The sequence below is a fragment of the Lygodium microphyllum genome, chromosome 27 (assembly GCF_053477565.2).
Source record: "Lygodium microphyllum isolate KBCC chromosome 27, Lygodium_microphyllum_v1.1.10, whole genome shotgun sequence".
Lineage (NCBI taxonomy): Eukaryota > Viridiplantae > Streptophyta > Polypodiopsida > Schizaeales > Lygodiaceae > Lygodium > Lygodium microphyllum.
In genome coordinates, this window is record NC_141161.1 from 126244984 (window position 1) to 126389162 (window position 144179).

The window sequence follows — 144179 nt, forward strand, 5'->3', positions numbered from 1 at the left end:
GCCAGGTATTGGAGTAATCTGCTCAATGCAGTATGATGCTCAGCTTTCGGGTTATGCATAAAACTTGATAGTAGATCGGTAGAGAAAGGGAGATCTGGTCTAGTGCAAGAGACCAAGTAGTGTAGACTACCTAAAAGGCTTCGATATTGAGTAGCCCGGTTTTGTCTCAAATCCATCTAGCCTTTGTAGGTTGACGAGTAAACTGTTGTCTATTTGCTCGTGGTGTATCGTATACTCCATTAGCATGCACACCATATTTCTTTAAAATTGATTCTGCTGAATTGCTCTGGGTAAGATGAAGAGACCGAGTGGGTCTATGACGATGGATATGAATGCCAAGCAAGTAAGAAAGCTCCCCCCCATCTGTCATGGATAAATGATTGCAGAGCTCTGATTTGGCCTGATTCAACAGGGTTATTGAGGAAGAGAGCAGCAAAATATCATCAACATACAGAGCAAGAATAAGAATGTCACCAAAAGCTTCCCTAATGTAAACTGAAACATCACTAACTAGATGAGTATATCCTCCATGAGCAATGGCACCACTAAACCGGGCATTCCATTGCCGAGGGGACTGTTTCAGACAGTATATAGATCAAAGGAGGCATACATGCTTGGGATGATTAGGATCCTTGAAATAGGGAGGTTGATCCATATAGATTTCCTCCTCCAAACGCCCATGCAAGAAGGCAGATTGAACATCCATTTGATGCATTTCCAGGTCATATTTTGTGCCTATTGCCAAGAGCATCCTGAAAGTAGTGATTCTGAAAGTAGGGGAAAAAGTTTATGTATAATCAAGACCATGTTCTTGAGAGAAACCGCGCGCAACCAAGTGGGCTTTATACCTATCAATGGAGCCATCGTGGCAATACTTGAGACGAAGTGCCCACTTGCAGGAGATTGCATGGCTCCCAGGAGGGAGAGGGGCCAACTGCCATGTGTTGTTAATGCGCATGGAGCGCAGATTCTTAGAATGCATAGCTGCTTTCCATAGAGCGGCCTCATTAGAATTCATGGCATCCTGTACTGAGACAGAGCCATCATCCGTCAGATACTGAAGGTGTTGCTCCGCAGTAAAGAGATCTTCAACAGCAGCAGCATGATTAATTGAGCCCAATATATCAGCCAAGAAGTGAGTGCGCTGAGGAGGTGATTCCAGGGACGAGAGATCAACTGAAGTTGTGGCATCAGGAGCAGCCAAGGATGATGGACTCGAAGTGCATGCTTTAGGAGAAAGTAACTCCTGGGCGTGGAATTCATATTCTGGTTGAAGATCAGAAGAATGAAGAGATCCATGAGAGAAGGTAGGGGCCACAGCTGGGGCAAGCAGTGAAACTGGGGAATCCATGGGGAGCTCCGCAACGTGGGTTGTTGACTGTAAAAGAGCAGCCAATGATTGAGGAGATTTCTTCGGAGAAGATCGTTTGAAGGCAGCCAGCGACACAGGACAAGTATAATCAAGACGTGTAAATGTCTGAGGTACACAAAGGTGGAGCCCAAGACATGTATGCCCTCTGGTGGAAGGGCCACAAGAGTCGGCCCACTCTCCTCGCTGAACTGGAGTATATGCCCTTATAAATAGCAAGGGCTTCATGGCCAAACCCATTATGAGGAGCATCACATGCAAGCAAATCGAGTTCCATATCACACTGCATCATTCTAATCTTGAAGGCAGAGTATCAAAAAAGACCCTGAGCCGGGAGTCTTCCAAGTAGCAGCAGGCTTTTCTTAACATGACAAATTTCCCAATAGCCTGCTTAACAGGACAATTTTCCCAATGTATATTTTGGATGGGGCTCAATTTCACTGCTAAACCTAATTCCAGACCTTGAATCTGCACACATGCTTGCTTTGATCGCTGCTGCTGCATTAATAGCATACACTCGCATGGCTATTTGGCTCCAGTAACGCAAGAATATAACCTCTCCGCTGAATTGCAGTGCCTCCTTGTAAGGCTGCCCATGCTCAGGGTGCGTGCGCTGAAGTAACGATGGAACCCCACATATAGAACTTGTGTGCGCGGTTGCAAAATAGGTCCTTAAGCTTTGAGGCTATCAACTCCAGTTCATTCTTGCTGATATTGTCTTGCTGCCTACCTACAAACGACAGCCTCACTCAGAGACGTTTATTGAGACTTATTCTTAAGATTTTGCCACACAGACATCCTTAGCATTGACCCATTGAAGCCATAAGCATTACCTAAATCAAGAGTCATGATCCCAACCAATACTCTCGTACATTCTTTGCCCTTGCTTAGCCACCGTTGCCCAAGATGCATTCCCTGAATGAATTAGGCTAGCTGGGTCTTCATCATTTTTGGCTGTCGGGTCATTCTTTGTAGTAGTAGCCCCAAAGACCACAGTGAAGGCATGCCTCTGTAACTTGCTCCAGCAAAGCGTCAATCGAAGGTCTCCCACAATATAGGGAATGCTGATAACTAGGAACTTAGATCTTTCGATCGTCATATCCCGCAGCATGCGCAGTTCATTTCTGAATGGGTTGGCCGACGAGTGAATATACAAGGGCTTCCCAATTGGCAATATTAGGCAAGAGATTCCACGAATAAGCAGGAAGTTTGGGTATTTCCACCCAAGGCGGTCAATCGCTCTTTATACAATTCCCTACCCATTTCCAAGGGTTGCCATGGCATGGCATAAACAAGATCTAGGTCCAAAGTGAACTCCTTGCCCCAATAAGTTTTGTACATCTTCTTTCTTGTCAAACACAACTTCAATGAATCCTCTATCGCCTTAGTAAATCTGGTCAACCACTCCCTCTCCTTTGAATATGGTATTAAGTTAGCTTGTTATCTCCTTGGGGTTTGGAGCCTAACCTATGCACAAGACAAAGCGCAACCCTTGAGTTGAGGTCTGGGTTGAAGCATAATACATCCTCATAGACTTTGTCACCTTCGAACGTAACCTTTTTGGACAATCCCTCTTTATCCTCCATTTGCACCTCAAGAACTTTGCCAAATTTTTGGCACATTTTGCGGGTTGGCATCAATGTGTAGGCAATAGTCTTCTTCAAAGTCTGCTAGTGATTGTTGGGGTATTCCTAGCTTGGTTGGGACTTGTGTAATAGGGATTGGTTCATTAAGTGATAGCTCTCATCTAGATTGTCATCTAGCAGACTTATGCTTGAGTAAGCTTCCATCTATACTCTCCATGGGGATATCCTCTCCTTCATTCTCCATTTCCCCTTGCTTTTATCTCCACGAGGTCTTGCAAGAAAGGTTCAATGCAAAGCCTTACATGAGAAAGGTTGCCCACTCACAAAAAGAATACCCACATGTGGTGTGAAAGCCATGTTCTCATTAAGTCCTTTGGAGGCAATAGTTCCCACGTGTGGTGTGAAAGTTTACCTCACTGGCGAGGTTCTCTCCATTAATGCATTAAGGTTTGCACAATAGCCTCTTAGAGCAAACTCGCAACAATGCAAGAGAAAAAAACTTTTGACCAAGCTAGAATCAATGCAATCTCCTACATATATAAATTCATATGGATATGGAGGAGAGTTCCTTGGTGCAAGACTCTAAAGTGGACTGGAAAATTAGCGAGGGAAATGAAGTCATTGGACCTTTATTAGAAACTTGTTGGCAACCATGATGGCTCTTATAAAATGTGTGGAGTGAAGTTACTGTAAGTTTATGTATGGATTAAGGTTAGGCTATCAATACAATGCAAATATAGTGACATATGAAAGCACTACCAATCAAGCTTATGAGGTGTACATAACAAAAGAGTCAAAGCATAGAAAGACTTAGTAACCAAAACTTTTTCACATTAGGACTTCAATTGATCAACGTATCACTGTTCTTTTGATGGCAGTGTTCCTCCTTTGGCTTATGGAATATAATCCTTGTTGCTTCAAGACCTACCTAGCTCCTAACACTAATAATGACACGTAAGATCATCATCATGGTGCTCTCAATGTTGTCGTGTCATATGAATTGTACGCAAGCCCAGTCTAGGTGTAACCAATTAGTCATTCCACTTTTAAACTATGATAAGCAAATAGGCACATAGAGAGAGAGAGAGAGAGAGAGAGAGAGAGAGAGAGAGAGAGAGAGAGAGAGAGAGAGAGAGAGAGTCTTAGTTGATGGGAAAAAGGTTAGTTTGCATAGCTAAGGATGTTGCCATTTGGTAGATGAATCAATGTGTGACTTGGGGCTTGAGGCAGTGGCTCTAGCTTGGCCAAGATGATGAGATTCATGGAGAGATTTGTGAGCTTGTAGGTCATTCTCATGCGAATTTCGGGGGTGTGAGTCAAGGTTGGGGGCTGTGGGTTTAACTATCTAGGTCGCTAGAGTTGGGGCTAATTTTATCATGTGACTTAGGAATTGAGGTGACTTTTGGTGGTGTGTGCATGGGCATGGATCCTTAGAGGTGCAAGTGCTAAGCTCTTGTTCATGTAGGGATCGGTTAGACCTAGATGATTTATGGGGGCTATTTAGCATTTGCTATAGTCTTCATTGGCTTAGTGGAGGTGGCATATCTGCAAGATATTCTACACTATTTTTTGTGGATTATCAATTGTGGACCTTGAGGGACTAGAGAGACTTGGCCATTGGCCTCATAATAGCCTTGTGCCTCTAGGAGGGTCTTGGGCACCCATCCATCAGAGATATGTCATGGGAGATGGTTTTTCTTGCACCCTTCAAACTACTCGCATATCCTAGGTGGGGTGTTAGGAAAAAAATTTGCACTTTTAGATACCATTGGAGGTTGGTAGGGACCAAATTAGTGTTGTTGGCCAAAATGTTGCTCATGAGTATATCAATAGGCTAGTTCTTCTTGCTAGGTGTGACATCACCTTTATTAATAGTGGGCATGTATTGGCCCAATCCCCCTTACTAAAGGCAAAAATTATTCTAGGTCTTGGGAGCCTCAAGTGGAATCGCTCTTCTACATAGTCAACTTAGCACTTGTGTGGAACTTAAACAATCATCCTTGTAGGATTTCCTATCCCGTATCTCTCCTCATAGGAAGGATGTAGAAGAGCATGGAGATACTCTTGGTTTCTATTTTCATCATTAGCTTATATTTTCTCAATATAGTATATTAAGGATATCCCTTGCATGGATCTACTTTAACATCAAAAGGAACTAGCAAAGGATGGTCCATTTGGCCCTAGAGTTATTTTGCTCTGACTTTAAAATTTTTAAGCTAGGCTAAATCTACACAATTCGATTTGTGTTTTTGGTTGAGTATCAATGGCAGTTGGAATTTTGGTGGGTTCTAAGGGGGTTCATCATTCATGGCTTGTGTGCCTTGGGCAGGGCATGAACTCAGCTGGGTCCCATGCCTCTAGATTTTAGATTTTGCTTATGGGATTTAAATGAATATAGGAGAACCAAGTCCCCTATATCAAAACTTTATCATTGCACATGTTTATCCAACTATGATTTGTGGTAGGATTTTTTAAATATTAATGCATGGGTGGTTAGTCTTCATAACACTCCAACTTGACTAGATGATTAGTCCAAGCCTTATTTCATTCCCAACATTCTTGGATCACTATGTGTAGGCTCGGTTTAAGAATCTTGATTGGCATGATGGTGTCTCTACCATAGGTTAGCATGAAGGTCCATGTTGGTCTTATATGCAATTCAATAAGGCCACAACATTGCCATAAGCTTGTTGTCATAATGAGCTAGTGATGTTTAGGCCATCTTAGTTAGCACATTGATTAAGGTTTTATTAGTGAACTTAGCTTGGTCGTTTGCTTATGGGTAATAGGGAGTCTGGATAATGACAAATGTAGACAGCAAGTGCTCCACAACTTCATTGATGAAGCATGTGTCCCTCTATCACTACCAATATCAATGGGGTAGAGAAGTCAAGATATGGCCTATTCTCATAGAAACTTGGCAATAGCCCTAGCATCATTCTTTCATCTTTTCCTCCCCTTTGTCAACTTTGTCATGTAGTCCGTAGTAACAATGATGATTTATTATGCTTGTGAGTACTGAGTTGGATGGCCAACAGGTCCCATAAACTCAATCCCCAACTTCTCAAATAAATAAGCGGTCATCAATTACTAGTACCAACTCCATATTTTCATTTTCAATGGGCATTTCGATGCAATGGCACTCATTGTAATGAATCATGCATTGTCTTTCAATAGGGTCAACAATCACAAACAAAATTAGAGTTGTTGTCAAGCTATACTTCCAATATCAAAGTGTCCTCCTAATATTCCCCCATGTGCTTTCTTCAATACTTCTTCTATGTTGTGTTCAGAAAGTCATTTTCTTAGCAAAACATCTTATCCAACTCTTAACAATTGACCTACTATCAATTGATAAGGCTTATTCTTGATGAGGAGGCACACAAGGGGGGCCTTTTCTATTGGACACTTGGGCAGCCTATGCTATAAGGTGTCCACTATGCCATCAATTAAATGAGTAGTTAGGAAAACCTTAAACAATTCAAATTCCTATTGCATTATAGACAATTGGGTCTCATGGAGATTAAATTCAATGTTGATTGATCTTTCACCATTGTCACTCAGCCTTGTAATAGTATTTTCCTTTTCTAGAATCAAATTCAAGAAGTAGCAATAGTCATCTAGTTATGCATCCTATTGCATGTCAGGATTTGTTTATAAGATAAAACAAGGTTTGATGGTCTAGAAAAAAGGTGAATCAAGTGGCTAATAAGTAATGGAAAATTTTCTTCATAGCATATACCATGCTTAGCCCCTCTCGCCCTAGTAGTGGAGTTAGTTTATTTTGGTTTCCATGAGCTATTATCTATAGGATGCTCACTAGAAATTCCATAAATATCCCATTCTTACAAATAATGCTAGCCCTCCTCGCAAGGTGAATCAAGTGGCTAATAAGTAATGGAAAATTTTCTTCATAGCATATACCATGCTTAGCCCCTCTCGCCCTAGTAGTGGAGTTGGTTTATTTTGGTTTCCATGAGCTATTATCTATAGGATGCTCACTAGAAAGTCCATAAATATCCCATTCTTACAAATAATGCTAGCCCTCCTCGCAATCCTCCAACTAGAGGTAATTTCAATAACCAAGGGCAAGAACAAAAAGCAAGACTAAGAGAGGCAGCCATGCTTGTTTCCTTGCTAGACAACAATCCCACATCAAGAGGAAGAGGATCATGCCCTCTATGAGGAAATGGAAAGAGGAAAGGAACTATCCATGTAGCCATTAATAATCAAGAGGCTGAATGCTAATTTAGTGTCTTGCAAGTGTCTATAGAGCACCAAGTTAAACCTTTCCAAATCCTTGATTTTGATGCTACTCACTTATTTATGTCTCCTAAGTGTATTAAGAAACTATGATTGGATCCTAAACTTGCTAGGAAACTCGTAGTTGAACTAGCAAATCGAAAAGAAGTATACTCAAATCAAATCATTAGAAACATCGATTTAGACTTTAAAAATCAATATAGTAGGGAAAACTTTAGGGTTCTATCCTTGGGTACCTATGATTATCTTCTAGGAATAGATTGGCTCGATCCTAATCAAGCAAAAGTATCCATTGTGCACAAGGAGCAATCACTTTTAATAACATCAATAGAACCTTAGTTCAAGCTCAGGGAAAAACAAGGATACCCAAGCTGTAATTGGCAAAAGCAAGTCGACTAATACAAGGTCTAAGGAAGGGATTATACATTTATATATGATGTGCATCTACACTCTCTAAGATGCTACTACCTAGCAAGATGAGAGGATTGAGCATCTGGAGCAACAAATCGTAGTAGCAAGTGGGGAGCACGATCATCTACAACAAGCAATATGGATGGGTGCCTATTACCTCAAAATATTGGTGGCAAATTCTACGATCGCCAAATTCCTCAACCACTGCATAGGAACCACATGGACCTCTGGCACCACCACCACTATAGCCCACAAAAGGTTGATTACTCGTGGCCAAAAGAAAGGTAGGCAATTTGCATTGGATGTAAATACTCTTTTCATGCAAAGTTCTATGTATGAGGATACTGAACATAGACAACACAAGGACATTGAGTTACGGCATAGAAGAACTAGGCACGTAAACTTGTAAAGGCTTAAACAAATGCAATCTAGATAGGTTATTCATGGTCTTTCGCATTTTGACTATGTCAACTATAATCATGTATGTGAGGGAACACTTATCCTAGAGGCCATCCTCCGTCAACAAAACCATAAAAGTGATGTGTGGATAGTGTTGGGGGTAAAGGCGCATGTGCCTAGCCGCCCATATATTACTACACTGACAGTACCTACGCACCTGTACACTACAGGTGTGGCAAGCACCCATCACTTCACTTTATTCTTTATTCTTTCAGTGACATTTGAATAAAGGGAAGGCCAGTCACACATTGTGACTATTGGAGTTTCCATTTCTTATCTCTCTCTCTCTCTCTCTCTCTCTCTCTCTCTCTCTCTCTCTCTCTCTCTCTCTCTCTCTCTCTCTCTCTCTCCACCATAGCCCTTGCTTCCACTCCAGACTCACTTCCTTCAACTAGTATTAGATCTAACCATTTGATAAGCTTCTTCATCCTATACTTTAGCTTGGATTCAAAGCTTCAACTCATGGTTTCGTGGCAGCCATTTTTTCTTTCTCTGGAGGTATGCATTGAGTATTTTCTTCTTTTAACTTGTTTTAGCTTGCTCCATGCTTGTTGAGGAGCTTCCCAAGGCTTAGTTGAGCCTTGTTACCAATTGTAGCTATTGGAAAACCCAGATATGGTAGGATTTAGTACAAAAATCACAAGTTAGATCACTCAAAATGGAAGTGCTAAATCTAAAAAAATTACAGCCGAGGAGATGAGCTATACAAGTCTACCATCATTTTATCACTCTCTAAGTAGATTCACTACAATGTTGTAACTAGAAATCAAACTACATATGAGCTTTGGACATAGATTCAGAATCTTTATGACAAGTAAAGTCCTACATCTCAAATATATTAGCTGAAACGGTTGATAGAGCTTTGCATGCAAAAAGGGACTTCTATGTCTGCACACTTGAATGAATTTCACTCCATCATCGGTCATTTAGTTTCACAAGAGATTGAGCTCATGGATACTTTGCATCCTTATTTTTACTTCTACCTAAGTCATGGGACACTTTCCATACTGCTCTCTATGCTAAGGATGGATTGAAATTGTAGGATCTTAAGAGTTCCCTCTTGATAAAAGAGGTGAATAGAAAGAATATGGATGCTTCTTATATGTCCCATGCATTGTTTGTGAGTGGCTAACCGGATGGAAATGGCCATGATAGAGACTCTAACAGGTCTCAATCTTGGACATGTGTGGTGGATAGTCTCACAATAAGTCCCGTGGCCATAGGTTAGCTGGCCTTACTTGTCATTATTGTGGGAAAGTAGGTCATATATGGACACAGTGCCATAATATGCACAAAGACAAGCACAAGGAAAAGGAAAAGGGTAAAGTGCATGACAAGAATGATGATCACAACATTGTGCCTAGTAAGTCTAGTGTCAAGATTGATGAGATTAATGTGGTGTAGCTTGATATGTCTAATGATCTTATCTTTGTAGCTTCTTCTTTCATTGCTTCAAAACTAAACTGATGCTTTGTCAAGATATACTCAGTATTATTTTATAGATTCATGGGCTTCCTTTCATGGACCCCTCATAGAGAGTGGTTTCACTCCTATCGCAGTATGACTAGATTTGTCTATTTGGGTAATGACCTCTAGCTTTGGAGATAGTTGGTAATGGTGATGTCCAATTTCGTGTTGGTTCAAACAACATGTTCACTCTTCATGATGTATATCATTTACCGATTCTCACGAAGAGCCTTATCTATTCTAGTACCTTGGATGATGCAAGTTATATTGTTTCTTTTGGTGATTCTTCATGGAAGATTACTCGTGGAAATCTTGTTACTGCACATGATGCTAAATCTAGTACCCTCTATCATTTGCTTGTATCTAGGTCAGTTGACCATGTTTTAGCTATGGCTATAGTTTCACATGTATCTATTTGGCATCATTGCCTTGGGCACATCTTTGAAAGCAATGAAAATGCTTACCAGCTTATAGTATATTTCGCCCCTAGACTATAAGTGTTTTGAGTTTTGTGATCATTGTTTATATGGCAATCAAACATGTAGTATGCACATAAAAAGTATGGCATGAAGCACATGGGTTAGTCTTTGGCTCTTGTTCATTTGTATGTATGTAATCTCATGCCATGTCAATATCTTGGTGGTGCAAAGTACTTTGTCACATTCATTGATGATTACTCACATAAGAGGCTTACTCTATTAAGCATAAATTAGATGTCTTATCTACCTTTTAGCATTAGCTTGCTCTTGTTGAGAACCAATGTGGTTATAAGCTAAATTGCCTAATATTTGATAATGGGGTGAGTTTGTGTCAAAATCTTCTGTGTAGTTTTGCGATAAGTAGGATATTAAGCGTCAGTTAACCACCCCCTACACCCCTCCCCAGAATGGTATTGCTAAAGGCACAAACATGATGATGTAAGAGAGAGTTTGCACTATACTTAGCCATACACGCTTATCACAACACTTTGGGACTGAGGTAGTTACTACTACCATACACTTGATTAACATGTCCCCTCCCACTGCTATTGATTGCTAGGTTGTAGAGGTCTAGATTGGGAAACACATTATATGCTCATTTACATGTCTTTGGTTGTGAGGCATTCTGTCATATTCCCAAAGGCAAGCACCATAAGATGGATCCTAAGTCTGTGAAATGTCATTTTCTTGGTCATGAGGATGCAAGTGAGATGGGCTATCACTTATGGGATCTGCAGGCTTACAAGGTTATCCACACCCTTGATATCATTTTTCATGAAGAAAATATATATAAGCAACCTCACCCCTTGTGCCATGTGTATCCCTCTTTAGGCTCTCATAAAGGTCTAATGCGATGGGCTCCAAAGCTTGCATCTAGATCATCAATGAGTATGTTGATGAGATGGAGGGAGGCAATATGTGAGAGTGTTGATATAAGAGTGTTAAAAATTTTCTTTTGCAAGTGTCAATATGACTATTTATGACCATCAGACTATTGATGTGCATTTTTGATACATAATGGATGGTCCCAAGAATTTTACCTTTTTACAACAATTTTTTATCGAAATGTTTACTAGTATTTCCTTCATATATGGTTGTTGTGCCCATCTTCCATGTTAGAAACAAAATTATACGGGTTTCAATGGTCCAAAATGGTTATATTCCTTGGATCATGACAAAAAGTGTTGAAAAGTTTCCTTTTTTTGGTTTTAAAACTTTTATCCTCTTCTTATCTATGAAGATATCCAAATGTGTTGTAAGGAAAATTTTCCTTTTATTCATGAGACAACAATGAAATCCAAGCACTCAACATCAATCAATGAAAAATGAAAACTAGCTAGCTACTCACTCATGTTTTGTAGTTGGTAAGTTTGCATCTCCTCCTATTCCACAAAGCAAAGTGTGTAAGGGGCTACATGGCTGATGTGTCTTTGGTCCCAACAATGGATGTAAAATGTTGCATTTTATGAGCTCATGTAAGGACCATTGGAAACATCCGTATTACTGCAAGGGCTCTATGCAGAAAGCCTATGAGTATCTCTCACCTAGTCTACTCACATGCCCAAGTAGAATGAACCAATCTATGATACCATTGATTGATTTAAGGTAAATATATCAAGCACACTTACCACATTATACTTGCAATTCATTGACAAACATTGCTCTACAATCCACGTGCATGGCCCTTCGCTCACAATTTTACTTTTATTGTTGTCCATGAAAGAGAGGGGTTACCCTAATAATGATCTTGAGAAGATGAAGAGGAGAGAACTTCATGTGCCATATCCCTCACTCCAAACACTTTCTCTTACTCCCTCTCCCTCACTCTTGCAAATAGAGAATGGATTACGAAGAGGATAAGGAGCAAAATTTTGCATGCACATGAATAGCTTGCTCTATTGTTTTTCATACTTCTTATACATTATATTTAGTGTTTCCACCCCTCTTGGGCATCCAACCCATTTTTGTGGAGTCATAAGTTGGATCTTACTTCATTTGCATTCTCTCTTAAGGTTTAGGAGCCCTCCAAGGATGAAATTAGGTAGAGCACCTTTCTCTTTTCTTGGAAGTTGATTGATTTTAATACGAATTTCATGGGAGCAAGCAAAATTCTCAAGTTTACATTGCTAAATATTAATGCAACTAGTATAACTTCATTGTGATAATTTACAAAATCTTAGTGCAACCTCTTTGTTGCACATTGTCGCGATGGTGATTCTCACTTAAACTAAAAATACAATTTTTTTATTGATCGATTTGCCATTTGTTGCTAGACACACTTGATAAATGTGTATGTAAAAACAAATATATTAAGTTTAAAGAAATAATTAAATTCTTGACAATGAGCTGTGAAATATTAATAGTTTTACACATTAACATGTTACTAAAAGCATGCATACTTAATAAAATTTTGCCCATATCATTACAATTTTATAAAACCAACACATTGTAAAGTAGACCATTTCTTATGGAAATTGAAAAAAAGCTAATTGTGCACAAAAATTTCTCTTGAAAAATTAGTCTCTCTACAATTTTATGGCACATGGATTTGACACAAAAGTATACTAGGTCCAACCTACAAGGAACAAAGAAGGAAAACACTTTGGTTACAAATGTTGAAAGACTAGATATCTAAGAATTGACTACTAAAAGTGTCCTTGGAATCCAAATCAAAACTAACCAACTAGAAGAGGCTCTAAAAATGGTGATAATAACTTATTCCATCAACAAGGAAGTGCGACCATGGGTGAGAAAACTAAATGAGGACTACCAATGCTCTATCATCTAAATTGTAATGAGTTATATAGATAAGTCCTTGAAAATAATGATTGAATATAGGAGTACTCAATCCTTTCTTGCACAAAAGAAAATTAGAAGATAGCATCTAGATCCTAGGAAAACAAATAAAGTTATAGTATAATTGGGTAGTGGGAAGGAAATTGCCTCTTTTGAAACCATTACAAATTTCCAATAGAAAGGAATTAAATCCAAATTCCAAAGTCTACCAAAGGGTTATTAGGATTGCAATTTGCATCCCATGTATGGAATATAAGTCGAAGATCAGGAAGTTTTCTTCTAGAACCTAGAAAGGAACATTGTAAAGACACATGGAAAAGCTAGGAGAGTAAGAGTCCAATGGACAAAGGAAAGTTGACTTTAAAAGGGGCTAACGAAGTATAACTAGTATATGATTCATCTAAACAGGGTTGAAAAGACCAAAGAAGACATGTTACCTTCATGGATCAATGACTTTGAGGATTTCTTCCCGAAAGGTCTGACATAACTAGCCCCAAAGTGAGAGGTTGACCATGAAATAGACCTAACTCCTTAAGATAAACTAGTATCCAAATGGTCCTAGAAGATCTCTAAACCAAAAGCCATAGATTTTAAGGAAAATATAGGGAAGTAATTGGGCAAGGATTCATCAACCCAACAAATTTACCTTAGACATGCCTATGCTTTTTCAAAAAAACAAAGATAGATCCCTCAAATTTTGTATTTACTTCACAAGGCCTAGCCAAGTAATAATAAAAAAGAATAATTATCACATATCATCATTGATGGGACAAGGCTATGGAATCAGAGTTTGACTCCTTAGAGACTAACCATACATGGGATTTGATTCCTTTGCCTAATATCAAGAAGGCATTGCCATTGCAAGTGGGTATACAAGATGAAAAGTATCCATGGATGCTCCAAGCCCACTTATAAGGCCAAATTGGTAGCTAAGGGTTTCAAGCATGGTGTTGACTTCAATGAAGTCTATTCTCATGTGGTCAAAATGATGACCCTACACTTACTAGCATTGGTTTCTCAACTAGATTTAGACCTTTATCAGATATTGGATGTAAAGATAGCTTTTCTATGTGGCGACTTCAATGATGAAATCTATATGCAGCAGCCTAAGGGCTTTGAAGAAAAAGGAAGGGAACACCTAGTGTGCAAATTGAGAAAGAGCCTTTATGGCCTTAAACGTGCACCTATGAAAGGGTATCATAAGTTTTATGCTTTTATGCATTCATAGCGATATAATGGTAGTGTTATGGATCTGTTTTTTTACATAAAAAAGGCTCATGATGGCAGCCTTATGATTTTAATACTCTATGTGGATGATATGCTTATTGCTAGGAGCACTCATGATGAGCTAGATGCCTTGAAAACTCATCTCAAGAAAAGCTTTGAGATGAAGGACATGGCATAGGCCTCGCATATTCTTGGGATGCATATCACACAGATTGCTCTAAGGGGCTCCTTTATCTGTCATAGAAGGAGTATATCCAGGAAGTCCTTGAGTAGTTTCATATATAAGATGGTAAGCCTTTTTGTTGTTCTCTACTTTCTCGTATGAAGGTTAGTTAGGTCGACTGTCCATAGTCTGATGAGCAAAAGGGTGAGATGGCCAATATCCTTATGCATCTGCCATGGGCAATTTGATGTATGTCATGATAGCTACTTGTCCTGACATAGCATTTGCAATGGAATTTTTGACATGCTATATGACTATACCTAGCGAAGAGCATGGGCATTATATCAAGGGTATCATGAGGTACCTAAAGGACACATCAGCTATGTACATATATTATGATGGCCAAGATACAGGAGTTGTGGGGTACACTAACTTCGATTATGCAAGACATGTAGACAATAGGAAGTCCACCTCTAGCTATGTCTTCATCTTTGCTAGAGGTGTTTTTTCTTGGATGTTCAAGGTGCAAAAATGAACGGCTCTCTCTACTATCGAAGCTAAGTATATTGCAGCTATTAAGTCTTGCAACAAGGAAGCTCTTTGCCTAGGCCATCCAATGGAAAACCTTTGTAGTACTGATATGATTCCTACACTGTGCATTCAGATTCTATGAATGCTATCTAATTAGTCAAGAATCTAACCTTTCATGCGAAGAGAAAACACATTGAGGTGCATTACCACTTCATCAGAGAGGTCATTGAGGACAAGTGTGTTAATCTTGTCAAGATTTCAACTGACCAAAATCCTACAAATTTGCTCATGAAAAGTCTCTCAGCTGAGCCATTTGCCTTCCTTAGGAAGTTGATGGGTGTTGGATGAGATTATGTCTTTCCTCATTATGTTATGCTTATGTACAATTCTACTTTGTTACTTTTTTTCTCTCTCCTTCCTAGGCACACATTTGCCTTTCAGTAAGAGGTTGTTGGGGATAAAGGCCCTTGATTCTGCCCATCTATATATTGCTACACTAATAATACCCGTATACCTATACACTACAGGTGGCGAGTGCGGGGCACTATCACTTCATTCTTTATTCTTTTAGTGACATTTGAATAAAGGGAAGGCTAGTCACACATTGTGACTATTAGAGTTCCCACATCTTGTGTATCTCTCTCTCTTCCTCTTGCTTCTTTCACCATAGCTCTTGCATCCATTCACATGCTTTCACTCTGAGCTCACTCTCTTTAAATAGCACTTCACCCTACTCTTTCCCCCACTCGCCTTTCTTGACCCTTCATGTCAACTTTTCTCACCTGTGATGGACATCACTCAAACTCACCTTAAGAAAAGACTTGCACTAGAGCCCAACCACCCTAGCCTTACTACCAATGACCCTATGGAGTTGCATGCTAAAGTTTAAGTCCTCAAACAAGAGGACCAACCCTCTAACACTACTACCCAACAACCTACCAAACAAGACTCACCACCCCAGGAGTGCCAACCTCTCCAATGCCCCCAGAAGTATGTATGGCTAGAGGAGAGAACTCAAATAGCGCAACCCAAATCTCCCTAGATATAATTAAAGAAATCCAACATGACTATGAAGCAGAGTTTCTTGATATATGATTGATGAGAGCTCCTTAGCTGCCATGATTGACCCTCGCTTCAAGCTCCTACCTTTGCCTGACAAACCAAATGATTTGAACTCTGATACCAAGCCTATCCCCCTTGCCCATCCTCAGCCCATTGCAACTCTACCCCATCCACCATAGCATAGTGATAGTGCACATATTGGCTCTGCTCCCTCTCATTCCCACTCTGCATCAGGCTCCATAGCCAAGTTCAAACTTATCCCCCTACCTCTAACTACCAGCACTTCAGATCCTTGCAAATCAATCACCCACATGGAACAAGCAATCATGGCCAAGCACCCCCTGCCCCACCGATAATAAAGGCAAACAAGTTGCCGAAGAGGAGCCCGTTGGGATGTTGAGTGAAAAAGATGCATCTCTGCAACCCCCCCCCCCCCCCAACTCCAAACTTCTTCGACTTCTCTGTTGACACCAATTCTACCAATCCGAAGTGGCAACTCATGCGCCAAGAATTGGAGCAACAGAATGCCAAAGAAAAGAAGTGGATCCAAAGTAATTTTGTGGGGGTTACAGTCCACCGTGTGTGCTAGTGTTAAAGGTGGCTATAGTTAGTGGCCTTTAAAAACATATTAATGAGCCGATGGGTACATGAGCAATGAAGACCATTTGGCGGAGCACATGAGTAAAGAGAATGTTGCAACACGTAGTGGGCTATATAAGAAAGTGAGCGAGGTGATCAAGGGTTACACATTCCAAGAGTTCAACGATCAAGTGTCCAAGGGAAATTAGAATTAGATGATAAAGGGATCTCATGCTTGACCGTTAGACCCTTCACAAGTCCCTTCACTTAGCTAGCATCCTGAATGCTCTCTAGTAGTAGAGCTAGTTTTTATATTGTCCATAGTCACAACATCTGGCAATGGTATTGCCATTGTTTGTACTCGATAGTTATCTTATATTCATGATGATTCTGTAATCCCGCACTAGTTGTTCCCTAAGTATTATGTCACTATTACTTATGTCTCTACTAAGACAGTTGTATTGTTCTTTCATATAGTAATATATTTTTGGGTTGATTGTTTGAGTACACTTTGGTATCTAATTTCATTCTTGTGACTACATTGAGATGCTCTGTACCTTGGATGCTAACTATAGAGTATGATGTCAATGTCTACTTGTGTCGGTTCTAAGTATGATGGCACCCTTTTCTGTGGCGATAGTGCTCGGACCTAATTAGTGTGACTTCTTTGTCTTGTGTGAACATTCTTGTGCAATAAGAATATTACCATGGAGTGGACACTTTGATTCCTCTTTTGGGTTTGTTGTCCTATGAGGTATTATCATTGTCTTCTTTGATTTGATAATTGCATTATGTAGTTGTACCTCAATGTTAGACTTTGCCTCCATTTTTTATAGGTGAAGATTGGATTTTGCTTTCTAGCTTAACTTGCTCAGATTTTCAAGTGGTTTCTATCTTAGGCCAAGGCCCAATTCTATGTTGCTTCCTTTGTTTCTTTTGGGCTATGACTAATAGAGGTGGTGATGCATGTGGTTTGGGTAACCAAATCCATCTATTTTCTACGTAATACCCTTGGGCACATAGCAACACTTTGGGTACCCACCACAGCATTGTGCTAGCTCTCCATCAGCATTTATGGTGGTATCCCCAAGATCTTTTTTTCTTTTTGCGCAAGGTTCTATGTTTAGCAGTACTAGACTAGAAGAGAGTATGGTGTTCCTCCATAAGGAGTGAATGTAGCATCTGTGGGCACAAGTTCGGGTTGTCCTATGCAATTCCAAGCATGATAGGTGAGGATAGTATAATCAGATCCTTCATTGATGAGAGCTTCGGTGGTGTGTTCTCACTTCATGATTGATTTGACCCTAAGAGAGGTTGGTGAAATTAGTTTATCATATTCTGGGTCTAAATAATAGCCTTGGCCATGCAAGTGGAAATAGCAATTCTAGGATGTATGTGACAACTTCTATTGGGGTTTTTGCTTTTAGGATATTCACAACTCATGTGAGTCGGTCTATACTCAATAGATTGAGGGCCCTAGCAGCTATTTGTTGCCTTGGGAAATAGAAATTCTCATGGTATTGTTGGCAGCTTTGACAATCTTTAGGTGTACAAGGCTACGTGGGGGGTGATTTATGACGTGGGTCATGGGATGGCAACATATCATTTGTAGTTTGTCTAATGTGGTCACCTAGACTTTGCATTTTGCTTTGTAGCAGGTTTATTTTGTTGTGGAGTTGAAGAAGAAGTTTGATGTGTCTTCTAAGCAAATGAGTTTAGTTCAACTTTTAATCATTGGAAGAATTAGGTGTTCTCTAGTTCGAGTATGCTACAAGAGTCAATAGTGGAATTACTAGGCCGATCGATCCTAACATTTTCTTTGGTGTTTGTGAGCCACTTAGATTCTTGGTCATTCAACTTTAGGGATCATGAGATCATTATGGAGAAGTCTAATGGAGAGGAATTCTTTGTAGCCAAAAAGTTGTTTAAGAGTTTGTGGTGATGCTAGGGTTTTTGGTTTGTGACGAGGACAAGAAGTTGAAAACAAAAGAGAGTTGAAGGTTCCATTCATGAGGATTTTAGGCATTTTTTGCCCCTATAAAATTGTTGGCCATAAAAAACAATGGATGTGTGTTCTCTTGCTTCCAATTATGTGCAAGTCCATAGTGTGTAAGCAGGCTTTCGATTCTTTGCATGCACTCTTGAAATGTTAATGACTTGCAACACTTACATCAAGTCAACACAAATTGTAGCAATCATGGTACCTATTTTGTTCCTTTTCTCTTGGGCTTTTGGTTGCCATTGAGTGTGCATGACTTTTAGTTCCCTTCACTCCATGCCATCCAACTTTTGGTTCAAGTCCAAACCTTGAGGGTTACCCGTAGCACAAAGCTTTCACGTGCAATGGTGTGTCCTAAGTGAATGTGAGTGCAATTCGTGCACTAGGTGGGGTTAGCATGCAAGTGCACCATGTATGTGTGATCGAGGGGGTCTACATGTAATAGGGGTGCTAGTGTGTAATGTGCATATAAGCATAGTGTAGCTATATGTACACAACTACCAAGTGTGGAAATTGTGATGCAAGGATAGGGGCCAACATGTGGTTTACACTGATGTAGGGCCTGTGTGCTTATCCACTCATGCGCATGTGAATGCACACAAATCCCTAAAGTGCATATGAATGGGCCTATTTAGCATTGGTGCACCTACTTGCTAAATACCCTAAAATGGTGCTAATGCAAGTACTTGTACGTCTAGGTGCAAGGTGTGTCTAGGGTGTGATGAGTATATGTGTGTTTGCACAATGTGCAATGGAGTGCAACATGCGCATGTATAGGCACTTAATGTGTACTAGGCATGCCTAAGGTGCTATGAGTGCACTATAGTGAAGGGTTGTAGGTGCATGCATGTGAATGATTGCATGCATTTTTATATCCCTTGTGTGTTGCAATGTGCATAGTTGCATATAAGTATGTGAATGCACACATGTAGGATAAAACATGCCATGTGCTACACACTGTATGTGTGGATGCAAGGGTGTGAATGCACTTTATGTGTGTATGCAAGTGGATGCATAGTGGCACATGGGTGAAATGCACATGAAATACGCACGCATGTGTGGTTGGTCACACACGGATGCACACACTTGCAATAAAATGCATGTGGATTTGTGCCTAGCCTATGTGATATGCCTAAGTGTGTGCACAAGAGGGGGTATGAGGTGCTCAAGTATGAGATATACCTAGGGGGCCTCTAGTGCACAAATGCACTAGGTGTGATTTGTGTGCAAGTGCACTATGTGAGTATAAACAGGTTCTATGTCTGATAAGGTGGGTGTATGGGTGGATGCACATAGTGTGTAGTCGGATGCACACTGTGGGTATGAGTGGATGCACTGCAAGGTAGGTGTAAAAGTGCATGTACTAAGTTGAATGAGGATGCATCATGTGTAGTTATGGATGCATTAGGACGTGGGCAGCTAGGATGCACACATGTGAAGTCGAATATACACGTGGATGCACATTGTTGGTCTATGAATAGATGCATTATGTGCAAGTGGATGTTATATGTATTATGAATAAGTGGGTGTGGGGTGTCTCTATGCCATTATGTGGGTTTATGAGTGGATGCATAGTGCATATGTGTGCGTGTGTGAGTATGGAGGCACATAGTGTGTAGGATAGACAGATGCATTATTATGTGTGTGAGTGACTATATGTAGTGTATAGTATGTGTAGGTGTGCCTACATGTGCAATTATGTGTATCTATGTGTGTGCCTATGTGTGCAATTATGTGAGTATGGTGTGTGATATATATGTTTCGTGTGTAATGTGTGTGAGTTAGCGCATGGGCGAGGTGGTACATGTGTGTGTAGTATGCATGGGTAGTGATGTGAGGTAAGTGTGCATTGGGTTTATAACATGTATAATTATGTTATGTGTGAGTGCGTGTGTGTATGTGTGTATGCCACTATATGTAGTGTGTGCCTACCTATATATGTGATGTGTTTATAGGCCCATCACTAGGCGATTAGTATATGCACTTCATGTGCGTATATGAATGCATGGTATGTGTGTGATGCATAGTTACATGCATATGTATGTGTGCGTCTATCTTACGTACTAACCGGGTTCTACTTCCACTTGTACTCCCACTCTCTTCCTCCTATACAAGGAGGAATTAAGGGAAGTTAAGGTGGGGTAGGTGTGCATGGGTGTTTGCACGTAATGGGGAATGCACATGTCACTTGTGGATGGCGTATAGGTGGGGTGCATGTATGCCTAATGAGTGCATGTGTAAGTGTGGTGGTGTGTGTGTCTTGTGTGGATGGTGGATCGCACACTATACATGCCTCTTTTCTTCCCTCCTCCCTCTATTTGACCTCCCCTTGCCGACAAGGTGGGTGTTTAAGGGTGAGTTGGAAGGAAAGGGGCAATGCATGCCCTATGTGTCACATGTATGTATGTATGTATGTATGTATGTATGTATGTATGTATGTATGTATGTATGGGAGGTGAGAGGTGTGTGTGTGTGTGGGTTTCATGTGTAGATGTGTTGTATGTGAGTTGTGCATGTATATTTAATGCATGTATATTGTGTGGGTGTTTTTAAAAGGTGTGTGTAAGGGTCCCAGGGTAGAGGGAACAAGCATGGCTAGGGCGGATGGACTACAGGGTGTGTCATCAAATGGAGCATGGTAGGAACAATTGAACATGGCAAGGATGTGATAGAGGTTGAGTAGCCTAAAGGATGGCCACGAAAGGCGGTGATGGTGAGAGAAATCCTAACTATTCGCAAAAACATTTTGGGGGTTAACAACATGGCACTCCCTATTTTGCATTGCAATACACACACGAGTGATCACATGGTCGACTTGTCTTAGGTCTCGAAAATGGAACCAAAATGTTGTCCTACACGAGATCAACATAGTGGGACTTTGGACATACTCTTATTCCTTCAAGAGCTTTGACAAACGAGAATCAAACGACTACCTCTCACAAAGCCTCTTGCACATGAATGCAAGCATTCATCTATAGTGATTGGCATGGCCTTTCATCAATCCCATGAAGGATATGCTTTGCATACTCCACGATCCAAATGAGTGCTCCTTCGACTCTCAACCCTCTATGACCTCCACATGCAAAAGAGAATCATGGGAATGGCAAGGGAGAGTGCTTGGTGAGAAGATGAGTAGAATTTCACCCTCTTGGTCCCTCACCTCACTCTCTTACTCTCTTGCTCTCAATCTCACCCTCACTCACTCTCTCATAATGAAAGTAGAAAGGCAAGTGCACAAAGTTTTCACATATACGAATAACTTGTTCTATTCATTCTCATCCTTTTTATACATGATTTTTAGGGTTAGGGTTTTCCCATCCCTCTTGGGCATCTAGCCCACTTTAGGGCCTCAAGACCAGTCATCTCTCATTGTATGCTTTTCCTATGGTGAGAATGAACTAGAACCTTTGTGGTTTTTCCATAGGAGCCTATGCTATCATTACAACTCCCACAAAGATCATTCTCAGCTTCCTATGGTGAGAATGAACTAGAACCTTTGTGGCTTTTCCATGGGATCCATGCTATCATTACAACTCCCACTAGGATCATGCCCGCCAACTTACCGATTTACAAAATTAATCAATACTATTATTGTAACCATTTGGAAATTCGAATATGCATGCGCTTCATGCACATTATATTACGGTTGATAATACACAAACTATTTTCAAAAATTTAGGCTCCATCTTTGAGAACTATTTTTCCCTTCATAAGACAAGATCTTGTCTTATCTAGCCACACTTTATATCATTGCCTTGTCATCATTGTTGCCTTGCTAAGCCCTTGATTCAATGATGTATAACCCTTATAAGATCAATGAAGACCAAAGGAAGGAATGGGACCTAGGACAGTTCACGTGCTTGTGATGGCCCCAAAGTGAAGGAGCATAGTAGCTAGGCAAGGAATAGCACTTGCAAATGAAGTGTTAGTTGGACCAAATCAAGCCAAGTTGCTTATCTTGTTAAAGTATGTGTTGTATATGATAATAGCATAAACATATTAAATTAAAGGTTAGATAGACTATAGCAAAACTATGTGGGTTTCAATGATTCTTGTGGGTACCCTAGAATGTTAGATGAGCAATAACATAGTTGTGTAGGAGGGAATTTTCAAAAGGAGCATCCCCTCCCATGATGGGACTAGTCCTTGTGTAATGGGCTATCTTACTAAAGTGTTTATTTTCTAGCAACAATAGAAAAATTATTTATTAGCCAAAATGAGCCTATCATTAAAAGTTATGATTGATTAAATACTTGGCTTCTCTTAAGGAAGTTATGCTTAAAGGAATACTAAGCTAAGCACTTAGCCTTTCTTGTGAACAGAAAAGGAGAAGCTAAGTTTGACAAGGTTGAAAAACCTTGATGTTGCTTCAATAATCTTATTCAAAAATGCATTTTCTTTGGGAAATTTTGATTAATATAGTAATATGTCTTTAGTTAGGAGTCATCATTCCATTGAACTAATACGACATTATCCTTACTATGAAGCTCTAAAAATTAAGGTAGTTTTAAAACAAGTTAGTTTAAAAGGAACTGAGGAATCTATACACTTAGACAACTTTCATCTAAGATCCTTTATTAAGAAGATTGTTCTCATGACTTTTGAATAAGTTGTAATAACAAACCACTATAACTTTAGTAAGAGGTTAGGGCTAAAAGGAACCTACAACCTTGATAGACCATCAATTTGAGCTTAGGAACAATTGGAATTTCAAGGAGGAGACTAGACTCAACTAATGTTACCATAATAACCCCCAAGTTTGATTTTTCCATAAAAGAGATAGGCTTAGGTCTACAACAAGTTCATGGCAAGTCAAGTGAAACCTCATGCTAGAGGGAATGGCACAAAGCCTAAATAAAAAATTTCATACAAAGTTAGTAAGTTTGTACTTGACAAGGATTTGCAAGAAAAGATAGACCATGCTTATATTTGTTTTGTTTACTCCAAAGATCTATACAAGAAAGCACATGGTATATACAATGCATCACTCATGATACTAGGATAAGGTGATGGGAATGTAGATAGGGTTTCATCAAGGTATCTAAACCTAAGTACTCGCACTAGGGAGGTTTGGAAGCCCATCCATCTAGTAGTCATGGGTACATAATTGAGCAACTATGGCTATGAATTTGGGTTATCTTGGGTAACTTGACGATGGGCCTAATGGTTCTATTCCATTGTTTCACTCTCTTTATTTTGCATAAGGCTAGCTTGACCTTGCTAGTATACAAAGGGTTGCATTGGGCTCAGCCTCTCATCCCAACATAGCCTCCGTAACTCATACACTAGCTTTTAAGCTATATCTACACTCGGGGAAGTTACTATATGTATATCCTCTACATCACATGCATTCAAGTCCTATTTATAAATATCCTTATCTGTGAATTATTCTTGAAAAAAATATAACCCTTTTCTATTCAATCTGTAAATAACCCCTTTATATTATACCCTTCTGTATGTAAAAAATGTATAAAAATGGTATTTTAAAAATACCTTATTTTGAATCCATGTGATAAACACGTATATTGATGAGTAAGTTACCTAAGTATCTACATGGATATAGTAATAAGAGATTGCCATATGCTAGTCCCTATATCAGGATCATCTATACCCCCTAAGGAAACAAACACACATAGGAATAAAAATCCACTTATATGGTCTCTCATAGAGTGATGCGACACTCAAAAACCACTTAGTATATTAGGGGGAATGCATTCGAAAATAAAGGCAACACTTGTAAAGTGAGAAGAAGAACCTTTCTATTACTTTTTCTCCCCTTGTTTTCATATTTCAATTGTATTTCCTCCCTAGAACACATTAAAGTAGTTGTAATTTACTAGACAAGGTTTTGTTTTCCTTCCAACTTAATGATATTTTTGGATCTAGCTTTTCCATTCCTAGAAATGTGCCACTATATTACTAGATCCACAATAATATCAATTGTAGTTCCTTTGCATGGGGAGAGTACCACTTGCTCCCAATGTACAAACTACATCACTTTAATTTTGTACAAGGATACTCACTAATGACCTTGGCTTGTGCATCAAGAGTTCTTACCTTGAAATCCAAAATTCTATGAATGAGGTACAATAGTTCTAGCCTTATTACTTGCCTCAAACCTCTTTTCTAGGTGCCTCATGTTTTCTTTCCATTATTGAATAAATATTCATTGTCCCCTATCAGCAATCGAAATAGTTTTGTTGCCTTGAAGATTTACAAGTTGATTCATCACAATATCCTATAAGATTTTATTACTAGATGATTTTTATTTCTAATGTGCTTTAATACCATGTGAAATGTACCTATCCTTAGCTATTGCTGCTGAGGGTATGTTGATGGTCTCTTGAGCTCCTATCCTAATAAACGCCATTTGGATTCCAAGCTAATGTTGCATTCCAAGATGATTGCTAGTATCTCCTCATGAGTTGAACCACTTGATAACACCCAAAATGATGATGTCATTGCCTTATGTGCCACATTCCTAATTGGTTTCTTGCATTTTTCATGTTGAGCCTCAACCGACCTAACCTTACACATGGCTATATGCCATAATCCTTTTGATGGTCCACACGACATCTTATAGGTCAATTTGTACCACCACTTCCTCTAATGAATTTGGAGACATTGGCCTTGGTTGGGTCAATAGTGACATGCCCTTAAAACTTAATTTTTTATAGTGTTTCTTTTAGGCTAATTTTGAGACATATACTCAAGCTTGTGAGTGCCATTTGATTCCTTTGGTTTCATTTACCCTTCATTCTTTCCTCATCATAATTATGTTATCACCTCTAAAGTCATTTTGGTAATGCTTTTTAGTTCCAATCATCACCTCCACCACCATCTTTGGTGCCGCTGTTGTTGTAGGCTTCTATCTTATTGTAGTCACCTTATAAGCTTCTATACACTCAACCTTGTACCATGGAATTTCCTTCTAATGAATGCATGCCATTTTTTTATATATAGTAAAGTATTTACTAGATTGCTAACACATGTATCATACAAGATTATAGTCCTTTCAAAGCCCTTACTTGCTAGTTAGCTTGCATGCAATAGCTCTGCAAGTTTGTGCTTAGCATATGAGCAAGGCCCTCTATCACCTATTTAAAAAATATATAAATCTACAATATGGCTTGAAAAGAGTACAACATTACATATTACTAATTGGTCTTAGGTATAAAACTCACCCGAATAAAGTATCTTCTCTAGTATGGATATCCAAGATGCCACCAACTAAGTCCACAATCCATTGTAGGAATATTGCAATTGGCACCTGCATTGTCAACCCCATCAACCCTAAAAAATCTACTTCTAGGTTTGCCATACTTCTCCATCACTTCATTGAGATTTGACCAAAATAAGACATATACATTTATGTCTTCCTCCTTCATCTCACATATTGCCACAATCATCAACTCTTGTATATTACAAAAGATAACTACAAATCGAACTCTAAGTAATAATAGAAACGTTGTGTTCATGTGATGATGATGAAAACAATACAATTTTACCTTGGTTCATACACACATGTCGCCATGGTAGTCCAATCATTAATAGCATGCACATGAACAAAGCATATCTAACTATTTGATAGGTCTTTAGTGCCATCAATGGCATGTGATTCACTAGATCAACCCTTGATGCTAGCCCTATTATGTAGTGTCTTTAGTGTATGTGGCACTTGTATCTCTTTAGAGCATGTTGTTCTTGTTTATTCCCATTTTATGAGAGCATGGGTGGCCATAGCAACGTGAGACTAGGATTTCAAAGGTTGGAAAATGGGTTGAGAAAATTAACTAGATGGCTTGTATCAAACAAGAAAAGAAGAGCGAAAGGTGTGAAACCTCACCAATTAACCTAGTTTATCTAGTTCCACAAGGTTTGATTTATTACCATTGGTAGCCTTCAATTTTCATGTGGTGGAATTGATTTCTATTTCCAACCATGAGTGTGGTATAATTGTAGACCCTAAGAAAATTCAAACCATAAAACTATCTCAAACAGTGTCCATGAAGTTAGATCTTTCCTTAGATTAGTGGGTTTTCATTGTAAGTTCATCCAATTTTTTTCATTGCATTTAACCACGTTGTTATATTAAAATTTTATTTTCCAATCGGGTTCTAGCCAACCAAAATCTATTGACACCCTAAAATATCTCTTGATCCATGCATCAAATCTTTTAATCGCCAAATTTTTCTCAGCCATTCTTTCTTGTAATTAGTGATACTAGTTATTTGATCATATGTGTAGTTTGATGCAAAATGATCACCCTATAGCTAATGAAAGTTATGAACTCAAACCATTTGAATAAAATTATAATGCCTATGATAAAAAATTATTGGTTGTAGTCCATGCATTCTTATGGGATTCGAAGTCCTTATCAAAACAAACCAATAAGCCATCAAATATTATCGTATGGGATCTAAAGCATTATCTTATGGGATGTGAAGTCCTTAGCAAAACAACACAATAAGCCATCGAGCATATATTGAACCAATCACTTATCTTTTACCATCATATCAAATAGGCTTGTTTTTATTCAAAACTTTCATCTAATGATCCAATACCAACCTGGTCATGTTAACGTGCTCGAAGATGCATTGAGTCATAGGCCTATAGAAAATATTGCATCTCATCATTTATTGGTTTTGATAAAATTAAAATGTATATTTGAATCATATTTTTGCTATTGAAGTTAAAACATTCAATGCCATGATTCCTATTTATGGTATACATTTTGATTTTTCTATCATTTAGCAATGATTTTATAATATTAACACAATTGTTTTTTATCATTACACTTATATGAATGGATTATTATACTATCAAGCAAAGAATGTTTTGTTTTATTGCACATTTTAAGAATATTGTAATGACTAAAATGTATGCACTAGCTTACATGGAACATATAGGAATTTAGTCTACTATAGATGCATATAAAGAATACTTTTACTACCTCCAATCAAGCATGATATTGCAAAAATTTTGTTTGAATGCATGGTGTATCAACACCTTACTTATCATCATGGAAAATCCTATGAACTTCTTATGCATTTATTTGTACTTAATGGACCATTGGAAAATCATATGAATTACATATGTCCTTATCTATATCCAATGGACCATTAAATGACATTTGTATCTAATGGACCATTGAGAATAAATCTCTATGAATTTTATTATTAGTCTTTCCATTACGTCTGCACACCATGACATGATATGGACCATCATGGATAGTTTTAGCAAGTAAGCTTATTTTATCCTTGTAAAAAGACTTTGACTACACTATAAACTATTAAACTTTTCACCAATTCTATTTTTTCTCACTAAAAATCTCCTAAACTAATACTCTCATCATGATGGTTGGTTTTGTAGTCATTTTTGGATAGCAATGTTTAAAAATTTAGGCTCTAAGATGGACTTTTCTTCAACTTTTCACTTTGAAAGTAACGGTTGAATTAAAGCAACAAATAATACTATTATTAACCTTCTTAGATCCTATACAATCGATCAACCGAATAATTAGGATCAACACTTATCTATCCTTTAGTCTGTCTATAACAACAATCAATATTTTGATGCTAGTAGAGCACCATTTGAAATTGTTAATAAAAAGAAACTACCTATCCCTATGCCCAATATCACTAATATCGAGGTTTCAATTGTAGATACTTTAGCTAGTGATCATAGGAAAGTCCTAGAACATGTCACTAAAAAGATTAAGCAATCACACATGAGATATGCAACACATGCAAATAAGAAACATAAGGCTATTACATTTAAAGACTTGCTAATTGAAAATATAAGGTTAAAATCCATTCAAAGATTAAGCAATCACACATGAGATATGCAACACATGCAAATAAGAAACATAAGGCTATTACATTTAAAGGCTTGTTAATTGAAAATAGAAGGTTAAAATCCATTCAAAGATATCTGAAAATTAAATAAACTCTAAGATATCATGGGCTATTTTATATTTTTCATCAAATCAATGAAAACACATTTAAATTAGGCATTCCACGTGATTGGTAGATTCATAATTCTTTCCATATTAGTTTATTGAAACCTTTTAAGGAAACTCCACCAGTTATTATTATTATTAATGAGCCTCCGTTGTTAGAAAAATACATATAAATTTTGATACTTGAAATTATTATTGACCATGAACCAAACCACGACTAAATCAACGATCAGGATCATAAGTGTTTAATGAAATATAGAAATCATTTTGATGAAGAATCCTAGTGGATTCAACTTATGACTTATCTAATAAATGCCTACCACTCATAGTCACATTAATGTCTTGTGTGTGCAGATTTGTCGCATGAGGCAATGTTTTGTGAAAATACGCGGTTATCTTATTTTCGTAAGAAATGTGCATAGTTATGCTTGAGGCAACACTAATACTTGGCTGATCACTCATGTGGTTTTGTTAGTTTTCTCAACTAAGAACAATTGCTCTTCAACATCCATAAATGTTATAGAACTATAAAATTCACTATGAAAAGTATATGATTTTTACATTATTTAATTATATAAAATTGGTCTATTTACTACATGATTCATGACTTTCACATGTGTTCATGTATGTGACATTAGTCACATTAATGCCTAGTAGACGGATGGAAGGATATCAATGTGTTTTGTGTTGTGATTAATAATTTATTAGATGGAGTTATGTGGGATAAATATTTTGAGGAAATATATTTCAATGCATAAGAATTAATTATGGTTGAATGCTTCATAGTGTGAAATTATTGTATTTTTATGTACTTCTTAGTGCAAGACTATTGTAGGTACACATATGCAATTTATATTATTTGGATGCAATTATTTGTAAGGCTTAGAGGGCTTTGATTATTATTTTGTAAACCTTAGCCTAGGTTTATTAGATAGGAGTTAGAAAATGTTAGAGAGAAAGTAAGGCATTCATGCAAATAAAGCAATGCCCAAAAAGGGGATGCTTTTCGATGTTTTTTTTTTTTCACAGAAGCTTAATACCATTTATAAATATGTGCATAGGGTAAGTGGTCACCCATGCATGGGGGGGATATTATACCTAATCTTGTGTTATATATGCTTCTCTCAAATCTCCTCTCCTTGCAATTTGTGTTCTCTTCCATTTTCTATTAATTTGTGTAATTTATATTGAAGGATTGAAGGACTATAACATGCCAATAATGTTGCATACATATTTGTTTTTTCCAAACTGATATATACTCATCTCTGAGCATCATACGTAGAAAACCACTGAGTATGTAGAGTGACATGAAAAGATGCCCCTAAATCCAATATTCAATCGTGAGACATGCTACACATTTTTACCATCATTGTTACATGCATTTACCTTCTCTATCTTTGCCTTTTCCTTCTCTTCCTTTTTCCCATCTTTAGTAGTTTGTTATTTTGCCCTTTGTTTATTCTTCTACATATAGCAATCATTCTTGACATCCCCTTACTTTTTGCAAGATGCATTCAACATCCTTTTAGTGGGAGTCTCTCTCTCTCTCTCTCTCTCTCTCTCTCTCTCTCTCTCTCTCTCTCTCTCTCTCTCTCTCTCTCTCTCTCTCTCTCTCTCTCTCTCTCTCTCTCTCTCTCTCTCTCTCTCTCTCTCTCTCTCTCTCTCTCTCTCTCTCTCATATGAGAGTTCTCCTTAGCATTTGATCTACATCTCACTAGATTTCTAGAGTTTGCAATGTTCTTGTTGTTCCCCTCCTCAGTGAGCAAGTTGCTCTCCTCCACATCAGCACTACTAAGCATGTTTGCAAGTATAGAATTGCTAATAGCTATATATGAACATATCTGCACTTTTAGGCAAGGTAACCGATAGAAACATAACTTTGATAGAGTCGTGAAAGGTGATCTTTCAAGCAATCAATTGACAACAAATTATTTTAAACTCATTAAGATGGTTTGATATAGAGAACCCCTTTTCCATGTTGGAATCAAATGAGCTTTTTTAGTCATCAATACACTAATGAAATTGTGCTTTCCTTCTCATGAAGATCACAAAGCTTTTGCCAAATCCCAAAAATACCACCAATAGTGTCCTCTACATTAAAATCCATAAACTTTGAAAGTGTAAGCATAATGATAGATCTACCTAACTCATCCATCTCCTCCTATTCCTCTACATCCATATTCTAATCCCATTGCATTGAATAGGTTTCACATGCTTCTTTTTAATCAAAACATTATATATCTTTGTTCCGATAAGAAAAGTTGTGTCATTCAACTTCTCAATGTTAAACAATGGATTCTTTCTGAAGTAGATGAAGAGGCCACAAAATATGTCATGCAAACAAAATACCCAAGGTATGTTGAATTGCATGTTTTAAAAAAAACAAGACTACAATTTATTGCAATTTGAACAACTTGCAAAGCCAAAGAATGGCTAAAATAGCATCATTAGGCCAAAATTGAGACAAATGCATACCAAGAAACTAAGAAATACAGTGAATTCCACTCATTTTACTATTATGCATGTGTCAAGTCATTAAACATATCTCAACTTGTAACTTCCTTGCTCAATTAGAGCCAAGAGCATGTGTTCCATGCAGGTTACATACGTCCTATAAATTATATCGTTTGCTTATGCATTCATAAATTTCCAAAAGTTCATATTGAAGGTATAATAGTACTTTATCTACTTATTTCTCACTGAATTAACTCCAACAAAAAACCTTAATCACCTCAAATATTTAGGTAATCCATCTACAACAAGTTGATTTCAAGCTAATGACCAAAAATATTGTCCAACTAGATCATTTTTGTTTTGGGAAAAAAAGAAAATTGAAAACTCCATAGAATTAGCTCTCTAATAAATATGTAGCTTTTGTTGTGATATTCATTGAGCTCTAAATAATCTCAATTTGATATTGGATATAAAAACTTCCATAATTGTCTATGACCTCTACAAGATGCTCAATATTCACTCAAAATGTATAGAATGGCTCCCAAAGTAAATACTTAAAAGGTATTCCCACTTTCTCCTTTGTTACACATCTATTGAGAGAAGGAAAGTAGAAGATAATGATTGCTCAATCTCTTTGAGTATCCAAATCCAAGCTTTTTGACTCGAAAACCAACTATTGATAGTTGCCCAAACAATGTCGAAAATGGGTTAATATAGCTTCCAAATCAAGCCTCAATGGTTCTCTAACTTGGTGTACCTATTTAGACCTTGGTAGAGAGAATAGTATCCCGATGAAGATGTGGATAGCAAGCACTACAAGGGAATGGGGCAATAGCGACGGCCATTTGCAACGCAAAAAAGTGGTGTCGCTATTTGCAAATCCACCACAAAAAGAGAGGGGACAACTGCAAAGAAGAAGGAGGGAACCCATGAAGGAGAAGAAAAAGAAGGAGAGAAGCGTGAAAGGATTCTTCTTCAAGCTTTGAGGTAAGTGCATTATCTCTTCTCTCTTTGTTTTTCTCTTTTCTTTACTTCTCTCTTTCTTTTTGTTGATGAAGAGTGCATAGAGAGAAGAAGTGAGAGAGATCAACGTGCGCAAGGGAGATTTTGAGAGAGAGAGAGAGAGAGAGAGAGAGAGAGAGAGAGAGAGAGAGAGCTGCCACCGCCAATCCACCACAAAAAGAGAGGGGACAACTGCAAAGAAGAAGGAGGGAACTCGTGAAGGAGAAGAAGAAGAAGGAGAGAAGCGTGAAAGGATTCTTCTTCAAACTTTGAGGTAAGTGCATTATCTCTTCTCTCTTTGTTTTTCTCTTTTCTTTACTTCTATCTTTCTTTTTGTTGATGAAGAGTGTATTGAGAGAAGAAGTAAGAGATATCAACGTGCGCAAGGGATATTGAGAGAGAGAAAGAGAGGTCGCTGCCATTGCCAATCCACCACAAAAAGAGAGGGGACAACTACAAAGAAGAAGGAGGGAACTCGTGAAGGAGAAGAAGAAGAAGGAGAGAAGCGTAAAAGGATTCTTCTTTAAGCTTTGAGGTGAGTGTATTATCTCTTCTCTCTTTGTTTTTCTCTTTTCTTTACTTCTCTCTTTCTTTTTGTTGATGAAGAGTGTATAGAGAGAAGTGAGAGAGATCAACGTGCGTGAGAGAGAGAGAGAGAGAGAGAGAGAGAGAGAGAGAGAGAGAGGTCGCTACCACTGTCAATCCACCACAAAAAGAGAGGGGACAATTGCAAAGAAGAAGGAGGGAACCCGTGAAGGAAAAGAAGAAGAAGGAGAGAAGTGTAAAAGGATTATTCTTCAAGCTTTGAGGTAAATGCATTATCTCTTCTCTCTTTGTTTTTCTCTTTTCTTTACTTCTCTCTTTCTTTTTGTTGATGAAGAGATGTATAGAGAGAAGAAGGGAGAGAGATCAACGTGCGCAAGGGAGATTGAGAGAGAGAGAGAGAGAGAGAGAGAGAGAGAGAGAGAGAGAGAGAGAGAGAGAGAGGTCGTTAGCACCACCAATCCACCACAAAAAGAGAGGGGAAAACTAGAAAGAAGAAGGAGGGAAATCGTAAAGGAGAAGAAGAAGAAGGAGATAAGCGAGAAAGGATTCTTCTTCAAGCTTTGAGGCAAATGCATTATCTCTTCTCTCTTTGTTTTTCTCTTTTCTTTACTTCTCTCTTTCTTTTTGTTGATGAAGAGATGTATAGAGAGAAGAAGGGAGACAGATCAACACAAGGGAGATTGAGAGAGAGAGAGAGGCTGCCACTGCCACTACCATTGCCACCGCATCCACTAAAAGAGAGAGGACAACTATAAAGGAGAAGGAGGGAACCCCCAACCTCTGTCTCTTCTCCATCTTGCCCTCCTCGAGCTTGCATGGCAGGCACTAAGCAAGCATGTCCCCGTTTCTTAGCCATGGGAAGGCCTCATGCCAAAGCCAGCCACCTGGAGCACAAGGTGGAGCCTCCTCTAGTGCAGCAACAGGTGCTCCCCATAGAGCACAACGACCACCAGAGAAGAAGAGGAGATGGAAACCGGACATTATCGCCCTTCGAGAGATAAGGAGAATGCAATGCGGATACGAGCTTCTCATCCTGAAAAGATCTTTTCACAAGGACGTTGTTTGGGAAGTCATGCAAGACTTGGAGTTGAAAGGGATGGAAAGATTTTGGGGACGGCCCACCAGTAAGAAGGTAGGCTGCTGCAGCTATGATGACAGAAAGAAGATCCTACATGATGTACTACATGTACCTTCTATTACCAAGAATCTATTGTCGATTGGACAGATGGCATAACAAAATTTGCAAGAATCTACTGTCGTTTGGATAGATGATTTCAACTGATACACATGGCTGTACATTTGGAAGTACAAGGATGAGGTACTCGATGTCTTTAAGAAAATGGGTTTATAAAGAGAATTGCAAGTCAGATGGTTCATTGGAAAGGTATAAAGCCCGGCTCGTTGCAAAGGGATATGCACAGCAATATGGCCTAGATTATGAGGAGACTTTCAGCTTGGTTGCCAAGATGGAAATGGTGAGAATAGTCATTGCATTAGTGGCTTCTAAGGGATGAAAATTATGAAAATGGATGTAAAAAATGCATTCCTGAATGGTGACTTTCTTGAAGAGGTATACATGGAGTAGCGTGAGGGTTATGTACACAACGTGAGGTGTATATGGATGCTAGCTAGCAACCCTGTCTATCATGCTAGATCTAGAAACATAGAGATTCATTACAATTTTATCAGAGAAATGGTACTTGCGGGATAGATTGATCTACTTCATATGAAGACAGAAGACCAAGTAGCTGATATCTTTACCAAATCACTTGGTAAAGAGAAATTCGTTCGTTTCAGGGATCTACTTGGAGTACAACAACTAGTCTGAGCTCAAGAAACGGAGTTTGAGAAGGGGAAGGATGAGTTTGATTCTTTTGATCTTAAAACACCTCCATCCATTAAGATTGAGGTTGAAGGCAAGAAAGAAGAGATAGAAGATGACTTAGACATAGGTAAAAACAAGAAGGAAGAAGTAGAGCTTAGAGACACTACCACTCCCTATATAAGTGTTTCTGGCTCCAACACCATGGTATAACTCTTACAGATGTCCAAATGCTTGCCCAAAAAGACTTGAACAAGTTTGGAATAAGCTGGAGTGAGCAAAAGATCAATGGGACTTATTCATACCTCAGGGTCCTGACTATAATGAAAGCTTGAAGTGAAGCTCTTCTTCTTGAGCCTAACAAGTGATAAAAAAGCTCCTTGAGTAATACTTTTTTGAATTGATTATATCTAGCTTTTGCAATCACAAGCTCTTTTTCTTCTCAGGCCTAAGCAAGTGATGAAAAAGTTCCTTGCGAAATACCTTTTCGAATTAATTATATCTAGCTTTTGCAATCAAAGGATTCAGTTTTTTAAAAAATATATGATACACAATTTTTAAACATCAGGTGTAGGTGACATTGGCAAATGAATTATGCAAGCATATTTAGTGTATATAGCTAGAAGGGTGGCAGGGCCACCTAAATTTCCCCCCCTTTGTAACAATCACTATTGGCATCGAAAATTTACTTTGCAACCGTCGCTATAAGTGTCGCTATTAGCATCCCTATTAGCATCGCTAACCCAATTAATGACACTAATAGCAATGCAAATAGCGACGCTAATAGCGACGAATCAATCACGTCGATGACGGGGGTAAATTTTTCCATGAATAATTCCGTCGCTTTAAACGTCGCTATTGGGTCCATATGTTGTAGTGAAGCACAAAGTACAAAGAAGAAGCTTGAATCTTCGAATTTCACAATCAATCTTCTCGCACTCTTCACTCCAACCATGAGCTCCCATGAACTTAGCTTTTTGATACTAGTTGAGAGGATTGCAATAAAGGAACATAGAGTGTGAGTAATGGAAAAGTGTAAGAGGGCAAGAGAGATAGAGAGCACACAATACGTTTTTAGTGGGTATAAAATGAATCGGTACCCTTATTCTTTGTTATCTTAAGTTACACAGCGTATACATGTACAAGGGGTGCCTGCCTTTGGCTATTGGTATTTACCCTAACACTCATCTCTCGATATCATATGCCCTAATGTAGGCTACCCCTAGATCCCTTAACCTTGTTAACATGTTAACATGCTAGTCTATTACTCTCTCCATCTACATTATGATCCAGCTTTTCTATATATTGGGCCCACTCGTGACTCTTGTATTATCACATAGGGTGCAACTTTTGAAAAGAAAATAACATTCCTCTCTCTCTCTCTCTCTCTCTCTCTCTCTCTCTCTCTCTCTCTCTCTAAGTTGCAAACCAAGAAGACTAGCCCTGTTGCACTATTTCTCTTTGATCTCCCATAGCATGATGCCCTCTTTGGTAATCCTCTTTCCCTTTCTCCTTACATGCCCTCATCTTCACACAACCTCCTTTGCCTTCCCCCTCAAATGCTCTTGTTTTACCTACTCCATCTATTGCCACAAGTCTTTTTCTAGCTGACGTTCCCAAACCCTCTCCATATCTTGTTGGTCTTTGTCTCACCTCGTCCACTCTTCATTGATCCTATCACTACAACTACCCCTTCCAAAGCTATGCCACACTTCCATTGTGGCATCTCTTGCTATTCTAATTGTACTTCTTCAATGCAATCTTTGTACCTCTCTTGCTCATGCCATCTCCCAACATGACAATCTACTAATTAAGGAAAAGAATATAAGGTTTTTGAAATAAACCCTAATTTACCACAACTACTTTGTTTGTAAGAGCTCACCATTAAAGTGCGAGAGGAATGATAGCCTTTGATTTACTACCGAAATGGATGGAAGATTGTGAGTCTACATTGACAATCATTGATTTTCTCCAAATATCTACACGATTACATCTTTGTTGTAGTAATTGTACATTATTTAGCTATATAGAACCATTAGTAGGTTGAAGCAATAAAGGTAGGGGGAAGAGATATCCCCCTTTACCATTACTGATTTGATGACTTTTGCTTATTATGCTTCGAATGCCCATTACAAAAGCTTGGTTTGGAACTACAAAAGGCATTGCATTTGGCATATGTGCTCTCATATTTTTAAATGCATAGGGACTTTTCCCTTCCGAACTTAGTCCTTCTATGATCAAGATCTTCAATTTAATAAAAGGTCTAAAAGTGTGCATGTGGAAGGTTCTCAAGAAAAGGTAGTTGAGGAGGTTGGACCACGAACCATGTGTGTCTCTTTAATTAAGTTTCCTCTTTATCCTATCTCAACTTTTCATTTTTTCTATCCTACTTTCTTGGTCACATTTGTGTTGTAAGTACATATTCTTGGACCATGAGTTTGAAAGAGGATCAATAGTGATGTTAGTCTTCCTAGTGTTAATACTTGAAAATGATTCAAGATTGTGACTATTGGGCCATGAATTTGATTCCTAACATTGGCAATTTTAACATGCACATAAAAAATCAAAACATGAGGCTTAAACTTAGAACTGTATATGGTTTTGATTGTTAGGCACGGGTTCAATTCTTGGAATTGAAAACAAGGTCATATGAATAAGGAGTTATATTTCCAAGTCAAGCGTGAGGAAGTTTGTCCCACACATGTATATTTGTGTGATGTGTAGATACACATATACACACAAACATAGAATATCCATTAGTACAAATTGAATTTAGCAAGGTGACCAAGTAGTCTCCCAGCCCTCACCATATGTTTTTGATCCACTACCTCAGAGCACAAGTGCATGCATACATACACATACAAAATTGTCTAATGTAGATATAAAAGTATACAAGTAAACTAAATTGAGACCCGTTACTGTATGCTTCTAATGCACTACATCAAATTTAATGGACTATCCATATATTGTATGTCACATGGCATATTGAAAGTTGATTGTGTACTTAGGAACCATGATCTAGTTGTTTGTGCAGGCAACACGCCCCTCTAGGTCTTATACAAAATGAGAATGCATGCTTGTAGTGATATGGATAAGAATGTTTACAACACCTTAGAGTTGTTCAAAGGTAGTTTAGAAAGTAGTAGAGATGGTTGAGCTCACCCCTAAAATATACCCTCTAGGGTGACTCATGGGCCATCCTTCTTAGACTCAAATAGATATTTGTTTAATCATAAACAATTAGCTTTTCATATTAGTGTAAAAAGGTATGGTCCATTGAGATATTCAATTAATTATGTACTAATGAAACAAATTATATCTTCTCTTACTATTATATTGTTTCGGTTGTAGGTTCGGAAAGCCCCAAGCCTCTAAAGGGCTTCTTGAACCTACCCCCATGCCACACCTCTCCTTTTTAATTAAAATCCCCTCTCTCTTACGTTTAATTACTTCCTCTCTCTTTCCCTTCTCCTTTTTAATTAAACCTCTCTCTCTCTCTCTCTCTCTTTAAATTAAATCAAACTTTTCACAAACGTCTCTTTTTCCCCCTTTTTAAAATCAAAAGTCTCTCTCTCTCTCTCAGAGTTAGATTCAACTTTTTAATTCAATCTTTCCTCCCTTTTTTTCTCATTTTTTAATTAAACAATTTAAAACTTTTTAAAAATTTTCATTTCTTTTTAATTAAATTTTTTGATTTTTTTAAATTAAACTTTTTTGACATAGTTTTTCACATACAGAGAGAGAATTTAATAGAGAGAGAGAGAGAGAGCGAGAAGAAAAAAGGAAAAAAGAGGAGAGAAAGAGAAGGAAAAGAGAGGAGAAGAAGAGAGAATTATGGAGAAAAGATAACATTGAAAAGAGAGAATAAAAAAGAAAAAGAGAGAGAGAGAGAAGAAAAAAAGAGAATTTGAGAGAGAGAGAGAGAGAGAGAGAAGAAATTTAAAGAGAATGAAAAGAAAGAGAAGAAGAAAAAATGAAAAAAGAGGAGAGGGAGAAAGAAGGAAAAGAGAGGAGAGAGAGAGAGAGAAGAAGAAGAGAGAATATGAACATAGAGAGAGAATTATGAAGAGAAAAAATAAAATTTAAGAGAGAAAAAAGGAAAACAAACTAAAGATGGAATGAAGAGAGAAAGAGAGAAGAAGAGAAAAAAAGGAAAAATTAACTAAAATAAAAAAGAAAGAGAAAGAAAAAAAATTAGACATGGAATTAGGGGAGAAAGAGAGAAAGAGAGAGAGAGGGAAAAAATAAAAAATAAAGAGAAAAAAGAGAAGAGAAAGAGGAGAAATAGATTATCGAGTCGTACGGCAATTTCACTTGTAGCTTTGTGGTACACGAAATGGTTGAAGAACGCTAGTTTGCATTATGGACCATAACTCATTGAACTAGAGAAGAAGTTTTAAAATAAAACGCTTAATTAACATAGGCCATAATTCTTTGGACAAGTGCATAATTTTTTTAACAAAACGCTTCTTAATTAAGAGGGGTGTGTTATGTTGGAATGATAAATCGAGGTTAGGCGTCATAGGTAAAGTACCTAGAGAGTGTGCGCTGAAGTTTCGGCCAGTACGAAGCAGCCACGTGGCGGGACGATTCGTGGTGGCGGGGCCCACCGAAATATGTGCGCACAACAGCACCGAAGACGGCACAGACGCCAACCTTCTAAGCTGCTGCATGCATCACAAAACAGCCTCTCTCTCTCTCTCTCTCTCTCTCTCTCTCTCAGGTTCATCTCCCTTGCAATATTATTAGGGTGTGGCATCCTCTCTTCGTTTCTGATATTTTCCAGAAGACCTAGCCTACGACGATCATCTATACTGTGACCTAGCCTGCAGCCATGGCTGACCGTGGTGATGATCAACCTGCTGCTGCTCCGGTCGTAGCGCGACCAGACGACCAGCCGGCGCAAGCTGCTCCGGCTTTAAAGCCGCCTGCTCGAACCAAGCGGCCAGGCCTCGGACGGAATGGAAGGAAGGTCGAGGTCCTTTGCAATCACTTTGGCGTCAAATACGGCGCTTCTCAGGACGTTTCGCATTACGATGTAAGTTTCGTTTACCTGCTGGCAAAATGCGATTCCTCTCTTGCATTCGTAGACAAAGTAACTAAACATATACTTGATCAAGTGCTCAAGCTGGCCGTGGTGGAGGATTCCGTTAAGTAAGCTAAGCAGTATCCTTGTGAGGAGAAAAAATGTGATATGGAAGTATTGCAGCGTCTTCTAGGATTCCAAGATACCTAAGCAGTATCCTTGTGAGGAGAAACCTGAGATATGCAAGTGTTGAAATCTCTTCTTACTCCTGGTTTTCGTTTGTCGGGAGTGGAGTGGAGCGTAACGTCCGGTGTACATGTAGAATCCCAAGCTAGGCTAGCTAAGGAACACCCTTGTCAGGACAAAAATGTGATATTATGGTAGTACTTAAATGCTTTCTTGTTCGTACTGGAGCCTTACTTCTGGTGTAGGTTTCCGAGATAGCTAAGCAACATTGAGGAGAAAAATGTGATATTATGGAGGTACTGAAATGCTTTCGTATCCTGGTTTTCACTTGTCGCTCTTGGAGTCTGTGGTGTTTGAGCAACAGATGGTGGCTGATGCTTTCCCTTTTTGACATGAAACACAGGAACAAAGCTTCTGTAGATACAAGTAACATGATGTATCTTGCATGCAGGTCTGTGTTTGGGATGCAAGATCATCCACTCCTGGTGTCCATGAGAGCTTCGCCAACAAAAACATGTGCAGAAGTATAATGTCAAAGCTGCATCAGGTCTATGGTGCAAAGGAGTTGAGTGGCAAAAGGTTTGCATATGACGGGGAGAAGAGCCTCTTCTGTGCAGGGAGTCTTGCCTTTCAAATGCAGGAGTTTTCAGTGATCCTTGAAGATGCAGCTATATCCAAGTAAGAACACAGTCTCCCCTTTCAGAGTCACATGAGTTAGCTCAAAGAATTTGTGTGCAGTAATTGAAAGTGGGTCTGAAATGTCAGATTGTAGCATGGTCAAATCTTATGCATGTAGAGCTACGAAGTTTTTGCATTTATTTTTCTTTTCAGAGCATTTAGAGTTATCAAGGTAAGCATGAGTTTTGAGCAATTAAAAAAATCTGGAGTGCTGATGGGATGGTTCCATGGTCTCCCTTATTGAGTCAAGTTGTAATTAAGGACACGACTAATTCTGAATTCAATTTCTTTTATTGGTGGCTGCAGGGTAGACCCTTCTGGTACAGATGAAGATCCAAAGAAAAAGAGGAAGGTGAACAGAGGTACAGGAGGAAGAGAGTTCAAGGTTAAAATTGAGTATGCAGCAAGCATTAAGATGAGTGCTATTGAGATGCTCTTGAAAGGTCACGAGGACAGCAGGGCTCAGGATGCTATACGAGTCCTGGATATTGCCATGAGACAGCATGCTGCTGCAAAGTACAGAGTTTGCAAGACTTGTGCATTTCCTAGCATGCTTTGACAGTCTGCATTGGGAATTGGGATTGGATTGTCTTGCATTCTTCAAAAATTGGTTTGAAGGCTCCATAAACTCAAGTCAATCAGTAGGAGTTGGAACCGTTTTGCTAACAAGATGGTGCTTTACACATTTTTTTCAATCCTGGATAACTGATGTATTGCATGAAGAGCTCCTTCTTGCAGTGATGTGCTGTTGTAGCCATTAGATTGTTTTCCGTCTTCAGAATCTGACGTTTGCAATGTTGCAGTTTATCATGGACTCTGCTAACTTGAACTGCTCTATCCATCAGGGGTCATTTGTTAATCAAAGAGAACTATTTTAGCCCCTTGTTTGGGGTTTCTGATATTGGAGAAGGAGTGCAAACATGCAGAGGATTCCATGCTAGCTTCCGACCATCTATTGAAGGGCTTTCTTTGAATCTTGGTAGGATTCCTTACTCATGTAGGATCTTTTTGGGTCATATGGAACAAGCATGTGCAAAGCATGCCAACACCACTTTTTCTAAATAAAAAAATCACGGATTATGTGAATTATGATCATTTCAGATGTTGCCACAACGACGACATTTAAGCCTCTACCTGTCCTTGATTTTATCAAGGAACGTTTTGACCCACCCCATATCAGAAGCATAGACTGGGACAAAGTCAAAAGAGTTCTAAAAGGAGTTAAGGTCGTAACACCACATACGAACATGATACATAGGATAATTGGGTTCACCGATTCACCATGCTCAGAACAGAGGTGAATCCTTGGGGCTGATTCTCTTGCAGTTGGTTTGATCTGAAATCAGTCAATAAAGAATTTTGGGGTGTGCATTGACTCAGTCTTTCTCTACAACCTTGAGTGATGCAGTTTCAAGAAGAAACAAAGTGACGATGATGGAAATGTCTCGGAGATTGAACTTAGTGTCCAAAAGTATTATGAATTGCAGTATAATATCACTATAAAGTTCCCGGAATTACCATGCATTTCTGCTGGACGTCCAAAAAAGCCAACACTTATCCCAGTCGAGGTCATTGCTAACATAAAAATATCTTTGTTTGCGGTCAGACTGCCGCACAAGTAAAATCTTACATCTGGCTTGATGTCTACTAATCCTTGCCCAGTCTCTCTGTAAATGTTCCAGCTTTGCCGTATAGTTGAAGGTCAGCGATATACCAAATCGTTATCTGGTAATCAAAGACAAAGAATGATTGATCAAGCGCGGCAGAATCCAGAAGAAAGGCTAAGAATAGTTCAGAAGGTGTATAGCAGTGAGACTTATTTCTCTCTGATTTAATATTACATGTAAATGCTAGGCACACCTGATTGAATTTTATAGCTCTGCCTGTGCACGCTGTCACACTGTTTACAGCTTTCCACGCCAAAACAGTGAACTATTTACAGCAATTGTCACGAATTAATTCACAATGTGGCTTTTATTTAATAGGCGATGGATGTGAGTGAGTACCATGTGGATCCACTCCTACGAGACTTCAATATTCAAATTGACAAGAAAATGAAAAAGATTCCAGGACGGCTTCTAGATGCACCATCTGTAAGCTCTACGGGCTCTTAAGCTTATCTGCTTTGGCGTATTTTTCTTTTGTAACCTGACACAAACTGCTGTCAGATGAGATTTGGAAATCAAGAGGAGACACCAAGAGGTGGAAGATGGAACTTTGCTACCAAGGTATATTTGAACTTGTGGCCTTACGTTTTTACACTTCTGGACTAGTTGTAAAAGATCAAGCCATATGTTATTTCTGCGCAGAAAATGGCACGTGGTGCTGAGGTACGATCGTGGGTGATAATAAGCTTCGATGGCAGGCTCCAACCTCAAAATGCAGAGAATCTTGCAGAGAATTTTCACAGAATATGCAACATGAAAGGAATAGTAAGCAACGAACAATATAAGTCTTTTGTTGCTCTATGCTATGCTTAACAAATGGCATATCTAAATTACTTTGGTTCTGAGCTTCCGTTTCGCTTAAACAGACTATGCCGCCACACGAATTTATTTTGCAAGAACCACGTAGCAACCAGCACCTTCCAGCCGTGCAGAGGATCAGTGAAATGATCAGCCAAGCAAAGAAAAGACTAGCCGCTCCACCGACCTTTATGCTGTGCATTCTTCCGGGAAAGATCAATGATATATATGGTTAGCTTCAATCCGATCTTAACAACCTTGTAGTATCATGCCGATTCTTGGAAAGAATATGGTTTCCCCAATGCGACTCACGAACATAAAAAGAACTACTAGTACATCCTATTGTCATGCCATGAATTCGTTGTGACAGGCCCATTGAAGAAAATGCTGCAAACCAAAAATATGGCGATTGTCACGCAGTGTATGGTAGCCCAACGGAACATCAGAGATCAGCAACTAACAAACATAGCCTTGAAGTTAAATGCGAAAGTAAGTCCGATGTTTTCTTGCATCATTGTGAAAGTCTAAAGCTCTTGCTGATGTCTAGTTTTTAAAGCCTTCAAATCTCATTATATATCTTGTTTTTAAATTGAAGCACATACACATTGCATGAAAGCCGACAAGCTGAATATCATCTTCTTGGTTCATGAAATGACTCGACAAGCACCATCAAAGAAACTTTGCAACTTCTTGCTTAAAAATCTCTATGGTCTGAAAGCTTGCCCCCCTAATGCATTGTTGCATTTTGACATTATCATCAATAATCAGCATCAATGTGTGCATTTCATGTACACATGTATAGAACGAGTGCGTGCAAGTGTGTGGTGCATCTTCAAGTATGTGAGGTGCATTAACATGTGTATATGCCATGTAAGTGTGTTGTGCATCTTCAAGTATGCGAGGTGCATTAACATGTGTATATGCCATATAAACAAGTATATCGTGTTCGGGTTCACAAAAAAACCATATATTGTCTATGTATGTTTGAATTTGTTGGTCTTCAATGAGCATACATGTACTTCTATATGTATGCATATACAAGTATGCATTATGCAAGATTATTGCAAAACTACTACTATAGTACATTCCTAGAAAGCTTCTTTAAATTTGAGGGATGTTAAAGGTCCCAAAACCAAGACCATAATTACATTGTAGAATCATTATAAGAGAATCACGATTAGAAATGATGGATGTTAAACATTACATTTCTATTGTTCATCGTAGAAGATTGTGGGCTTAGAAATTTGATACTTTGAGCTTTGCAACATTTTAGCATGTAGTATCTACTCATTGAATGTGTGTTACATCAAAGAGATTGACATATCCAAATTAGGAATGACAATAGGAATGTTAAAATACATCTTATAAGCTACTTGACACAATTTGAAACAAACACAAACTTGTGTCCATACGAGTTGCAAGAAATATAAAAGTAAATAATACATTAAATATCCATGAATACATTCTCCTAGTTGATCTCTCTTCCCTTGATCTCCCTTGATCAAGTCCCTCTCTTCTCTCTCTTGCACATCTCTTAAATGTGTTAACCCACATTCTATAATTTTTGAATAGTTCTTGTTAATAGTTCTTGTTTTTTTTTAATTGCTTACCTACTTCAAGCCCCTTAAGGCTATGGACTCAAAGATATCAAAGAAGGAAAAAGATAATGACTTTGGTCTATCTCTATAGTCGTTGTGCTCATCAAGATCGTGCAAAAATAGAAAAAGAAAGGAAAATGTATTGGCTAATTAGGTTGTATGTATATGGTTGTATCTCTTAAAAATACATTTTATACGTTCAATAGCATCGTATAATCCATATTGGTAGAATTATTAATTATTTTTATGAAAATAATATTTGTATGAAATAAGTTTTTGTACAAAAGAGTATTCTTTAGTATGAATTACGTATTTCCTTATGTAGATCACAAGGTCTTAAATTTTCAACTGTACAAACGTTGTATGATTTAATGTGAGATAAAGCAAACATTTATTTGGTTATCCAAAAGTTGACTTCCCTATGAGTTACCCAAAGTAGGGTTTTATCATATTTTCTTTTTCTTTGCCTTCTTGGACTTCGCATATGTTTATGCCAAGTCTAAGAAGGCCAAGAAAAGCGTAATAAAGGCCTTCCTTTGAGCAAGTCACCAAGAAACAACCAAGTTGTAGATTAAAAGTCCCCTCTATCACATGATACAAAAAGGAAAATAGTAGCTCTTTGTCTGCCAACAATATCTTTGTAGTAGCATGTGACTGTGGATTTTCCACCTTTGGGTAGATTGTTGGAGTGTTCCTACACGACCTATAACTAGAAGCCAATCTTGCTCTCTATGATGAATAGGTCTACGTACACTTGTAAGTCAATGCCAGCTTCAAGATTTCTATTTGTTAGACTTTGGTTGACGAATAAGGGAGAATCTCCTTTTGGGTCCTTTGCACTTCTATGGAAGTATAGATGAGGCCTAATTGCCCCATCTCCACTATCCTCACATTTCCTCTAGCATTGGAGAGTTGAAAAGGATGGCCCACATCATGTAATGTGCAACTAGTGTCAGGGTTGCATTGCTAGAGCCTAAATTTGGACTTGTAGATGATGATGACTCATTAATAGAGTTGTTATCCTTTTACTTTGTTTGTTTTACTACTTTCTCAATGTTGCTAATATTGTGCAGTTCTGCGAGACACGCTCTTTCTTTCCACAATAATAGCATTGAGCCTTCTTCTTTTGTTCTTCATGCAAAGATCACCCCACTTTGATCCTCGATGACTTGGAGCATCTAACTTGGAGGTGCCATGATGAGGTAAATATAGAGAATATGAAAGGAGTCAAGGCATACAAAGGGATAGATGAGTGTTAAGATTATATGCTCACAACAATTCAAGAGTCGAACAAAAAAGAAAGCACATAGAGGAAGGATTAACAATACATAGGGTGTGCGAGTGCGAGTGCGCGAGCGCAAGCGGGAGCACGAGAGCGAGAGCGAGCGGGGGAGAGAGAGAGAGAGAGAGAGAGAGAGAGAGAGAGAGAGAGAGAGAGAGAGAGAGAGAGAGAGAGAGAGAGAGAGAGGGGGGGGGCGAGAGAGAGAGAGAGAGGGGGGACGAGAGAGAGAGAGAGAGAGAGAGAGAGAGCGAGGGCGTGGGCGTGGGCGTGGGCGTGGGCGTGGGCGTGGGCGTGGGGGTGGGGGTGGGTAAGGGTGAGGGTGAGGGTGAGGGAGAGAGGCAACATTCAACACGTACATAACTTGTAGAGAGAGAGAGAGGGAGAGAGAGAGGGAGAGAGAGAGAGTGAGTCAGAGTCAGAGTCAACATTCAACACGTACATAACTTGTAGTATTGTGGTTCCACAAGGCTTTGTCTAGTTGTAGCTCGCCTCTGTTACATCTCCAAGTGTTAATTTCAATTTATGTAACTTATTGCTTGAGATATCTTCCTAAGGACTTGATTCAAATCTTAGTTGTACCACAATATTGTGGAATATAGAGTAAAGAAATACCGCACTCTAAAGTATAAAGTCTTAATTTTAATTTATGTTAATTTATTTCTTTATGTAAGTTATTGGTTAGTTAGCTATTCTAACACTCTATCAAATAACTAAGATTAGTTTCATGGTTCATTGCCAAGATACATCAGCTCCCTTGAGTAGGTAGACCCAAGGTACTTGACTGCAAGCAAATTGTTAAACTTATTCTCATTTGTATAAAAAATCAGCAAAAATGTCTTTATCCACCTACGGAGAGTTATGCTTTGATGATGCATTAGTGTTAGAAGAGTCCTTGGGCAATGGTAACAATGCAATGCCCAATCTTAAAATGGGTACTCAACATGGGCAGCATGCTGAAAATGTTGGTTTTTCCAAGATATGTTGGCTCCCTCGAGTAGGTAGATCCAAGGTACTTGATTGCACGCTAGATTGCAGACAATTTGTTTTATTCTCATTTGTGTAAAAAATTAGCAAACATGTCTTTATCCACCTATGGAGAGTTACGCTTTGATAATGCATTAGTGCTAGAAGAGTCATTGGGCAATGGTAGCAATGCAATGCCCAATCTTAAAACGGGCACTCAACATGGGCAGCATGCTGAAAATGTTGGTTTTGATCATGAAGCAGATCCTTCAAGGCCTCATGATGTTGAAAATGAGCAGGAAGAGGAAGAAATTAATATGCATTCAAAGCATAGTTGATGGCAGCATTGGGTATGCTATCTTAGCTTATTAAGAACCTATAGTTTACTGATCTTATGCAATCATTTACAAAGGAAAGCAAGGGGAAAAAGAGGAAATATTTCTCTAAAGCTTTTGACCAGCATGAGTCATTGAAGGTAGAGGCACCATAGCCTCAAAATGCACCTAGCTACAAATGTAGGAATGCAAATGCTTGCATTGGGGTAAAGACAATAGATTTATGGCAACCTCAGAAATGCCAATAATATGCCCTTTGGACTAGAAGGCATATATCCAAATGCTGATCATCTTGGGTTCCAAACCAATATGTCCCTTGGTTTCCTCGGGGATTGTTCTTCACTCTGCTCTTTGAAAGACAATTTCAGCCCCAAATCTGATATTGGTTGGCTTGTCTCTTGAATCTCCCAGAAATTTCTCAATTTCAACTGTTGGAATTCAAGTCCTAGGCCCTCAATTGTGAGTATGCATCTCGAGGCAATTGTCAAATTAGGATTTACAACAAAGATTGACTTAAATCTCTTCCTCTAATGGCACAAACTACTAGAAAATACTGAGACAACTTGAGAGATGGCTGGGGAATGTGAGAGAATGTGGTAGAGAGAAATTCCAGACTTTCATATCTTTGTTGTTGCCTTGCTTAAACTGCCATGGAAGCTGTCATCTATAGCTTGGGACCACCAAAAAGATTGCTATCCCCTCTTGTACACTGTCATTTGCACCAAGAGGACCTTGGGTTGCTGTCACCTACTCTTGGAGGGATCCAAACTACAGTCACATGCTGTAGGACTGATCCCTGGTGGTTGCAAATCACACAAGCAGTCTCTCCTTGCTCTATAACAGTCTTCTCCTCTCTCACAATGGTTGGAATAGACTCCACTAGCTCCTAAAAACGTTTTTTCTACTTGTATGGGCAAGTTTGCCAAGTAATAGCCTTCTAATTCAAATTTTCAGCATTATCCAGCTTATTAAATTAAATTTTAGAAAATTAATTTAGAAAATTAATTTAATAATTATTCTAGTGCTAAAAGAGTAATTTCATGAGCCAATAATTAAATTAGCTAGACTATTTTGTCTTTCAAGTATCCTTGAGTAGTTATTAGCTCTTAGATTGGCATTAATTAATTAATTAATGCTTAGTCTTTAATGTCACCACCAACATTAGTAACCAATAAATTGGTCTAGGCCCATATCTGATATCGGGTACCACAACATGATCAAACAACTGTCATAGGAGTTAGGACTCAAGATTTAGGAGTGGAATCTAGCAATTTGGATATAATCATCAATGACTAATCATCATCATCATCATCATCATCATCATCATCGTGCTCATCAAGAGAGTCTGAAGGTGACCCCTCAACATTGGATGATGAGACACTCTCATGCTCATCCTCATCCCCTCAACATTGGATGATGAGACACTCTCATGCTCATCCTCATTGATGAGGCTACCATCATCATCAAATGATGATGATCACTGTGAGTGTTTGTTGCTATGAGCTCTCTATAGAGCTCCGCAAAGATCTCCTTTGCATCAACCTCTTGGTGTACGCTCAGAAGAGTGTCGCCCATCAACTTGAATGTATCAACATTCACTTACACAATGCACATAAATTGACATAAGATTATAAATACTAAATTGTTAACTTATATAAAATTAAATAATGAAAACAACAAATTTAAACTTGACTTAACCAAAATGATAAGTGTTTACTTGCTTTGGACTACCCATGGTCATCATGGCCTTCATCATGCGCAAGTTTAGTGCAGCAATAGACTAGTTGCTCTAACTATTGTGTGCCAAGCCGATTGCAAATCTTCGTGTGAATGAGAAAATAGGCACTTTAATTTCTCTCACATGTACCCGAAGAGCAATCTTGAGCAAGGACTCTCAAGGTCACCGTGAAGAAGGTGACAATTGATGTAGCCTTATGCACCACCCTCTTCACCCATTTGAGCTTTCCAATGCCCTCCATGAGCAAGTCCAAACAATGACTTGCACATGGAGTCCACACTATTGAAGGAAACTTGGCCTCAAGCAAATGGCCCATGTGCCGACAATTGGATCCATTGTCGTAACAACTTGTACCACATTTGACGGGCCCACCTACAACCACATCATACATTGCACAAACTCAAAATTATGATAAGGAAAGCTTTCAGGGGGGGACATGAATTAAAGATTATAATAATGAAAGCAACAACTTAAAAATTTTAAAAGACAATGTATACCTCAATGATAGCTTGTTGAATGTGGTGGTAGATGAATATGCTGGCCGTTTTGCTTCCCCTCTTACTGGTGTCTACGGCTCACAAAAAATATGTGCAGAGTGGATATGAAACAAGTATGTTGATGATGCCTTGTTTCCTACGATCTCTCCATCTGTTGGTGAGAATGGAGCAACCGTATTTTGTCCATGCGGCCCAAATAGGATCAAGGGCTTTATCAATCCTCTCCTTCTCTTCATCAATCTTCTTCGTCCTCATGTCATTGTATGTAACACCACTCCATCCTTCACATGGGCCTAGATTGGCGATGGTTCTCACCATCTTTCTCCATTGCTCATGCTTTAGGACATTCAATGCAAGATTGCACTCGATCACCATGTGTGCAATCTCAATGTTCGCTTGTCGTTGCCTTTTCTAAGAAAGGAAAGGCAACCGATCCAAGCATATGACCGGGAGCTTGAGAGAGAGAGAATTGCCTCTCTAGTGCCGCATGAGCCTTAAATCTTTACCTTTTTCCAATGTTAGAGCAGGAAGTGGACGTGGAATTGGCACACCGATGGTGAAGGCCTCACCCGCATCGGTTGAAGATACATCTACATCCGATCCAAGCATATGACCGAGAGCTTGAGAGAGAGGATTGCCTCTCCGGTGCCGCATGAGTCTTCAATCTTTGTCTTTTACCAATGTCAGAGCCAAAAGCGGATGTGCAGTTGGTACACCAATGGTGGAGGTCTCACTCGCATTGGCTGAAGATATGCCTACATTTGATTCTTCCTTATGAGTAGACATAGATGTGGGTGCCGTTGCTGATGTGCCACTTCCTCCTCTAGTGGATCCCCCTCTCATCTTGGTGAGCATCTTCCTTGCAATGCGTTGAGGAATCGCCTTGCATGCGGCAACTTGCCCCCCCATCTTGGAAAGATGTTGAAGAAGTCAGGTCACACCACTTGTATAGCGCTTCTTGCAATACTTGCATGTCCAATGGTGGGAGTTGGACTTCTTTGTGTCCTCCACGTGGATGGCATGCAAGTTGAAGGCCTCATACTTCTTGCGTGTCATGATGCCAACTTCCAAGGTGTCAAGGCAAGGCCTGATGGAGAGAAGAGAGTCGAGACTCGTCACTTTGATCGGCGATCATGTTGATGCTTGAAGAGGGAGGGGATGGGAGGAAGAGGATAGAGTAAGAGATTTAGAGGCTTGAAGACCCAAGAGGGATGGGGTGGGGTGATGATCTTGGAAGAACAATGAAGAGGAAGGGGATGGGGGAAAGAGGAGAGGGAGGGGATGGGAGGTTAATGCTTGGAGACAGGAGGGTGTGGATGAGCTTGGAGGAGAGAATGAGACTTGAGAGAGACTAGAATGTGCAAATGAGTCCCAAGTCCACAACATGTCTCTTTTTGTCAAACACTTCCTCAGGCTCCCGCGAAAATGCACTGAAATCGTGCTACATAATTGGTTTTTGTCTGTAGGATGGGTGGCAAAAATGCACCAAAAATATCGTACTTCGTACGAAGGCAATTATGATAAAAATATCTTGGATGGGGGTCATGTGATGGGCGATTCCATTATTCACGATCCAAATGAGAGATGCGCTCGATTGGTTAGAGTTAGCCTCTGTGGTCTCTTCGTTAGGAAGTAACTCACGAATGTGGACTAAGATTGAAGCCTTTAATGTCTCCATAGATATGAGGTGAGCCTCGTGTCCAACAGACTAGTCAGACATGCCCTTTGGAGTTGAGAACGATACTAGCTGTGATGGTTGACTAGTGGCAATGTGAGTCTGGCCTCGCCATTATTTTTGAGTTTAAGTTGTCACAATCATGTTTGTTACGGTCATATGAAATTTTGAGATGCTTTAATCTTGCTAATAACATTTGATTAAGTTATTAATCCAATGTGCAAGGTTATTTAGCACATGTGATGCACATGGCAATTATTTCATGGTAACAGACTAAGGACCTTGAAAATGTAGTGGGTGTCAAAGACAAAAGTTCTAATAAGTTATGCTAATGGAGTTTCGGTGGTCAGTTGGTATCAGATGTGACCCTAGGACAATTGTTTAACCAATAAGTGTTAGTGGTGACACTAGGGACTAGCATTAATTAATTAATTATCCCCAATCTAAGGGTCAACAGAGGTGGGAACCACTTTAGGTTGCAAATGGCTCAGCCAATTAAATTATGGATGAGCACATTTAATTTTGGGAAGGGTCAAAATGGCTAAATTTAATTTTCAAAACTATTTGATTGTGATTTAATTTTGAAAATGAATTAAATGGTTGGATAATGTTGTGTTGGGTGTAAAGTTCCTTCGTCTTCGTGTATATAGTCATACTGGTGTGAACACACCCTTATCGTACCCTAACATATAAATACATTCTTTCATTCTTTGTATACCATCACAATTTGGTACACCTATCTTTGCGTTCACTCTCTCTAACTCTCAACTCTGCAGCTCGCGTCTCTTATCTCGCACTCCATTGCGCACTCTCTCCTCTTCAAACTGGTATCAGAGCACAGGTTGTGCATGCTTCTCGAGATCAGACTAGCTGACGGCAGGCAATAGACGTGACGAGCTGGGTGACAACAAGTCGACAAGAGGATAGTCAGGCCCTTAGTCTAGGCGACATGCAGATAGGTTGCGACCAACAGTTGACCAGTCGCCAGCGTGCAGGCGACGGTTGCAAAACAGAATGGGTCCAGTGGGGAGAACCAGCGTGGCGATAGGCAGGCAACGACTAAGCAGAGAACTAGTGACAGCGTCGCATCAGTCATGCGACCAGGCCAGCAACCGACATCACGTCAGTCACACGAGGTTAATGGACTCTCCTTCCTCCTCATTTACGTAAGGAATTAAAAAAAAACCTTCAATTTCAAAATTGCCCCTTCTTACTAGGGATTCACGCGTGAAAGCACAATTGTAAATTTTGTGCAAAATCGAGTCCGAAATTTGGGGCTTTTCCCAGATTTGACCTTTGTTTATGCCCGTCAATGATTTTCAAGTCAAAAATTGCAGACATTGTGTGTGGTGACCTCAATTAATTTGGGGATTTTGCCAAATTAGATTGAATTTCGCTCCTTTGAGCAAAATCTCTCAACATTGGACCCATAAAATTTGGGGCTTTTGCTGTATTGGTGAAATTTTGTTTAGCTGAGTCAGATTGGCTGACATTCATGCACACTTGGACCTAGAAAATTTTGGGGCTTTTGCAAAATTTTGTGAAATTACTAAATTTTCCCGTTTTATGCCCTTGGGAACATGTATTAATGCAATTGGGGCAGATTTGATAGTGAAATTTTGGGGCTTTTGCTGAAATCTGTGGAAAATGGCAAAGTCGATGCGTGAAATGCACATTGGGAATATTGTTGAAGCAATCTTGTTGCCATAAGTAGAGTGATTTGAGCATTTTTTAATCTCCTGCTTATGCGATTTTGGAGAAATTGCAAAGACTTCTTGGTGTTTTGTGCATCAGAAGTTGATATGAGCACATATGTATGCAGTACACATGTTGGACAGCTCCCATTGAGTTGATGTATTACTGATTATTCATGTTGTAGTAGTCTTAGTGATCATTTGCGGCCTGAGAAGGGGTGTTAAGAAATCCTTCACCCGCAGTTTGCGTTTTTGCGTTTTTGCATTTTGCGTTGGGATTGTTGTAGATGTATTTTTGGTGATATTGCTGAAGTGGGAGTTACTTGGCAGTGATGAATGCATTTAATGTATGCTGAAATTGTAGTCATACTGCTGAAAGTCATTCGTTCTACTGCTGTACATGTACTTGGATTGAATCTTGCTATTATTTACTGACAATTTGGGCTGGAATCAGCTGAATATTCAGATCATTTTTACTGTCACAAATTGCAGCATTGAATTTCTGGTGTATTGCTGAAAAATGGTTGCATATGCTTCTAGCAGCAGTGACACTAAATCGCTCTTTGAAATCAAGAGGTTTGATGGCACTGGCTTTGACTAGTGGAAGGATAGGATGCAAGGCATTTTGTTTCTCAAGGATTGTGAAGATGATCTCTTGGAGACTAAGCTTGCAGTAATGACAGATGTGGATTGGGCTAGACTTAACAAGAAGGCCATTGCATACATTAAGATGGTAGTGTTTGATGATGTACTTACAGAAATCAAGTGTCTTGATACAGATTATGCTATATGAAAAAGCTTAAGGACACTTATGAAAATACAACTCCTATGAATCAAGTGCATCTTATGCGTAAACTTGTGAACATGGAATTGGATGAGTCTAAGCTAGCATCTGAGCATTTGAGTGCTTTCACAGGGGTTTTGAGTCAGTTGCAAGACTCTGGTTTGGCGGGTTTCGATGATAAATTGAAAGCTATTTTCTTATTGATGACTTTGCCTGACAGTTGGGAATCTTTGGTTGTATCACTTAGCAACAACCCTGCTTTGACTTTTGATGGTGTTAGAGGTTCAATCCTTAATGAAGAAATCAGAAGAAAGTCTAGTGGTGAAAGCACTAGCTGAGCTTACCATGTAAGAAATGTTATGACAGCAGTAGGTGATATGCACATCACCAAAAGGGATGTAATCGATGCTTTACTTTCAGCTTATGATGGGTTGTCAAAATCATGGATAGTAGACAACGGTGCCTCTTTTCATGTTACCCCCTCTTTGGAGTCATTTTTTGAATACACTGCAGGTTGCCTAGGCAAGGTTTACTTGGGTAATAACTATGCATATGAGATAGAGGGCGTTGGCACTATTCACTTGGCCCTTGAAAATGGCCAAGAGCTGATTTTGCATGATGTCAGATTTGTACCTGGCATAAAGAAAAATCTACTATCAGTTGGATAGCTTGATGCTAGAGGGTATTTTACTACCTTGTTGGTGGAACTTGGAAGGTCCATAAGGGGTCTATGCTGATTGTTTAAGGCAACTAAAGGGGGACTTTATATTACTTGCATTGTAAAGAATCACTCGGCAAGTTCTTGGCTGTGGCTGAAGTCCATTCACAGAATGGAGCTTTGGCACAAAAGACTTGGTTATACGAGCCAGAAAGGCCTTCAGGTTCTCTTCTCTTTAGGGAGATTTGATGTAAAAGGCTCTAATCTCGAATTTTGTAATGTTTTATTATATGGAAAACATGTGAAGTCTCCTTATTACTCTGGTGTCGTTAAGAAGTCTAATGCTCTTGACTTAGTATACTTTGATATGTGCACTATGCTTGTTAATTCGTATGGGGGTGCACGGTACTTTGTTACTTTCATTGATGATTTCAGTAGAAAATCATGGGTGTATGTACTTAAGAGCAAAAGGAAGTGTTGGATGCTTTTAAAAAGTTTCATGCTTTTGTTACCACATAGAAAGGGCTTAAGTTGAAAAGCCATAAGAACAGATAATGGGGGTGAGTATGCCTCAAATGAATTTAACAGGTTTTGTGAGATGCATGGCATTAAGAGGGAGTTGACATCCCCTTATAATCATGCATCAAATGGCGTAGCTGAAAGACATAATTGCACACTTTGTGAGAGAGTCAAATGCATGCTGTCCACAGCTTATCTCCTTAGCAGTTTTGGGGAGAGACTCTTAAAACTGTAGTTCATGTATGCAATCGCTCTCCCAATCGTGCATTGGAAAATGGCATTCTTGAAGAGGTTTGTTCTGGCAAACTTGCTTCATATGACCATTTGCGTGTCTTTGGTTGTAATGCCTTTGTGCGTGTACCTGTAGAACAGAAGACCAAACTAGACATGAAATCCATCAAGGCCATCTTCATGGAATATGGAGATGAGGGAGAGATGGGTTATAGAGTTTGGCTTCCTCAGGTTAGGAAGATAGTACGCAGCCGAGATGTAGTATTTAATGAGACAAAGTTGCTGAAAAATGCTACACATGGTGATCTTGACAAAGAAGAAGGTCAAATTTCAGCATGAACAGCCAGCCATTCAGCAGCCATTAGTTAAAAGTTCTGTCCCTTTTGATGTTGTAAATGAACAACCTATTGTGCTACAGCCAGAAGATCATGGACAGCACATAGATGCACAGGATGAAATAGGACAACAAGAAGAACATGCTGAAAACAGATTACAGTAGCAAGAAAATGCTGAAAATCAGCGACATGGTGATGGTGTGCACATTCCTTAGGATGTAGGCCCACTACCTCATAATACAAATCATTGGGTAAGAAGGTCTACACGTGCTAGAAGGCAGCCACAAAGGTTTCAGCCATCTTTGGATTGCATTTTGTTGACTAATGAGGGCGAGCCTCTGACATTTAAAGAGACACAATCATGTGAAAACAAGAGAAAGTGGGAGCTTGCTATGCAAGAAGAGATGAACTCTCTATATGCAAATAACACATGGGAGCTTGTACCTTTGCCCAAGGATAGGAAAGTTATTCCTAATAAATGGGTTTACAAAGTGAAATGTATTGATGGGAAGCCCAAGTACAAGGCACGGTTGGTTGCTAAGGGCTATACACTGAAGGAAGGCATAGACTTTTAGGAGGTTTTTTCACCAGTGGTGAAGATGACTACGCTCCGTGTTTTGTTTGCTCTCACTGCATCCTTGGATTTAGAGTTGGATCAGATGGATGTGAATATTGCGATTGCTTTTCTTCATGGTGACTTCGATGAAGAGTTGTACATGAAGCAGCCAAAAGGATTTGCTATTCCAGGAAAAGAGCATTTGGTTTGTAAGTTGAAACGCAACTTATATGGGTTGAAACAAGCCCCTAGACATTGGTACAAAAAATTTGATACCTTTATGCTTAGCCATGGATTTAAACGCTTATACACTAAAAAGGCTGATGATGGAAGCCTTATTGTGCTGGTTTTATATGTGGATGACATGCTGATTGCAAGACAGCATAAGAGCACTTTGAATGCTCTTAAAAGGCAGCTGAATTCAGCCTTCTCCATGAAAGATTTGGGGGCAGCTAAACACATTTTGGGTATGCGCATTAAAAGAGACAGAGGGCAACGTTTGTTGTTTCTCTCACAGGACAAGTACATCAGCAAAGTACTTGATATGTTTAATATGGCTTATGCTAAGCCTCTTGGTGTGCCTTTACCGCCACATACAAAGCTTAGCAAAGCTGATTGCCCCAAGGATGATGCGACTGCTAGTGCCATGAAAGGTATACTTTGTGCATCAGCTTGTGGATCTTTTATGTATGCCATGGTTGTAACTCGCCCTAACATTGCTCATGTAGTGGGAGTTGTTAGTAGATTTATGTCTAACCCTGGCAAGCCACATTGGAAAGCAGTGAAATGTATCTTCAAATACTTGAAAGGTACACAAGAAAAGTGTATATGCTATGGAAAGGGTACACTTGAGTTGCAGGGATTTTGTGATTCTGACATGGCAGGAGATCTTGACACTAGGAAGTCTACCAGTGGGTATGTTTTTACTTTGCTGGTGGAGCTATTTCTTGGTGTTCAAGGTTGCAAAAAATTGTAGCACTGAGTACTACAGAGGCTGAATATATTTCAGCCATGGAAGCTTCCAAGGAAGCTATTTGGCTTGGCCGTTTGGTCAAGGATTTTGGTCTTTCTTCCCGTACTCTAGTGCTTGGTTGTGATAGCCAGAGTGCAGTATGTTTGGCTAAGAATGCCATGTTCCATGCACGTACCAAACACATAGATGTTCAGTACCACTTCATTTGACAGGTCTTGGATGATGGTCTTGTCAGACTGACTAAGGTCAAAACCCAAGATAACCTTGCAGATGTTCTCACTAAGTGTCTTGCAAAGACTCAACATGAGCATCGCATTCGTTTAGTGGGAGTTGGTTAGCTTAAAGGTACCACTTCGGGCCTTTAAGTGGGAGGTTGTTGGGTGTAAAGTCCCTTCGTCTCTGTGTATAGTCATATGGGTGTGAACACGCCCTTATCGTACCCTAATATATAAATACATTCTTTCATTCTTTGTGTACCATCACAATTTGATACACGTATCTCTGCGTTCACTCTCTCTAACTCTCAACTCTGTTGCTCACACCTCTATCTCGCACTCCATTGTGCACTCTCCCCTTCATGTTGGAAAATGGGTTTAGAAGGTTGCCACTTGGCAAAAATACCCGTGCAAGACTGAAAAAGGCATTTAGTGCATTTCAGCCTACAAGAGGGAGGGTCTAGATGTTGCTGATTTGATCTACAGCCATTGGAAGACCTCCTCAAGCAACCAAGGTTAGGGGAAGACCAATCAGTAGCAGGTGACAAAAAATTTTGAGGCTTCTTGGAGCTGGCAACAGCAACTGATGGTTGGCAATAGCAAATTCTGGCATTCCTTTCAGTAGGCGACGGGCCCATGCAGTATTTGACAGGCTATAGCCAATCCGAAGGCCTTTCTTGAATTTCTCTCTTTTGACATTCTCGCACCTTCTCCAGCTTGTGCTTAGTCAATCTCAACATTTCTCAGCCTTTTGAATCAGATTTCAGTCAAATTTGGTGGATAGCAGAGAGATCTCTAATGTAAACCCTAAATTTTTGCAAAAATTAGGGTTTGACAGCCACCTTGAGGTCCGTGCCAATTTGGTGTAGGTGACAACAATTTTGAGGCTTCTTGGAGTTGGTGACAGCAACTGACGGTTGGCGATAGCAAATTCTGGCATTCGTGGCAGTAGGTGACAGCCCCTAGGTAGTATTTGACAGGCTACAACCAATCTGAAGGCCTTTCTTGTGAAAAATTCTTGAATTTTTCTCTTTTGACATTCTCTCACCTTCTCCAGCTTGTGCTCAGTCAATCTCAGCATTTCTTAGCTTTTTGAATCAGATTTCAATCAAATTTGGTGGACAACATAGAGATCTCTAATGTAAACCCTAAATTTTTACCGAAATTAGGGTTTGACAGCCATCTCGAGGGCCGTGCCAATTGGTGTAGGCATTGTATTCTGAATTCACCACATGAAATTTGTGTAATTGTTAGGGAATTCAGATGCCAGCCCATTCATTGTGATTTGGAGCAACGTTTGGCTAGTTGGAGTTTCCATTTGTGCAAGTTTTGGGTGAAAAATCAAGGGGCAATTGGCCCGAATTGATTGTAGATTGTTGCTACGGCAAAGAGGATTTTGGAACAGCAAATGAGATTGTAAATCTTAGGTTGTACGCATTCCACTAGTAATCAAGATAAAGAAATATTGAAAGGAGCGCCACTTTTGGGGACAATAGATGTTCAATGTCCGAGATTATTAAGGTAATTTGTGCATTTTAAGTTTATGTTCATTTTTTGAATCCTGTAATTAAGTGCTTAATCAAGGAATTACCATCCTTTCCAAGAAGGAAGGCTGGTTTCATGGTCCCATCGTCGGGATACAACTGAATCCTTTGATTTGGTGGGTTTGAGACACTTGATTGCAAGCCAAAGCTTTGTGCTACTGCTGATTTTTGCTCTCAGCTGAGAAATTACAGCAATGTGTCTTCATATAGTGAGATGGACTCGAGTAGTGATAGTGCCTCTTAGTGTGAACATTCGCATGGGAATGAAGGAAACGCAATGCTTGACCTTGGACAAGGCTTAAACCATGGATAGAAAATGTTATTGGGCAAGATGCACGGCCTTCAGGGCATAAGGATGACCAGCAAAGTGAAGAGGAATTTGATGACCAGTTCAAGAATCAGATGAGGATAGTAGCAAATCTCTTTGCTGAATTAGCAAAGGATCCTCAATTTACTCGATTTTTGAATGCTCTGAGGAAGGACAGCAAAGGCAAGAAGAAGACGTTTTCTGTACCTTCGGGATAGCAAGATGCATCAAATATAATGCCAAACCCTTCATTTGAAGCCCCCAAAGATGCTAATGAAGTAAAACAGTTGGTACCTAACGGGGCAAGGAATGCAAATGCAAGGTCATTACAGAAGTGCCAATCCAATGGATTCTGGACAGCTGGGCATGCATGGTACGATGGGGCAGCCAGGATATTTTGGTGGAAGCATGATTTTTCATGCCATGGTTGGACAAGGATTGCATACGGGAATGTATGGCGCAAATCCGTATGTTATGCAGCAATCAATGCATGGTGTGGAAGGCCCAATGTATTCGGGTATGATTGGAAATGTGCAAAGCTCTATGTATAACAGTATTGGCTTGATACTTGGGGTATAAAGTTGCATGTTTGGTACTGCATTTGCACCCCCAAATGCTTATGGAGCTCAAGGAATGATTGCTGGTCATGCAAGTGCTCCGTTTGGCATTGGTTTTGATGTAAATTTAGCAAATGTACCCTTTTTGCAGTAGCTAGTGTATGACAACTTGACACCCAAAGGGGCAGCAAAAGACTGATGAGGGTGGAAAAGCAGTGAAGTTTGAGTCCTTCAATGGTGCACAAGATAGGCTGAAAGCTTTGACTTTTGTTTAGCAGTTTGACGCAGCATATTCAGGAGGGAAACTTCATAGAGTTGTCAAAGATTCGAAAGGCAGCAACTTTCTTGAAAGGGAATGCATTACAGTGGTGGTCCACTCTTTTGACGCAAGGTAGAGCATTGTCAACATGGATACAATTCAAGCAAATGTTTGCATCGAATTGGTTGACAAGTATCTTTGAGGTGGACATCATGACAACTTGGAGCTCATAGAGATTGTTGCTACAGTCAATGCTTTGCTGTGTGGGAAGGATTCGGGCTTCTTAGAGAAAAAGTTTTTCAAGACTGAGAAAAGGTGAAAATTTAACAATAGCTTGAAAAGAAGTCAAAATAGCAAAGAAAGAGCTCGAAAATATTGGCACAATGTAGGGAATTTATGGTTGCAAATAAATGTTTTATTTGTAAATAGGAGGTTCACATTGCAAGGGACTGTCCCAATAGGCAGCAAGTTGGAAAATAAAAAAATTAGGGAGATTCTAAAGGAAAGATCCAAAACATCAATGGGATTGGTATCCAATGCTGTTAGTGATTAGCCCAATGATGATGTTATTGAGTTGTGCAGAGCATGGGGCAACATTAGGGATTAGCATGCATTGATTTTCTTTGATAATGGTGCACAAGCCAACTTCATCTCTGTTGATGTGGCAGCTCGTCTAGGCATCAGACAAGATGAGATGGGACCCATGGAGGAAGTTGGAATGGCATGTAAAGGCCATGTAGAGCCCCTCATACCGCTCATTGGAAAGCTTCAGTTGCATATATAGGGATATGTGGATAGCGAAGAGTTATTCATTGCTCTGCTTGAGGGTTGTGATGTATTGCTTGGTATGCCATGGTGTCACCATATGCATGCAGTGATTGATTCTCGTGCAAAAGAGATCACTATTCAGCATAAGGGAACGGCACTCATGCTTGATGTAAAGTTGAAAGGTGAATCTATCCCTGTTGTATCTATAGTTGCTATTTCTAAAGTAATGAAAAATCATCTTTCAGCGTACTTGGTTTTTATTAAGGATAAAGATGATAGTGAGAATATTGGAAACACATCTAAGTTAGAGAAGAATCGCATGTCATTTCTGAAAATGTATGTTGATTGCTTCTCTTAGCCACTTCCAGGGTACGTACCACTTAAAAGACCAAAAGATCATGGCCTAGATCTTATTCTTGAAAGTAGCCCATCTAGTAAGCCATCCTACAGAGTCAGTGTAGCCCAATAGGAGGAGATTATGAGTCAAGTGAATGAGCTGTTACAAAAAGGGCCGATTCAGCCCAACTCATCTCCTTTTTGTTCTCTAGCTCTTTTGGCGCAGAAAAAGGATGGTTCATGGCATATGTGCATTGATTATCGTGCTTTGAACAAGATTACGATAAAGAATCATTTTTCGATTCCTTGGATCGATGATGTTATGGGTAGATTACAAGGGGTAGTCATATTCAGTTGTAGAGATTTGAAAAGTGGATATCATCGGATACGTATTAGACCAGAAGATGTGCCTAAGACAATGTTTAGGACATCTTTTAGGTTGTATGAGTTTCTTGTTATGCCTTTTGGACTTATGAATGCTCTTGCCACTTTTAATTGGATGATGGATCACATCTTTAGGCCACATAGAGGATTTGTGGGCACTTTCTTTAATGACATGGTTTTATATGCAAAGAATGAGGTAGAGCATAGAAGACACTTGGACATTGTGTTCAATGAATTATGTAAGCATAAGCTGGTTATCAATGACAAGAAAAATGAATTCTTTTTGCATGAAATGCACTTTTTGTGCCATATTGTATCGGTTGATGTTATTTGTATGGACCCTACAAAGGTTTAGGCAATAAAATCATGGCCACCATTGAGAAATGCGCGTGAGATTCACGGCTTTTTGTATTTATGTTCTATTGAGAATAAAGGGCTACCTTGCTTGCATCTGTATCTACTCTTCTCTCTTTTAAATCTGTATCTCCATTGAAGCACAGAGGGAGCTCCGTCACGTATCCCGCACTTCAAACTGGTATCAAAGTTGGACTAGGAGTTCCTTGGCTTTGTGGGTGATTTGTAGAGCTTCCTTGAGCTTTGTTGGTGATTTGCAGAGCTTCCTTGAGCTTGTGTTGAGCTCAAGATAGTGAGCTTTCAGCTCAGTCTACAGGTCAGTTTCACCTTGGCTTGTACATGAAGACCGGCAGCCCTTTTTCCCTTGGCTTGCAATGGAGGCTTGCTCTAGACTTGGTGTAGGCTTATCTTAGCCTTCTTGTAGCCTTGATTGAGGGTTATGAGCCATTGCTTGCTGCTGCCCAGCCCCAAGAACAATAGGTGCAAATTCACACCAGCTGCCCATATCCTTTTTTTTTTCCCGATCAGTCCTCTCGTGCTTCTACTCCAGCTCAATGGTGGCTTATCCTCCTTGGTTACACCCTTGGTTAATGGCAATGAACCCTAGCATTGACTATTGACACTTAGAATTGAGATTGACCACTATATCTTCAGTTTTGGGCTGTGAAGAACAATCTACAGGCTGTGTAAAACTGGGCAGGCCCTTGTCTTGATGCTTCATGCTCCTCGTTTATGCTCATTTGATGCCCGAATGGCTATGATTGATGTTAGATACTTTGGGTTTAAATATGAGATGTTTATGTGCTGTCACACACAGGGCTGAATGTACTTTACAAAGCTTATGCTATGCCTATTACTTTTTGGGTGCTTCCCGATTACTTGGATTGATACATTGATGCTTGTGGTTGATGTCATATGTTTTGTCATGACTCCGGAATGCATTTGAGCAGTGATTGAAGCTCATTTTTGATCGACATTGTATGTCATTTGCTACAGCAAACACTCATCTGATATTATATCTGGGAGAGCATTTAGTACAGATCCACACTTCCCATTGATGTCTTTGGGTACTGATTTGGTATTGAATCATTGGCATATGCTTGGACAATGATTGCACATGCTTTGTGCATCATTTTTTTTGGGCTGAAACAAATCAGTTTTTTGCAAACATTTTGATGCTTTACACTGTGAATAGTAGGTCTCATATGCACACAAGTTATCCTTAGAGTGGTCAAATGCTATTTGGTAATGGATTGATGTATGCAACTGAGCCCATATGCCAAGGTGCTGGAATATGGTCAGTAGTCAATACTGAATCAAAGATTTTGGAAATATCTTGCTGGTTGACACTTGTATCCTTTCTTGGTCATTTGTGTGACAGATTGGGCTTGTCTTTGTTGACCTTTGAGTCATCTTTGGTTGTAATCATGGTTGGCAGCAGTGATAGCAGCAACCTTTTGCATATCAAGAAGCTTGAGGGTACACATATGTTAGCAGATTAGTCAGCTCAGGGTGAGTTTGTGCTGTAGAGGCTGTGGCATTTTTATAGTATTTTTTTTGGCATTTTCTGGTGCCCTTTTTAGGGCTAGGGAGCATTTAATGCTGGATGACCAGCATTAAATGCTGGCAGACTGCATTTAATGCTGGTCGGCCAGCATTAAATGCTCTCCCCATTTTATGCCTATATATTGCTAGGGCTCCTCCTCCTCTTGTGTACTTCAGCCATCATTTGTGGTTTCTTCTGAGGAGAGAGGAGCCAGTGCCTGGGTGCCAACACAGCCAGTGACTCACTGTTGTATGTGGCTGTCTCGTGTTCGATATGGATTCCGTTTCCCGGGCATACATTCGAGTTGTCATTTGTATTTGTGTTTATTTTTCTTGTCTTGTGTTTCAGTAATTTATTTCAGCATGTTGTTTATGCTTCCATTGCTGCACCACTTCTGACATGGTATCAGTTTGCAGGTTTTGTGTTTCTTCTGTGTTTTATTGCTGATTTCAGGACTGTTTTCCCTCTTGCTGATCAAGCAGTTGTTGCTCCAATTAGGCGACTAGTTTTGCCTGCGTTTTTTACTGCAGTCAGCATCCGTACAGCCTGCGCCTTCATTTCAGCCTGCGTTTTGGTATTTCTGCATCTCCTCTTGGCTGGGCGCTTACATCATCAGGCCGTTTTTGCTATTTTTGACAGTTTTTTGGTCGACTTTTTGAGTTTGTGTAGCAGATTTTGGCTTATTTTGATCATATTTTGGGTTATATTGCGTGTGAGCTCTTGCTTTTTGCAGTTTGTGCTCGTGGTTTGGCTGTATTTTCTCTCCCAATCCCTTCTTTTCTCTACTTCTTTTCTGAATCCTCTCCAGATGGCTCCTCCATGCACATCCACTGATGACAAGCTCCATGGACCTGATTATTATACGTGGAGTGCGGTAATGAAGGCTTGGTTTATTCAGAAGCGGTTATGGTATGTGGTTAATGGAGCTGTGGCACGTCCTCGACAACCTTCTTCAGTTCATCTGATTTTGATGAAGACAACCATGAGGAGGCAGTGCTTACATGGGATTAGGATGATACCCGTGCTTATTCGGCGTTACTTCGGTGTATTTCCAAAGAAGTCCTACTGGTGGTCACCTCCTGTACGACAGCTTTAGATGTATGGTCGAAGTTATAGTTGATGTACGAGGCTCCTTTCACCATGTGGGCCATTACTCTCTATGGACAGCTCCAGCAACTGAAGTATGAATCCAAAGATACGATTCAATCCTTCCTACTTCGTGTTACGCAACTCCAGGACCAGCTTCGTACTATGCAGCTTGCCCTATCAGGGGCACATCTTGTTGGTACGGTACTCTATAAGCTTCCTTGGGAGTTTGATGGAGTGGTGAATGCTTTACGGGCGCAGACATCTACGACTCCTGTCAGTTTTTTTCACTTGTCCTCCATGCTACTTGAGCATGAGGCTACTTCATGGCTATAGGGGAGGCTTCCGTCACATTATGGAGATTCAGGTGAGGCTTTCGTAGCTTCAGAGAGGGGTTCAAAGATGAAGAAGTCGAAGGCCCAGTGTTACCACTGTGGCAAGAAAGGTCATTTACGAAAGGATTGCAAAGAGTTAGCGGCTTCCAGGAAGAAAAAGGAGCAGAAGACGAAGCGGGATGCAAACTCCTTTGACGAGTCATCATCTGCCTCAGATTCTGATTTCGATTCCGATTCCGATCCTCTAGCCAAGGTGTAGTCCAAGGCGCGGAAGGGATCCTCTTCCTCGGATCGCGGGAAGGGCTTAGTGGCCCCTTCCTCAGCTGCTTTCTAGTGGTGGTGATGCGGACATCCCTCACGACTCTCCAGTGCCACAGAGAGAGTGTGAGAGGGTGGTGAGATGGGGCAACCGTGCCTCATCTATATGTCTATACAGATGCATAGGATCTAGAGAGAGACTTCCCTGACGCATCGACCGAAGTCTAGAAGGTACAAATCTTGGAGCTAGGATTGCCATCCAGGTTCATGATGGGCTGGTTACTTGACAGAGAACGAGACTTTCGTCTGGAGTTCACATGAGGGGATACTTTGGCGGTATTAGCCGAAGGTTGGGATCATAGTTGCACTTGTACGTAGTACGAACTGGTTCGTACTATACGGTTCGTACCGTACCGTACGAATTCGTATAAAAAAACAAGTTTTTTTTTGTTTTTTTTTTTTGGCGTGGTTGTTGTTGGTGGTGGTTTGGGTTGTTGACTGTTGTGGTGGTGGTGATTTTGTGGCCTTGATCGATCAACCAAGAAAGGGGGTGGAAGCTTGATTAGACTCCTCATACGTGTTTTGTTATGATTTATCCTAGAGTTAAAGGCCATACATAAGGTATTCAAGTAGTTTTAAAAGTTTCTAATTGATGTCCCATCATTTTTCACAATATGTTAGTGTCATCAATAAATAAATTCAGCACCATTTGAGAATCATCAAGTAGCTTAATCCTATTGATTTTACCTTTGTTCACAGCTCATTTTGCACCACCCAACCCAAAGCATTAGTACACATTGCTAATAAAACTAGGCTAGAGGATAGCTTGGCCTAATGTACCTTTTGAGAGTACACGAATTAGTGAATGTACCATCGGTAGCTACTTTAGCCTTAGCAATGTCAAACAAAACCATAACAAAATTCATAAATATTTTATCGAAACCTTTGGTGGTTTGTTTGGTAATTGTTGGTCTCACAGGTCATTTTCGCCTCTTATAGACGTTAATAAAGCATCTCATGTCATTTCGTCTCTCTCTCTCTCTCTCTCTCAACCTTCTCTCTCTCAAGCATACATGTCTCTTATTTGTATGATCATTCATGTATGATGTATCCACTCCTATGTATGTACTTGTAAGTTGTAGCGCATGTTGCGCATGCGGCATATGCCATAGAGGTTTCGGCGTGTTACCCTCAAGTATTCATCTTATATACTCCAATAGCATTGCTATTTAGACTTTAAACATCTGTTCTATCATCTATAGTTCAAAATAATGAAGTTAATTCTTTTTTTTGTACTAATATCGTACCGTACCTTATAAAATCTTAAGGTACCATTTAGTACCGTATTTTATCGTATTGTATTGTATCGTACTTTTCGTACTTGACAACTATGACTGGGATTCCATGGTCACATGTTTAGAGATATGTTTTGCAGATTGGTCTTGTATGTCTTGAGTGACATAGGTGACATAACACAGAGAGCTGCTATGATTTTTCTCTATTTTCAGGTGGTGTTGTTATGATCGACATCGACTTCAGATACTCTTCGAGGCATCTTGGTGGTGGGCTGGCCACTCACTGCTTGGATATCCATGGTTTTTCTGGTGGTTCTATGTTGTATAGTTTATGATTCCCTATCATTGTACTATTGTATTGTATCAGCTCACCCTTGCTTTGAGAGGGTGTTAGCAGATTAGTCAGCTCAGGGTGAGTTTGTGCTGCAGAGGCTGTGGCCTTTTTATAGTATTTTTTTGGTATTTTTTGGTGCCCTTTTTAGGGCTAGGGAGCATTTAATGTTGGCCGACCAGCATTAAATGCTAGTCGATTGCATTTAATACTCCCCCCATTTTATGCCTATATATTGCTAGGGCTCCTCTTCCTCTTGTGTACTTCAGCCATCATTTGTGGTTTCTTCTGAGTAGAGAGGAGCCAGTGCCTGGGTGCCCACACAGCCAGAGACTCACTGTTGTATGCGGCTGTCTTGTGTTCGATATGGATCCGTTTCTCGGGCATACATTCGAGTTGTCATTTGTATTTGTGTTTATTTTTCTTGTCTTGTGTTTCAGCAGTTTATTTCAGTATGTTGTTTATGCTTCCATTGTTGCACCACTTCTGACAACATAGCTTTGCCATATGGCAAAAGCAGTGCTACAATGTCTTGGTGTAGAAGAAGTAGGTGAAGCCAATTAAGACAAAGGGGGTACGACCAGTAGACATTGAGGAAGAGGTTTGGGAAGCTTTGGATGGGCTTGCACACTCTACCATTGAGCTTTTAGTTTCAGACCCTTTGTTGTTTAACATAAGAAGTTGGACTCTGCCTATGCTATGTGGACTAGACTTGAGGAGTTGTATGCTCAAAAGAATATTGCTAGCTGTAGGTTTACTGGTTGAAGAAGTTGATGGACCTTCACATGAAGGAAGGTATAGCCATGTTGGTACATCTCAATGAGTTTAACTCGATTTTCAGCCAGTTGGTTGCTTTGAAGTTTAACATTGATGATGAGTTTAAGGCCACTTTCTTGCTATGCACTTTGCTTGAAAGTTGGGATACATTTAGGACAGCCGTGAGCAACTCCAATGCGATGCTGATATACTCCGATGTGGAGAGCTCTTTGCTTATGGAAGAGGTGAATAGACAAAATAACGTAGCCAACAAGTCTTCCAGTGCATTGCATACCAGAGGTAGATCCTAGTAGAAGGGAATATCTGAAAATAAAGGACGCAGCAAGTCTAGTGGGAAAGATGTAGAGTGCCATCATTGTGGCAAGAAAGGACACTTTAAGCGTGACTGCTACAAGTGGAAGAAAGAGAAGGCAAGCGTAAAAAGATTGATGATAGCAAGGACGAAAAAAAAGACAGCCAACCTACAACGAAGAGCAATGCCAAGATAGAGGAAGTTAATGTAGTTAGTCATGAGAGTGACAGTAGCAGTGATGTTCTCTTTGCTTCTTCTCTTAGTGCAAAGTCTCTAAGTGGAGATTTCGATGATGACATGTATACTTGGATCCTTGATTAAGGTGCTTCATGTCATGTAACTCCACACCGTGAGTGGTTCACTGATTATAGTGGTGGCAGACATGGCGTTGTCTACTTGGGGGACAACTATTCATGTGATATTGTAGGGATTGGTAGTGTATAGTTGGAATTTCAGCATGGTTCAGTGTTTACCTTGTATCATGTGAGACATGTACCCTAGCTCAAGAAGAGCTTGATAAGCACAAGGCAGCTAGATGATGAAGGCTATCACACCACTTTTGGGATAGCAAATGGAAGATATATAATGGATCTAGAATTATCGCTGGAGGCTTTAAGAGTGATACTCTGTATCCATTGCATGTATCTAGTGTGCGTGACCATGCTGTTGCAATTATCGAGCAGCCGAGTGTTTCTATGTGGTATAGCCGGTTGAAACACGAGTCAAATTGGAATGAAAGTGCTTTCTCGTTTGGGTTATTTACCATGTTTGAGGTATGTTGATTTTGACCATTGTGTTTATGGTAAATATACTCAAACATTACATAAAAAGTCTCTTTTGTTGAAATCTTCTCCTTTAGAGTTGGTATATTCAGATGTATGTCAAATGCCAGGGCTGTCTCTAAGGGGAAAAAAGTACTTTATCACTTTTGTTGATGATGCTACATGCAAAGTATGGATGTATCCTATTCGTTGTAAAGACAGGGCTTTGGATAAATTCAAGAAATTCTTGGCATTGGCTGAAAATATGACTAGTAAGACACTCAAGTGTTTTTGCTCTTACAATGGTGGGGAATGTGTGTCTAATACCTTTCAGGACTTTTGTGATGGTAAAGGGATAAAGAGAGAGCTCATTGCCCCTCATAATCGACCCCAAAATGGAGTTGCAGAGTGTATGAACAAGACCATTCAAGATAAGGTCCGTACTATGCTGTCTCATGCTGCATTACCTCATGTTTTTTGGGCAGAGGCTATTATGACAATTGTTCACTTGATAAATTGGTCAACACATAGGTCTTTTAGGGGGGGGGGGGGGGGAGAAAGAGTCCCTCAGGAAATGTGGTCGGGCAAGCCACCTTCATATGCTCACTTGAGAGTGTTTGGTTGCGAGGCATTTGTGCATATTCGTCACAACAAACTTGAGCCAAAGTCCTGTAAATGCATTTTCCTGGGATATGGTGACGAGGGTGAAATGGGGTATTGATTATGGGATCCCGAGAAAAGGAAAACAGTATGTAGCAATGATGTTATCTTCAGGGAAGATCACATGCATAAACAACTTGAAAAGATAGAGGAGGTCAGAAGGGTTGTATTTTGGAAAGATGTACCTATTGGACAGCAGAGAATGCCCGTTGGACAACAGTAGATACCTATTGTAATTGACCTTGAAAATGCAAGGAATGATGCTGAAAATGGTCAGCAAGGAGTTGCTCGTGATGTGCCACAGTCTTAGCAGGAAAACACGCAATTAGGACAACCAGAAATGGTGGTAGGACAGCATGCTGAATTTTTGGGACAGCAAGCTGTAAATGTAGATTTGCAAGCCCCACAACCTGCAAATGTTGAATCTTTGGTCGGTAGTCGACCCATCCTTCAAGGTCGCCGGACAGGTTTGTCCGTAGTGCTCAATATGCTGCTGATTATGTCATGTTGATTGATTGTGGTGAACCGTCATGCTTCAAGAAAGCAATCGACAGAGAGGACATCAAGAAGTAGCATATGGCTATGTTGTCAAAGATGGAATCTCTAGAAAAGAGTGGCACTTGGGATTTGGTGCATTTGCCTAAAGGGCAGAAAGTACTACCATGCAAGTGGGTTTATAAGATGAAAGTCACTTTTTGTTCCTTGCCAAAGTACAAAGCACGACTCATTGCAAACGGGTATAAGTAGGAACATGGAATTGATTTTAATGAAATCTTCTCTCTTGTAGGGGAAAAGAGAAGATGGTATGCAAACTCAATAGGAGTTTGTATGGACTTAAACAGACACCATGAGAATGGTATCATAAGTTTAATACATTCATGCAGTCTCAAGGTTTTAATAGGAGTCAAGTGGATCACAGCTTATTCACTAAGAAGGCACCAAATGGCAGCCTCATTATCTTGGTTTTATATGTGGATGACATTCTGATTGTCGGTAGGGATGTCCATACCTTGGACAACTTGAAACAAAGCTTATACAACAGTTTTGACATGAAGGATCTTGGTGAGGCAAATCATATTCTTGGGATGCGTATACTTAGGGACAGATCAAAGGGTCTTCTATATCTATCGCAACAAGAGTATGTATTCAGGATATTGCAGTGTTTCAGTATGGAGGGGGAGAAATCGATTGGTGTACCATTGCCTCCATATGTGAAACTCAGTGCAGAGGCTAGCTCTACATTTGATGATGAAAAGGTTAAAATAGCTAAGATTTCGTATGCTTCAGCTGTTGGCAGCTTGATGTATGCTATGGTTGCTACACGTCTTGACATAGCATTTGCGGTGGGAGTGGTCGCCATGTATATGGCACACCTTGGTAAAAAGCATTGGGAACCAGTTAAGGGTATCATGAGACACCTTAAAGGCACAAAGGATTTGTGCGTCTGCCTTGGAAAGTAGAAGGTATTTGCCGTTGGCTTTACAGAGGCAGACTATGTTGGCTGCAAGAAGTCTACTTCAACGTATGTATTCACCTTCACAAGGGGAGTAGTCTCTTGGATATCTAGGCTACAGAATTACGTTGCATTGTCTACTATAGAGGTAGGGTAGGTGGTTGCCATTGAGGCATGCAAGGAGGCTTTATGACTTTCACATTTGGTGGGAGAATTTGGCATTATAGAGGTTTTTGTCCTCCATTGTGATAGTCAGAGTGTTATCATGTTACCATGGAATCCTATCGTTCATGCAAAGACAAAACACATACAGGTGAAGTATCACTTTATCAGGGATGTACTTGACAGCAAGAGCATTGATCTTGTCAAGGTACATACATATGATAATCCTACAGTCCTTCTTACGAAGGGTCTTTCAGCGGAGTGGTTTGCTCATTGCCGCCAGATGATTGGAGTTGGATAGATATAGTGTTTTTTTATATTTGTACATACTTAGACTTAGCTGATTATTTTCTCTACCTTTAGATACGCTACCTTTAGGTGGGAGATTGTGGGGAATAAAGCGCCACTGCGCTTGCACCCGTTTATAGATGTGAACGTACCCTTTGGGGCCTTGTACCATGTTTGATATATCTATTTGAAAAACCTAAAGGGGAACAGTAGATTGTACCCACACATATTGTGTTTGCTCCTCTCTTTCGAATTTGTATCTCCATTGAAGCACAGAGGAAGCTTCATCATGTATCTTGCACTTCTTGTTCTTACTACAGGAAGTATGTACGTAGGTTTGTTGAAATTGCATCTCCATTGCATGCTTTGCAGAAGAAGGATGTGCAATTTAGATGGACAGCATTGAAAATTTTTACATTTGAAAAGTTAGTATGTACGTGGGTTTGTTGAAATTGCATCTCCATTTGCATGATTTGCAGAAGAAGGATGTGCCATTTAGATGGACAACAGTGAAAATTTTTGCATTTGAAAAGTTGAAGAAAAAGATGACTTACGATCTTGTGCTTGTGTTGCCCGATCTAAGGAAGTCATTCGTTATTTAGTGTGATGCATGTGGTAATAACATGGGGGCTGTTCTTAGACAGGATGATCGAGTTGCGGCTTATAAGAGCCAAATTCTCCATGGTGCAGAAAAGAATTTGTAGGTCTATGAGAAAGAGCTCTTGGCTGTATTTCATGCACTATCTACGTGGAAACACTATTTGTTGGGGGCTGATTTTACAATGTAGACAGACCGTTAGACTTTGAGGTACTTTCTAATGCAGTTAAAGTTGTCAAAGAAGGATATGAGATGGGCAAAGCTTCTCTCTGTGTTTCATTTTCAGATTGTATATATTGATGGTAAAAAGAATGTTGTGGTTGATGCACAGTCATGTAAGCCACAAATTTCAGCCATTAGCATGGATTATCACACTGAGTTGGATGCCATGAAAGAGCAATATGTTGCTGATTCGAACTTTACTGATGTTTATGATTAGCTTTGCAATGGCTTGAGGTATGAGCACTTCACGGTAAGAGATGAATTTTTGATGATGCATGGATGATTGGGTGTCTCAAAGCAATTGAGGCTCAGAGTTATCACTGAAATTCATGCTCCTTTATATGCAAGACACAAGGATATTAATGCCACGGTCAAGGCAGTTAAATATTCATTTTATTGCTTAGCTTTGAGGCATGATGTAGAATGATTTGTCATGACATATATCAAATGTTAAAAGGTAAAGCATGAAAAGATGTCGCGTTTGTTGCAGCCCTTGCTTATTCCAGATAGGCTTCAGCAGAGTATTGCAATGGATTTTATTTTTGAGCTTCTTGGGACAACTGCAAGGAATGATAGGATATGGACTATCATTTGGAGGTTTAGCAAATAAACCCATTTCATTTGGATGAGGAAGAAAATAAAGGCCATCATATGGCATGATTGTATTGTTGCATTTGAGAAGGCAAGGTTGAAAAAGATGAAAGGAAGAGAAACACTATATCCAAAGTTAAATATGAGATACTATGGGCCCTTCTAGGTATTGGAAAAGATCAACGATGTGGCATATCGGTTGAAACTATCTCCACATTGACGAATACACAATGCCTTTCCTGTCAGTTTGTTAAGGCCTTTTCATGGTGATGTGCCATAGGACACGTTCGTTGAAATTCAACCTTAAGTTGAGAAGCAAGATGAGATTTTGGTACCCGAGTAGATTTTGGCATATAAGGAAAGAAATGCCAAAGGTAAAGTTTCCAAGAGATACTTGGTGAAATTTCAGAATTATTCACCAATGGATGCCAAATGGATGGAAGAGGATGACTTGGTAGACCATTCTCAATTCTTGTAGCTTTACCTAGATGACTTTTAGTTAGAGCCGACTTTAGTTCGAGCTCCGTGAGGTTCAACAAAGCAAGGGTTCGGGGTATTGTCTGATGCTCAAGGGGGAGGTAGCACTTTCACTCATCTAGTTATGGATAACTCTCGTATGTAGTGGATCTCAGATATATTTAGCATGCATCCAAGGTACTGTGTTGACAGCATGTTTGCCATGAGGTCACTACTTAGTATACTAGTCACTGTGAGATGTATGGAGACGAGTATGAGTTTCACCCGGACACTATTACTATACTTTTGCATCAGCTTAAGATCAGTTTGGCATGAAATTTACCTTAATTTTGAGACAAAAATTTTGATAAGTTTCAGCTCGTTTTTAATTGGTTTAAGAAGCGTTTATGCTCACTTTTGAAATAAGTTTTATGTAAGTTTTTGCATTGGTTGCTGGTCAGTTTTGGCAAGGAGTTTGTGATCAGTTTGGGGTCACATTTGCAGAAGTTTGTGATCAGTTCTCAAATCAGCAAATGATTAGATTATGCTCAGTTTTCAATGGTTCACAGTTGGTTCCATAGACAACACCATGTTACTTAATGCCATCAATGGTTTCAGCCATGGTTTATGATAAAAATGTGCTTTACTGTGGTTCTGAAGTTAGAACAGTTGAGAAACATGAGTTGTGGATGTATCCAACACGTTTTTAGCAATAGTTCTCAATTATTTATGCTGGCAGGGAATTTTCTGCAAGGTTTGCGGCATATGGCATGGTTGGACAATAGTGTGCAATGTTGTGATTGTGACTCTCTATGGAAATTCGAGTGCAGTACACTTTTCTTTTGTCACAATGCAGTGCGATCGAGGATGATTGTAGGGATTTCAAGGGGGAGATGTATCACGAGGAGGTGCAATTTTGAGATGCTTTAATCTTGTTGATAACATTTGATTAAGTTGTTAATTCAATGTGCAAGGTTATTTAACACATGTGATACACATGGTAGTTATTTGACGGTAATAGAGCAACGACCCTAAGAATGTAGTGGGTGTCAAAGGCAAAAGTTTTGATAAGTTATACTGATTGGGTTTTGGTGGTCAGTTGGTATTTAGATGTGATCCTAGGACAATTGTTTGATCAATAACTATCAGCGGTGACACAAGGGCCTAGCATTAATTAATTAATTAATGCAGTATAAGGGTCAACAGAGCTTGGGAACCACTTTAGGTTACAAATGGCTTGGCCAATTAAATTATGGATGGACACATTTAATTTTGGGTAGGGGCAGAAGGGTTGAATTTAATTTTTAGAATTATTTAATTTTAAAAATTAATTAAATGGTTGGATAATGTTGGAGAATGAGTTTGGAAGGTTGCTTGCCAGTTGGCAAAAATACCCATGCTAGACTGAAAAACGTCTTTGGAGGTTGGGGAGAGGCATTCACTACATTTCAGCCTGCAAGAGAGAGGGAGGAGATGCTTTGGTTTAATCTACAGCCATTGGAGGACCTTTTGAGGCAACTAGGGGTAGGGGAAGACCAATTAGCAGTAGGCGACAATAATTTTTAGGCTTCTTGGAGCTGGCGACAGCAAATTCTGGCATTTCGGGCAGTAGGTGACAGCCCTTGGGCAGTATTTGACAAGTTGCTCTGCCAATCTGAAGGCCTTTCTTACGAAGAATTCTTGAATTTCTCTCTTTTGGCATTTTGTCACCTTCTCCAGTTTGTGCTCAGTCAATCTCAACATTTCTCAGCTGTTTGAATCAGATTTCAATCAAATTTGGTGGACAGTAGAGAGGGGTTTGACAGCGACGTTAAGACTCGTGCCAATTATATACTGAATTCACCACTTGAAATTTGTGTAATTGTCAGGGAATTCAAATGCCAGCCCATTCATTGTAATTGGGGCAGTGTTTGGCTAGTTGGAGGTTCCATTCATGCAAGTCTTGGGTGGAAAATCAAGGGGCAATTGGCCCGAATTGGTTGTTGATTGTTGCTATGGCAAAGAGGCTTTTGGAATAGGAAAGGAGATTGTAAATCTCATGTTCTACTCATTCCATTAGTAATGAAGTTAAAGAAATACCGAAAGGGGTGTTACTTTTGGGGCCAATAGGGTGTCCAATGTCCAAGATTATTAAGGTAATCTGCGCATTTTAAGTTATGTTCATTTTTTGATTGTTGTTATTAAGTGCTTAATTAGGGAATTACCACCCTTTCTAAGAAGGAAGACTGGTTTTGCTAACAATGTCCAGCCTTCTAATAATGTTGGCAATACCGGTTTTTATTTGATACATTTTGCCACGTGGATTTTAAGGTTATTGGGAGTTTCCTTGGGTCTCCTTAGCTTGGTTTAGGTTTCACGTGATTTTGATTTTGAGTTTTTGTGCATTGTCCTTCTTGCCCCTTTTGAGAAGAGACAATAAGAGCCCTCTTTGTGAAGAAGAAGTATGAAATTAATTAAATAGTTGGGCGTAACACAACAAATGACATTTAAATTCATAGAATGAAGGTATGGTGGACTATTAGATCACTAGTGCAAAAAATGGAAGTATTTTCTAGGTAGCCTATTTAGAGATAATGTAATTTGGTCATCAAGGGACTTAGGTGTCCTTGTAGTGGAGAATTAGTCGAGAAGTCACTGATGCTCAGCCAACTTGATCTTAAGGTCCTCCAAGTCAATGTTTTTGAAGTTTTGATTCTCACGATCGAGATTTACATGACGTTGAGCTGCATAGCGGTTAGTCAAGTGTTCCCACCATTTTGATACTATGTCAAAATGTTGGAGCTGTGAATGGAATTTAGGGAAGAGACCTTGCATCAACTCGATGATAGTAGAGGCTTTCATGTAAGAGACCTTGCATCAACTCGATGATAGTGGATGCATTTTCGGCCTTCCATGAGTGGACAACTTGTGGTGGAATGAGGCGTGGGTCCGGTTGGGGTTCTAGCCCTTGGACAAGATCCACAAGTTTTATGAGGCAAGAACGTGTCTCATCAAAATTGACCAAGTAGTGTAGTTAGACATGTTAAAACAAGTCTTGTTAGTGAATGCATTCTTGGTTGATGAGGATGAAGAACTATGAGGTGCCCAAGTGTATGGAGGATAGTAAGGATAGGGAGGGGAATATAGTGGATAGATAGAAAAATTTTGAGAGGGACCCACAAGTGGCTATGGAGCAGGCATGGAGACTCTCAAACTTTGCTCAATTTCTGGTTGATATACAATAGCATAACCAAATGGCCCACTAGAAATTGTGATGGAAGGAAATTGTGGTATCAACTGGTTGACACTTGGGCAAGCAGGAACAGGGACCCCATGCTGTGAATAGTCCAAAGATATGTGAGGTGGAGGTTGAGCCTCCCCCAAAGGTGCATGAGCACCACTCGGAATTGAAGGTGCTTAGGTCCTAAAGGTTGTGCCTATGTTTGAAGATCCTGCCAGTGTGGTGTGTGCAATGACAGGTGATATCCCAAATGGAAAGGTAAATGGTGTGAATGGTAAAGGGGATGCAATAGAAGAAGTTGTGGGATGGTTGGATTGATGATGCAGAATGCATAGAAGAAGAAACACTATATTCATTTTGACTTTGAGAAGCAAAATTCAAAGGAAGGAGAAGACTAACCAACTTTTTTATTATAGTTGCCCCTTCAAGTATCAACATAAAAAATGGATCTTCAATGGGACTTCTGATACTCTAGCTTCATCTTAATCTTTACCATAATGTTGCAAAGGTGATTAAGTAACTGAAGAAGGAACAAAAATAGACATATTGTGGATCCCTTTCTTTGAGAAGGAGGCCCATCCTTGATGGAGGTCTAGACAGCCTTGCAATATCATCAGATTTATCTACAACATTTGATAAGAAAGAGTCAACTATACCTTCTTCATGTAGCATTTGTCAAAAGGCTATTCTTTTCAGCTCTACACTCTTCTTAGCTCTGTTAGCCATGATCAGCTGCAACTCCTCATCTATGATAGGATAATGACGTGTGTCTCCAACGTAGTCAAAAGGATCTCTGGCCATGTTGGAACCTTGCGGTATTAGCAATGGATGCCACTCTTGCTTAGTTCTTGGCATAGGCTCCCTTGGGGACTGAGTAGGTGCGAAAGTGTTCGATGTCATCTTCCCTCTGTAGTTCTTATTTTTGAAGGTGGAGCTTTTCAATCAAGGGGCAGGTTTCTTTAGTGAGTACCTCACTCTAATACCATGCAAAGAAATGCTAAACCACAAAAAACATGACACAATCATATGGCAATCACATAGACTGATAAAGAAACATAGTTAGGGTTAGGGTAACTCAAAGACAATGGACACAATTAATGATAATGAATGAATACTGAATATAATACAATGCCCAATGCAGCAAACACACTATGCGGTTTGCTGTTGATTGACTGGCTGTTTTCTATCTGTCATTGAGCGGTAGCTTCCTGTGTTGCATTTAGGATTTGTTAGAGTACAAGACATTCCTCTAGCATCCCTCACTTGCTTCTTGACAAACAAAAGCATGAATAGACACCTCTTCCCTACTTTCATTAGACCATCTCCAGTTCTCCATTTGCATAAAAGAATTGCGAGCTATTCTTTTGTGCACACAATGAATGATAATGAATGACTACTGAATATAATACAATGCTTGATGCAGCAAAGACATTATGCAGTTTGCTGTTGATTGACTAGCTGTTCTCTATCTGTCATTGAGTGGTAGGTGCCTGCCTTGCATTTAGGATTTGTCAGAGTACAACACATTCCCACAGCATCCCTCACCTGCTTCTTGACAAATAAATGCATGAATAGACCCCTCTTCCCTACTTTCATTAGACCATCTCCAGTTCTCCATTTGCATAAAAGAATTGTGAGCTATTCTGCCATGCATTACTTAGTTTCTTCTGTAGCCTTGCTGTCAAATCTTTGTGCTCACCAAATTCCATCAATTAATCAATATGTTGCTATGGATATTCCTATGAATCTGAGGTTAGCACTATAAAATCAGTGTACAGAGAGACGTGGAAGTGCATGCTAGCAAAGAACCAGGGCCTCTCCTTCTATCAGTTAGATCCTCAGTCTCAAAAAAAAAAGACTTGCTTTGTGCTCAACCATCATAATGTTGCAGACAAAAGCAAGGCACATATGTACATCAGTCCACATGGTTGTATGAGTGGAGAACATTGGATGCCAGCCTAACTGGGCATTGTAGGCAGCATGATGCAAAGTTTGACAAGCAACACTATGATAGATGCACGAAGGGCTGTCTAGGACTGAGACAATGTGGGAAGAGGCTGGCTGGACTCAAAAGGAAGCATTCTAAGGACTGCCCCCTATCCTGCCGTTTGTGATTTTAGTACTGATGTTTTCAGTAGACCCCTGGCTCATGCATTGTGTGTTGAAATTCAGCCCCATCTGTTGGGCTCTTACTCCTTTGCACAGTGTACATCCACACTCTCTGAGTTCAGTTTCTTCCTCACCCCTTACTCGTGAGTTTGACTGTCAATCAAGTTTAAATATCTAGCTGAGTGTTACATGTGTGTGAATGAGCCTCCCAGCCTTCAGTGCATTCTTTTAGCATCTCACTGTAAACTTCTGCCAAGAGTTTAGGAAGGAGTTGGAAGTCAAAATGCCAATGCCCCTTTACATCCAAACTGAATCTAAGTTTTTTTTGAAATTAGTAACTGTCCCAGGATGGAGCTAATGAAGTAGAAGATTCAAGACATTGGATTTTCTGGTGATACATAGCATTGGGTGTATGCTGGAGAAAGCAAGATATACAGAGTTCTCTAAAAAGTATCACTTTTAACTTGACGTACTTTCTGATCAGATTGGTGGCTATAATTCTTGGCTAACCCTTGAAAGTGACATGAGATTACCGAAGGTTTCACGTGTCCCAACAATCATTTTTGGCATGGATGTCTCACATGGACCTCCCGGTTATTCAGATGCACCATCAATTGCTGCGGTATGACAACTTGAATTCAAGTGTTTGTCCATTGATACTTTTTTTTCAAAGAAAGTTGATTCTGAACTAGTTGATACATGCATAACAAGTACCATTATCCTTAGTAAGAGCATTGATAATATCCTTTTCTTTAAACTATTTTGAAACAGGTTGTCGCATCAAGGGAATGGCCCAACATATCCAAGTATGGAGTGAGGCTGAAGGGTCAATCCCGTAAAGCGGAGATGATTGCAGGACTGTATGAAGAAGCTTCTGGAGGAATGATTGTGTAAAATACATTTCTTCTTTCAAACTACATCCTTACATGAGTCCTAGAAACCAATGCCTTTTTTGTTTGCTTCTTGTAACCTCTTTCAAAGCTGCTTATCCATGCTCTAACAATAGTTAGCAATGGTGCTCTCACCTTTTGACAGAGAGCTATTGCGAGATTTCTACAGCACTTGTAATACTCCACCTGGGGTAATAGACCGACGGCCCAAGCAAATAATTATTTTCAGGTCATTTACATCTCCTAATTATGCTCAATATAATGTAGAGGCTCCTAATTATGCTCACAGAGGCTCCTAATTATACTCACAGAGGCTCCTACTCACAGATTAGCTTTTCCTGATACAATGTGTGAATGTATAGAAACTTGGTCAGAACAGTCATACCGATATCCACTATAACACACTGCAAGGATTACTACTTGTAGAGAATTTGAGGTAGGCTGGAATTTGAAATATCTTTTTTAGGTCTGATTATTGGGTTTTTTTTGAGCTTTCGTAGGGATGGAGTCAGTGAGTCTCAGTTTGACCAAGTTTTGAGGGATGAGTATCTTGCTTTTAAAAAGGTGGGCTCTGGCTTACCATGGCCAGCTTGAGCAGCATTAGTTGCACCCGGCATTGGTTCTTTCCCATGTCCTTGAAATACTGTATGTAGATCATAGTTTGAAAACCTATAATTATCCTGAAAGTGGTCATGTTTGTCTAGGCCTTTTTACACATTGATGCAAGTGGAGGGTATGATCCAAAAATCACACTTATTGTAGTGCAAAAGCGGCACCACACACGGTTTTTCCCTGATAGTGTAGCTGGCCCCAGTATGCCTAACGGGAATGTTATGCCTGGTAAGCCTTGGTCTCATTGATTTTTTAGTTTGTTCTCTACCTGATCTCTGCAATTCCCTAATAGATTTTGATCTCCATACAGGAACCATAGTTGATACAGGTGTCTGCCACCCTGGGGACTACGACTTCTATCTTTGTGCTCATGCAGGCTTGATTGTAAGTTCTACATCATGACCAAGCTTCTGGCCACCCGAATTGATCAATCAAATAGCTTTACTAGACTGCTTCATTTTGCAAAGGCTGCCTTTTAAAGGCTAAAAGAATTCATGCCTTCTGCTCACCAACTTCAACCAGATATAATGCTTGCACCCTAGACCATAAATGCAGGTTATAACAACGTGCATATAAATTATCAATACAAGGTTTTTATCGACTAAGTCCGACATTTGGGACTACTGGATCCTCCTAAATTCATAATATTTTCTGGTGGTAATCTAATTCTACTGAATTATTTGCTGCTGTTTATGAGCTTTGGATTGCAGGGTACAACTCGGCCTACACATTACCATGTCCTTGTTGATGAAAACAACTTCACAGCAGACGAGTTGCAACAATTGACTCATTATCTATGCTACACGTAAGTTGTCTGGACAAATAAACATGCTTTATCCTCTTATTTTATCAGCAACTGATTTTGAGCGACATGCAAAATTTTGGTTGAGGTCGTTAACAGGTATGCAAGGAGTACAACATCAATTTCTATTGGTAAGCTATAAAAACATAAGAATTTGGTGTAATAGTTGTGTTTTTTTTTTGGGGGTACTGAGATCATATCCTTTTCTCCGGTCTTGTAAGTATTAATTACCTTGAACAAATGTGCATATCACAAAGAGCCACCCATCAAGCAAATATGTTGTCAGAATTGTTGTCCATTTTGTGGAGTCCTAAAACTCAAGGCTCAAGGGTCCTAACTCTAGGAAATTTGTGCACATTTTTGAACTTTCTCAAAGAAGAAGTTACAAAAGTAAGGGTGCGAATTGTAAGCAATTTGTGCACATTTTTGGATTTTCTATAGTACAAAAGTTGAAGCATGCAAACATTCCTTTAAGGGCAGCCCTAACTTGGTACCCCACGTATTGTTTACTCTTCCCTAAATTCAGTACCTTTACTCAAGTCATTGAAAGATCTGTACAATTTTATAAGGAGGATTGCAAAGGCAACCTTTGTAAGTAGGACATAGATGTAAACATCATGATTTAGGCATGGAAGGCTTGCAATTAATTGGTGCTTCGATAACTCCTGAAGAATTGTACTAAGGTGGCCTAGTCTATAATGCCAAAGGTACTCATCATGTCGATGATCTAGTCATAGCCAAATAGTACATGTGATGGAACTCAAAGCCCTAAGGTGCTGGTTGCAAAAAAAATTGTGACGTTATACATCAGTAGAGACAATTAGGTTGTACCTTGCCTCGACCTATCACTAGATTGGTCTTGGAATCTAAGTCTCAAGAGGGGTTGTAGTGAAAAAATTAGAATATAGTTTTGTCCAAGTGGCAAAGCTGGTATACAAATAATAGATTCCTAGGTGATAGGTCCTGAGTGAGGTCCTTAGTATACATAGTCTCGCATAGGGAGATCTGGGCCTTGGTCAATGTAAAAGTTAACATTCACAATGCTTTGGATCTTGGCCAATGAGTTATTTTTGTTAGCCTGTTCTATTTCATGCTGTCATCTTGTGGTTGTGAGTTCCATTAGAATTTGATGGAAATGGAGGAGCTCCAACTGTTTCCAGCCTTGTATTTGAGTGCATATTGGTTTTAGACTGTCTAGGAGTGTTCATACTAACTGTTCATTAATTCTAGCCGGGCGCATGACGAGATTTTATGCTGCCTGCACTTATGTTCACACTACTTAGTTGGCAATCAGGTTAAGTACTTGTTGGCTGCATTAATGCAGCAATCAGCATCACGGGCCACTTTTTTGGCAGCTGACTAGCATTTAATGCTGGACAAAAAATAATGTCCTTCTATTCATTCATTCCCACAAGGTGAACACTTCTTGTGAACCAGTACATCAAAGACAAGCTTTGGTTAAGGATATTTTTAATAAAGTTGAATGCCTTGATGCCTTGTTCTATCATTGTATGATTGAAGAGTTTTAAGGGTCAACCATCACCTTCTTTTCGAAGATGATTATCTTCAATGTTGGAGCAAGATCTTTTCGGCCTTAATGCATCCCAATGGCATGTTGCTATGGAAGCCCAATTAATAGTCTCTCTTCACCCTAGCAGTACTTGGAATTTGTAAGGTCCTTTGGCGCATGATTGCCAACCCATTGATTGTAAATGGGTTCTTCAAGGGCATGACAAGATTTTAACTGGTATTTCAGAACTGTAGTTGATACAAGTATACTTAAATATTGTTTTCTATGAGCATTGCTTGCTATAAAGCTCATCTAGCTGCCAGTAGATTTCATAGACAAGCTCATGGTGTTCGGCTCCAATGAAGCCTTTTCTTTGTTCCTTGTATGGCTTTCTTTCAGGTCCTTGCGCTTGTTTTATCATGCATGGATTCAATGATATTGGGTTCCTGTGTTACATAGTAGCAACAATTTCATCGTGGGCACTTCATGCATTTCATGGATTTCATGGTTTAGTGAGAAGTGTTGATGATGTGCAGTAGCTGGAGGAGTGAGCATGAGAGAGAGAGAGAGAGAGAGAGAGAGAGAGAGAGAGAGAGAGAGAGAGAGAGAGAGAGAACGATATGATTTGGGTGTACCAACAATGTGTTAGTACACAAAGAATAAAATGTATTTATACTTAGGGCACGTAAGGGTGCATTCACATGTACAATTAAATAATACACGACGAAGGTGAATAAAAGGGCCTTTACACTCCAACAACCTCCCACTTAAAGGTCCGAAGTGAACCTCTAACCAACTCCCACTAGTCGTACGCAAAGCTCATGTTGAGCTTTGCTTAGACTTTTAGTGAGAACATCTGCAGGGTTGCCTTGTGTTTTGATCTTGATCAATGTGATTAGACCATCTTCCAGAATTTGTCTCGTAAAGTGATATCGCACAACTATATGCTTTGTGCGTGAATGATACATGGCATTCTTAGCCAGATACATAGCACTCTGTATATCACATCCTAACACTGGAGTATTCATAGACATGCCAAGATCCTCTGCAAGTTTGCTCAACCATATAGCTTCCTTAGAAGCTTCGATAGCTGATATGTATTCAAGTTCAGTAGTACTTAGTGCTACGATGTTTTGCAACCTGGAGTACGAAGAAATGGTCCCACCAGCAACTATAAAGACATACCTGGTAGTGGACCTGTGAGTGTTTAAGTCACCTGTCATATTTGCATCACAATAACCTTGCAATCTAAGTGCACTTTGCCCATAGCAAATACACTTTCTTTGTGTACCCTTTAGGTATTGAAGAATACACTTGACAACCTCCCAATGTGTTTTGCCAGGATTTGACATAAACCTGCTGGCAACTCCCATTGCATGAGCAATGTTTGGACGAGTAGTAACCATAGCATACATAAGAGAGCCACAAGCTGATGCATAAGGGGCTCCCTTCATAGCATTGGCTTCCACGTCATCTTTTGGGCTGTTGACTTTACTAAGCTTAAGGTATGGAGGTAGGGGCACCCCAAAAGGCTTAGCTGAAATCTGTCCAGTACCTTTTCAATGTACTTTTCTTGAGATAAGAAACAACAATTTCTGGGTTCTATTCTTGTAAATCCTCATGCCCAATATATGCTCTGCATTTCCCAAATCTTTCATGGAGAAAGCTGATTTCAGTTGATCTTTGAGAGCATCCAAGCTAGTCTTTCTTTTCCCAGCTAGCAATATATTATCCACATACAAAACAAGTATGCTAGGGCTGCCATCTGTATCCTTTTTCATGTACAAACAATGATTTGCATGGCTGTGTGTAAACCCAAGACTACTGCAAGAGCACAAGCTGAACCAGCAAATACACTGTCATTCTTGCCTAAACAGTAATAAATCTCTGCTGTTTTTACATAAACCAGCCACCACACGGGCAAATGCTACAGAAATTTACCAAAAATCTGCACAAAATCCAAAAATTCCAGGTCCAACAGTGCTTAAATGTTAGCCAATCTGATCCAGTTGAGCAAAATTTCATCAATACATGAAAAGCCCCAAATTTTCAGGGTGGGTCCAATGTCAGGAAATTTTACTTAGATGAGAAAAATTTCGACAAATTTGGCAAAATCCCCAATTTAATTGAGGTCAACACGCATAATGTCTGCAATTTCTGACACGAATGTCACTACCAAGCATAAACAACTTCAAATTTGGAAAAAGTCCAAAATTTTCACAGATCTGTAACCTGTACTTCCACGCGTGAACCCCTGTCAAGACAAGGGGATAATTGAGAAATTAAAGGAATTTTTTATTTCTAAAAAAAAAAGACCCAAGGGGGATCTGTTGACTCGTTGTCATGACTGACGGCCCGCGTCCGCCGCGTGCGCCTCGGCTCGTCGTTATGCCCTGCCCACTGGCATTGGTCAGTAGCGTGGTTGCCTCAACTCCCCTCTGGTCCTCACTGCGTGTGTCTGCCCACTCCTCGTTGGACATGAACTCTAGCCGTCTGCATGCTTATCGTTAGGTCCGTCACGCTTGCATGCCATGAGCGTTGGCTCCCTTGACTCCCTACAACCGCTGGTCGCCCCGACTGCCCACGTGTGCCTGCTAGGATTTGTCGTTGCTCGTCAACTATGTCGCTAGTCATCTGCCATGCGCGGTTTCCAATGTGGTTGTCACCTGTTTGTGAGCTGCTTGCACGACCTCTTAGTTGCGCCTATTGCCTATCAGTCTTGCAACATGCGACTAATGCTTGCGATCTCGGGAAGTGCGCACAACCTGTGCTATGATACCAGTTGTTGATGATGTGTAGCAGCTGGAGTGAGCAGGTGTGTGTGTGTGTGTGTGTGTGTGTGTGTGTGTGAGAGAGAGAGAGAGAGAGAGAGAGAGAGAGAGAGAGAGAGAGAGAGTGTGTGTGTGTGTGTATGTACGATACGATTTGGGTGTAACTACAATGTGTTGGTACACAAAGAATAAAATGTATTTATACTTAGGACACGTAAGGGTGCATTCACATGTACAATTAAATTATACACGACGGAGGTGAATAAAAGGGTGTAAACAAGAAGTAGAAATTATTGCCACCTCAGGCTATGAAGGCGAGTATAGGGTAGCTTTATAGCTACAATGGAGTAGTCTTTGTCTAAACAACTTACTTGTAGATCTTCATGTATGGTAGACATCTTGTAAACCTAACTATACTAATAGTTGAGAGTTCTTTGGTGATTGCATGAAATCTAATGTTCCATCCTTGCACAAAGAATACTAGGTTCATGATCACCATGTTGGAGAGACTATCACCTATTGATATTCACTTGCCTTATATCTTGACACATGATGACACGAAATCTTTTGAGCAAAGACTCTTTCTTGGTCTACTTTGAGGCTTTTTGATAAGCTTCAAACTTATTTTAATTTATAACTTAGTTTAGCTCCCTACTTTAGCCATATCATGAAGGGGGTCCATGTAGACTTGCATTTGATGCCTTTATTTCCTTGATATGTGCCTTACAGGTCTAGTTGTAGGTGGTTAAGGTAGTTAATACACATAGGACAGGTTTACAACATGGTAAGAAAGCAAGTTGGCCAGTTTAGGGGGGGATTGCCTATTTAAGGCATCCCCCCCATTTGGCTGGTCATTCTTCCCTCTCCCTCTTTGCAAGCACTGCATGCTCTATCATTTGGTGTATGCCTTGTCATCAACTCGATCCGGTGTCCTCATTGACGCTTTAGGCTATATGAAAGGGGCTAATTGGTCTGCTATGTATTCAACATTTTATTTAGATTAGTGCAGTTCTTTCCTTCTTGCATTTGCATTTGTATTACTCTCTCTCCTCCCTTCTCTCTCCATATTCATGTTCTTTTGTTGCGCACTCTTACATGGTATCGTTGCTAAAGGAAGCTTGAAGCTTCCACAAAGCATAGATCATATCTTGCTTGTGAAGAATGTTCCATACTCTCTCACGATATCATTGCTAAAAGAAGCTTGAAGCTTCTACAAAGCATAGACCATATCTTGCTTGTGAAGAAGACCAAAGATTAGAGCCTTGATCATCAAAGATCGTCACTCTAAATGGTCTAAGAGAATGGAGTCTCATTTATTACCAGATCCTCTATATCTTTCTAATACGTTTGCTATTGAAGGACCCCTCATGGCCATTTGGTCCCACACATTGCTCTAGAAAGATTGACTTGATGACACAAATTGCTCCCTTTGGTCTTGCAAAGCAAAGTGCACATTGGATACCTTCACTCTAGAAAGATTGACTTGATGATACAAATTGCTCCCTTTGGTCTTGCAAAGCAAAGCGCACATTAGGTACCTTTGATCTATAGGCTTTTGTGACTATGTTGCTACCCCATTCCATGGATGATCTCCATATTGGTTCCGCCATTGACTAAGCAATAGCTCTTTGGGATTGGCTCCACTCTCGAGCCTGATCTTTCTCTTTATGAGCATCCACAATTTAGTTCTTGTTCATGTTTGTACAATTGGGACCATAGCGAAGGCTTGAATAAAGTTATCTTTGTATTAGGAAGAGCTTTCCCACCAAATTACTATCGAGAAGAAGCTCCAAATGTTTTCCATTGATGACTCTCTTTCATGAAGGACCACATCAACAAGAGGGAGAAGTTACAGGATGAGCTTGCATCCCTCGGCACAATGGAATTTAATCCAAAGATATGGCGCTGATTTTTATCACTTATCTTCCATCTTTGAAGTATAATGGCTTTTACACTAGCATACTCACCTCTAGAGTTTAGGACGCTATTCTCTAGAAGGAGCTTGCACAACTCGTTTTGGAACAAGAAGAGAAAGTCAAAGATTAGAGCAAGTGGATCTGGATCCACAAGCTTTCATACAATGCTAAGGAAAAAGTGAAGTACTAGGACAAGCAACATGCTCATCATGTTGTTGCTAACATCTTATTTGACAATGACCTTGACAAGCCACTTGTAAAGAAATGCTTGATTGTAGATTATAAATACAATTGTACAACAAAGGTACATATTAATAAAGAAACATAGTTAGGGTTAGAACAACATAGAGACAACGAACACAAAAGATGATTAAATTTGAGTAGTGAATAAATACAATGCTCAATGCAGCAAACACTCTATGCAAGGTGAATACTAAACCTCGACTTTAGTGTCTCAAGGACTGGGGCAAAGAGTATGTCCTTGTACGTGAAATTTTCCTTGTTTTACTTAACATTTGGATTAATTTTTAATCAAATGTTTAAGTGTGTGTTGCATATGTGAAGTGTAATTGAGATTATTTCATATGTATGAGCCAAGGACCCAAGGAAATTAGTGGTTGTCAAAGGTAAAAGTTGTCTTAAGGTTGCACAAATACTAGGTGGTATTTGGTGCTAGAAATTGGCCTAAGACATTTTATTAGCCATAAGTGTTAGTTGACGACACTAGGGATTTGGCATTTAATGGTACTTAAAATCAGTTCGGGGACTAAAGAAGACTCAGGAACACTTGGGAGATGAATTGGCTTAGCCAATTTAATGTTGGTTGATCATATTAATTTTTGGATACTAAAATAATTATTAAACTAATTTTCAGAATTTTAAAGTTGAAAATTAATTTAATAATGCAGATAATGTTGGAAAATGGGATAAGAAGGCTACCACTAGGCAAAACTTTCCTATGTAAGTGGGAAAGACATTTTTGAGGCTAGAGAGAGAGGAGGGTCATTCCAGCCTTGTGCAAGCTGAGAGAGATAGAGAGAAGGCTGCCATAGCTGCTACAACAGTTGACAAGCCATTTCCAGCCAGCAAGAGACCCTATGGGAGCTGGTGACATGCCCTAAAGAGACTACAACAATAGGTGAAGCAGTTTGAGGGCTGTTTCAGCCAAACAAATATCATATTTGGTGTGTTCCATCAATGGAGACAACTTTCATGGCTGCTAGATATGGCAGCAATTGATCAGTAAATGTTTGTGTTTCAGCATTGCATTAATTGTTGCTTGCTGTAATTAAGTTATAGTTTGGTTATTACCACCCCTCCATGGAAGGAAGGCTGGTTTCAAGAGTATGAGCTAGAGAGTGTCATACTCTGACACAATGTGAAACATAGTAGGCAGTCTCCATGCATGTTTGGCAGCAGCAACACAACTTTGTGATGGTTAGATCAGTGGCAATTAGGCAACAAGCAGCAAGAGTGAAATGCAATCTGTCTGTTGACGTGGCAGGCTGTATGGCAGCTTGAACATATAAATGCAGGCTGTATATGGCATGTGGCAGTCGGGCTATAGTTTGGACAAGATGTACAGCAGCATCAGATTATTAGAAAGCTGTAAAGGCAGGTTGGGCAGCACAAAATAGCAGTTGCTAGCTGATCAGCAATGGATGACAAATTGAAAGTAGTTGGTAGTAGCTTAAGCGGGCCGGACAGTAGGCGTTTGATTATGGACAATAGTAGGCAGCAACTCGAACTAAGATAGCCTTCACGAACAAGGTGTGGACAATAGAGATAAGGCAGTTGCAAGCTGCAAAAGCAAGATGAAGGCTGGATGGTAGGCAGCATGTGTATTTATAGACGGTTTGGTTTTTCTAAATTAGGGTTTGGCTTATGGGACATAGACACTATCTAGGAACATAGTTCTTTGAAATACAGGTTGAGTAAAGAAATGAAGTATGCAAGGTTTGGCCTACATTGACACTGGCTCCCTCTCTCCAACAAAGCTTGCTCTAGAAGTCTACAAGTGAATGAGTCACTAAGGAGGAGGGAGCCTGAATAAATAGGTATAAAATAATGCCCAAAATAAATCAGGTCAGCTAGTATCATGATGGCCCAGAAATAAAGTCGACCAGCCAAGATATTGCCAAAAACCATAAGAAATGGACACCCGAAAAATACCTAAAATAATCCCATGTGCCCAGCACAAATACGCATGTACAGACTCGCTCATGAGTTGACGAATTTGCTAATAGCTTTTGACGTGATAGAAGAGCTTCAAAAGAGATGATATGGAAATACTCAATGCTACCTTATGATGCAAGTGAGTCTAAGGATGTCATGCAACAGAAGGAAGATGGATATACACCGCTTGAGCTGCAGGAACTTATGATACCGTATGATTCGGGAGGTGGAAAATGGATTGAGTGTATGCTAATGAGGAAGACAGGTATTCGAGTTTATGATCCACGTGGATGTTATGATGCTTATGATTTATGCAAGATTACTATTTGGATTTTTGACCTAGGAGGATTGCATTGTGTGACACATGTTAGAAAATGTGCAGGATTAGAGGAGGTGAATATCATGTGGTTACAGGTTTAGTGAAGAAAAACCATGTGAAAGATCATTTACACAAAGAATTCAACTATATGCATATGGGATAAAATTTGTCTTGCCTTCATGAAGTGATAAGCAATAAGGACATATGGTAGAGAGCCTTTAAAGGGTTTTCTATGAACAAAACTAATTTTGAAATAGTTTGAATATCCAAAATTAAGTTCTAATGACTTAATAAGAACTTTGGGTGAATCTAAATACATGCAAAGACTTATCTCGAGTGGTACAAGTTGTCCAAGTAGAAAAATATCAAAAACTGACGTGTTTATTGAAAAAACAGCATTTAGAACTATTATGGGAGGACTTTTGCAATTCTATCCACATTGGCTACAATTTTTGGAGTTTGTATGACAAAGTTATGGGCGAAACAAGTTGTAGCTAGGCTCAGGGCTTGCACAAAAAACGGATTGAAGGAAAGCATTGAAGTAAACAAGAAGACTGATTGATGCTTTTGGGTGCATGATGAGAAATGATCATACATGAATTAACAAGCTTGGGGTATCAGATATATGGTTGATGAAATGTGCAACCTGAATCGGATATTAGATATACGGTTCAAGTTGCATGATGAAATATGCCAATTGAATCAATGAAAATATAAGGGATTTGATTATTGCTTTTTGATTCTAAGTGTCTTTATCTTCATCTTTTATTTCTTCTCTTCCTGAACTCTCATGGCTAGAGACCTTGCGTATACCTGGCTGTGATCATGTAAAAATCTTTCCGACAATGGGATCATTGATGTGAAGTATTGTACGAGAAAGGATAATTTGGTAGATATGTTCGCCATGGATTCTGCTTGACTGTTCTTTGCGAGCATTTCTAGATGCATAAGGTTCATGCTGCTCCGTGATATGAGAGGGGCTATTGGAGGATTGGCACGTCCAGGAATATGGGCCATTATCCAGGGTGATGGATTTTCCGGATCAGAGATGTCTCGGGCTCTTCTTACTGGAGCTATGTTGCCACAGAGAACACCTCTTATGGAACTAGGAGCAAAGACACGGAACCACACACTAGTACAAACTCACGGAGTTTTACAGAGCATTGACTACTCTCTCCACTATAGAGCCCTCATTGGACCGATCAGCATTCCCACCATGAGGGACCACCCTAGACAGCCACAGAGAGATGCAGAGCCCATCATCCATGCCTAGTTGGTCCACACTCTTGTAGGAGGCCTCATTTGCGGAAATAGGGAATACAACACCCCCATCAGGACCATATCTTCCCGCTTCAGCCTCTCTATGCTAGATAGACCCATGAGAGATCTTGGGACTAGATAGACCACATTGTTTGGCTTAGACATCATTTTATACTCTTCAACTACGTATTGTTTATTGTTTATTTTCCATTTAGTCAGTGATAGTATTAGATGACAGCCATTTAATTAGTCATAGCATTAAATGATAGTCATAGCATTAAATGATAGCTATTTTCGGACTTGGGAAATTCTTTTGACTTATAAGATGTAACATTTTGGTCTCATAGGCCAATTTGGCCTTTTGTAGATGTTGATATAATATATCTTTCTTTCTTTCTCACCTGTTGATTATCCATGATCTCAAGGTTCTATCTAGACCAAAGCCTTGGATGTTCCAAACATGACTCAATGGCTGCACCTTCATATTCTTAATAGCATAGAGATATATGGTGCTAGTGGCTTGTCTCCCGAGGCCATTTTGAGCTCCCTCAACTATTGCCTTGTCTATGTTTTCTTTACATGTTTGCTTTCTTGGATTACAGGTGTTTCCTTCATAATCGAATAACGTTTCCTTAATCTTCCTTGGGGATGCTATTTAACAGCCGTACAGGATACAGAATGTTTGTCACTCCTCTTAGGGCACCTTCTTGGGCCTGAGAGGAAGTGTTGAGAAACCAAAGATTAAGTGCATTAACAAATAATTGTACTCCATTAATTCCTAACTTTGGTCTCCATTAACAGCCCCAAAAAGGATTATTTGTATTATTTGACGCTTATGGTGCACGGTAGGACAAATGCCAAGATTTTCCGTATAAATAGGGTTGGGCATTGTCACTACATTTATACACTCAATTCTTTCATTCTTAGTCAGTCTTCCTCATCTCTGACTGTTGATCCCCCTTACTTCAATGCATGGTGGATGCTACCTCATGGGAGTGGCCTGTTTGCTACCAGTTGGAGCTGACCTGCTGCTGCCACCTCAGCTTACGCCACCACACTGACCAGCTGGCTGCTGTTGGAGGTGCTGCCATGCATAACCCTTTGTAATCAGCCTAACTGTGCATGTGCTAATGGACAAACCTGAGTTAAGATTACCTTTGTAAGCCTGGTTGTAGTCAATATGTGAGTGTAGAAACTCCAGTGTCTTGTTAGCATTTAGTGTGGCCATTTCCTTATCGATAATGGACTCCCAGTGTCTATAACAAACAGCCTCTTTAAGATGAGTGTACCATTATCATCCTAAATAAATCACCTCTACTTTCTCCATTGTGGTGAGTTGCATATCCAGCAAAAGCAAATCCCTGACTATGGTATCTATCCACTACACATGTGAGCATCAACTGAACTGATTGCTGCCAGGCTTGTGCATTGCTCTAGTGGGTGAGTGCATCATGATGCTTGGTTCTGTGCCGGGACCTACATGGTCGATTGACATGCTTCGTCATGTGCCTCCACTATTGTACCTGCCTAAGCCACATCATCTCCTCTTGATACCATGCCATGGTTCTCTGTCCTTGTATGTCTGACAGCTGTCCTCTTTGGGTGGCTATCCTGGCAGCAAATCACCTCAGCTAGTCATGTCCTATCCGAAGACATCTGTTGAGCTAGTCCCTTTGAACCACTTTTGCATGCACCTATATTTGTCTGGAGATCTGCACTCATACTTGTCAATAGGGGAGAGTTTCGAGCATGGTGTCCAATGCAAATCAAAGTCCATTCTCTGCCACTGATGTTTTTACACATGCACAATGCAAAACCTAAAAGAACGACCTTGATATGAAATGATATGAAAACAAAAAGCACGGAGGGAAGGATAGTTGGTCTGGTGATACGACTCCATAGAGCTGGCTGGGTGCCTACTCTAGGTATTGAAAGGCGGTGCATCCATGAGCAAAACAGGGCTCCTCACAAAGGGGAAAATTGGCATATGGCCAAAGCGGTGAGATCTGACAAAGGGGAAAATTGGCATATGGCCAAAGCGATGAGATCTGACAATATGCCCGAGCAACATTTTGGTGAAATGACAACCCCAAAAACTAAAATTGAATAGGGTACACAGTAGAAAAGAGAGAGTGCAATGTTAGAGAGAGGAAGAGAGTGCAATGTAGAGAAAGGATCAGGCTCAATAAGATCCAATGCTAGACCACAAGCCATTAGATCTCTGGAGATATCTCAATTGGATATCTGGAGTCATCTCCATGGAGCCTCACCCAGATATATGGATTTGTCTGATGATCAGGTTAAAAGAGTATGCAGAACAGAGAACATTGTGCAGGGCCCTCTGGGTGGAGCCATTGCTACCCCATCTTTTTGGGAAGGCTTCACAACCTGAAACAGCAGGTGCAACCAGGATTTATTGCATCATTATTGAATTTAAGTCACTCATATAGTTTCCAGTTCACTATCCGGTTCTTGTCTTTCCAGCCTTTGGTTTCAGCCTTCGTATATCATGGACGACAAAACGTCATCAATCTTAATTCCATGTGATCTCCACGATCTTCAGTGGAAAATTAGTATATTTAGCTTCTGTCTTCAAAATATTATTATCAGTTTGTTTGCATGTATCAGCCCTCCTAATGGGTGTTTGGTCTTGATGTACAAATGCAGTAGCCCCAGTCGCATACGCTCATCTTGCAGCGACTCAAGCACGAAATTTTCTGGACAGTGAGGGTTCTGAGACCTCCTCTATGACAGGGAGATCTGACTGTTCATCTGTAATCCAGCTCCCGGAACTAAGCCAGCAAATGAAATCGAAGATGTTCTTCTGCTAAATTATATGCCACAATTGGGTGCATATGTAATAAATGGAATCAAAGGTGTTCTGCTGCGAGGTTATATGCCACCACTGCATGCATGTGTAATGAGTACGTCAGCCCTTCTAGAAAGAATACATTGGTCCAGTGCTTCTTTGGTGGTGTCTGGTTCGTATTTTGTGATCTTTAGTTTCTGACCAATTAGTGCACAACTATTAACTGACTAAAGCGTCCTGTTCTTCATCGTATCCTGGCAGACAGAAAGGAAAATGGTATTTTTATTTTATCTAAACAAGCAGATCAGAGCTGTTAGCACACTGGGCAGATTCACCTGGTCATATTCTTTGATGAAAGTTGTATCGTCTCTGTGTGTTCTGTAAGATTTGCGGTTGAGAATCGTCCGACGGCCATAAACCCGCGACGCTACTCCCAAAACGTAATTTGTCAGCTCTAAGAGCTTTGGGCCTAGCAAAACGACAGCGTTTACAGCTAGCCGGTAAGGCATCTTGAGTGCGTAGCGTGACAGCCTACAGGCCCAAGTTCAAATCCCAGGTATGGACTAGTCACTAGTGGATTTTCAGCCCTACCTGTATAGGGCGCTGTGAGGCTATCGATTAATCTGCCATAAATAGCATCGGGGTATTTACTCGTGAAAAACGTTTCAAAACTATTTGTCACCTTTACTACTACAGTACTTTCTCTATAACAAAAATGAAAGTAAAACCTTTAGTAGTTGAAAATGAATTTAAAAGACCACCAAGCGGCAAACATCTAATTTGGGCTAGTAGAGCTGAGACCAAATAGGTGCGGTTATGCGGCTAGTAGCTTGGTGCAAATAGGTTGAACACTCCATCAATGCATTGGAAGCATTTAGTAGTAGTTGGATCTTGGTGGTCTCGTGGTCAGAGGTTCCGTCCTATGCGCTTGGGGTCATCTTCTATTGGTGGGTTCGTTTTGTTATCCCTGAGTGCATTCCTTTTGATTGGTTGATTCCTTTTTATTGCAACCAATCCTCAACTTATATTCACGTAGTGTGAGTGCATTCCTTTTTATTGCAACCAATCCTCAACTTATATTCACTCTCACTGAATGTGTGGTGTCTTTTCTGTGCATGGAGGCTTTCAGCTTTCTTCAGTGCTTCAAGTGTTCATATCATAGTGGTGTGCGAATGCAAAGAAATGGATCATGCCTTCATAGTCGCTTGCAATTATCTCCGTCTCATTGTAAAGCTCTTACAACAGCCATAGACTCCCTATGAGGATGGCCTTCCACCTTTGTTCTTCAACATCAACACAAGGATTGACCACATTGCCACGGCAAGACCTCTTCTTTGAGCTATATTGTTTCCATCTTATTGTGTGGTCTTGCTCGAGGATATGGTGGATAATGGATTTGTCAAATATACACACACCTATCAAGAATCACCCATTTACCTTCAAACCTTTCTTAAGCCATATGTTTTGAGTAAAGGTTGTCTTTCACTCACCTTGCAGCCACTCCTTGAGGAGTGAAACACTTGTACATCCACACGAAGAAAGGAAGAAACAAAAAAAAAGGAAAAAAAAGACAAAAAAGAAAAGAAAAAGATGGTGAAGAAAAAAATGAATGAATTAAAAAAAAGAGAAAAAAATATGCACTCACACGTACTACAATGTACCTAGGGATCCTCAAGTTGGATACGTTCGGTGGCCTTAGGTTGGTTGGCTCCATCTTTATTTAACCCTTAGTCATTTTTCCATTTTCTTACACATTTACTTAGGGCACATCAAGGTTAGGACATACCTAGGGAGTCTTGGCTCATCTAGGTTAGACCTGTCTCCTTGACTCACTCGCACATTTCATCCTTTCATTTCATTCATCTTAGTGGTTGCAACAAATCACCTCCAAAGCAAGGTGGAATATGTTCTTTAGTATATTAAGCCATCAATTAGCTCACCTGCCACTTATGGTTGATTGACAGGAGAACCATGCACTTCAAGAGCTTACTGGATTGGACTTTCTAGCTCCTATCCATCCCCCATGAGTATCTCCCTAGCATTTTCATCAATAATCCTTTTCCCTCAGCGGCGGCAATTCTTTCCATCATTATCGGCTTAAGATTCATTGCTTCATCTGTCATTATCAAACAGAAGAACCCATGGAGTAGCCTTCTACCTAAGTATTAGTCTATGTATGCACATGCACTCACAGTCTATTTGCACCATAACCTATCCACGGTTTTGCATCCTCAAGTGTGGGATAACATTTCAAGCTTGCTTGGAGTTTGACCCATCTCCCAAACTGAGAACATCATATGTCTTGTGCAGGAAAATCAGACTAGCACTTTCCCCTAGGAAGTGATTGCACACGAGGTTTACTTTGCAGGTACAATAGTTCGTGGAGGATCTTGAGCCATCACTTCTACATCAACATTGAATCTCCCATCTTTTGGTATCTCCCATTCACCTTCAAGGGCCATTCAAGATGTCTCCATTAGAAGAACCATTAGTCAAGTGTATCTTTAGCATAATCAACTTCTACAGGATTTTTCACCAGTCACAACATCAGCTACCATCCACTACATTGCGAGCAATATCACTTGTACCTGTAGCAGGAAACAAATCATCCTTGTCTATTGTAACAAATTCTTCATTAGCAGCCTTCATTTCTCCTTATTAGGACTACTTCCTCAATTAACTTTTCCTAGCATTCCTTGACTTTGGTGCAGGTTACAACATGCTACCTACGGCGTGAGTGCCTTGGGATTAGCACTCATTTAGGGGAAAATAATGTTAATAGTGTATTGAGAAGATTGCAAAAGCGAAAGTGTCAGACTACTATTTTTGGTGGATATTATTTTTGTGAAGCTTTAGTGCATTATTTTTTGGCACTTGGATTATGTTTGTACTTCATAGACATCATCACATTATCATGGATGTATTGCTTTGTGAGAGCTGGGCTCGGTCTCATGCACATTGTATTCACCATATGTAGTTGTATTTGTCGCACCCACAAGTGTTGCGTGGGTTGCACACATGTATTTGTGATTAGAATATCTTAGGCTTGGTTTAATTAGACTAAGGTTAAAGCATGCAATGATGATTGATCGGCCTAGGGCCCATAGTGGGTAGGATGTTTCAAAAGGGTACAAACTCTAAACACAAAAGGGGTGCAAATGCTAAACACAAAATGCAAAAGGGGCGCACACCCTAACCCTTAGTCCTAATTCTTGGTCTATATAAGGGTGGGAGGTCTCACTTGTATTAACCCTTTTGGCACATCCATGTTGTGGAAGCTCTATCAGTAGTATGACTACTCAAGCTTTCTATTCTATCTTTCCATTCTATTATCTTGCTTCCATTGTGTAGAGAGTGAATGAGAGAGAGAGAGTGAGGTGTGTTGAGCGAGAGACTTAGGGAAGGTGAAGCTCTTTGCCATCGTCTTGCTTTTCTCATCTTCTTTGCGAGCTCTTCGACTAGTTGATATGCTTGGTCGTGATGCGAAGGAGTGATGGCATTGGATCTTGTTGATCGTGGTAGTGGAACCATCTCCGAGCCTTTGAGTCATCAAACACAAGAAGGTAAGTTAGGTGAGCTTACTACAACTAGAGCTAGTATTGTGTCCTTATTTTCTTGGGTTGGAGAGGAGGATGCTTGGTTAGTTAGAGTGGAGTGTTGAGAGACAAGGTGAGATATTGTTGTCAAAGTGAGTTGTAGCTTCTGAAACAATAGATGTTTCTCCAAAGCTCCAATTGTTGGTGCATTTGGGCTCAACATTGGCATTGACTTATACATGCTTTGACCAACTTGTCTGCAAATTTACATTGCCAAGTATTTTGTGCACACAAATAAAATAAAATAAAAGTGACTCCGAGAGTTATTACAATTTACATGGAAGTGAACCTTTCTCTCACGCTTTTCAAAAAACATTTATTACAAGATATGCCAATATACAACTAGATGCCTTATTTGTGGAGTGCGACTATCCATAATAAAGTCCAAAATTTGTAAAAAAATTATGCAGTATTATTTCACCAACACCATTCGACTTCTAACTTGCTTAGTTAGCTTCACATTCACTTCCCTTTGATTGGTTGGTCTCTGATGACTCCTTTGACCTTGACTTTGACCAAATGATATCACCTCTCAACAACCACTACCTCCACCATTGATGATAGATGGGAGGAGAGAGAGAAGGGGAATATAGAAGGGAAGAGTGCTCTCTCTCTTTCTCCCTCCCTCCCTCTCTCTCTCTCTCTCTCTCTCATATGAAAGGATAAGAAGATAGAAGCTTAAATTACAAAGTTTGACATATACAAGAATAATCCAATATTCATTTTACACATAATATACATAGGGTTTCTTTTTGATAGTTTCCTTAACATTTTTGAAAGTTATTAAAATAAGGTAACAACCTTGCTATAGGTGGTAGATGCTTGCATCCTCTCCCTCTATATTCAAGTGAGACTAATCACACATAGTGGTAACTTTGGTAATCTAATCTTAATCTTTCTTAAATGTCATCTACCTTTCATGCTAGGCACCACAAATCCACATCCAAGCTTCACACAACCCCTAATAGGCAAGGAGTCACCCCAACATAGTCCTTGCAAACTTCACCAAAGTGCAATTGTCCCCAAAAATCACCTCTTAAGTTAGTTACTAGAAGTGGTGTGTTGTAGCAATCCTTTACAAAAAACATATAATTTGTCTTGGAGAGCAATGAGTTGGGTTCCTTACAACTTCATGGATCAACATAACTGGCGGTCCTAAAATCCCACGACAAATATCCTTCACTCTAATGATGGTGATCTTATAATCTCACATAAATATCATTTGCTTCAATAATGGTGGTTGCTAGACTCATTGTCCCCTTGGATCACTTTTTACCAAAGAGCCAATTGGCATTTCTTGTATTAATAAGAAAAAATAGATATGGTCCCTACCTTTATGTCTTAACACTTTATCTCTAAAGCACAATAGATTCAAAAGCTTCACATGTGATCCTTGTAATGCAAAGCATGGTGTTTGTACTTTCTTAGAGGTTTGGGGCAAGATGACTTATTCCATTATAAAAGTATATTTAAGACATTGTAGATACCAATAGTAAGAGAACAATCGAGTCTACTACTATTCTTGCTCACCATGCTTGGTTTGGTACTACGATTTCCATCCATTGATAGGGTTATTTAGCACTATAAATTATTTATTGAAGCAAGAGGATTACAATGTATGAAAAGCTAGAGTGCAACTTAGAATATCTTGGTTGTAGCTTATTAATGTAGGCCGAATCGATGAGATCAAGCCATAAGCATGCTCCAAAAACTGGTTGAAATGTAGCATCAGTTGATAAATCTCAATGCAAGAGAGAGGTCTTGACACATGGTCTAGAGTATTTTAGCATGTGATCAGCAAAAAAATAGTCATAAAATAGCCACGAAATGAGCCAAAGAATTCAAAGAATCAATGTATTGCATATCGAGCTTAAGAATCCACATTTCAAAGCATCAATAGCATACTACGAAATGGCATGGATGGGGCCTCATCTCATTTCAATAAATCAACGTCCACGTAAGCACAATCACAATCCAAGATTTTAAAGATCCAAAGTGTAATGATGACTTAAAGCTGGAGTTGTCCAACAACATTATGTACAATATTGCAACCAAGCAAGTATCTCTATTGTTGCCCATCAAAATGCCTTATTTTTACCCCAAAAGATTGCTTATTGGTTGATGCCCAGTAAAATGAGTTGTTTGTTGCTCAAAAGACAGTCTATTGTTGCTTAGAAAAATGACCTATTTGCTAGTTGATTTGCTACAAGAAATGGTAGCAATGATGCTATTACTATCTAGTGAAAATGGGAACAATAATGTTGCTATTGGCTACTAAAAATCACAACAGTAATATATCTACAATTACTACTAAAAATGATGTTATTGGCCTACTCTTAATGTTGAGAATTTTCTTGGTTATGTTGAGAATGATCTATTTGTTGCCCTATTTGTTGCCAATACATGTTGAAAAATGACAATCATAGCAATGCTCTTTCTTATTGTGAATAGTGATACACAACAATTGCTATTTCCTATTGAAAATAAAGTCTACTACTTCAACAACACTTGTTGGCTTTGTATTAATGTAAAAATGGGTAGTACACTTATTGTTGTTCTTTGCTATATATATATATATATATATATCACATTTCACTAAGGATCATGCTCATATTTATCTTTATATATAGCAAAGATAAATATGAGAATGATCCTTAGTGAAATGTAATATATATACACACACACACACACACACACACACACACACACACACACATACATGAGCATGATCCTTAGTGAAATGCAATTTACTTGAGTATTCCCCTATCCTCCACTAACCCAAGAATGTACGAATGATACATGTATATGTATATCCCATTGATGGGCGACCTTTAGTGTACATTCATATGCACTTGCCTTTACCCCAATCCACAACAATAGAATATGGGTAGAACTCTTATTGTTTTAAGAGCTTCCATTCACTCCATGGTTCAATTACCTCTCACATGGTTGGCTTGTTCTCTAGCTCCAAATCAACAATCCTCTCTCTAATAAACCCATGAATGAGAAAGAACAAAGGAATGTAAAAGGATTTAGTAGACTTACCAATTATTATCTTCATTATTGTAGTCTAATTCATTGAAGTGAGATTTGAAGGCCTCATGATTTGATTAGTGCTTACTTGAAGCTCTCAAGCCATCTCTTTAAACCCATTTGTCAACATTACCTCCATTACCACCAAGGAGAGAAGCAAAGTATGATGAAGAAACGAGGATATAAGAACAAAGAAAAAATTTCTTTTTTTTGGTTCCTCACTTGCTCCCTCACCCTTCACTCTCTTTTTGTTAAAGTGAAACTATGGTTGTCTAATGCTTTTCAATTGTGGTTGAAGAGAAGAAGAAGAAGAAGAAGAAAGAAGAGAAAAAAAAGCAAAGAGTCGAGTAGAAAAATTCTCCTTGTCCCCTAAGCTTCTCATTGAGATACATACACTTTCACTTTCTTTAGCTTTGGTCATAGTGAAAGCAAGAAGGGAGAAGATGGAAGTAGGAGCTCATAAGTTTATATACAGAGTAATGAGATTCTCTATTCAATGTACACATTATATGTGTATATTTATTCATTCACTTATTTGCATGCTTGTAGCCTCAATCCTTATCCTCTCTCATGTTTGATAATCTAGTCGCACATATACCCTTTGGCCTTTATAGTTGTCCATGAAATATTAGTATTATGGCATTGACTTTTACATGATCTAACCAACTTATCTACAAATTTACATTGGCAAGTCTTTTGTGCATACATAAATACAATAAAATAAATTTGACTTTAAGAGTTATTACAATTTAGATGAAAGTGAGCATGTTTGTCACTCTTTTCAAAAAACATTTCTTACAAGATATGCCAATATACAACTAGATGCCCTATTTGTGGAGTGTGAGTGTCCACAATGAGTCCAAACTTTGTAAAAACAATTATGCAATATTTTCCATCAACACCTCATTCGACTTCTAACTTGCTTAGTTAGCTTCACATTCACTTCCCTTTGATCGGTTGGTCTTTATTGACTCCTTTGACGTTAATTTTGACAAACTAATGTCACCTCTCAACAACCACTACCTCCACCAATTGATGAGAGATGGGAGAAGAGAGAGAAGAAGGGGAATATAGATGGGAAGAGCTCTCTCTCTCTCTCTCTCTCTCTCTCTCTCTCTCTCTCTCTCTCTCTCTCTCTCTCTCTCTCTCTCTCTCTCTCTCAAGCTCTCAATATCTATCACGCTCACTTAGATGAGATGGAAGGATAAGAAGATAATAGCTTAAATTACAAAGTTTGACAGATACAAGAATAGCCAATATTCATTTTACACATAATATACATAGGGCTTCTTTTTTATAGCTTTCTAATAGTTTTGAAAGTTATTAAAATCAGGTAAGAACCTTACTATAGGTGGTAGATTCTTAGATCTTCTCCCTATATATTCAAGCGAGACTAATTACACATGGTGGTAACTTTGGTAATCTAATCTTAATGCATCCTAAATGTCATCTACCTTCCATGCTAGGCACCCCAAATGAGCCCCAAATCTACATCCAAGCTTCACACACCCCGTAATGGGCAAGGACTCACCCCAACACACTCCTTGCATAGTTCACCAAAGTGCAATTGTCCCCAAAACTCACCTCTCAAAGTCACTTACTAGAAGTGGTGTGTTGCAATAATCCTTTATATAAAACATTACCATTTGTCTTAGAGGGCAATGAGTTGGGTTCCTTCCAACTTCATGGATCAACATAGCTCATGGTCCTTGAATCTCATGGTAAATATCCTTTACTTCAATGATGGTGATCCTAAAATCTCACATAAATATCATTTGATTCAATAATGGTGTTTTCTAGACTCATTGTCCTTTTGGATCACTTTTTTCAAAGAACCAACTTGCATTTCTTGTATTAATAAGAAGAAATATATATAATCCCTCCCTTTATTGTGAGAATGGAGATGAAACCTCTTAGCTGTGAGAGTACATAGTTGACAGTAGAGTGAGTGAGAGTGAAGGCACAATACTATACATGATGCAATTCCCAAGTGTCATAGTGAAAGTACAAAGTCCAACCCTTACACCTTAGGGTTGTTAAGGTACATTTACACCTGAAAGGTGTAAAGTACGGTAAGTGACTGAATTGTGTGACATAAATATGCAAAATAAAAAATAGTGTAATTGGGGGAAAAAACCTCTCATAAGGAGAGTAAAAAGTGGCCTAGTGTGCTACTATAGATCATTGACATTCCTTTGTGAGTGTAGGCATGAGCCAAATCCAACAAACTCCCTTGGAATGAAAAGTAATCAGCATACAAGGATCATTCAAAGGAGATGAAATTTAAAGCATTGTGGAATGCTTCAAATTTGTCACGAGAAAGAGCTTTTGGTGAAGATGTTTGTCACATTGCTGGTGGTAGGATAGTAGATAAGTCTAATATCTCTTGCATGTAGCGTCTGTTTGACAAAATGATAGTGGATGTCTATGTGTTTCATGTGTGCATGAAACACTAGGTTCGGAGCCACTGCAATGGCACTTTGATTGTTAGTAAACAAAGGAGTAGGCTTCGTGATAGATACATCAAGATCAGCCAACATACACCTTAGCCATAGACATTCAACTATGGTAGTCAAAGCTGCCTTGTATTCAACTTCACAAGACAATGTGGCAACAATGGATTGTTTCTTGCTAAGCTAAGAGATGCAAGATGAGCCAAGAAAGAAATAGTTTCCATTTGTAGAGTGATGTGAATCAAAATCACCATCCCAATCTAAATCATTGTAAGCTTGTAATTGTAGTGTTCCCCCCCTTGATATAAAGCAATCCAAGAGTCCTAGTACCCTTTAAGTAACGAAAAACATGCTTCACAGCTTGTCAATGTGACATGCATGGGCTATGCATATATCTGCTTAGGGTTGAAACTGCAAATTGAATATTTGGCCTTTTGTTGCATAAATAAATGAGACATCCAGCTGTTGGAGCATACATATGAATGCCGAACATATCATTGTCATCACACAAAGATAGCTTGAGTCCAGTCTCATCGGTGTGCTAATTGGCTTGCAATCTTGAAAGCCAAATCTCTCGAGGAGTTTACCAATATATTTGGCCTTGTTGTCCAACTTCTTTCTTAGTACTTGGGAATATGAGTATATGCAAGACACCCAAAGGTATGAAAGTGGCCAACTAAGGGTTTTTGACTGTTCCAAGTCTCAAAAGGCATGACATTTTTTAATGCCTTAGTACGGCACCTATTCAAGATGTGACAAGCAGACATAACTACTTCTATCCAAAAGTCATGTGGCAGATAATTAGCTTTTAGCATAAATCTGGCCATCTCCATGAGTGATCGATTCTTCCTTTTGCAAACCCATTATGCTGTGCAGTATATGCAATAGTATACTAATGGGAAATGCCTTTCTACTTCAAAAAACCCCATTGGTCCAAAATCTTATAGCCAGATTGATTTTCAACAAGTGCAATAAAAGCCAAAGATGTATCATGTACCTCTGACTTTTTCAGCAATGAGTAGATGTAGCAAAAACAAGTAAATTCATCAAGGAAGGTGATGAAGTAATAACATCCACCCCATGACTTTGTCTCCATGGATCTACATACATTCGAATGCACAATCTGTACTTTGGCTATTGCCTTAAAAGCATCATCACGAGAAAAAGAGAAATAATGCATTTTTCCCAAAATGCATCCCTCACAAATATGTTGAAGAGGTCTCTTGAAGAGAGGTAAGCCATCTGGCATCTGTGTATGTTGCATAAGCATCAAACTGCCATAGTTAACATATCCCATGCGAGCATGCCATAACTCTTCTTGTGACATAGTAGGGGTAAGAGTAGATGCTAAAAAGACTGACTGATCAATCAAATAATCATCTAACTCATAGAATCCATGACATAATATGCCAATCAATACCAAAGCAAAAAATTCCTTATCCTTGACCATGCATTTGTCATCATCAAATCTGACTTGCATGCCATACTTTGCTAAAGAAGAAATGGACAACAAATTATTCTTTATCCCTAGCACATCTAATGCATCCTATAAATGGAGAGTAGAGCCACCAATTGGATTTCAAGTCAATCTCCCCAACACCTCTAATAGGGTAAGATGCATTGTTGGCACATTGCACCGATTTGCCAAGAGGAGCTAGAATAACAGAGGAAAACAAATCCTTGCGGGATGTAATGTACTTAGAAACACCACTATCAAAGAACCAAGTGCTAGCCTCCTCATTAGAGCTAAATGCTCTATTAGACTAAGAAGAATCATAACTACAAGTGTAAAAATAGTAGTCACGGTCTACAACAAAAGCGTGGCTCTATAGCAGTAGAAGGTGTATTAGAAACAAACGTCCCCTTGACTCCTCCTTGGCAATGTGCTTCTTACATTCCATGATGTAGTGACATGGCTTCTTACAATAACGACACTTTCCCTTCTTGGCTTGTGTGCCCCTTGTTTCTTGTTGCTTTGTGAAGTACTTGAACTTCTAGAACTCTATAGAGCATTTCTAAACTGGCTACCCTTGCCCTTCTGTCTTGCCCATAAAAGCCTATTAAGGGGCTACAACATCCACCCCATTTTTCTTTCTTATTTGCTCTTATTCTAGAAGCAAACTAAACAATTGAAGAAAGGTAAATGGTTGCGGAGGAATTCTCATTGCGAGATTTAAGGTCGTGTGAAAGGCCAAATAAGAGGGTGGCAAGGAATTCAGAGTAGTAGAGATCATCTATGCATCAGACTAATAATCATATACATTCATTAATTGCTCATGCAAGTCCTCAATTTTGTTAAGATGATCTTGCATAGCGTCACCTTCATCCATCTTCACATTCTCATGCTTCTTTTTCAAGAAAGAGATGCATATCTCATTTTTTCTAGCAAACATATGCTCAAGTGTGAGCCACGCTTCTCATGAAGAGACAATAGACCGTCTATTTGGGATTATAGACCACTGAACTACCAATGCAATTAGTGACAATGCTTGAGCATCCTGTGTGTCCCAAGCCTTTTGTGGAGCTGATCTTTGGGAAAGTGGTCGACCCTTTGGCCACGTCTTCCTTGGGGAGGTGTTGCACAAGCCACAACTCTAGGACAAACTTCTTCACCACCACTAACATAATCCCAAAGATGCTTTGCAATTAGCACATTCTTCATCATGAAGGACCATAGAGAATAGTTATTGCCGTCCAATCTATCCTCTTTGGATACATATGTGAATACATTAATTTGTCCTTGATTCGCCATGGTAAATGTCAATGTTTCAAAGAACACAAAAGTAAAAACCAAAGTTGGAACAAAGTTGCAACTAGACTAGATAGGTGGACCTCGCACTAGTGGCATGTGCTTTGATGACAACTAATGGGTGGAGCTAGCCAATAGGCAGGCAAGCCTGCAGGGTGGTAAGCTTGGCATGTTGATGAGCTGAAGACAAAGGCTGGTGAGCTTGGAGTGGAGAGCTAGACCGTACTGAGCCTGAGCTTTGATACCAAATGTGAGAGTAGAGATGGAAGCTCTTAGGTGAGAGTGCATAGTTGACAATAGAGTTAGTGAGAGTGAAGACATAGTATGATACATGATGTAATTCCCAAGTGTGTTAGTGAAAGTAAAAAGTACAATCCTTAGCCCTTAGGATTGTTAAGGTGCATTCATACCTAAAATGTGTAAAGTATAGTAAATGACCGAACTGTGTGACGTGAACACAGAAAATAGAAAACAATGTAACTAGGGGAAAAGCTCTCTTGTATAAGGAGAGTAAAAAGTGTACCAGTATCCTACTGTGGATCCTTGACACTCCTCTATGAGTATGTAGACGTGAGTCAAAACCAACATTTATATCTTAACACTTCCTTTCTAAAGCACAATAGATTCAAAAATTACATCTATGATGCTTGTAATGCAAAGCATGGTCTTTGTACTTTCTTAGAGGTTTGGGGCAATAGGACTTATTCCATTATAAAAGTATGTTTAAGACATTGTAGATACCAATATATTAAGAGAACAATTGAGTCTACTACTTTTCTTGCTCACCATGCTTGGTTTGGTACTATATTTCCATCCTATTGTTGATAGGGTTATTTAACACTATAAGTTATTTATTGAAGCAAGCGGACTACAATGTGTGAAAAACTAGTGTTAACCCCAATACGAAGAAAGCAAAAGGAAATTAAAAAGACGCAGGGCAAAGGCGAAAAAAAGGTAGCCCGACTGAAGAAAGAATATGAGAAAAGGCCAAAAGCGCAAGGGCAACCTTAAAAGTCCAAGGCAAATGCAAAAGAGAAAATGCACATTTTAAAATAAAAAGGTGCATCCTGAAATCTTGTAAAAGAGCACCAGGGCTCTCACTCGTGCAATTTATAAATGTAGACGGGCGGTGGAAAGAAATCTAGGAAGATAGAAGGACAATGGGAAAAAGGGCCTAGGCTACGGCCGGCCATGTAAAAAAGAGGAAAAGGGGATGACCGCCCAAAAGGGATTTAGGGTTTTGTATATAAAGTTGAAAAGTGAATGAGAAGCTCATTCTTGTGTGTGGCCAAAGCTTCTTATTCTTCTTCTCTTGTTTCTTGCCTTCTTTCTTGTGCTTGAGAGAGGGATTGAGAGAGTGTGAGGGAGTGAGGGAGTGATTGTGTGAGAGTGAGGATCTTGGAGAAGAAGCTCTCCATCTTCTCTCTTCATCTTCTCCTTCTCTCTTCTCTTCTCTTGTCTCGCGCATGGCTATGGAGGATGAAGCTCATGGGAGAGGGATTGAGGTTGCTTGAGCTTGCCTCAAGGATCGTGGAGCTACCGGTGTGCAAGAAAGAGGAGAGTACTTGATCGAGCATCAAGGTAAGCTCACTACACCCGTAAGGTAGGCATTGCGCATCGGCTATGTGAGAGGTAGCCATGGCCGCTTGGTTTGAAACACTTGAGCAATAAGTGGTCCGTAGGTCTCAGGGTAGAGCTTGTAGCTCCCCTTCATTTTGGTTTTGTTGCCGGGACTGACAGAATCGAGCCTTGAGCGCCGTGCGCATCAAATCGAGCATAGAAGTAGGGTTTGCAGCCCGAACCGGTGCTCGAGATAGCTAGGAGATTTAGGAGGTTTTAATACGTGAAACAAGTAAGTCTTTTGGTTTGTTGGAAGCATTAGTGTAGGACTATCATTCTGCATCTCTGTTTTACATTTTGGCTGCACTAGATTAAGGTTAGATTAGGTTAAAAAAGAGAAAATAGAAGGTTTTGGCTGCCTGTTGGAAACAGGGAAATAGGGGACCAGATTCAAATTTCTGGGTGCCATCGATTTGTGCTACTCCAGATGAGTCTGGTGCTTCTTAGTAGTGCCCTAATCATATCTGGAACGTCTCTTGTGATTGTGTGTAGCATGTGTTAAGTGGGATCGAAACGCATCGAAATCGCGCCTGTCGCTAGACGCAGTCGGACCAGGTCTCAGTGGTCCGATTCCCAGAATCGGACCACCCGAGTCCTGGAGTCGGACTGTCTGATTCCAAGAATCGGACCGTCCGACTACTAGAGTCAGACTAGCCCTGTCCGATTCCCAGAATCGGACAGTCCGATCGGACATGCCACATGGCACTCGGACCGCCCATCATAGTCGGACCATCAGACTACTAGAGTCGGACCAGCCCTGTCCGATTCCTAGAATCGGACAGTTCGATTCTGGGAATTGGACCATCCTACCAGAAGGAAAAATAAGGATATTTAGTTGACCCTGCCACAGACTTGACCCCCAAGACACAACCCTGAACACCCCTAAGACCCAGTTTGACCATTAGAACCTCAGAGATCAATCGAACTTAGAGCAGAATAGAAAACACAGCACAGACCTTCAGAAAGACCATAGAATAGCCAGGAACCGAGCTTAGAACTCAAATCAGGCTAAGAATGTGGAGAGAAACAGAGTGGAGTTCGCATTAAACGCTTTCTGCATCAGCACTTCACTCTTGTGTTCCACTAAGTTTGCACTGTAAGAAAAGAGAAAAGCCTATTTTTGCACCAAGCACCACGAAAGCAGTAAGCATAACGTGTGAATAAGGATTGCAGCTGCTTTCAAATAACAAGGAACACATCAGGATATCTAATAACATTAAGAAACCCACTAGTAGGAGAAGACCCCAAGACTTAGACAGGTGCCTGAGTGCTCTACTAGTAGGACCTGGAGAAGACACGAAGATACGGAAAGCAACAATATAGAGGATTGGAAGCTGCCGGAGCTGCTTGGATTTATTGACAACCTCGTGGAGCTGGAAGCAGAAACAATGTCAGGATCAAGAGGCAAACGAGGAGAGAACCAATTAGACTTAGGAGAATTTCCAACCTCAGTCCAGGAACTGGTCCACAACTACGATCTACTCGCTAGGACCGTGATCCAGGGCAGATCTGTAGAGGAAGTGGTGGCAAACCTGGAACAAGAGAGAAGAGCAATCAAGAGAGCGCTAGAAGGCATAATTGCCTACAACCATGAGCAAAGGGCTAGAAGGCTACAGCAAGACGTAGATATGTACGAGGCTAGACGAGTGCTAGACCTAGCTGGAGCGGCCAAATCTGGACCGAATGTAGAGAGGGAACGGGTAGTAGAGACTGACATGACATTGAGCAAACTGGTAGCAAAGCGTCTCTTGGACAATACGTTCGTTGAACAGAGTGCTACTGCCCTAGCCACCGCGCTACTATCGGGATTGGGAGTCACGCAAGGGGCTAAAGAGCAGGCTAGAATCCCCATCGTAGCAAAACAACTAGCTAGATACGAACCTAACAGTGACCCGTACAGCTTCATGGAGCAGTTCGAGCAAGTATGTGAGGCAAATGGTCTTACTGACCCTGCACAACGAGCTCAAGCTTTCGGCTTGTGCTTAGGCGATAAGGGGAGGACCTGGTATTCTAGTCTAGATGACACAGAACGTATGAACTTTGTTCGCCTTAAGGGCCTCTTCATCAAGAGGTTTTCGAAGGCAGGGTATTCGGATAACCTCATCGTTAGGTTGATGAATATCAGTCAAAGGGAGAAGGAAGACGTTAGGGATTACGTCACTCAGGTGCCTAGCCTCTACAAGAGAATCCCTGCCAATGAGCGACCTACCGAGAGGGCAGTGTCTATAGTGTTCATGAACGAGATTCGGAGTGAGGAGCTCTACAAGGCTTTGGCCAGTAACTCCACCTTGCAATGAGACGTGCTAGCTAGAGTTTTCGAGAAGGCAATACGCGTAGATGATCAACTCAGGGAACGCAACATGAGGACTACCGATCGAGAGAGTGCAAGCTAGAGGAACCCTGAGAGATCAACTACTTCGGGGGGAAAAGCAACTGCTAATGTGCAGGATAAGGAAAAGAGTGTAGACCACAACCAGGGGATGGCAGAAATGAGAATGGAGATTGGATGGTTGCAAGAGCTGGTAAGGAAGCCTGTGAGATCGCATGGACAATGTATATACTGCGACGGCAATCACCTCCTAGTTGAGTGCCAAGATTTGCAAGGTAGTCGTTTCTATTGAGTCTGAAAGTTTACCAGCTTTTTTCCATGTGTTGCCTGACACTAAAGGAGCCGGTAATATGTCACTATTAGGTCGTACTTTCAAGAAGCAAATGAACTGTAATGTGGATTACAACCTAAACCGCATTCATCTTGCTATAGGCAATGTGTGTATAGTGATGACTTTCAGCAAGGGCTGTCCTGACTCCTCCACCATTACGAAGCCACCGGTAGAAACCCCTACGACCATGCTTCAGCCCAAGTCTAAACAGAAGAAAACTAAGGCCTCATGCCAGGCTCTCGACCCTAGGTCCAAACCCACCAAGAGTGCTCACAAGGCCAAGGAGTCCAAGCTTATATGGGTGCCAAAATGGCAAAGACCACATCCGGATAGACCACCCAAACGTGATTCTAAATGCTAAAATAATCAGCCATCACAGCCTAAGAGGCAGTCTAGACACTATCGACGTAGACACACAACCATGCCGCGATGGATCCCCAAAGATCTCTTAAGAGCACAAGGATACTACGAGGGCAACCCCTGGATTTGGGTGCCTAAAAATGGCAAGTTTAAAAGCTCATCTACAAGCAATCTCACCCCAGTGAGGGAGGCTTGCACACATGGTGCCCAGGGCATAGTCAGCAACCCATTGCCCACTGTGGCTAGTAAGCCCCAGCTCATCTATTGACCAAAGCAAACACCACAAGCCTTAGACTTACCTAATCTAGAGAACTTACATACCCCCATGACTGCTCACTCAAAACCCATCACAACTCCCATGCCCCCAGAGCTTCCTACAACACCTCAAAGTGCTTCGGAGTGCAAAGCGATACTTATGACACCAATGATGGAGTCACCACTATCCAGTCCATTTGTACCATTCCCACTAGCATGTCTTAAACCTTCCTACGCAATACGACCTTTCTTTTCCTTGGCTAAAGACCTCGCCGCGACTTCTGGGGATGACTTAGTAACCTGCATCAAGATGTTGAACAAAACTTTCACTACATTTGCTAGAAGTTATGAGAGGCTAGACCTAGGTCTTCTTGACAAAACACTTGCTTCGGATGTTCGTGCATTACCATGCACTTGGGAAGAATACGAACTTATGACCGGTAAATTTCCCAAAATTGCTGCTGAACTGATAGCAAACGACGAAATCTCAAAGGAGCAAGCTGTCCTCAGAAGACTAATCACTTCATATCATAAGCCTCCTCGTTCTGTTCCTGAGCACGAGTTGCAAGAGCTCACGCAAATGGCAAGGTTGCCGGATAATGACCAATGCTGAGCCACGCAGGGCAGTTAAAACCATCGAATATGACCCTACTTACGTGGCACCTATCTCATTTAGGGTTTTGGCGATCACGTGCAGCCAGCATTTAGACGACCATGTGTTCGCTCACCCTTACATTGACCAATTCCTTACAGAAGAGGAATTACATGTTGCAAGCCGCCTTAATACTGGAGATCTCTTTCACGATGTCTTGACCTACATCTCCCAAGTCTCCATCCAACCATCTGCTCTTGATTGTCATGCCCAACTCGAATACAATCCAAGCTTCTATGATTGGTTATTGGCTAAGTAAGTCAATCCATGAAAAACAACATTTGCCTCGTACTTCCTGTGCTAATCCTAGGAAGGATTCCTTGAAAGATCCAAGACGGGGGGGAGCAATGTGAGCAAGAGCAGAGCAAAATGAGAGTCAGCAAAATGAGAGTCATACTATCTAGCAGAATGTTATGATTAATTGAGTTGCAATGGAAGATACTGCAAAGGGAAAACAATAGCAATTGCTGCTGTGAGCCTCTCTCTAAAATTCAAGCCCCCAAGCAAGTATACCAATATTTCTCTCAAAATTGAGTTTTCTCTCAAAATTGAGTTTTGAGTCCTTCTGGTCGAGTTGGCAAAGGCTATACAAAGATCTGTGGAAGAGACCCACGAGGGTGGAGAGCTCGAACCTGTGAGCCCTCGTCATAAAGCCAAAGCTAGTTTAAGTGTGGAAGCAACTCCAGTGGCTGTAGGCAAGGGCAAGTCCCTACTACATCCACTTCCTTCCTCTTTTGTGCCTGCAACGACTGAAACCACGACTACAACCACCACACAATCCACACCTCCCCTCGACACGGCACAACTAATGAACATGATGCAAATGCTAGTGAGCAAAGTGGTTGAGATCGTGCCAGAAACTGGATTGAAAAGGCCCGATGCCACAGATGCAGAGTCACAGCAAGTTCCTAAAAGACAAAGGTTGGAGGCATCAACCACCATATCCCATACTCCCATGCCTGCCGACACTGACTATGACGCATATGTGGCTGAGCTACTAGCACAACTGGACAAGGCGAAGGAAGAAAAGAAAGTGGCCTTGATGGAGCTAGAAAAAGAAAAAGAAACGTCAGTTGCTCTTAGGCTAGAAGTCTCAAGGCAAGGAGCCGACCGATGAAGAGAAATGAAGGCTCTGCAGGACCAACTAGTAGCAAAAGCAAAGCAAGCCCAGGACAACAAAAGCCGCCTTAGACAAAGGCTAGAAGACGAAGAGCAGAACCTGGTGGCAGATCAAAGGAGTCTAAAGCTACTAGTGCAGCAATACAATGATCTACAGCAAAAGGTCGCTCAAGTGGAAATGCTAAGACAGGAGGTTCAGGAAGGCAAAGCCAGTACACCACAATAACATACCATGGAGCTCCGTTTATGGCAGGAGCTAGAAGAACAAAATAGATTAATAAGTGAAATCGAGTTTCTAAAGAGTGAAGGGCCAGGAGTCTCAACAGAGCAGAAGCAAAATAGCTACAAGATGAAGTGCAAAGATTACAAGATGCGTTGGAGACCTCCCATGAAGATGTAGAGGCCCTCATGGCCATGGCTTTCAATAAAAAAAGGCTATTCCTTACTGAGATCCAAAGCCAAGAGCAGCTGGTGCAGGAAAAATCAAAAGTACTAGCCAAGGTGCAACAAAGGCTCAGCATTGTAGATCAAGCCAAAGGGATTGCTGAAGAGCAGCTGGCTTGGAAGTCAAGAGAAAGGCACCAGTTGTGGTTTTTAACAAATGAGCAGCAACAGATAGTGACCACCCTGGCGAGCCAACTGGAGGAAGAGAGAAAAAGGATGGAAGAAAGAGCTATGGATTGGGAAAGGAATAATTTTGACAGGGTGAGAGACTTGACCGAACGCTTGGCAATGGGGCAGAATGCGAAAGGGTGCTTGCAGAAGCCAGGGTTGAAGTTGCCGAAATAACTACTAAAACACAGCGGCAGGCCTTCCTCAACACAGTACTCCATGTCACACAAGCTGAGGGCGATGATCTAGTGGAAAAGGTGAAAAGAAAGTTGGAGCTGACCACCTGAGCTCTAAGATATGGTCTTCAAGAGCGGGAGCTCCCAACGAGTACAGGGATTACTAAGGAGCAACAATTCCACTCTTACGCTGTACGGGCCTTTCCATTGCTGAGCTCAAGGAGCTAGGTTTTGAGGAGCATGAACAGCCGCCACCACCACCACCGCCAGTCATCCCATCTGTGGTTGAGTGACATGTCGAAGAGGGTCCGGATTTCGAGCAAGGTGATGAAGAAGAGCAACAAAGAATACCGAGTTCGCCTCAACCCGATCTCCCATAGGAAGAACCTGCAGATGCCCATCTGCCTGAGCGTATAGTTGCAGCAAGGAGGAGAAGACAAGAATTAGCTGAGGAGGCCCAACGCCGAGCACGCACAATTCCAAGACAACTTCCTGAAGAGCCCATGCCACTGAGAGGTGATGCACATCCTGTAGATTGGCCCTAGGAGTTGGTCATTTGGCATCAACGAGAGTTCCAGAAAAAGCCATTTGAGCTCTCATTTGCTTTCCCACGCTCTCTGGACCAGGCCCTGCCTCTAGGAGTCTTAGCCAAGATCAAGGATCTGGCTAATGAACTTGCAAATAGGTGGACTGAAGAGAGGAGCCTGATAATAACTAGGTGGCGACAAGAACCACAGGATTACTGGGAAGATAAGGTCAATCTGGTTCCCAAAACCGTCCAAGGCTACGAGGCACAGTCGAAATGGTGGAGGAGGATTTCAGACACCAATTTTGATGCATGGACCGCCTTTTGCAATTCACTCCCGGAAGAGCACAATGATCCTATCTACATGCCCTACCCTCGTAGGCATGGAGTGGACTATGATAGAGACTTGCATGGGGATTACGACTTCCCAAAAATATATAATGTAAATGCTAGGAGCCCTGAGGAATGCTTAGTGTTTAGGTTAGAAAATATACTTCCTTCTATAAATCGTTTCCTTGGAGACTTCTCTTCCTGCCCAGATCCAGCGTTTTTGACCACTTGTAATTACCTCCGACTCATCAAATTCCTGCTACTCCAAAAACCCACAGCAGAGAAAGCCCATCTCCCCCCACTCTTCTTTGATATCAACCTAGGAATAGATAGTAGAGCTATGACTAGGTTAATGATGCGGGCTATTCTCCTTCCTTCCTTCTATCTAGAGCTCTTAGAAAATATGAGTGACACCCGCTTCAAAAGGTGTAATCACCCTTTCTTGTCAACCACTCCTCTGAGAGCTAGGGCCGATATTAAAGAATACCTACAAAGTCGCGTATTCTTATCTCAATGCCTGCGACCGCCCCATGATTAAATGGGTGTGATATGCCTTGACAATTGTACTCCCATTCTCATTCTCAAAAAAAAAAAAAAAGTAAAGAGAGAAAAAGCCACAAGGAAACAAAGACAAGGTGACTGGAGAGAAAGACAAGAGCAAAAAATAGCAAAGCTGAAAGATGAATCTACTACTAAGTAAGTTAACAAGGAGAACACTTCACATGTGCTTGTAGTCTCCCTTCATTGTTATTGTGCACCACACTCACTGCATCTAGGGTTCTCCCTAGCCCCTTCCCCACTTCACACTTAGGACACATCAAGGGCAGGACTTTTAGACCTGTCACCCTAAGTTTTGCACCGCACCTCCAACGACGCCCGAACTGGGTCCTCAAGTGTGGGACATTACCAAGGGCTTGCCCAAGGTTAGACCCATCTCCCAGTTCCACTGGCACAGGCACCATGCACTACACAGTGAGACAAACACACCCCCTAGGAAGTGCACAACTTTTCTTGCAGGTTATGTTCGTGTTTCAAGAACTGGCTGCTTGGCTGAAGAAGATCATCCACTACATCCTCCAATGATAAGGAAATTTTCCATGAGTCGGACATGACTCCATTACTGCAACTTCATGAGCTTCGCTGCAAAGGTTTAAATGGCTCAACATATTTCATGTTGCCAATCATCCGCCTACTACTAATGGGCTGCCATGACCTTGAAATCAATCTTGAAGATCTTGAAATCAAAGCTGAAGATCTTCAAATCGAAGACAAGGATCCTCAGGATAACAAGATCTTCAAAACAAAGACAAAGATCTTCCATGTGAAGACAAAGCAAACCTTGGTCAAGACAGAGTTCAGGGGGGTTTCTCCAGGATAAATCCCTCCAACACCATTCCCCTAAGGGGTTGCTTATTGATCAAGCATTTCTGTTGACCAAAGGATAACCGGCTACCTATTTTCCACCAGCCAATTGGAACCTCTATCCGCCGTCGTAGAATGGGAGCCACAACTATGTGTGAAATCTTGAGTATCTTCATGAAGCCTAAAGCACGCCAGAATCTTTCCTGGTCATCGTCCTTAAACCCCATCACCTATCATTCACCCAACCACATTGGAAGCAGTGTCACCCACCTACTTGTTCCACCTAGCAGTCGACCTAACTAGCCACTACATCCTTGTCACCCATGTCTTCGGTGTATGCTACAGCCTGCTACCTATGACGGTGAGTGCCATGGGACTGGCACTCGTCTAGGAGGGGGGTAATGTTAACCCCAACACGAAGAAAGCAAAAGGAAATAAAAAAGACACAAGGCAAAGGCAGAAAAAAGATAGCCCGACTGAAGAAAAAATAGGAGAAAAGGCCAAAAGCGCAAGGGCAACCTTAAAAGTCCAAGGCAAATGCAAAAGGGGAAAGGCACATTTTAAAATAAAAAGGCGCACCCTGAAATCTTGTAAAAGAGCGCCGGGCTCTCACCCGTGCAATTTGTAAATGTAGACGGGCGGTGGAAAGAAATCTAGGAAGATAGAAAGACAATGGGAAAAAGGGCCTAGGCTACGGCCGGCCATGTAAAAAAGAGAAAAAGGGGATGACCACCCAAAAGGGATTTAGGGTTTTGTATATAAAGTTGAAAAGTGAATGAGAAGCTCATTCTTGTGTGTGGCCAAAGCTTCTTCTTCTTCTTCTCTTGTTTCTTGGCTTCTTGCTTGTGCTTGAGAGAGGGATTGAGAGAGTGTGAGGGAGTGAGGGAGTGATTGTGTGAGAGTGAGGGATCTTGGAGAAGAAGCTCTCCATCTTCTCTCTTCTTCTTCCCCTCCTCTCTTCTCTTCTCTTGTCTCGCGCGTGGCTATGGAGGATGAAGCTCATGGGAGAGGGATTGAGGTTGCTTGAGCTTGCCTCAAGGATCGTGGAGCTACGGGTGTGCAAGAAAAAGGAGGGTACTCGATCGAGCATCAAGGTAAGCTCACTACACCCATAAGGTAGGCATTGTGCATTGGCTATGTGAGAGGTAGCCATGGCCGCTCGGTTCAAAACACTTGAGCAATAAGTGGTCCGTAGGTCTTGGGGTAGAGCTTATAGCTCCCCTTCAACTAGAGTGAAACTTAGAATACCCTAGTTGTAGCTTATTAATGTAGGTCTAATCGATGAGACCAGGAAACATGTAGAACTAAGATTTCCTAATGTGCAAGATGAAGAGAGTTCAAAGAATCTCTATAAGTCTATGGCTAAGAGTGCATGCGTTATCACCTTTTATTACACTAGCCTTGCAAGTCTAATGAAGATGTGATCCAAGAATTAGAAAGAAAATCCATGATCAATATTCAGTCTTGCAAAAGTTGTATGCTCTTAGAATCTCCAAAAATGTATAAGAAGTCAAGTGATAGTTAATACTAAGCAAGTTAGCACCATTAGAGCTATCAAATGTGAGTCTACATATGTAGCACTCATATGTCTTCAAGCAATCCCAATTCTCCTCTAGATAAGGTCCTCACTCACACATGAAGAAACTATATGTCGCCAGTCACTTAGAACTCAACAACCTTCTCACTGATATTGTAGCATATATCACATAGTTGATAGTTAGACATTTGGACAAGGATCCATATATAGCACTTTAATACAATTAATGGCTTCTTCTAAATCATAGGATCTCCCAAAATGAGATAAATAAATAAGGATTCAAAATTTGTGCTTGTGTTATATATCTTAACCCCAATGGCAAAGGTTTCTAAATCAAAGTCAAAGAATCCAATCTAAGGTGGACAAAGTCAAGGTCAAAGGAGTCAAGAAAGGCAAACCAATCAAAGTGAAGCAAATATAAATATAAAAAAATCAAGTGGGTTAGAGAGGTGCTAAAAATATTAGAATGTAAAAAAAAAGGAATTTATATTAGGTATGAAGAATTTGCATGCATGACAACTCAGATGTATCTATTCATAACCTTTTGAACTTCCTTTTCTTTTATTATTGGATGCAAAGCAAGTAAAGGTAGATCATATTGAGGAGGTAACTTGGGATCTTCAAACAAGCATTACTTAAATATTGAGGCCATCAAAAGGTCATTTTGATAGATTGATGAGAAATGTAAACTTTGGTTAGTCTATTACGACCTTTAAGCTGACTTTGTTCTTTATAGTAGAAAGCATTATCAATTCAAAGCTAGAGTATGCATTGCCTATGCAGATGGTAGTTGAGTTGTAGAGAATTTGGAAGCTCTTGAAAGAATAAGAGTTCCACTAGTTTCTGCTTATTGAATTCGTAGGGTCGAACAGTTTTGATTTCATAGACCTTGGAAAAAAGGTGGAAACTATTATTTTTCTTATTTCATGTACTCTCACTATGTGTAGGAATAGGAGATTGTAATAGGTCAAAAGGATTGAGCCTTTGCTCTCCATTTGATAAGATATAACTACTACAAAAGGTACCTTCCACCTTTATTCTTGTTGGCCACACCGCTTGAGTCTTGGGACACATTCTGTATTGCTATGTGTGTAAATATACTCGAGAATGGGCTGAAATTGTTTGATATAGAAGGTGCACTCTTGATAGAGGAGATAAATACAAAGAATGTGGATGCTTCTCATACTTCATATGTTTTGACTATTCAGGGTTGCCATGATGGCAAGAGCAGGAATGACTATCGTGGTAGAGACTCGTAGAAGTCTCATTTTAAGTCCCATGGACATAAGTTCAATTTGACATGCCATTATTGTGCGAAAGTAGGACATATCAGGCTACACTGCCATAAAATGTGTGATAATAAGCACAAGAAAAAGGAAAAAGGGAAGACACAAAAGAAGTTTGGATGATGATTACATACTTGTAGCTTCTTCTTTGGATGAGTCATAGTAGCTGACTGATGCCTCACTTTATTTTACTTAGTATTGGTTGATGGATTCAAGGGCTTTCTTTCATATGACCCCTCATAGAGAGTGGTTCCACTCTTATTGCAGTATGATTGGATCTATCCATTTGGGGAATGACTTGGCATTGCATATAGTTGGTATTGGTGATATTTTTTATTCAGGCAGTATGTTTACTTTACATAATGTTTCACATGTGTAGCTGTCATGAAGAGTCTTATCTCTAATGGTACATTGGATGATAAGGGTTACTTTGTTTCCTTTGGGGATTCTTCTTAGAAGATCAATTTTTGGAACATTGATCTAGCATATGGTGCCAAGTCTAGCACTTTATATCCCTTGGTTGTATCTGGATCTGTAGATCATTTTTTGTCTGTGATGGCTACAGTTCCACATGTATCTCTTTGGCATCATCGCCTTGGGCACATGTCCTTAAAGGGAAGAAAATGCTTACCTTTTTGTAATATCTTCCATCCCTTGACTATACGTGTTTTGAGTCATGTTATCATTGTTTGTATGGTTAGTAGACACATAGTACTCATAAGACGTCTAGCACTTTGCACACATGAGACTTTCGCTCTTGTTCATTCTGATGTCTGTGGATCTATGCCCTATCAATCGTTTAGGAGGTGCGAGAAGTACTATATCACATTCATGGATGATTACTCACATAGGGTTTGGGCATATCCCATAAAGCTCAAAATTGATATTTTGGCTACATTTCAACATTGGCTTGCATTTTTTGACAACCAATTTGGCTACAGGCTAAAATGCTTATAGTTAAATAATGGGGGTGAGTATGTCTCTAAATGCTTTGAGTAGTTTTGCGATGACAGGGGTATTAAGTATCAGTTGACCCCCCATACACCCCACCCCAGAATGGTATGGTTGAGTGCATGAACATGACAATACAAGAAAGGGTCCATCGTATGCTTAGCAAGCAAACTTACCATAGCAGTTCTAGGCTGTTGAGGCAGTGATTATTGCCGTACGCTTGATCCATCGATCTCCTTGCAGTATTATTAACTTTCAGGTTGTAGAGGAGGTGTGCTCTAGAAAATCTCCCTCATGCTTATTTCCATGTATTTTGGTTGTGAGGCTTTTGCCATGTACCCAAGAACAAGTGCACAAAGATGGATCCTAAGTCTGTGAAATGCATGTTTCTTGGTTATGGAGGTACAGACGATATGGGTTATCGCCTATGGGATCCACGGGCTAAGAAAGTCATATGCATCCATGAGGAAAATATGCATAAGAAACTTGACCAGATAGTTGAGATACGTAGGTTTATATTTCAGGAGGAGCCTCTTGCTCTCATACAACTAGCTAGACAACCATTAACAACAGTAGGTGATGCTTTAGTGGCCCATGATCATGATGTTAGACAGAATGTTTAGGCTCCTTAGCTTGTGCCTTGAGATGCTATGCTAGAGCTAGATGTCCTCTTGAGTGGTTTGAGCCCTTCGTTGATTATGTGATTACATGAGGAGATTTATATGCAGTAGCTTAAGGGCTTTGAGAAAAAAGGCAGGAACACCTAGTGTGCAGATTAAAAAAGACCCTTTATGGCCTTAAGCAGGCACCTGGTATCACAAGTTTGATGCTTTTATGCATTCAAAGGGCTATACATGTAGTGGGAGAGCTCCTAATGAGTTGGATGCTCTAAAAATTCAGCATAAGAAGAGCTTTGAGATGAAAGTCATGGGATAGGCCTCACATGTTCTTAGGATACACATAATGCATGACCAGTCTCAGGGACTCCTTTACTTGTCATAGAAGGAGTATATCCAAAAGATCCTTGATTAGTTTCATATGTAGGATACTAAGCATATTGGTTGTCATTTTCCTTCTCATGTGAAGGTGAGCCAAGCTGATTGTCTGCAGTCTGATGAGCAGAAGGCCGAGATGGCCAAGATTCCTTATGCATCCATAGTGGGCAGTTTGATGTATGCCATGATAGCCACTCGTCCTAGCATAAATTTTGTAGTGGGGGTTGTTGTATGCTATATGGCTACACCTAGTAGGTGGTATTGGGATACCATCAATGGTATCATGAGGTACCTAAAGGGCATAGTAGATATATGCATATGTTATGGTGGTAAGGATACATGATTCATAGGGTACATTGACTCTGATTATGTAGGACATGCAAACAGTAGGAAATCCACCTCTGGCTCTATGTTTACATTTGATAGGGGTGGTGTTTCTTGGATGTATAGGGTGCAAAAATTCACAACCCTCGTACTAGAAAGGCCAAGCATGTTGCAGCTACCACTGAGACTTACAAGGAGGCTCTTTGGTTAGGCCTCCTGGTGGTAAACCTTTGTATGATTGATATGGTCCCTACAATGCATTTGGATTCTATAAGTGCTATCTAATTAGCCAAGAATCCGATCTTCCATGAGAAGACAAAGTACATTGAGGTGTGATACCAATTTATTAGAGATGTCATTGAGGACAATTGTGTTGACCTTGTTAAGATCTCAACTGACCAAAATTTTACAGATTTGCTCACAAAAAGTATCTCAACAAAGCATTTTTCATTTCTTAAGAAGTTGATGGACATTGGATGAAATGACCTCTATTCCTCATCCTATTTTATTCTATGTACACTTTGTACTTTGTAATTTTTTTCTCTTGTTCCCTTTTCACTCAAGACACATTCACATTTAAGTGGGAGGTTGTTGGGGATAAAGGTGCCTATGCCTAGCCACCCATATATTATTACATTGATAGCTACCCGCACCTACACACTACATGCAATGGGTGCCCATCACTACCACTTCATTCTTTATTCTTTCAATGACATTTGAATGAAGGGAAGGCCAGTCACACATTGTGACTATTGGAGTTTCCACATCTTAAGACTCTCTCGCTTGCTCTGTTGCTCCATCCACCATAGCTCACATCTCTCTTACTTTTGCTTACTCGTGGTTCCACTTGGGCTTCTCCCTTCATTAGCATTATATTTAGTCAGATGCAGGCTCAAAAGTTAAAGTTTGAAGATGAGGCTAAGGCAATCCTTTTGTTTAATCCTTACATGTAATATGGAATATATGTAGAACAAGCATCAATATTTTGCCTCCTGATGGTGAGTTGAAGTTTAACGACCTCGTGGATAATTTATTAGCTGAAGAGATATGCATGAATCTAAGGAAGAAATGGTCAAGTATTGGCAACTCAAGAAGAAAGAGAAAAAGACAAGAACCAAGATCCTGAATGGTCATATAACAAACTAAAGAAAGATATTAAAGGATTCCATCATGGTAAAACATGTCATATTATATAGGATTATTAAAAATGAAAGTAAGGAAAAAAGTATAGGAAGGAGGAGGATAAGGACATTGATAGAAAAGAAGGTAAAAGAAAGGTAAATATTGAATAAATCAGTGCAATGTGATAAGTATATGTAATGATGATGATGAGGTGCTATTTACTACTACTTTTCTTATACATATGCTAGTTGTAGCTAATAGACAACAATCTTGGTCAATTAAAAGAAAAAATGTTCACAATATTTCATCCTTGATTTTGGTATATTTTTTCATATGAATCCTCATAAGAAGTGATTTTGTTCATATTACAATAACAAGTGTGAGTTGATCCATGTCAATAAAGACTATGTATGTGATATAGTTGATGCAAGTGATATGTAGTCTGCTTTTTAGAATGGATCAACCTTTTCTCTTTGATATGAATGCCATGTACTTGCTTATTAAAATCTTAATATCTACTAGTTGGTTAGATGACTTAGGATCCTCCACTACCTTTGGGAGTTAGTCTTGGAAAGTCCACAATGAATCATTTATTATTGCTACAGAATCAAAACATGACACTTTGTATCCTTTTTATATATATGTTGTCAAAATTCATATAATTATAATAACAAAGCAACCAAATGTATTGTTGTGGTATCAACAATTGGGACATATGTCTGGATAAGGAATGTAAATATTATCTCATTTGGTTACTTGTCTTTCCTTAAATTTTCTTGTGTTTCTTTTTTTAAGCATTGTATACACAAAAAGCATGCATGTTCAATCATAAGAAAAACTTAAACACAAAAAGGGGTGAGTTATTTGATATAATGTGTAGCGATATGTGTGGGCCTATATATACAAAGTCTATAAGTACATCACAAATCGCATGGTGGGGGACTTGCTTGAGCTGTTGTGCCATACACACACCATACACACAAGAGGAAGCTCACTCATGAACATAAGAAGAGAGATGAAGGAAAAAAATGTTTTCTTGCTATTTTTTTCTTCTTCTTTCACACACAATACAATGTACACAAAGTGTAGATAAGATACAATATAAAGAAAAGTGGCCTACTAAGTCAAAGAATGCATATTTGACTATACTAATCAACTGGTGCCATAACTATGCTAGTTGTAGGTAGGTATAGCAACTAAATATAATAAGTGATAAGTCAGTGGCCATGTGAGAATCATAATGAACATTGATGTGCTAAGTGTAGATGTGTGGACCCATCTAGCCAGGTGATCCATCATTAATGTTCGCATATGTTGAGCTTTCCATCTCATGACTCCCCTCTCCCCCCCCAAAGCTCAACTTTATCTTTGCAACTCCAAGTGATCTTCAAAAATTTTGAAGCTTCTCTGCACCCAATGCATTTGTGAAAATGTGAGCTATCTAATCATGTATGCTGACATATACCAAGTCAATCTCTCCTCCAAGTACCTTCTCTCTTACAAAGTGATAATACACCTCAATGTGTTTTATCCTAGTATGGAACACTGGGTTCCTAGCTAACTATATGCTCCTCATGTTGCCATAGTGAATGACAACTAGACCATCTCCCTGAACATCCAAATCACCCAAAAACTTTTGTAGCCATGCCACCTCATATGTTGCCATAGTAGCACTTCTATACTCAACCTTTGTATAGTATTGGATAAAGCCACTCTAGGTTAATTTTTATTGCTCCATGCATGGCTACCTAGTTGGCCCTTATGGCTCTTCTAATGTCGATGGTTTGCAACACCCTTCCATGTAGGTGTGTACCAAATACATGCTTCACCAAACTCTATTTTCACAAGAATTATTTTGTGCACATTTGAGTTGATGGTGGGAGCACAGAGCACATTTGATAGGGCCTTCAAGATAGAGAGTTGAGTCCACTTGTCCGAGCTGAAAGTAGCTGTACAATGGCAATGTCATTAGTTTGGACTTAAAAATTGTAGTGCCCTATCAAGATATTCGTCTCGAATGCTTCCCAACCCTTCTAGCAACTTGCAAAGTCATCAATGTGGAGAGCATAAATTACAATTATATGGAGTTAACTCAAAATAGTATCCATAGTAAAACAAATTGTCTAGATAGATTATTGATACACTTCCTTGCTATCAGCATCAACAACCACCTCTGAGGGTTTGTTCGTTGGTCAAGTCTAGACTTAACTTAGACTTGTCGATTTCAGGGGGGCTTGTTGCTCTTGTAGGGCCACCTATCCTGCCACACTAAGTTATGAGGGGGAATTCATTGGTGATTTCTAGCCTTGATAACACTTCATCCTCCCTCACATATAAAAACTTCTCCACATTGTGGAGAAACACAAACTCTTTATCATCGATGATGACTTTGCTCATGCTATCTATGCAATAGTCTCCATGGATAGTAGATGATGCATCCTCTTGTTCACTTGAGCCACTTCTCATGGTGATATTCATAGTAGTGGCTATAGCTTTATTGACCCATAAGGGTTGGAGCTTTTACCTCTTTTGTAGCCTCAACTTCCTCTTTGGTGTTGTCTAGTAGTGAAGGATGTGAGTCACAGATATCTTTCAACAAGGCTCCCATGTGCTCTTCAATACTCACTGTGACTAAACAAGGATCCTCCCCTTCATTGAGTAACGAAAATGATGCACAGAAGAGTATTCATGTGATGATAGGTTGGGATACTCCAATGGATTTTTTTTTTTTGTCTATGTGTATCATGTTAGATTGCAAAATACGTATGTCACAGTGGAAAAGACAAGGCAAATGGATGATGGAAATCTCAATACATCTAAGAATATCATCAAAGGGAGTGGTAGATCTAATTCATATTAGCCATCTCCTCTATCTCCTTCTAGGCCTATGCGTGAGTATACCATGGGAGATATTGAAAAAGAAAAAGAGTGAGCATGCGAAGCTTAAGGGAAAAAAACCAAGATACAAATTGCAAATAATTAGACATTAAAACTACAATGGATTTGAAAAAGGTCATTATTGAGGGCATCTTAAATAGCAAAGTTGAATTCACTGTGGGAGAGATTCTTGGCATTACTAAGAGATACTTGGGAGAAATTGATTAATATTATCACAAGAAAGAGGCAGTTTGTTGGAGAGGCGATGCATGCTATGAAGAAGGATGAAGAAGAGCCTGCATAATAGGGTATTCAAGCAATCCATGAAGATTATGCAAGTGCTATAATTGAATTGGCTAAAGCTAAAAATGTCATTGTTGATGAAAAACTAGTTGATATAGCTAAAAAACTAGTATTTTGCAACAGCACACAAAGGGGAGTGAGACAAATGCACTACAATGATGACGAGGCTTTAAGTACCATATCTAGGAGACATAATTACACTCATGCGACTATTAAGATAATTGTTAAAGTTGGGAATCTTGAAACTCGTTGTGTTGCATTCATTGACCATAATTTGGAAATTAATGTCATGGTTTGGAGCTTATACGAGAACGATAGATGGTTAGTTGATGTTGGTCATGGATGGAGAATTCTCCAAGGGATTTGTATGTAGCTTGTAGAATGTTAAGATTACTATAGGTGATGTCTATGATGAGTAATACCTTTTCATGTAGGATTCTTTTTCTTAACCCAATATTCTTGGAAAATTTTATGTCACTCTTATACATATGAAGACAAAAGTTTTACCTAATGAAATTGCCTATGTATAGATTAGGAGCTGAGATTGTAAAATAGCTCTTTAATTTTTGACTATTTATCTTAATCATATGATAAATAAATTACCATAGAATGTAAGAGAATTTAGAGAGTTGGGTTTTCAATGAGCTATGATGTGCTAGATGAGAAAATTTATTGTCTCATGTAGCATACTCATGTGCTTTTTCTTTGGGTTTCATTGGATTTTCAACAAGGAGTTCCATATGTTTTCAAATAGTTGAGACTATGAATGTGGCTACAAAGAAATATATTTTTAAGGTTGAAAAATATATGAAAGAGAATGGATTAATGAATGCATATCAATGTATTTCTATCATATATGATGGGTTGTTTTATAGGGATATGATAGCTAAAATTTCAACTATGATAGAATTTGAGGAAAAATTTCAAAATGGTTTGTACATGTATGTTCTTTGGACATGTACTATGTGATAGTTGATTTTATGATGGAGGGAGATTTATGATCAGATGAGAGGGCTAAAGCTAATGTTGAAACAAAGTATAAGATTATGGATAAGAATGTAAAGCCACTTGTAATACCATTACCTCTAGATAGTGAGGAGAGGATTGAGTTGACTTTTTGTCAAAAAATTTTGAGGGATCCAAAGAAGATTGACCCCCACAACTTTATTACATTTCTCTCAAAAGCTAAGAATTGGATGTGAAAGTTACTTTTGCTTGTAGAGAAGCGATGTATTGAGGAGACATTGTTTAGACATGGCATGGCTTTTGCATTTTAGAAGCATTATGTTGGCCGTGTAGATCTAGATATAGTTTTTCCTATTGTGTCTCTTACTATTCCACATATATCACTACAACCAATTTCAATGCCAAAAGTTCATTTCAAAAGTTGGTTGATCTTTTGAATGAAAAGATAAAGTTAGGAATTCTAGATCCTTAACTCCTTACTTGAACAAGTGGTTCCACTATGCCCAAGAAAAATGAGACTTTAAGTTTACACATGATATGCAGCCAATCAGTAATGTGACCATCTGCCTATATATGGATCAAGAGTGGAGATGGTAAAAGGGATGCTTAGTTTTTTATTGTTTGTGTTAATCATGCCAGTAATCGAGATACATTGACATATTTTCCATTACTGGGAAATCTAAGAGAATTTAGAGAGCCATGATTTTAATGAGTACCATTGTAATGTGGGACTACATGCTGCTAGATGAGTACCAAACATAGGGGTTTTATCTTTAGGTTTCACTAGATTTTCAATAAGGAGTTTCATATTTTTTCAGAGGGTTGGTGGACCATGAATAAGGTTGCAGAGCTATATGATTTGAGGTTGAAAAAGATATGAAAGGACATGGATTTTTGAATGCACATGAATGTGTTTCTGGTATATATGATGGGTTGTCTTATATGGATACAATGGCCAAAATTTTAGTCATGCTTACATTTGAGCAATTATCTAAAAATGGTTTGATATAGGTGTGTCCTTTTGGACATGTAGTATGTGATAGCTAGCTAATTTTATGATGCAAGAGGATTGATGCTTAGATGATAGGGTTGAAGCTAAGATCAAAACAATGTATAAGAATGTAGGTAAGAAAGTAACATCAATTGCCATGCCATAGGCTCTTTGTGGCTCTCTGTCTCTCTTACCCCTCTCTTTGTGTTTCTTCTCTTTTTTGTATTTTCAATAGATCTTGATGTTGATTCTAATTTTTTTTGTTTTATTGCAAAGTTCATTTGGAGAAGAGGTGAAGGTGCTAATCTCTATCTCTTTCTCTCTGTTGTTTTCTTTGATGTTATCTTTTTAATACAACATAATGTTGGTTTTAACCCTTGTTGTTGTTTTATTGCATAGATGATTTTGGATGGTTTGCATAAGTGCTCATCTATCTCTCCCCCTCTCTTTTTCTCTTTGTGTTTTCTCTTTTCTATTAGTTTTTTAGTATACCTTCATGTAAATTCTAACTCTTGCTATTGTCTTTTTGCAAAGATGGATCTGGGAAAGGTTGGATAGATGCTCATTTCTTTCCCTCTCCCACTCACTCAAATATTCTCTTTCTTTCTCTCTGCGTTTTTCCTTTTTTTTTGCTATCTTTACAATAGGATTTGATGCTAGTTCTAATTGACTGTTGTTGTAGCATTTAACACAAGGTAGAGTATAGATTTTGTAGCTCTAGGTTTGTAATAGGTTTTGATCAACAATGATTCAATTTTATCTTTAGTAGATCAACTGATAGGTAAATTAACCCAATTTTGTGTTACTTTAATTCATGCAACTATTTGAATACTTTTTGTTAAAAGAGATTCATCAATTGAACAATTTACTTATTGTTTTTTCACTCTTTTCTCATGTTTATGATTTTAATAGGTCTTGATGATCATATATATTGAATCAATTATTGTTATTGCAATCAATAGAGTAGTGTAGATATTCTACCTCATATTGCAAGAACTCATGAATAATTAGTTATTTTTGTTGTTATTGAAGTCCTATATTTTTGTAATGTACATGTATTATGCAAGGTCTAGGTGAAGTACAAGATTCTTGATAGACTATTTTATTGTGTTGAGTGATTTCTCTGGGTTAAACAATATGGATCTGTTGGCAGTTAAGGTTAAAAAATCCACTGGTTTATTGGTCCTATGTGTCCATTTAGATCTCCATGTTAATTGGCTATGATATATGAAACTCTTGTATCATATCATCCATTTAACGTACAATGCATAGAGTGATAGAATATCTTAGGTGTCAATCCAATGTGTTTATTTAGATTTACATACCATGTGGCTACCATTCTTATAACAACTACTCTATGGTACCCATGTTTCATACAATGTATTGAGTTAGCAGATCAAAGTACTATTCATTATAATGCATTTTTTAATGAAAGTCTCAAAGTATTTTTGTAATGCTCTTTCCATTCTATTTCATGTAAATGATATGATTAAAGTGATGCCTTGAAATTGGATTTGTACTTTATGTTGATGTACATACCTATATCCATTTTAATATCAATGTTTATGTCTATTTACAAAAGTGTAAACATCTCTTAATGCCATCATGTTGATTTGTACAGCATATTGGTAATTAGTAGTTGGACTTAAAATGCTTACTATTTAGGATTAACATAAAGTTCTTTACATCTATTGCCTAGGTTATAATGCTTGAGAGAAGAACAAACATTCTCTCCATAGAAGTACATAATAATAAAGATGAACAAGAGAATTGGATGTTAGATATGATCAATGCCCCACCCTCATTAGGTGCCACCAATGATCCATGGTGCTCAAAGTTGTAAGGCCCCCATTATGAGGAGAAGCCAAATGTGAGCCCGGACATTGGTTGAGTCCTGACTTGTATATCAGATGAGGTCTATGTGATCGGATGGCAAAAAGGTGACCATTGTGGGTCTAATCTCTGGGTTAGATGGAGTGGTTAAGCTGGTAGCAACTCGAGGCGCATTGCATTGAGTTGCGGGGTAAGGGAGTTAAAAGGGGCCCCTATTGTGGGGTCCGTAGGTAGCGTCCCCGGCCCGATGGTAAAGGGAATATTCCCTGGAATATTCCTTGGCCGACTAGTGGAGGCTCATATGGTAGGTCGGTCAGGCCGACCTAACAGTCTTCGTGGGCTATAAAAGCTAAACCCCTTCACAGCCATCTATCACTCATCTTTCACCCAGTCAGAGTTGTTGTTCCAACTAGCCTTAAGCTCTTCACCTATCTTCTGTCTAGATCGCCATCTAAGCTTCACACAGTGGAAGCGCACGGGTGGACAGAGCCATCTTTGTATCAATTGTTTGGAGCTAAAGAATTTACTGATTCTCCTCTTATCTGTTGTGTACTCTCTATCTCTATCTTAGATTCTCTTCGCTGCACCGTGTATTATTTTACATTGGATCATTGATATGTATTATTTCTCATCTTAGGTACATATGCATCCAAGTATGAAGGTAGCTTTTGTTGAGATAACAAGCTTAACATGTGCATATATTGATGATGGACTGCTGGGTTAGATGGGTTTACACATCTACTCTTAGTACATTGGTAGTCATTATGATCCGTACATGGCCATTAACTTATCACTTCTTATATTTGGTTTGTTACACCTACCTACAACTAGCAAATTTATAGTATCATTTGATTAGTATAGACAATTATGCACTATTTGACTTAGTAGGCGATTTTTTAAAATATTATATCAAATCTATACTTTCATATGTATATTACACTATATATGGAAGAAAGAAGAAAAGACAGCAAGAAAATAGTTTGGTATCAAACTCTCTTCTTGTGCTCATCAGTGAGGTTTCTCTTGTGTATATTATGTGTGTTCGATGTATTAGCTCAAGTCCCCCCATTATGCGATTTGTGACATGTTATTAGACCACTACCATTGAGAGAGGCTAATCTTGAAGGTTGATGTGAAGGAGAAGGAGCAAGGATTCAAGTAAGCAAGCATTCAATAAAAAGTTGTTTTATTATCTGTCTCTTTCCCTTAAATAGTGCCTGTGGAGATACCAGAGGCAGGGTAGAGCAAAAATCTTAAATTTTTGTGACATTTGGTATTTAGGAAGAATGACATATATTCTATACAAATTAGTCATTTAGGGCACTCTATAAAGAAGAAAAAATATAAGTACAAGAGAAAAATATGAAAAATACTAGCTATATGGCCATGTATATAAGATGTATGGGGTTTCATTTTTGGATGATCAGTTATACAATTATCCTTTTATCTTCACCTTCTTCACCTTTAGTTTTCATGGTTTTCTCTCCTTCTCTCTCCTCTTCTTGGCCTTATCTCTCTTTCCTACTTTCTCTCTCTTCTCCTAGCCTTTTTGTCTCTTCTTAATCAATTTCTCTCTCTTTTACTCATTCTCTCTATCCTCTCAGTCTCCTTCATTATAGTTGGTATTAGAGCCTTGGTCTTTGATTCTCTCTTCTTCCTTCTCTTTCCTCGTATATCCAGTTATATTTTACAAAAAAAAACCTAGTCAGACATGTGCAATAGGGACATGAGATATAAGAAGCTTTAATGGAGTACCACAAGGTGATAGCAGCCTTTCTTGGAGATCTCACAGGAGCCATGGTCAAGTTGAGAGGTACTCATGTCAAATTTAGTAGCTAGTTTTCAATCCCTAATTAAATTTTAGAGGTAAACTTGCCAATAAGGACTCTTAGGAGTTAGTAAAAGCCTAAAATGCTACTACTTTTTGAAAGGAGGTCTGCTAAGCTTTTTCTCAAATAGCCATGGAAGGGAAGCCTTTCAACTTCTCTCTTACTCTTTGTGCTCAAGATCGGCCTACACAATTGTTGATTCCATCACAAACTATCATATATTTTTTCCTTACATCGAATATGCTCACTAGAGAAATCATCCTCATAAACTCTTTAAGTGATATCCATGGCGAAGAAAAAATGTGCATTGAATGAAATATTGCTTGATTTTTGGTTAATTTTTTATTTTATTTGATTGTCTATTTTAGTCACATGTTTCCATTTACAGTGCTGATAAACTTGTGACTACCTTCTTGAACACCATATATGAGGATATTGTTGATCCTGAAAAACCATATAACTTTCTCCAACAAGAAGTACCATTGCAAAGTTATACACATACTTGTGGATGGAGAGTGATTTCAAATGTTTGCAGGACAATAGATTCAAAGATACTCAAGATAGATGGGGTGAATGCAAGTCTCTTCCATATTGCTTGTTTTTTTAGGGACCCTTTTTCAGTTTACCAACTTGTTACATTTTTTTCTTGTAGTGCTGAGATTACCTTGACTCATATATGTGGTGGATAAGGGAGCGATGTATTAAGTTGATTTTGGATAGGTTAGCTTCAGTCTACATCCATTTGTGTATTAAAGTAGTCATTTAGAGGGTGTTTTTATGGAAAAAATATTGTGATGTATAAGAATACCATATATAATAAATGAATATATAAATAAGTAAAAATGTTAAAAATTTTACATGAAATTATAAGTGCTTGTGTATTGAAATAAAACATATAGGGTTTGTGATTAATTTGTTTGAGCATTATATGACATTGCACATTGCATCTACATTTAAACATGGTATTAAGAGAAAATCTCTTGGATGCATAGCACTTGATTGCTAAAATGATTAACCAATGATGAGAGCATGTGAGGATTCTCGAGCTATAGGATATAACAATTTTCTTTGGAAACTGATTAAGTGAGGAGACAAAATTATCTCTTAGAATGCTTTATCAAAAGAGTTAATAATGTTATGATTGTGTTTTATGTTTAGACGGTGCATCCTAGGGCCAATCCCCAAGGTATAGGAGAGTTGTAGGAGCCACAACGATCAAGGTGGGGGATGCTCTATATGTATGTGAATCAAGGTATTAATCACCTGTATGTGTGGGATACTCCCTCTATTGGATTTGGGATATACAAAATCATTGGACTACAAATTGATATAAACACATGATTTATTCAGAGCAGTGGGGTAGCCTCTAGACGCTCCCAGTCGTGAGGCCATGAGGATAGTTTGGTGAGCATAGGAGGCATGGGTAAAACCCTAGAGCTAGTGTTGGGCCCATTTTTTGGTCTTGATAGATGGTGCATTTGCTAGGAGCCACTGATAAGTAGCAGTTTTCAAATCTTGGTTAATAGGGATCAATTGTTAAGTGTATGCCAAAGAGTATTGAAATAGATCTGTTATTTCTTGATAGACACCGTCAAGCCGAGATTCAATGTCAAGAAATCGGAAGGGCCAGATGGAGAGTTGAGATCATTAGGAGATATTCTCTTAATCATAATAATATGATATTCTTGAAAAAGAACGGTCTTGTTGACCCAATTAGTATCCCAGTCCGGTCAGCCAAGGGAAGAAGGAAGGTTTAGCGTTCCCCTTTCCCAGAAAAGTCAATTTGCTTTGAGTGGGAGTGTAACCACATCGATACTACAAACCCCTAGAGCAAACCCTAGTCATCATGATGGCACAACCCATTGCAATACATATAGGAACACTAGATTTGCTAGCCTTAGGTTTCTCTCTACCTATTGGTAATGGGTTAGCAGAGGAAGATATAGAGCTCCACATCAGTGAGAGCTTCAGAAATAATTTTCAATTGCCAAATTCAATATGAAGGACATCTCATGATGTTTTTCAACATGACTCTAAAAGGAAGAGCTACAATGTGGTATCATGGCTTAGTCGAAACCATAACCACGATCGATTTATTCTTTGTAGCCTTTCAAAGAGAGTTTACCCTTGAGAGAGGTGGTTAGTATTGGCTACGTTTTCTGAATGTGAAATGTTAAGGGCCTCATGAGAATGCTCAAGCGTATGCCAAGAATTGTGAATTCAAGGTTATTCACCCCTTTATTTGGCCCACAACCACTTGTTTTGGCAGCACAAACACGAAGGAGATGAATCTATTAATTTGGTAATTAGTGTTTTAATGAAGCTTAAAAGCTTCAAACAAGAAAAAATTAAATGAGAGAGGAGGGGATACATTTTTTAGCACGCCCCTTCATGCCCCAAAATTGGCAATTTCTACTCAATGAAATCACAAGGAACAACTACCGCCATGGATTCATATAAATTTTCACTCTATTTTGCCACAACAAGCAAGAAAAATGATGGAATGAATGGAAAGTTCAGATTTTAATCTTTCTCTCTTGCCATATTGTTGTTCATATAGATTGAGTGGATGAGGGAAAATGGGTGTCGGATCATAGCAAGATGGAAGGAATGGAGTGAGAAAGTGTGAACAAAGTGTCAGCGACTTTATTTTTTCAAAATATGATGTGTCACGTGTGTGTGATCTAGCATAAGTGTCGATTTATTGCATATCATGTCCTATCTCTTGTGTCTATTGTAAAAAATGTTTAAAAACGCTTGAGTTATGTTTGCCAATGTCTAAAATCATAAAAAACTTAGTTACTTTCACTTGTTTATATAAAAAAATATTAAAATAGCAAAACTCGAGATATTTTAATGTGTCAATGAAGATTTTGTTGGATTTTGAGGGTTCAATGTTATTCATATGAAATTATAATTGATATATTGATGGAACGTAGTCCATATATTTGTCACACAAATGAAAAAAACCATGAAAAATAGTATTTTTGAAGAGAAAAGATTTTTTTTAAATTAATGTGTTAAAAAAATAAAAAATAAAAGTGTGTATGTGGATGTATAATGAGGGTAAGACATGAGGATTTACCTCAATCTACCTCCATTTATGTGTGAAAAGTGCATGTTTATTGCTTATTCATACAAAAAAAATGATGATAAAATCCTTTTACACCTATGCACGAAAGAAAAACCTGGGTGGTAGGAAAAAAATGACTAAAAAGAGAGAAGATTTGAATATGTTTTGATTTAATTGAATACGTTTTGATTTAATTACATATTATGGCATATATGCTTCGATTTATTTAAGTTTGAAGAGGAATTGTAGTAGGGTTAGCCTAGTACTGTGCCTTTGCAACACAATAATGTGTTAGAGAAAAAAATCATGGAAAGACTATTTTCGCATAACACTTAGTTGATTTATAGTTAAAATTGTTTGAGCACAATGAGTCATACACGTTGCATTTGCATTTAAGTCTCCTATCAAAAGAAAAACTCCTAGATGCATAGCACATATATATCTAGATGTGACCAACATTGAGTGTATGGTTCCTTTGCTATAGGATAGCACGATGGTCTTTGGGAAAGACATTATATGAGGTTGAAATATTCCTAGATTGTTATATACATCATGAGAGGATTCTTTATATTTGAGACGACGCATCTTAGGGCCAATTCCTAGGGTGTAGGAGAGCCTTGGGAAAGTTACTATATATATATCCTCTACATCACGTGCATTCAAGGCCTATTTATAAATATCCTTATTTGTGAATTTCTCTTGAATAAAATATAACCCTTTTTTATTCAATTTGTAAATAACTCCTTTATATTACACTCTTTTTTATGTTTAAAAAAGTATAAAAATGATATTTTAAAAATACATTGTTTTGAATCCACATGATGCACACATTATTCATGAGTAACTTACCCGAGAGGAGAGCCACATGAGCCACAACAATCTGTTGGGGGAGTGCCTTGTTTGTGTGTATAATGAGGTCATCTATATGTATAGGATGCTCCCTACACTTGGAGTCGGGATGGACAAAATGTTAGAATACAGTTTGAAATTCATGTCTACAAATGCATTAGTTAGATAAACCATTTTGTATTATCCAAATGCTCCTGGCAGTAGCAGCGAGGGCTTGGGGGTTGGTTGGTGTGTATAGGAGCTCAATTAGAGCCTTAAAACCAATGTCGGGCCTGTTTTTAGTCTGACAAGAAGCCCAGGTCTTATGTGAGTAGTTATCAAGGAATATGACAAAGTACTTTGCACCACCAAGCGATTGACAGGGCATGGGACCACATACATCCGAAGGAAAAAGAGCCAAAGCTCACCCATGTGCTTCATGCCATACTTTTTATATATACTATGTGTTTGCTTGCCATATAAATAATGATCACAAAACTCAAGACACTTATAGTGTAGGGATAGAAGATACTGCAAAACTGGTAAGCATTTTCATTGCTTTCAAAGACACATGTCCAAGGCAACGATGCCAAAGAGATACATATGGAACTATATCCACCATAGCCAAAACATGGCCAACTGACCCAGATATAAGCAAATGATAGAGGGTACTAGACTTAGCACTATGTGCAATAATAAGATTCCCACGGGTAATCTTCCATGAGGAATCACCAAAAGAGACAACATAACTTGCATCATCCAAGGTGCCAGAAGAGATATGGCTCTTCCTGAAAGCCGATACATGACATACATCATAAAGAGTGAAAATGCTGTATAAACCAAAATACAATTGGACATCACCAATAACAGCTATCTCCAATGCTAGAGGTCATTACCTAAATAGATAGATCTAGTCATATTAAAACCACTCTCTATAAGGGTCACATGAAAGAAAGCCCTTGAATCTATCAACCAACACTGAGTATATTCCAACAAAGCATCAGTAAGTTGTGAAGCATCGAAAGAAGAAGCTACCAAGATAAGATCATAAGATACATCAAGCTGCACCACATTAATCTCCTCAATCTTGACACTGGACTTGCTAGGCACAATATTGCAATCATCATTATTGTCCTACACTTTATCATTTCCCTTTTCCTTATGCTTGTCTTTATGCATTTTATGGCACTGTGGCTGAATATGATATGCTTTCCCACAATAATGATAAGTAAGGCCGGCAGACTTATGGCCACGAGACTTACTGCGAGACTGTCCACATGTCCTAGACTGAGACCTATTAGAGTCTCTATCACGGCCATTTCTATCCTGTTAGCCTCTCACAGTCAATGCATGGGATGTATGAGAAGCATCCACATTCTTTTTGTTCACCTCTTCTATCAAGAGGGAAAACTTAATATCTTGCAATTTTAGCCCATCCTTAGCATAGAGAGTAGTATGCAAAGTGTCCCATGACTCAAGCAGAGTACCAAGCAAAAATAAAGGATGAAAAGTATCCTTGAAATCAATCTCTTGTGAATCTAAATGGCTGATGATGGAGTGAAACTCATTCAAGTGTGCAGACATAGAAGTCTCTTTCTTCATGTGAATGTCCATCAATTGTTTTAGCCAATACATTTAAGATGGAGGACTCTGCTTGTCATAAAGATTATTAATATGTGTCCAAAGCTCATATGTTGTTTGATTTCCAGTTACAACATTGTAATGAACCTACTTAAAGAGTGATAAAATGATGGTGGATTTACATAGCTCATCCAGTTCATCCCAATCCTCAGCTACAATGTTTTTGAGTTTCGCACTCTCATTTTTGAGTTATCTAACTTGCAATTTCTGTACTAAAACCTGTCATATCTGGGTCTTCCAATAGCTATAATTGGTTCTATCTAGTTTCTCAATATTGAAAATAGTACTATCGTGAGAACCACTGGTCGTAGTGAGACCAAGAAAGTACAAAGAAAGGCAAGATGGGCTATTGTAATACCTTGCAAATTAGCCCCAAACCCATTGCTAAATCAAGTGGGAGACTAGAGATACTGCCACAGTAATGAGTTGTTCACAACTTGTAAGTAAAAGACTGTCAAGTCCATGTGATTATCCTCAAATGGAATGCATAAAATTGAAATGACAGGTTGCTGTAAAATAAACTGCAACAATATGCCAACAATCAATTGTGAGCAACCAAGAGGGAAGAAGCTAGGGACAACCAACACACATTGAAGACTGTCACAATTATAGTGTATTAGAAACCATACATACAATAGGCATAGATGCCATGCACAGTAAATGAAGAGAAATTCCAAATGCATAACCCAATGAGTAAAACTCAATAGATAACCCAAAAGCACATAAATACCACTGATAACACCCTAACCAGACATAAGTACCAAGTCTAAGCCAAGAGATCAAATCAATCGCGATAGGATAACTACATCCGATAAATATCAAGAGAGTATGTACATGTCACAACGAGTCCCACTATCTCACTGTAATAAGCTCAAGCTCAACTACATAAATCAAATCTCTATAATACATCCAAGTCCCAATGTAGCTTAGTACATAAAGTTAAGTAGCTTCCACTAGAGCAAAAGTCGAATGCCAAATGAGAAAGCAAAGCTCAAAACATCATGTGAATGTCATTCAAGTATCCAAGGTCCATAGAGCATACATTTGGAAGCACTGAACCCAAGTACTTTGCAAGACTCTAACTGTAGCATCCAATGATAGGAATGCCAGCCAATGTCAAAGCATCGAAGCTCCAATCTCAGCTTAGGAGCATGTCATAAACATATCTATAGGCATATATAATAACCAAAGTGTTGGTACATCTAATATGTGGTATTCAAGTGACTTCAAAGAATAATGACCATAATGATCAATAGGGGTATGACAATCAAAACAGAGTGAATGCAAGCTAAATCAAAGCCCAAAAGCATTCTAAGATATGTATCAAGCATCCCTAAGTATTAAGCAAACATTCGGATATCAGTACCAAGCCTCGAAAGCATCAAGTGACAAGAGGTATATGATGCCAGGAGGCATATTCTACGGTGGATTCCATGAGGTTTTGTGGTGGATTCCGTAAAATTATATTTATTGCCGGGGCTCATACACAAGGTGGATTCCTTGTGCAAAAAGCCGATGGGGACACCTATCCTTTTTGGGCGTTTCGTTAATTTAATGTGCAAGTGGGTGATTTCATAGCGGGTGATTCCGCAAAATACATATTTAAATTAATGGATGTTTATGAGTTTAGAGTGCGCACTTGCAATAAATTAAGGTTAGGATTGAGTTCTAACCAATTTATTTATTTTGTAGTTGAAGACTGCTAGGTATTCACTTTTGTCGGTTTAATTTTATTATTTTTTAACAATTGTGAATGCTTCAGTTGATGTGTAGAGCACGTGGCGGTGGCATTGGGAAGCACTGGGCGATAGCGTATATTCAAGTTATTTAGAAGAAATTATCATTTTTGATGGGCGACATCTTACGCATGGCGCTAATATTTATTTTGACGCGCTTATTTATTAAAGCGTTTGATATATATTTATTATTTTGTATGCACATGAACGCGTGATTTAAATATTCATTATTGGTCATTGTATTTGGGCACAGCCTGACTCTTTGGGCACCCAACCACTTTATTCTTTATTTGGACAAAAGCAAACACAAAAGCTAAAGCGTGTTAATTGTAAATTTGGGCTATTTTTGAGCTTGGAGATGAATAATATATTAAATACATGCTTTGTGGAGCACTCACACAAGGCATGGGGGGAGATTGTACCCAATTAGTCTTCTTGCTTCATGTCATGCAAATTTCTCTTGGTTTTTGAGCAAAAAGTAGAGTTCTTTGTTCTTGGGGAGCTTCTGGCGCTCACTATATATGCATACAATATTCGATTTGTGCACTAGTGGTATCAAAGCGAAGCTAAGATCGAGGGCTTCCAATCGCTTACTATCTCGCGTGAAGGTGAAGCTCCTAGAACAATTGAGCTCTACAGTCAGTCTCGTGACAATCCATCAATAGTAGTGCATTCCTGGCGGTGGAAGAACCCCCTACTACGCAGTCAGATCATGAGGGACCACTCTCAGGAAGCGAAGAACCAACAGTGAAGTCTCTTTGGAAGTTGTTTTTTATCTTAGAGATCAAAAAGTTTAAATCTCATTAAGGTTAAGCTTAAGAGTTTAAAAGAGCTTAAGCTTTACTTAAGCTTGGAAAATTGGCGACGACGTGGCGGTAGGATGTACTGCAGTTCGACGGTGGCGTCAAACAGCTCTCGACGTCTTGGATTTCCAAAAACAAAAGAGTTATTAAGCTTTTCTTAAGCTTAAGTTTTTGATCTTACTAAGGTTTCTGATTTTCAAGTTTAAACCTTCTCTCAAGCGAGCGTCCACACTTGTATTATCCCGAACTGATTTTTCGATCTCCCTGTAAGCCCCTGTTCGCACATATGCTCGGATAGAGTTAAGTTCCAACACACACAGATTGCTATACGCAGTCTATACGAACAACATATCCTTTTGGAAGAAGGCTGACATCAATTTCCATAGCCGTGAAGAAGAAAGATCACCAAAAGCTACTTTTTTTTAAAAAAAGCAAGCCTTGTAATTCCGAATTTGAGCTACGCTCATCCTGCTAACATGATTTTGAGTGTGTGAGGTTGTTTGAAATTTTGCAGGATGACCGATCAAAATATGGAAGATTTTATGGCCGAAGATGATTTACCGAAACCAACGATGGAGCAAAACTGGACCTAATTATGATGTAGCTTCAAGGAATGAAGAGCACATCAAACTTTGCAAGCTTAATTGGCCAGTCTGCAATGATCTACTACCGATCAAGATGGACCATAATCTGAAGATATTATACGACGTACGATCGATGTAACACTTGAAGCGCAATCTATTAAAAAAGAAACAAAGATAAGTAAAAGAAATTTCAAATTTCATACTTTCAATGGGTCACATGATGGAAAGACTGTACTTGCTTTTATCAGCCAGTTTGATGATTATTTCCATGAAGAACAGTATGTTGAAAAATACAAAATTAAGTGTGTCACTAATCATTTAGTGGGCAAAGCATCCCTATGGTGGACTGTTGTCCGCAAAATCATTGATTGTCCTACTACTTGGGAGACTTTTCAAAAGAAAATTTTGCCGAATTTTCTTCCATCCCAATTCCACGAAAAAGCAATCAAACAGTGGAATCTTCTACAACAAAGAGATCGCAAGCCTATTCCCAATGTATCGAGAATTTTTGGAATGCTATATTGCAACTACGAATGCTCGAAGATGTACTGGAGGTGACTCATAAGCGCAAGTTTATGTCTGGGTTACTTGGTCACTTCTATGCGGAAGTGAACATGTTTAAGCCAATGACTCTCGAAGATGCAATTTCATTGGCTCATGATGCTGAAGATAAGATTCGAGGATGAGAGAAGCGACCACAACAATTTTCAAACAATGGTAACTTCGGTACAAAACAATTCAATTCTAATTTTTGAAGATTCAATCAAAACCGTTTCCTTCCATCTTCATTCCATAAATCTTAGACACAACCCCCTGCTTTACCATCAAACACAAATCCAAATCCTAAGCCATCTCTTCAGCCAAATCCCAACATTCTTAAACTTTTCGTCATTACCAATAATGTCTCTAAAGCCAAATCCATAGTTTGTTACAAATGTCATCAACCTGGACATCTAGCGGCAAATTGTTAATCCAAAAAGCCAACTATTCACATCAACTATTTGGGAGCGACTGAAGATGAAGATCATGAAGAAATGCCAGATTTCACGGAAGACGATGACGATAATGTCACTACTTCAGAAACTTTACCAGGTATACCAAATCCCCATTCTTTATTAACGATAAAATGTTTTGTGCATGGTAAAGAAAAGACTGTTTTATATGATGATGGGAGTACACACGACTTTATTTCTGCAAAATTAGTCAAAGAATTGAAATTATATACTGTTTCTACTCATTATCGCATCAAGGCTGCAGTCTTAGGCATTAGATACAATGGAACACAAGAAGTGCATGACTTAGAAATTAAAATTGGTGATTATGTTGAATGTAGAAATTTCCTAGTTGTGCCTTTGCAATCTAATGACATTATTCTAGGCATGCCTTGGCGTCATCAGTATAATCCCAGATATTGATTATTCTATGCATTCAATGAAGATTCATTCTCACGGAAAAAAATTACATTGCATGGTATGCACACCATTGATAATTTTCCATTGCTTAGTCATACACATACTAAACATGCATTAAGAAAAGATAGCAAATCTTATTTAATCTAGGTGAATGAAATTGAAGTTAAGGAAAATAAGATGCATCCTAGGTACACACAATTTCTTTCACAATTTCAAGACTGTTTTGCTACTGACTTACCACTTGGTTTACCACCCACACGTCTTGAAGATCATAAAATAGACCTAATTTCAGGTTCTCAACCACCACGTAAAGCACCTTATCGACATAATTAAATTGAATAAAAAGAAATTCAAACTCAAGTTGAAGAATTGCTAACTCAAGGACTCATTAGACCCAGTAGTTCTCCATTTGGTGCACCTGTCTATTAGTTAAAAAGAAAAACAACACTTATAAGATGTGCATTGATTATCATGCCCTAAATAAAATCACTGTCAAAAATAGATATCCCATTCCTAGGATAGACGATCTTATGGACAAAGTACGAGGGGCTGCAATATTTAGCAAAATAGATCTTAAATCTAGATACCATCAAGTACGACTGGACACATTTGACATTTTCAAAATTGCATTTAGAACTCAATTTGGACATTATGAATTACTAGTTATGCCTTTTGGATTAATGAATGCACCAGCTACATTCAGTCATATGATGAATCGCATCTTTTTGAAGCATCATCATTGTGTCATTGTTTTCTTTGTTGATGACATATTGGTTTTCAATAAGAATGAAAATGAGCATTATGAACATTTATATTTGGTTTTCAAATTATTGAAAGAGAATCAATTATATGCTAACCTTGAAAATAGTGAATTTTTCCAAACACAAATTGAATACTTAGGACATATTGTTTCATCTGAAGGTATTAAAGTTGATCCTAAAAAGATAGAAGCAAATTTGAATTGGCCGATACCTAAAAATGTGCATGAATTACGTTCTTTCTTAGGTCTTGCTAGCTTTTACAGAAAATTTGTGAGAAATTTTTCATTGCTTGCATTACCTTTGACAAAATTATTAAAGAAAGGTATTGTGTATCATTGGTTCGAAAATCAGCAAAAGTCCTTTGATTTACTGAAACATGCTTTAACTCATACTCCTGTATTGCAACTTCCTGACTTTACTGGACCATTTTTCCTAGTAGTCACTGACGCTAGTGGATTTGGAATAGGAGCTGTCCTTATGCAAGATTCTCATCCCATAGCTTACTCCAGCTGCAAGTTTAAACCCTCTGAACTCAAGTACTCTACTTATGATAAGGAATTGCTAGCTGTAGTACAAGCTTTACATCAATGGAAACACTATTTAATGGGATCTGAATTCATGATTAAAGCTTACCAACAAAGTATCAAACATCTCCTTAGTCAGCCACAAATCTCTGATCGTCATATTAAATGGGCTGCTTTTATTCAAAGTTTTCATCCACTTATCCAATATCAACCCGGAAAAGAAAATGTTATTGCTGATGCCTTAAGTAGAAGACTGACTATTCATAATATCTCTGTGATATCTTTTGTTTCTCTTATCCCTATGAAAGATACCTATGACCAAGACCCTAGTTTTCAAGCTGATTGGAATAAATTGATTACCAATAACTGGATTCCAATTGATTCATTGTCTTACACTAATGGATTTATGTTTTATGAGAAAAGGTTATGTGTAACTGTTCCATTTAGATCTTTTGTGTTGCACGAAATTCATTGCCCCCCATATCAAGGCCATAGAGGTATTACTTCTACTTTACGTATTTTAATTGAAGATTTTTATTGGCCACAGATGGAATTTGATGTTTCTAACTTTGTATCTGAGTGTTTAATTTGTCGATGAGTTAAGGGACACCATGGTAAGCAGTATGGTTTGTTAATGCCTTTACCAATCACTGAAAGACCATGGGAGCATATTTCAATGGATTTTATTACTGGTATGCCTAACACTTAAGCTAATCACAATATGATATGGACTATTGTAGATCGATTTAGCAAACAAGCATATTTCATTCATGCAAGAAAACATTAACTGCATCTCAAGCTGCTCAATTGTTTCTAAAAATTGTTTTCACTAACCATGGTTTACCAAAGGTTATTACTTCTGATCGAGATTCTAGATTTTGCAATAATGTTTTGATTACTTTGTTTGCTAACTTAGGAACAAAGATTGATTTTTCATCTGCATTTCATCCTGAAACAAATGGGTAAATAGAAGCTACAAACAACACAATCTTAGATCTTTTATGTGTATACACAATTTCAAAACCACAAACCTGGGATACACACTTGCATTTACTTCAGTTTGCATACAATAACACACCCCATATAGCTATACGAAAAGCATCTTTTGAAATTATTTATGGATATAGATTGCCTACACCTCTTACTTCATTGTCAAACAAAGTTAAAGCTGCCGATGATATTGCCCACATGCATGCTACTATTTTCGATGAAGTTAAAGACATGATTGCGAAAGCCCAGCAATCATATACTAAACAAGCAAACAAGAAAAGAAAAGCTATGAATTTTATAGTTGATGATTATGTCTGGTTACAAATTGAAAAGCGAAGACTACAAAGTGTTGAGAAACACCCAGTTGTAAAGTTAGCTCCTAGATTTTATGGACCTTTCAAAATCATTCACAAAATCAATGATAATGCCTTTAAACTAATACTACCCCAACACTGGAAAATCCACAATACTTTTCATATTAGTTTGTTACGACCTTTCAAAGGCGAATTACCTGTCCATCCCGTTTATGAAAATCCCCCTTTGTTAGAAGAAGAAACTGAAATCCTTGAACCTGAGACTATTCTAGATATCGACTTTATGACCACTAGAACCGGCCATAAGATATTCTAGATATTTGGTGAAATTTAAAAATCATCCTGTTGAAAAGGCCCAATGGATGCATGCTTGTGACCTAAGTGCTTACTCCTCACTGCTCGCTCCACATTCAATTGAGGACAATTGCTATCCCACCTTGGGGTTATGATGCCAAGAGGCATATTCCAAGGTGGATTTCATAAAATTATATTTATTGCAGGGACTCGTACACAAGGTGGTCCTTGTGCGAAAAGTCAATGGGGACGCCTATCCTTTTTGGGCATTTCGTTAATTTAATGTGCAAGTGGGTGATTCCATAGCGGGTGATTCCGTAAAATACATATTTAAATTAATGGACGTTTATGAGTTTAGAGTGCGCACTTGTAATAAATTAAGGTTAGGACTTAGTTCTAACCAATTTATTTATTTTGTAGCTGAAGATTGCTAGGTATTCACTTTTGTTGGTTTAATTTTATTATTTTCTAACAATTGTGAATGCTTTAGTTGATGTGTAGAGGAGGTGGCGGTGGCACTGGGAAGCACTGGGCGATAGCGTGTATTCAAGTTATTTAGAAGAAATTATCATTTTTTATGGGCGCGCATCTTGGGTGTGGCACCAATATTTATTTTGACGCGCTTATTTATTAAAGCACTTGAAATATATTTATTATTTTGTATGTGCATGGGCGCACGATTTAAATAATCATTATTGAAAATTGTATTTGGGCATAGCCCGACTCTTTGGACGCCCAACTGCTTTATTTTTTATTTGGACAAAAGCAAATACAAAAGCTAAAGCGTGCTAATTGTAAATTTGGGCTATTTTTTAGCTTGGAGATGAATTATGTATTAAATACATGCTTTGTGGAGTGCTCACACAAGGCATGGGGGAAGATTGTACCCAATTAGTCTTCTTGCTTCATGTCGTGCAAAATTTCTCTCTTAGTTTTTAAGCAAAAAGTAGAGTTTTTTGTTCTTGGGGACCTTCCGACGCTCACTACGTACACATACAGCATTCGATTTGCGCACCACTATATCATTTTTCTAGATAAATGACATTCAGTCTTGTTTTTAAAGCAATGAAATATCTACTGTCCAAACTAAAACAGTTCAACTCTATATGAAATAGAGAATAAAAAACTACATAGAATCAACACTGAGAGTACCTAGATTTGTAGATCTCGTCGTGCTCTTCATTTCTAGCTATTAAACACTAAAATTTAATACCGTATGCAAAAGTTATTGCCAAAATATGACAGTGCTTTCAAGTTGCCATAACTATCCACCATGATTTTTACATCATGCTCTGTATCAACTTAAAAATGGATAAAATAGTTGCTCATCATCTCAATAAGTACTTAGCAAGGCTTAGCTAAGCCTTGGAAAGCTCCTCAACAAGTGTGGAGCAAGCTGGAACAAGTTAGAAGAAGGAAAGACTCAATGAATACCTTGAGAGAAAGAAACAATGGTTGCCATGAAACCTTGAATTGAAGCTTTGAATCTGAGCTAAAGCAAAGGATAAAGAAGCTTCTTGAATGGTTAGCTTTAATACCAACTGAAGGGAGTGAGCCTGAAGAGGAAGCACATGAAAGCAAGAGCTATGGTGAAAGGAGAGAGAGAGAGAGAGAGAGAGAGAGAGAGAGAGAGAGAGAGAGACATAAGATGTGGGAACTTCCACAGTTGCAATGTGTGACTGGCCTTCCCTTTATTCACATGTCACTAAAAGAATGAAGAATCAAGTGATGGTGATAGGTGCTTGCCACCTATGATATACAGGTGTACGGTTAGTGCCAGCGTAGTAATATATAGGCAGCTAGGCACAAGCACCTTTACCCCAATAGTAAGAGAGGCCTTATAACCACAAGACTTACTGGGAGACTGCTTGCGAGACTGAGACCTCTGTGAGTCTCTACCACAATTATTGTTACCACTCTTACTATCATGTATGTCCCTAGCATTCAATGCATGAGAAGTATATGATAAATCCACATTCTTCATGTTTATCTCCTTTGCAACAACAAGTAAGGCACCCTCAACATCCTAGGGTTTCAAACCATCCTCATGCATATTAGCACACATGGATGTATGCAAAGTGTCTTACGACTTAGGAAGCATCACA

The 144179-nt window shown here is 39.3% G+C and overlaps 1 protein-coding gene and 1 long non-coding RNA gene across 2 annotated transcripts; one reads left to right on the top strand and one right to left on the bottom strand.

Moving 5' to 3' along the window:
* Positions 1 to 38878: 38878 nt before the first annotated feature.
* LOC148012801 (protein argonaute 4A-like) lies at positions 38879 to 92890 on the top strand. The gene is made up of 21 exons (XM_087669232.1): positions 38879 to 39214; positions 39840 to 40066; positions 40373 to 40582; positions 40912 to 41045; positions 41168 to 41363; positions 41475 to 41634; positions 41749 to 41865; positions 42052 to 42159; positions 42235 to 42294; positions 42376 to 42498; positions 42600 to 42762; positions 42902 to 43020; positions 78018 to 78155; positions 78305 to 78423; positions 78569 to 78652; positions 78924 to 78987; positions 79128 to 79263; positions 79346 to 79419; positions 79746 to 79840; positions 79937 to 79968; positions 92456 to 92890. The coding sequence occupies exons 1-21, from the start codon at positions 39011 to 39013 to the stop codon at positions 92617 to 92619; spliced, it is 2727 nt and encodes a 908-aa protein (XP_087525358.1). The 5' UTR covers positions 38879 to 39010; the 3' UTR covers positions 92620 to 92890.
* LOC148012802 (uncharacterized) lies at positions 42757 to 93093 on the bottom strand. Its single transcript, XR_015689059.1, has 3 exons — positions 92933 to 93093; positions 76081 to 76358; positions 42757 to 42918 (listed from the first exon to the last, which is right to left on the bottom strand). It is a non-coding gene; the product is annotated as an uncharacterized LOC148012802 (long non-coding RNA).
* Positions 93094 to 144179: the final 51086 nt, after the last annotated feature.

Coding starts and splice junctions, on each gene's coding strand:
- LOC148012801 (XM_087669232.1), top strand. CDS start 39,011: ATGGCTGACCGTGGTGATGATCAACCTGCTGCTGCTCCGGTCGTAGCG. Junction 39,215..39,839: donor AGGACGTTTCGCATTACGAT/GTAAGTTTCGTT, acceptor TCTTGCATGCAG/GTCTGTGTTTGGGATGCAAG. Junction 42,295..42,375: donor GATGGAACTTTGCTACCAAG/GTATATTTGAAC, acceptor ATTTCTGCGCAG/AAAATGGCACGTGGTGCTGA.